The 101957-nt window shown below is 43.3% G+C and overlaps 2 protein-coding genes across 2 annotated transcripts; one reads left to right on the top strand and one right to left on the bottom strand.

Moving 5' to 3' along the window:
* Nucleotides 1–23582: 23582 nt before the first annotated feature.
* On the top strand, nt 23583–25870 carry GPHB5 (glycoprotein hormone subunit beta 5). The gene is made up of 2 exons (XM_009953155.1): nt 23583–23786; nt 25682–25870. Exons 1-2 carry the CDS (start codon nt 23583–23585, stop codon nt 25868–25870), a joined length of 393 nt encoding a protein of 130 aa, XP_009951457.1.
* Nucleotides 25871–39657: 13787 nt separating this feature from the next.
* On the bottom strand, nt 39658–93488 carry RHOJ (ras homolog family member J). The gene is made up of 5 exons (XM_086463434.1): nt 93311–93488; nt 47916–47974; nt 42409–42573; nt 40991–41086; nt 39658–39804 (listed from the first exon to the last, which is right to left on the bottom strand). Exons 1-5 carry the CDS (start codon nt 93486–93488, stop codon nt 39658–39660), a joined length of 645 nt encoding a protein of 214 aa, XP_086319560.1.
* Between the last annotated feature and the right edge of the window lie 8469 nt (nt 93489–101957).

Below are 101957 nucleotides of genomic sequence, written 5' to 3'. Positions count from 1 at the left end.
TTCTTTTAAGAACACTGACTGGGACGCAATGTAAATTAGGCAGTTACTGTCATAGTTGAAACATTTTATTTTAAAGTTCTGAAGCAAAGGTGCAAGCTGAAATACTGAAGATTAAATAAATTTATAACAAATCATGTCCCTTAGCCCATTGATTTTGGCAGTCTTTTATTTCTGTTACGAAAAAAATTTTGCTAGTGTGATTTCTGTCTGAAATGCTCATGCTTTACAATAGGGTGGACTTAAACTCATGCTCAAAGACTATGTTCAATTGTGAAAAACTGAGATAGAATGGAGGAAAAAAGGTTAATATTTATGTTTTCCACCTGGTGGAGTAAAACACAGCAATGTGAAATTAGAAAAAGCACCTTGTCCTGTACTTAGAGTTTAGGTGAGTGTTGTTTGTTCATAACTATTTTTGGTTTTCACATGACATTCTGGTATTGATCATACAAAACTGATGAGAAACCTGATGGGTTGCAATATTTCGTTACCTCTGATGTTACCTCTGATGTGGGGATAGTGGGGAGTCTCTAAAGTTTATAGATGATTTATCACTTCCAAGAAGGAACGTTTCTTTAAAGTGACGGAGACGATGCGATGTTAGTCACTTGACTCGAAGAGGCTGACACGACAGTAGGTCGCGCTGTGCGATGTCCATGAAGGAGCGCTTGCCGCAGCGATACGGCCGTACCCCCGGGATCCGCTGCTTGCCGCGACCCAAACGCGATGTCCCGCCGCTCTGCAGGGCTCCCGTTGGTGTCGGTTGGAGCTGTAGGCGAAGAAGGAGGCAGCGTATGGGCCCAAGTGTGATCAGTGCGTCTGTCTAATTATGCTTTCGTTTGCTTCTTGAGTTCCAGAAACTACCTTTATTTGTGTAAATGTTTTTGTTCACTGCTCGTACAGCAGTTGCTGGGTGGTTGCTCGTGTCCTGTACCATATTGGTTTCAGGAGAAAGGATTGAATGCTCTCTGGTATAAGGAAAGAGCTGCATTTTCAGTACTAGGGCATTGCATCAGGTCGTGGGGATGTAACAGCTGTAAAAGTAAAGTTCCTCTCATATACTTCAAATTGAGCACACATTGCTTTCTTCATCTTGCAAGTCTCCCTGACTGTTTTCCTTTTTGTTGCTTTTGAGTGTTTCTTGTCTGTCTTCCAAAGGTCGGAATGCTTTAAATAAAAGTGTTCTAATGCCGTTGGAGCATTCACTAGCAGGCTTACAGTAAATTTAATCTTGGTTTTGTTAGCATAAATAAAAGGATTTAATTTATTTTTTTTATCTCCTCCTGTATATGGAAAATTTGAGGGTGTTAGAGCCAAGAATTGCTTGAGTAAGAAATGCAGCAGCTGTACTTGCATTGTACGTGCGTAAGTACAGCCTCAGGCTCTCTCAACGGAAAGGAAAATACATTAGGAGCTTAAAAAACCTCTTTATTGCTTTGTGAGGAGGGGGGTAGACCAGATTATTCTCCTCCATGTAAAACTGAAATAATTTGCTTGTAGTTCTGTCTTGGAAAACGAAGATGGCCTTTTCACTTAATTGTGGAACGATATCATCCCAAAGCAGTTGCCCTAAAACCAGACAAAGGTGACAATGTGCAAGATTGAAGAATGTTTTTAGTTACATGTGGCTTTTTTATTTTGGCTCACCTGCTTCCCTTAGCAGCTCTGTAGTGAGCCACAAATTTGTTTTTCTAGTTGATACGTGCAGCAGATTTTGTATAGCCCAGTTTTTTGTTTTGAAGTCTATGAAACTGTATCTTGAAGCAGAATGGAGCTTATTTTGGTTGAAAACTTTTATCCAAGTGTTGCTTCCTGTCCACAGAAGCATACACTTTTTATCATGACCTCTCTGAATACAGGTTTTTGTTATTTGGATCACTTACTGTAAATATGTTATATTCATAACCTCATGTATTGATGAGGAGTTTTCAAATATAAATAGTACCGATACATTTCTTGTTGTTGTCCTATTTTTGATTGTAGTATAGCGAATGAGCTGTCATGCTTTTTGTTTAAAGGTTAGCATTAGAGTCATAGATCTTAATATTTTAGCATTTCATTGTTTAAGCAGGAGAGGGCAGCAAAAGTTCATTTTTCCCCATAGGAATGCTCTGGTCCATTACTGTTTTTAAACTTAGATGCATTTAACTATCTGTGGGTAGGGGGGAAAAATGAAACCATTTTTATATATATTGAAAGGTGCGTATGAAAATATATAGACTGGTCCAACCAGACTGTGAAAATGTCTTCTACTCTACATCAAAGTAATAATAAAAGAAAAATACCTTCCACCTCTGGATAAAGTACAAGCAGGTCTTAAGCTCTTGGATTCAAATGTCATTCTTTGGAAATAGTTTACTTTCTTAAAAATGGTATCAAAGAATCTCGAACTCAATGGTGCTCCCAGCTATAAATGTGTAATCCTCCTCTTTTGCACATGCTCAAGAGGCTCTGTACTGTGGGTGCATCTAAATAAAGAAGCAATGAAGTGTTTTCCAGGTGCTTGGCTTTTTTTTCCACCTCCTCCCCTCTAAACTTCATGTGTCTTTTCAACAGTGAACTTCCAGTGATCAGATATCCATGCACGTGTTTTAAATGTAAGGACACTTCTCTGAGGAAAAAAAACGCCCGAAAAATGAGGTGGTAATTTAAGTTTCTGCCAGAATTAATTGCTTAGTATAGTCAGTAATTAGCAGTTTGCTCAGTTTTCTTTATTTTTTTTAAACATCCTCTCATGATGGTGAACATCCTCATCCTGCACACAGCCATGCCTGTGAGGGAGGAGAAGAGCTGTGGAAACAGAAAAGACACGTTAGAGCCACACAATGTTCTTCATAAACCCCTTGAGCCTTACACTTTGCAGCTGGTGAAGGAACTTGTTTTTCTATAGCATCATTCTACTGCTTCAGTCCTTGTGCTACTCTGCCTTGCAGTTTGGGAGCAGAGAGAAAGGCTTAGGGTGGTTATGTACGTGGGAAACACCCTCCGGAGAGAACCAGGGCTAGGGCCTGGTAAGGGGCAATGCTGCTGAGCGGCTTTAGCAGAAGCACAGCAGCTGTGGATGCTGCAATAAAACTGGAGGCGATAAGCATCTACTTCTGATTTTAAAATAGCTGTTTCCTACGTGAATTATTCCAGTAGCCTAATTCTTAAAAACACTTTCTATTTTGTTTTTTTTCCAAATTAAATTTTAAGCAGTAGCCTCTTGCACGCCTTTGTTAGAAGAGCTCGTTATCACAAATCTCTTTAAAAACTTGTAAGACAATATTCAGATCACTTAACAACCTCCTGTCTCATGTCTCTCTACTTCCTTATTGCAAGGCAAGTATTTACCAAAGTAGTTAAAAAAAATCATGAGAACGCGCAGTAAGTTGGCCTTCGGGGTAGGATTTGTCTTCAGGACTTGCAAGTCAGAAAAGAACCTTTAAAGGATCGGAATTAAAAACTTAAATTAGTTTCCTACTTTTAGTAATGACAATTGCTTTGCTAATGTTCATATTTTGTCTTTCCTTTTCAGGAATGTTTTGGTTTCTCACATAATAGCAGAGCGCCTAGTTTATCTTACATTAAGTTCGGACCCCAGATCACAAGTCTGTGGCCTACAAAAGTAGCTTATGTGCAGGTAAAGGCTGTTCCCAAGTCTGTGTTCAATTATTGCTTCAGTGTACTTGGGTATTAAACTAGGAATCGATACAAGGTCTTGCATTGTGAATTCTGTCGTTGTAAAGATTAAATGCTGAAGGTAAAGTGAATATCCTGAATTAGTTAGTATTTACCTTGAAAGAAAACGTACTAACCCACTGTGAGTAGTGCCTGCAGGCTTTTCTGGAAGTCTCCGTCACATAAAAATTGTCATAATGAAGCTTTGTATTTTGCTATTTTTCTGTTTCTTCACCCCCTATTCATTTTGTCTGTTCAGTACTCCACCCCCCCGCCACCCCCCCCCCCAAAAAAATAAATCAGTGAAGATGTGAGAAGCTAGGGATTACTCAGGAGGGATGGAAAGCTTGCGAAACATTTAAAGAAATAGGTATTTTGTGTTGCTGGGCCTTGTCTTGCATTATCACTTAGTCTGGGAAGGTCTTTCAGAAAGGGAATGAGAAAGAGATATTCTATAAAGCTTCTGAATCTTGCTTTTGGAATTCTTACTTTGACACCACCTGGGACAAGTTCTTGCTTGTGCACAAAGCCTCTGCACTTCACTGACGGAGAAAGCAGCAGCCCAAGAGGCAGCATGTACAGAGCGTCTGGCTAGTGGAGCGCTGCGCTGGGGACTCCTATGCCCACCTGCCAGCCAAAGCAGAACGAAGCTCAAGCACAATGGCCCTGACAGCCAGGAAGGAAAGACGTTGGGTTTGTACGAGGATGTGTGCAGACCTTCAGCCGCAAAAGGCAGGGGTTACCTGAAGGCTTAGGTCCATTTTGAATCTTCACCTTCTGGTGAAGCCGACGTGGTTTAGCTGTGTAAGCAAACTGGTCAAACAGTCCAGCTCAATTCTGGGTATCTTTTGATATTAATTTTGCAAAATATACTGAGTAGGACTACATCTTATGCTCGTCTGTCATCCCTAAGACTTTGTGGTGACTCCCATGCTTTTCTAGATATTACTTTGGCTATGTAGATAATGTGCGTAAGTGGAAGATCGCTGTATACGTAACTACACAAACCAAGACGGTCATCTGCATTCTATGGTCTTCCATTTCAGGCATCTTAGAGGCAGCAGGCTGAAGTCTGCAGCTGACAGCTCTCAGAGTAAACTGAAGCTTGGCAAAACACACTCTTGATTTCTGGAGCAAGGAAGTGTGGAATTCAGACAGTGGTAATTAGTTTATTAGTCCGCAGACTATTTCACAAACACAAAGGGATATTATCGCTACTTGCTGTCCATGACACTCATCAGACAGTAATTGTCATGGTTAGTGATTATGCACTAGATTTCAGATGTCAGTTCTGGCCTGACAAAAATGACTCCCAGGGTTACAAAGGAAAGAATATTTCCTACTGTAGTGTGGTGCCCCATGCCACCCCCCTGTCTCCTCGTGCTGCTGGGTGATGCCAGCCTCCTGCAATGAGGCTCTGCAAACACAAGTGTGAAGGCTTGCAGTGGACTGAATTTAAGCAAAGTTTGCTGTTCTGTTCAAAATTATCATAAGGGGGACAGGATTGGTGACGATGGACCAGTGAGTATTTTAGCCTTACCCAAGCAAATGCCTTTCCCTGTGGTTAGCTAAAGAACTGGGATTTTTTTGTAGAGGTCCTGTGGAGCCTTGTTCTCAAAGGACCTTGCAATGTAACTCTGCTTTAGCAGAAGCTGTGTTGAAGCTCTTTTTCAGATACAATCCTATTTCTGTAATGACCTTCAATCCATGAAATCTCTCTAAAATTTCCAACATGAATTGTTAAAAGACCAGTCGCCTGCTTCAAGTCCCATTGCTATCTATTTGGTTATTCAGGGTAGGTAAAGTACTTTGAAAATGTTGAATTCTATAATTTTGCTCCAATATTTAGAAACGCTTCTGCAATAAATGCAACAGAACAGCTAAAGATACAGGAAATAAGAGCTTTGGTTTGACACCCTAATATAAGATCACCCAGGGAATGATTTTTTTCCCTCCACTTTTTCTTCCCCCACCCGAACTATTTCTGTTTTCACTTGATCTAGAGCTCATTCTGCTGATGGTAAATTCAAATATGTGCAAATAACGGCAAAGAAGCCAACTGAGAGAAAAAAGGAGCGGCTTTCAAGAGCTCTGCTTCCAAAGAATGTCTGTGTGTAAGTCCCCCTTACAGCACCACCTTCAGCGCTCCTCCCTCATGTCCTCCTCTGTGCTTGGAAATCAGTGTCCAGTTATCCCCCAAAGCTCCTAGAGATGGAATGCCTTAATTTAGGGGTATCTGTGATCAATATCTGAAAAGGTCAGATCCTCGCCAGCTGTGTAAGCCTTTTTAATTCTTCTGCTCGTACAGTTTACACAGGCCAAGCACATGTGAGAAATCTTGATGGTTTGCAGGTTTTTGTCAGAATTTGGCAGAGCAGAGGTGGCTGCTTGTACCGTGGCGTTTTGGTCTACCAAATTTCAACTTTTTCAACTTCTTTTTTCTCTGAATTTTTGTCTGGTTTTGTCACAATGGGTGTGTGTTAGCAACTTTCTGTGGAGTCCAAATGCACTTCATAACAGAGATCAAGCAGTTCCAGGAGCCACACAACTACTGATGCTTGGCTTCTCGTGTCTCTCCTGTACTGCTTCGCAGGTAAGGATTTCAAGAGCCAAGTCAGAGGCACTGACTCCTCTGACACATGGTTGAACTTCACTGGGACAGAAGCTGTGGAGAGGAGAGGAGAACTGCCAGCGGTCAGGTGCCCGTGGCATGATGACACAGAATTTATTTCCTTAGGAAACTACACCATAAAGGGATATTGGGCTCCTTGCCTGGATTATGAGAAGCGCTGTTCCAACAGCAGCCCCCTGGTTTATGTCAAGATCTTCAGACTCGACCAAGCCAAGAAGAGGCCCTAGCATTCAAATGCAGGAGCACACTATCTTGCAGCAGGTGTCAGGTCTGCACAGAGTCTACCCTTTAGTTTATGAATTCATTGCCTAGGAAAAGAGATTAACTAAATTAGTTAGACTGTTAAAACACCCCCCTTGTTTTTCTTCCATTTTAATCAAGCATATTTTATATCCCTGCCAAATCCACCATCATTTCACTGCTTTCTCTTTTCCTATTCTAAAGTACCAAACCAGTTTCAAGTCATTGGCAATGAAATGTATGCAGTATATAAATTAATGGGACAATATCCAACATATTATTGGGATTTGAAATCTAATAATTAAATATAAATGCTTGGTTTCATTGTTTAGGAAAACAGAACCTATAAATAAGCCATTTAATGTCATACTGGTATATTTATTTTTTTTTGAACGGGTTTCAATTAGTCACTGACGTAGAATATCCTGTTTTGGTTGCATCATTATTGCAGCAGGGAGTGTGAGCATGAAATCCAGATCCTGCAGTAATAAATAACAACTCAATTTCCAATGCTTAAGCTGTCATTTCTGTCTAAGCTTGATTTCACGGGATGACTGTTTGACCAACCTTCATTCATTATGGTAGGATAGTTGCAAGACAGAACTGGGATAAGTATTATATCTCAGTGCTTTGTTGATCAGAACAGAAACAGAAAAATCAGATGGAAGGGAAGCATTTCCCTTACAACAATCCTTTTCAGTAGCCAGGATGTGCAGAAGACAGGTAAGGCTTAGGAGCAGTGATTTCAAGCTTGCTATGGAAATACTAGCAGTCAGTTAGAACTGTGTGACCTTACTTCTATACTGGCTTGTCTCTGTCTATGCTGCCTGACTTGGCAGTGGTTGAAGTCCCTGAAACACAGCTTTGAAATGTATTTTCTCCAACTGTAACCTTGAATTGTTTTCCATGTGTTCGCATTCTGTAATTCCCATCCATTATCCTCATCAGTTTGCTCATGTTAATTCATTTTCCAGGTAATGTCTTACCATCTGCATATGGCTCTTTGCAGGGTTGGGGAGGTTATTGTTTTGCCTGCAAAAAAGAGGACTGGGCAGTGGGGAGGAGAAGGGTTTCTGGCATCCCTGTGCTGGTGGGATTGGGAGTGTGAGCGATGCAGGGTGGACATACATGCTCTGTATGGGTATGGTTCCTCCCTGCCCCAGGTACTGAGGAGAGAGGGCTGTGGGGTAACCCTCACCCACTGCCCTTGGGCTCCCCAGTCCCTATGTTTTCTACCCCACAATGCGCTTCCCTGAGTGCATCGGTGACTGGGCACCTCTTGATCCCTCCTTGCCCCAACCTGGCATGTGCCTTCTCTCATTCACAGTTTTCCTTTTCTTCCTCTTACCAGAGACCATCTTTCATTCATCCTTTCCTCTCCCTGAAGAGGCAACCACTACTCCTTATTGCCAAATCCACTGCAGCCCCAAACTAGGTTGCTCTGTCCTGGAGCTCACATAGGCTCCAGTTGTTCTGTCTGAACCTGCTCCTCCTGCCCTCCAGAGCTCATACCCTCATTACCTTCCGTTCTGTGGGATCCCCTGCCAGGTGAAGTCGTGCCTCTCACCTGGCTCTTGCAGAAGAAAGACATCCTCTCCTCTGCTAACAGGAGATGTGAAAGACCTCAAGATAGCAAGACAGTAACGACCCCAAATCAATCAGATGCCTAGAGGGGAGAATATGTAGAAAAATGGTGTGTGTTAGTCCAGAAAAGAGTTTGTCCGTCTGCAGAAGGGGATTCTCTTTTAATCTTAAAAACATAAATCCCATGATTTTCGATCGATGACTATTTTTTAAAATAAAAGAGTATTTTATTATTTTTACCTTGGGTACACTCATACTTGCTTGAATGACGGAGATCTTCCCTCTTCTGAGTACAGAAACATGATGAGAGAGATTAAGTATAGCTCTTCTGTAAACTGCAGGACTTAATTCTCTTCCTGCCAGAGTCAGTGATGGAAGTACCGTTGCTGTCACCAAAAGTAAAATAAAGATCTGTGAGGAGATTGGACAAATCTGCTATGTCTGTATGGGAAACTGGTCAGTATGAACAGGAGTGATGTGGGCTCATTTCCTCTTCCTGCAGTACATTTATCCTATTAATATCATCTACTATTGTGTGTATATTAGCTGGGTGACCTCTAGAAAGCTTTTATGGGTATAAGCTTCAGAGAGAATGTGTGATCCCGCTTTGCTTCCTGCCTGTCTTACAATGATGCACCTATCAGCTCCAGAGGAAAAAATGGAATACATTTATGCTGCGTTATTTGTGGACAGTATGTGAGCATACAGTTAAACACTTAAGCACATACAATAAAACCCAACCCCTAGATGTTAAGTAGAGACAGTTTTTCTAAGACTGTCTAGACACGATGTCTGCATACAAAAGAATTCAGTTATGAACAGGGCAGCATTGTTCAAAAGATGATATTCTGCTACTGAGGAAACTGAGAGGATTTTTTGTGCTTTCAAGAGCAGGGAACTACCCTTTCCAGGTGCAGTTGCCTTTTCATGACCAGTGTTACTAAGATACTGTCTTTTCTCCTCTGAAACTCTCCATTATTATTATTTACCTAAAACATGCTGTCTTGAGAAAGAAACTGCTTACCTAGTCTCTGATGAGACTGTGAGAAAAAATGGAAATTAAACAGTACAACTTCACTTTCTTTGTCTGGAGACGAACAAATGCATACAGGAGACCTTATTGCTCTCTACAACTACATAAAAGGAAGTTGTAGTGAGGCCGGTGTCTTCTCCCAAGTAACTAACAAGACAAGAGGTAATGGCCTCAAGCTGCACCAGGGGAGATTTAGATTTTTATATTAGGAAAAATTTCTTTACTGAAAGAGTGGTTAGACATTGGAACAGCCTGCCCAGGGAGGTGGTGGAGTCACCATCCCTGGAAGTGTTCAAAACACACATAGATGTGGTGTTTAGGGACATGGTTTAGTGGTGGACTTGGTAGTGTTAGGGTAATGGTTGGACTTGATGATCTTAAAGGTCTTTTCCAACCAAAATGATTCTATGATTCTAGGAGAGGTATTTTGCACAGGCTGCAGTAAACATCAGTATGATGCTGAGAAACAAGGTGCATACTGTCTGTTTTGGCACCCTGTAATGGAAGTGGACTGCCATTTTGTAGACTGTGGCAGAAGGTAGCTTGCATGGAGTTCACTGCTCTGACCCACACCTGCAGTGGAGAAGGGACATTAGGGAAAAATGTGGGTTTGGAATGAAGTTTTATAGTTGGGAGTGCTATGAGGTGAAAACAAAGACCAGGCAAAATCTCTTCCAACGTTTATTTTCCTTCAGAGTTGATCAGATGTTTAAGAAATTAAGGAAACAAGTTGTTTTTGAACATGTCAAATCTGCCTACACCCAGGAAAATGCTTTACTCCAAACGTCCCTGTGTATCAGCGTAAAGTTTTCATAGCCATGTCAGTCAAAGGCTGAGTCTGGTTCTCTTGCTTTGACTGCCTGCGCTGTTCTGGTGGTTGGACACTGTAGTTTGGTCTGCCAGGCTTGCAATTTCTTGGGTATGGATGAGCACTTAGCTGATGCTGAGGTTAGTGCATCTGTCATTTCCCCAGCAGAAGCCCTAATGAAATTCCATGCCATATGATAGGAATTTGGAGGGAAGGGCACGTCAAGAAGTTCCCGGTCTCCATAGGTGTGTGACTCCTTTAAGCTGGCCTCTGTGTGGGGGCTAGAGAAGTTGGGTCCTTCTCATTGGTGCTGCAGACACGGTAAATAAAAAGCAGGGAGCTGTATTTAGTGCCTCCAGTCATTTCCGACTTCCATGTGCCAAATAGGTTTGGCAAAGGAGATTCTGACTAAAACCATCTCTGCATGAAATGCCACGAGCCTTCTTTAAGCATGTATGATGATTCAGTGCCCAATGGCTTCAGTGATAAAAACCCCTTGTTGATGATGGCAAGATCAAATCCCAGATCAGAGTTCCTTGGACCATGGTTTGAAGTTCCTGTATTCCTGTGATATGAATTCATATCCAGAGCTGCTCTTGGGTCAGGCAGGGAGACTGGGTGGGCAAAATCTCTGCTGCTCAGCCTAGAGTTACCGCCTGTTTCTTATGTATTAGAAGGAGGTTTGGGAAACCTTTGTCTCAAACAGAAACCCTGCGTGGACACACACCTGCACATGTAATCAAACAACCAAAATGTGAGAAAAGAACAGATTAGCCAATTTTAATCAATCTGTCAACGCTGTGGCTCCTTGGATTAAATTTTTTTTTTTTTTTTTTTAAAAAAAGAGGTGCTTTCTCAGTTCAAAAAGACTGTGAAACTGTGATGTACAGAAGCTGTCACTGGCACCGAGACACATTGCTACTTCCACCACAGTTCTCCGTGCTGTGCAGAGCATATCACCCGAAGCAGGAAGACTGATAGCTGTTGGACTGTGGCCCTGGGGTTTACACTAGTATCTATGCCTTTTCGGCACCCTGGGGCCAACCTCTGTGGGGAGGGTTTTCTAAAAGGAGCATAGACCAGCATCGATTTCCCCTTTCAGTGTCAGTGGAGGTTTGGCCATTGCTGACTCTTGTAAATTTAACCTATAGTGTGCGTTGCTCTTGGGTGATGCTAAAGGGCCACAGGTTCAGAAATTCCACACAACTGGAGCCTGCAGGACGTCTGATCCCTTCCTATAGCCACCACTGATGCTAATTAAGGAGGCAAACCTTGACTTAAATTTTCTAGCCTTACGTTTAGGGTCAAACCCAACATTTTGTTATCTTTCCAGCTTAATCTGTGGGTCATTTGTAATGTATTTTCCTTATAAAGAAACATCTGTATGTTGTATTCTTTACATATCGAAGGGGTTTGGAGTCTTTTAGTATTTCAAGTTGAGTGGGAATCCCTGGGGTACAGTTTGGCACACTACTCTGAAAACGTACCTTTTAGTTGTTTTTCACTGCTGGGTTTCAACTTAAATGGCTGATCGAGGGTTTAATCAGCTGGATTTCAGCATCTGTTTGCCACATGCCAGCTGCCGGCAAAGCAAGAAATTATTATACCGGGCCATGATTTACATATTTGACCTTTGAGCATAAAAGGATATAGCAGATATTGTCAGAATCAAATACAGTATAAAGCCCTGTGAAGTATGAAACTTGTCTTGTTAGGCTGTCTGATCTTTATAAATTAATCTCTGGTTCGAAATTGTCTTTAAATGACAAAAGCATTTTGTTTTTATTGGGTTTTATCTGTCTAATCTAATTAAAGTAGATGTAACTTACAAAGACTGCTGAATATAAAGCATGCTTGAAGAAAAGAAGAGGTGTGTATCAATAGCACCATGAAATTGAATTTGTGCTACTCTTTCAGTTAATCTGTATTGATTAATCCACATGCAGAAGACTACAGGTTCTGACCTGAACTTTCAGCTCAAGTATGAAATCGTTACTAGTGTGATATCAGAATTTGTAAATAAGTTATAAATTTTAATGAGTGATGTCTTTTCCCAGTGGCAGAGAGCTGTTCCCCTCTGGGGCAGAAAGTCCTGTAGGTATCAACGTGCTTCCATGGCCAGGCCATTTGTTTGTCCTGTGCTGGAGTTGGCATTTCACGGGTCATGGCATGTGTGACAGCATGAGTTATTTGCTATGCAATAGCGGGCCTGCTGTTTGCTTGGTTTATAGGAGTGTTGTTGAGATGGATTGTGACTAAGAGATGATATTCAGGATTGTTTTATGACAGTTGTAAAAACCAGGGATCTATATGCGCTCTCAGCATGGCCTCCACTTTCTTCTTTCACAAAGAACATGCTTGGCTCTCTCCAGCTGTGTTACAGCAGAGTTAAAATGGAGACCCCTGCAGAAAGGACACGAGGGCGTGATTGCAATGAGACAGTTAGAGAGTGATGTGGCCATGGCAGTGCTGCTCACAAGTGAAAGGAAGAGCTTCATCTTCTTTCTCTCTTCTCGTCTTCCTCCAGTTGCTGACTATTTGATGACCCAAGATCAGTAACAGCCAGCTGGAACCCTATGGTCACCTAAGCTGTCTCTGTATGGTTGTAGAGTTTGTTTCTTACAGGCCTGCTGGAATCTATTTTTCTAGGTGAGCCCTGCTGGTCCCGTGACATGGGATGACACTGCATCCACGAGGAGCTTGTTAAGATCAGTGGGAACAAGGTGATGAACTTGAACTGGAAATAGTCTGAGGACCCAAAGTGTTCACTGAGATTCACATTTCCCCAGAGGGTAAAAAGTGTTCAGGCTGGAAGACTTGGTTCTGTCTGCTGCTGAAACTTCTTGCTTGTTACTGTCTGAGTCTATGCTGTGTGAGGTTTGGCCAAGTGCCTCTGGGGTTTGGGACTCTCATCATATTTGTCTCCTGGCTGGATTTTGATTAGTTCAATAGTTCTATGAGTTTATTCTAACAGGAATCACAGAAAGAGACGGTAACTTTGTTTCAGGACACTTTATTTCCAGCTTTGTCTATTTTGTAAACATTACTCATCACCAAGGCAGTGTTGGAAATGGAGCATTAGCACTGGTGGTGATGCATGTAGAAACGAGGTGTCTTTTTTCCAGTGCACTTAACGTGAACAATAGGGAAATGAATGAATTAAGATTACATATCTTTGAACTTCTGTAGTTTCAATTAAGAAGCTTCATCTTCAAATTCTGAGCCCAGAGGACAGGATTAACAGAGTTATGTCACTGCACACTAGTATGTCATAAAAGTCTAAAATGTCCTTTCAAAAGACTGTTAGAGGAAAGCTATGGAATGCAGAAGTGATTTCAGTTAAATTGGTTATTGTCAGTCACATATAGTTTACATAGCATCTATATGTATGGGAGAATCTTTCTCACGTTGCAATGAACTCAGAGCAGACCTCCAGGTAATTACTTGGTGTGCAATTAGAGAGCCCAGTTCTCACCCACGTCAATGTTTAGCCAGCTCCATTGGATTTGAATTCTTGAATTACACTGGGCTAAATGTGATCAGCATCACCACCATAAACAAACAGACTCACAGGCGAGAAAATGTGGCCACAGTTGAGGACGGTGTAAAGGGATACACGCTTTCAAAAGCAGCTGCGAAAACTGAGAAGCACATTACCAATAGTGTGCAGTGTCCACTGCCAGTAATTTAACACAGGTTTGATAAAGGCAAAAACAAAGTGCAAGCATAAAGTGCTGTGGTGTGTAAAGCTTGCATTCCAGATCCTTAAAAACATAAAGTGAAACACAATGCTATCATCTCGGAGTAACAGAGTCTACTGTTCTGCTGCTTATAGCATTTCTGTCCAGGCTGTCTAAAAAAAGGTACATGCCTATCAGCCTATCAGTCTATTTGCCTTAATTCTTTTTGTTTCTGTCAACTCCCTTGGCTGTTTATAACAACTTTGACAGAATGATAGTGCTTAGTATTTTTCAGGTATTATGAGTACTGTGGATACCTGTCCATGTTACTGTCCTCCCGAGCAAGAGCTGCAGTGCTGTTGCAACCCCCACCAGACATCAGGGAACCCGTGTGTCAGTTTTGATACACAGGAGCGTAGATGTCACATCTCAGCCATCACAGAATAACCCCTTTTTGGGAAGGATGGTTTAAGATCAGTTAATGATTTTCCCCCTGCACTGTAATGCCATATCAATGATTGTTTATATCAACAGTTGCTTTGCCCGTTTGGGTAGCATCCCTTGGCGCTAGTTCTGCAGGTGTTACTCAAGCAATTTTCTTGGTTGAGTTTCTCCTGAGACAGGATGAAGCGTTAAACAGAGAGCAATGCTAATCTTGGAAGCTGTCATACAAACGGTGCAATTTATTTTCGCACTCAATCACATACTGCCTTGCCTTATAGATGTCAGAAGGGCTCAAAACTTGGCAGAACCAGGGAGTTACCCAAGGACTTACATTAAGCAAAAGCCTGTGTTCTCTTGGAAAGGTTGGACATCTCTGTATTTGAGTGAGTTTTGTGTTAATTAGACCCATTTTTATATAATTTCGGGGCATACTAGTCAACCATGGACAATTGTAAGTTTAGATGGTGGCTGTTGTTTTCAGACCCTGTTTTTGCCCACTCCTTTTTTTTTGTTTGTTTTAAATTGACACTTTTTCCCTAAATATTTTTTTTCAAGCTCTGATCATATGATGTATTTGGCATTGGCAAACCAAGGAGAACAATCCACTTTTCCCCTAATTAGTGGTGGTTTATTCCCTGTTATTAGGAACCATGTTTGGCAAATACATCTTTCCAGAGCAAAGATATGGTAGCCTTAAGAAAGGAGTTGCCTTGCTTTCCTAAGGACCATGACTGAGGAGTTCCACATCCTGGGCTTGGGTCTGTGCCTTTACTCTCCTCCTCGTCCACTCCAGATAGTGTTTTTCTTTTTTCCTGACATCGCTGTTTATACGGTAACTCCTAAATATTCAGAGAACTCCCCAAGAATATCTGTGTTGCAGGTAAATTCTTCCTGGGAGTCAGTTTTTGAGAAATGTGTCTTAAGCAGTTCTTAATCTTCGCAACATGCAACTTACTGCCACTGCAGAGTACGACTCCTGAATCAATATTTGCACTACTTAGACTGCAACAGATATCAGGCAAACTGGTCTGCTGTATCACCTTTTAATTTTTTTTTTTTTTTTCTTTTTAAATTGTGGTTATCCTTGCACCAATGGGTCAGGGTGTATTTTGTTGAAAACTGTTATTTTCTTGATCAAGGACATTCTTAACTTCCTATTTTCCTTTACATTTTTCGTTCCTAGTTTTTCTTCCAAAATATTTTGCTCAGAATTTAAGGGCTGAGAAATTAATTTTTCTGAAATACCACATATATAATAAACACATAAACCAAGAATTTTAGAAAATGCATTCAAACTGTAATACAAACTGTTTGCCCGTATTGTATAAAACCAGGTTATGCTCAAGAAGCTGAACTGAATCTTAAGTTCTGCTGTGGGTTTATCTTTATTGGAATCACCTTGGTTTGGGTGGAATACTTGTATTTTACAGATGCTCAGCACCAACTTCTAGAAGCTCCAGCTCTTCTAGTGGCTGTAGGGCCTTCAAGGACATCTCTTTTGGATTGAATCCATCATAGCTACAGGCCTTTTCCAGCAGAATAGTGTTCTCTCACGAGGTTAGACATGCCTCAAGCAAACTGTGGATTAGCATTTTTTCTTACAGTTAAGCCTCACCCTTGGACTTGATTTTCCAGGTCTGAATGGAAAAGGAGGAGATAAGTAGTATTTGACAGTTTCCTTGCAACAGCAATGCTAGTAAGGCAGTGTCTGTGCTGGAGCAGCTGTGGTACACAGCAGTTCACATCTCCTGGGCTAGATTTTTCAGGTCTGTTCCTTGGGCAGTTCTGCCTTCACAACATGGGTACCCCAACAAGCAGCAAGAGGTAATTATCTCTTCTGTAAGATGAGTCATTCCCCTAAGCACTAAGTGTGGCGTGACTTACTTCCACAGCAGCCTCGACAAATCCTCTTTTCTGACCTCATTCTTCTCACCCCAATGCTCATTCAGCCGGTGCCAGTCTGTGTTGTGTTAAGCTCAGGAAGCGAAATGAGCAGAAAGCCTTTTAAAGCGGGAGGAGTAGCTTTGCGTGCCTGAGACCTTCAGCTAGGACTGGCGTCCCATTGTTAGTAGGGAGAGTCCACGTTTATCTAATTACCATCCGAGAATACATTTCCTGATCGCTGCATTGTGCTTTCTGTACTTACATTTGGCAGTATTTCTGTCAGAGTGTTTCTATGAGCTTTACTCGCTTCCTTTGATTTTAATTCACAGATCAGCCATGCCTTCTCAAGGTTAAACCTACTTTGTCTGTCCTTTTGTAAACCAATTCTTCAGATTCTTTAGAAATTCAGCAAGTGACAGAGTGTCCCACTCCAAGACAAATACACAGCAGCTGTGGCAACGGGTTGAAGAATCTTAATGTACTTGTTCACAATGCTGTTTTCAGGACACAAAGGTTATCCTTTCTTCAGAACTACCAGCAAAGAATAAACAACCTATTGAGACAAAGTCTAATGATAGCTTGTACAGGGAAAAATGATTCTGGCACTAACTTTTTCAGTAAGTTTATCAAATTACTTCTAGCATACATCTCCTACCTGATAGTTCACAAACCTGGCTTTCTCATTCTGTTTTAACCTGAATCCCAGTCTCTCTTCTATGCCTGCCTCTGTGAACTTGGAGAGCAAACCCATACCTCCTTGTTTCCTCATCCATTTCTCCTTCTTTGTTAGTTTTGGACCTGCAGCCACCCTTCCCAATGTGGGTAAGAGCTTTAACTCTTTAAAGTTTTAAATCTTTAACTCTTGCTTATTTCGTTCACTCAGACTGACTACAGGTTTTACTACGTCTTTCTCTGTGTGACCTTTCTTGTGTGCAGTGCATTAAATATCTCCTGACCAGTGATTGGCTCAGCAAGCCTGAATGGCTACCAGTTTCTTCTTGGCCTGCCAGCTGCCTCCGTGGTTCTCTGAAGTACTTACTATGTGCAACTACTCAGCATTTTTGCTTCTCTTGGTCTGATAGCACATCTCAGCTCCTGTCTCATGACTGATTCAATTCAAACTTCTAGTTCATTAACTCCCCTTTCCTTACTGTACCTCCTTGCCTACTTCCACAGTCTTCCTCCTCCAACCCCTGTCTGCACAGTAATGTTACCTCATCTACCCGAGGTCCGCTCCCCTCCACACCCTCTTCCATTCCTTTACTTGCAGGACTTCGCAAGAAGAGGGTTTGTAAGACCTCCACAAACAGTTTTTCAGTTCCTCCTCCAAACTCAGCAATGTTGTTGACCACAAGAAGGAGGTGAACCGAGCTGACATGAAAATATTTTTAATATTTTATTCATCTCTCCACAAAATTTTGTAAGAAATTCTAGTTCTGCTAGAAAGACCAAGAAATCTGGGGCAAAATCGGTAATGCTAGGTCAGAAAAAAAAAATAAAATCTATGTTTTCAACCTGAAACTGTGGAGATTAAGGGCACGGATTCCGATTTGGGATAAACCAAAGACCTTTATTGTTTGCTACAGCATCATTATATACTTTTCTCTACCAGTACACGTGCCACTAAGTAAGCTGTGATTGGTGTACAAGCATCGTTCACGCGCTGCTGCCGCTAACCCCCTTGGCTGCTGTCCTGCAGGCTTGCGCTCCTCTCGTGTCTAACGGTCTGCACCTATTTTCTTCCCTGTTCTCTTCCTTTACTCTTGTTCAAGGCTCAGGGCAGGAGCTGCCTGAATCCTGTTAACTCTTTCCATCCCTTCTCTCCTTGTTGACTTACTCCTACATGAAACCAGTAGTTTTGCACCTAATATGAAAAGCAACAATTTTTCATTGGAAAACCTGGTGGGTTTTTTTGGTAAAATAGTGCTTACAGATTTTTTTTTAACCTACTCCAAATGCTACACAAAATACTGACATAATCATTGTCAATATTGCTTAATTTATACATGAGCTCTCACCATCCCCCGATTATTCGCTTCTTTCTCTTTCTGTTTTGAAGCCAACAGCACCTGGTATTGCTGTTTTCTGTGCATGGGAGAGGAGACAGGGAAAGACAGCGTGAAGCAGCATCCAGAAGGCAGTGAAGAGCCTATGTGTGTCCAAGCTCTCTCGCAGCTATGTAGTCCTGCAGGTTTTAGGTTGACAGTCCAGAGATCTCTTGAACAAGAAGCTGTTTTTCAGAAAGCCACTTGGCATGCACTGGCTGTATATTGGGACCTCTGCCACAGGCAGGTCAGTAAGGGGCCAGTTCAGGAGCAAAGCATCCTCCCTGCTGGCAGAACCTCCTGGGGATGAACCTGGGAATGGTGCTGTCCTGCCAAGAGCAACTGGAGTCACTGGGAGTCCAATGTGGGCTCTCAGGATTTGCTGAGAAGTCCAAAGGCCCCTCAGGATTTGCTGGGAATTGGTTGGAATAAGCCCACAAGTATTTTATAACCACTGATATTACACATGCTGGAGGGCTGCAGCAGGCTTTCTTGGCAGCTCTAGGGCAAAGCCTATGACATTCACTTGAGCTTGGCTGAGGAGCAGACAAGACCATAAGTTACCAGTACTCTTAACTCTGACATCCTGAACATCACACTTGATGTCTATCTTATGCTTGTCCAGAATTCAGAGGAAAAACCACTCAAGCCTGAATGGATGAGTGGATGCACAATCCTCATGAGGTGTGCTTCCCTGGTCAATCTGTTTCTGTCTCTTTCTGTTTGTCTCAAAGAGGGAACAGCCAGGTAAATGGTGGACATATTAATGCTTAGAAATGTTGTCTGTATGTCACACTATATTTCAGATTAATGTAAAAGATCCAAGGAAAGAAAAAATATGCAGCTTTTAAATGTCTGGTGTACACTGAAGGCTAAGTGTACAGGTAGGTAGTATATTTATTAATTAACTTAAATTAAAAAAAAAACACAGAAAAATGAGCCAACAAAGCTCTGCTTGGGAAAAAGCGAACACTCATGCTGTTCATGAGACATGATGCAAATCCTTCAGAAATCGGTGTCTGTCCCATGAATAGACAGGATATTCAGAAGAGAACATATTTGAGAGTCTGCAATTTGTCTTTTGTTTTACTCTACGAGGTTATTCAGTACAAATGGAGACACGAGAACAGAGTCTCTGTTAACTGAAGTCAGTGAATTTGAACTGAATTACACAAACTGAAAGTCCAGCACCTGTTTTTCTAATCCATAGAAGAAGAGGGATCTGTCAAAGCTGGTTGATCTGCCATCTGGCATGTATTGCCTGTACCTGTCTCTAATCTTGGGCTGACTTTTGCTGGCGTATTTCCAGAATCAAAAAGAAGGAACTTAAGACCAACCTTTTCACTTTTACCTGGTTTCTCTGCAAGTCAGGAACTTTTAAACTGTAAGTTTTTTAAAAACCTTTAAAGCTTTCTTTTCTAGCTTTACTTTTGGTCAGTGACAATTACAGCAAAAAAGTTTTAGTTTTTTGTGGAAAGCTTATGATATTTTTAGGTCAGCGGCAAGACCTTGTCTGTTCCTTTTCACCTCCCTGTAATCTAATTTGGCTTTGAATCTCCTGCTTTTCCACATTGGTTTCAACGGGAGAAAAATGTGTCCAGGACATGTCTGGTGATCATGTCTATGGAGACAATTACAATAGTTCCATTCAGTATTCCTTCTCCAACGTCCTCCCTGATGGATCTTCACTTGAAGCTGGAGTCTGCTTTACTGCTAGCAAGACTGTGAATAATAATGAGTGAGAATACTGGGAATGATCTTGAACATCCCCTCCCTCCCAACATTGGGACAGTTTTCATATTTGTAGGAAAAGTTATGTCCCTTTCTTCTTTGTTCTTCCCTTCTTCTTGCAAAGAAACCTTTTTGTTTGTTTGTTTGTTTGCCTTGGTTTGGTTTTCTGTTAAGTGAATTAATTTTATGAAGCATTTGCTTCCCATGTCGTGATGGCAATATGGCAATAGCACTTAAAGCCTGCTGCTTTTCTGTGTTTCAGGAGGTATTTGCAAAGGCCTGGAGGCTGAGCTTGGAAGGAAGGACTTGTGACAGCCTGGAGGCTCACGGCTTTAGAACACCCTGCACTTGAGTGCCTTGATGTGCAAAGCTTAGCCCTCTTGCTGCAGGCTCCAGGGCAGAGTCTTTGTATGGCTGATAAAGCCAGAGTCCTGATAGACAGAGTCCTGTGCTGCTGCATCAGAAGCATGTGGTTAAGAGAAGAAACTTTGGGGAGGGAAAAAGTGAAAGGAGGAGAAAAGTTAGGATGATGGTCTGATTCGGTTGCGTTGGTGCAGACACCAGCACTTCCCGTAAGCTCACTGCTACATTAAGCTAAATGTCCAGAGATGTCAGTGCCAGTTTTGATTGACTGTGGACAAAAGAATTGCTGCCCTCTTTCACTTCTTCCAGCCACTGTTTCCTGATTTAGACAGAAAAGGCAAATCTTGAGGGTGAATAACCAGCCTTTTACATGCCAGCTTGTGTGTGTATGACCAGTGGAATTTACTGATCAGGAAAACAGCAGGGCCACATAGTAGCAAGAAAACCAGCCCAGCAGTAGCTGTTCCAAGCTGAAAAGGCAAGTACAGCGAGTGCTCTGGGGGTTGCCAGGAGGTGTGAGCATGAATCCGAGTCCTGCTGCTGCACCAAATGTAGGTTATTGACCTAGGAAGCAAAACAAGGAACTGGAGCCATGAGTTATTCACCGTGAAAAAGAGAGAGCACCTATACAATATACCTCGTTTGGTCTTGAATGCTTCAATATCACATTTCCTCAATGTCCATTTGCTGGTTTCCGTAGCTCATACTACAGAAGGCCTGACTACAACCCACGAGAAGTATACATTTGATACTCGTAAGGTAAATTAACAAACTCACAGTAATCACTGTTTCATATTTGATGAGATGCCTTTTCTGTACATCAACAGATGTTGTTTTGCCTTTTTTTTTTTTCTCTGAAACATCATAGGATGAGTTCATTTAAATCAAGGTTTCCTCTGTGTTTTCTGTTCTCAGGGTTGGGTTGTATTGGTGTGGCTGCCTTTAGCAGCATCACCCTGAGGTGTCCGTAGTCACCAACACTTGCCGTGCCTTTTCTGGATGTGCTTGGGTGCAGGAGGGGTCAGTGCTGGGAAGTCACTGTCCAGCTGCAAGCCGATGTCCGGGAAGGGAGGTGTCTTCCCCGAGGTCGCTGCGTGAGCTTATGGCTGCGCTTCTCTCACTTGCTTGTCTTTTATGAACTCACTGACCAGCAAGTTTTTCATAGCACTGAGATTCCTCAGCTTCTCTGTGTCCTACAAATAGCTGAAAAGTGTGTGTGCATGGGGAAGGCAACAGACGCCATTTCCAAATTTCCTTTGCACAGTGGTGCTTACCTGTGTGACAGCTCAGCCTGGCTCATCAAGAGAACATTTGCTTTTCTTGCAGTCTCACACCTCCTCCCCCCCATCCCTTGCCCTTGCTTGTACAGAGCAATGGAGCTAAAAAAGGTCTTATGCAGTTGACAAAAATGTAGGGGTTTGTTCATACAAATATTTGAGAAGTCTCCCTTCAGGGTGTTTACTCAGTGCTTGTTAATTAGGGGGGTAATGATGATTTCAGAGCCAGACTCCAATCTCCTCACAAAGGTGTTGCAATTCCACTATAGAAAAGAAGATCCATTTTGCCCCAGTGCGTGCTCATTATTTCACTCACCAAGATATTCCTTTTGTTTCAGGGCTCATGTTATGAAACAATACCCTTTAAGCTAATCGCTGTTGGAAAAGAGAGGCTTGCTTTACAGTCAATGACTTTGATGCCTTGGGTAGTTCAAGTAAGGATCTGCCTCTGCCTTGCCTTGATTGACAAGACTTTTTCTATAAATTTGAGCAATTAAGCAACCCAGTAGCAGGTGCTAGGGAGATCTACTGAGCACAAAGCTGACAAAGATTGCTGTGCAGGTCTCCTGCTGCTCACTCTGAGGTCCTGAAACACCATCTGCAATTTCAAACTGCAAAAGGAGGTCTGACTCCACAGGTTAGGTGAGTGTGCTTCCATGTCATGGCTCTGGCTCGTGAATAAAGCAGCGGGGTTTGCTAAAGTGGCAAAGAATAAATGTTCAATTTGTTCTGGAGTTTGTCTCCTTTGCTCTCAAATGTCTGCTTTTAAAAATAAGGAATTTTAGGGTTTTTTAGCCTGTTGAAGCTTATATATAGAAATACACTCACTTAATCACTTGTGTAACTACAGTGTATGCATGGTGATATATATGAAGCAAACTTCAGGTGCTGATCTAAAGTCCTGATTTAACAAATTTAAAGCATTTGGTTTAACAGGAGCCTAGAGACTCAAACATCAGTCAGGCAAAAGGCAGGCCAAGTTCGTTTAACTTAAGTCTACCCAGCTGAGGACACAGGCCAATGCACAGAAGTCTGTGTGCCCCATGCAGTAGCTGACTTTCTCAAAATTATATGTCAAGTCTGAAGTGTCTAGGTGGACATTTTTAAATGCAATGCAAATATGTGAAGTATAAAACTGATCTTGTGGCTTAGAGCTACTTTCCAGCTCTCTTGATTTGATACAGAAATTTTTCCAGAGAGGCTGGTTGCTTTTTCACTGGGACAAAAAGGCAGCAAATATCAGAACTTGACTCATGCTGGGCTGCTCAGAAGGTGTAAGGAGTTCAAGCTTCCTTTGGTCACCTTGGCCATGTCTGCTCTTGTTTAACTAGCTCTGTTCACAGGCTTAGCAGCCTTGGTTGGGTCTGAGCTGTCTGGTAGGGCAGTGTGTGCAGGAGGGACAACCTGGCTGCAGCCCTGGGAGTGGACCAGCACAAGTCCAGTGCTCAGGGTATTGGTAATGGCAACTCCAATAGTGGTTTTGGGAGGTGATGAGATTATAGCACAAATTCAGGGATGTGTGGCTCCTAACTTAGGCTAAAAGGTAAGTGGGATAAATCCAGAATTAAGTGCTTGCTGGTGTTATATGCAGACCTCACCCTGCTGAATGCATGGAGCTGCAGCTGTGCTGCTTTCTCCAAAGCAGCTGGTCAGGAGGACGAGCCAGGTTGAACCTGCCACCTCCCACAGGTGTGCATGACTGACAGACAGACAGAGCCCTGCCAGACTGACCCTGCTGGGGCCAGTACTTTCAGGGACTTCAGCCAGCAACGTGTGTGTGTGCTGAGAGGACAACCAAAGGCCGACGTGACTATTGGCCTGGTGCAAGCTTAAGGCAACTCAAATGGGATGGTAGGAAGGTATATGCTGCAAAACTTGCAATATGGAGATTTCAGTGGGTCTGAGGCACTGGCTGGTGGCTTCATCTTTTCCAGGCAAACCCCACTGCTCTGCAGGGAAACTCTGTGTGCTGCTGCTTTCTGTTACAGACTTTTTCACAAAGACTTTCCACTTCTGGGAGTAGGTGACCCCTCATTTGTACATCTGCCCATGTTCTCTCAGACTGAATGAGGATGGGGAACAGTGTGTCTGAGGGGAGGAAAGGCTGTCCCGGCTTGAGCTGAGCCTGTGAACTTGCAATTCTTGCCTCCTGCACTGTGCCGGCTCTTCCAACCATCTGCTTCTCTCCCTTCTGCCTCAGCATGAAGCTCCACTGTGTGATCCTGGGTGCTCTGCTTCTCCTGCTGCTGGCCAGCTGCGGCGGCACACCCCAGACCTCCGCCATCGACCTGCGGACCTTCGTTGGCTGTGCCGTGCGAGAATTCACCTTCCTGGCCAAGAAACCCGGCTGCAGGAGCCTGCGGGTGACAACGGACGCGTGCTGGGGACGCTGCGAGACCTGGGAGGTGAGGCTGCGCCCGGGGGTGGGGGTGGCTGGCTGGTGCCAACATCCCTGGGTGGTGCTTCCCCCCGCAAGAAAAGCACTTGAAAGAAGCCCACCAAACGTTAACCAGCTCACAGGCACGTGCTAAACAGGCAAGGGCTTTGTCCCGCCTCACGACCCCCTCCCTAGCACTGTCAGCAGCGTTCGCTCTCAGTTGTTCCCTCTTCCTTTCCACTGCCTCAAAGGCGGATGCACATCATGTGATGATATTAATGAAGCACTTATGTAATACTCTTATTATGCAATTTGAAAGCCTCTTACAGCTTGAACACTTAAGGAGAGGAGGCCTTTATTACTTTACTGGAAGAAAAAATCCTTTGAGGTTAAGATGGAGCTCCCAATTGATGGGTAGTATATTTTGTTCCAAAAAGCAAATCCCAAAGATAACGTCTGTTTCTAATTTGGTCCTGTTTTAAGTCACAGCCCTGTATACATACGAAGCAGTTATGATTTCAGGGTGTACAGGGGTAGAAGGAAAGAGCATAAGTACATCTATACACACTTCAGAGAGCAAGTTTCTGACTCTCGTCGTCTTTCTGCCACTGGAAGGCTCAAGGGGCCAGTCCCAGTTTAGTTTATTCAGGGAAGCTTTGAGTGACTTCAGAGGGATTTTGTCTACATGAAGACAAGGGCTCTGTGTAAACGAGCAGAGGAGGAGCCCGGGTCTGTGCGCAGACTCTGACTGCCCTCTTTCACTGCTTGGCAGGATGAGGGGAAAGGCCACCAGTGGCCAGATTTCCCCAGTGGGATGAGGGGCCTCTTGTTGCCTGGTTCCCTCCATCCTTGAGCTCCTCTGGTAGCACAGACCTTGCAGACTCTCTTGCCATACTGCAATACTGCTGGGATGTAACTAAGCTGAACGCATCTGTTTGTAGGCTCAACAGCTTCTAGAAAGCACCACAATGTACTTGGATTGGGGGGGGGGTCATAAGAAGGAGGGTGTCTGGATATCTTCCTGCTGAAATATTACATCTGTTCTTTTCCATGCCATCATTCTCAATTCCCAGGGCAGGCTCTTTACACAGCACAGAGGGAAAGAAAGAAAAAATGAAAATATCTCCTGGCTGTGTTACCTTATGCTGTTTCCCATCTGTGCAAGGGAGAGGATGACCATGGGCTCCAGTTCCTTTTTGTGCTGCCCTTTCTGGGAGTCTTTGGAAGATGGGTGCCCCTGTTGAGGAAAACCTCACTTTTTAGGGAAAGCAATGCCAGTGTGATACCACGTGGGAGTGTAGGCTTCAGGGCCTTCAGGCTCCCATTGTCTCCTGATGGCTGGGGTCTCTGGCCAAGCTATTTTTCTCATGAGGAACTGCAGACTTCTATGCTGGCTGCTGTGCTAAGTGCATCTCCCACGGTGTATGTCCATTTGGCTTTGTGGGACATGCAGTCTGACTGGGATACTGGTCTGGTCGAGAATAAAACAGCCATTTGGCACCTGGATGCACCTCTGTTCTTAGGCAGCTGGTGCATATGGAAGGGTTTCCAGCAGAACATGTTTTCTTTGATGGAAAATCAGTCCTTTGGAAGAAAGCAGCTGCTTTTGGCAAACATGTGCATTTGGTCAAAACATTAGTATTCTGCTGAAAACCAGCTTTTTGGATAGGCTTTTGTCTTCCTTCAACCAGCTTTAATTAGAGCATTATGCTTTAAATGAATGGAAACATGCATATACACCCACTCCTCCCCATGGCAGGGCTCCAAGAGGCAAGTGTTGAAGGATGTAACCTAAAAAGGATTTCCATGGCCCCTTCCACCTGATCCAGTGGCTCCCCTCTTTGCACTAAATTCCCTTGAGGAAACTGGGACTCCAGATGTTTGTCTTGATGCTTGCCTGATGCCAGCATTTCTCCTCCACAGAGACCAGTGCTGGAACCACCTTACATCGAGTCTTACCACCGTGTCTGCACCTACAACGAGACCAAGATGATGACGGTGAAGCTGCCCAAGTGTGCCCCTGATGTGGATCCCTTCTACACCTACCCAGTGGCCATCCGCTGTGACTGTGACATCTGCTCCACTGCCACGACCGAATGCGAGACTGCCTGAGCTCTCCTTTCCCAGGTCAAGTGACTTCACACCCCTGGAACATCCAGCATTACAGAGGGTGTAAGTCAGTCCACAATTTTTTCTCACCCTGTAGTGCTCCTAATCATTGACTTTTCTGGGCAGATGAGGCTTAATCCCCTCTCCTCATACTGTTCAAAGCATTATTGCTGTAGGAATGTAGTCCACAGCCTTACAATAGCAAATGCTGTGGTAAAAAAGAAAGAGATGCATTTCCCTTCCTTACAGGCTTTTCACACTGGGTGACCTTTCTTCACGCACAAAGTGCACAAGGACTAAACAGTAACTGGGAGGTGGAAACAGGCCACAAAAGTATTACCTCCTCTGTAACAGCCTCTTTATTTGTGTTGGGGTGGGGGAGGGGGTGGTGGTGGGGGTGTGTGTTTAGCTCCTTCCCCGTAACGTAAATGCAACTACCAACGTTTCCTCCACCTCGCCCCCACCATTAGTTCTTCTTACCCTGATGTCTATCAGGAATAATAGTCAAAGAAAAGGCCTTAAGGCCAACTAAAGTAACCAAATTGCTACTTTGAAATCAGGGTGAATGCATACTCATCCCTGACTCAGCAAAGTACTTAAGCTCGTGATTAAGTGTTTTGCTTAATATCAGTGGACTTCTACAGTTAAGCATATATTTCAGTGGTTTGCTTAATCGGAGCTATTCTGTTGAAAAAAATCTTGCCTCACAAGAGACAATTCCTTGAAAAAAAGAGAAACACATTAAATCTGTAAAACCAAAAGTGTCTATCTTCCTACCTGCTTTTGTCCATGGATGGGAAGGCAACTGACCTCACATAGAACCAGTGAGACTCTGCAGAGCCCAAGGACTCTCTCCTGACAATTTCCAGAGTTAGAGGGACCAAGCCAAAACACAATGATCGTGGTTTGGTTTCAGTGAGACCCTGGCTGAGGTGGTGGGAAAGGGGGCTACAAAGGGGGTTCCCATACTTCCCTGTGCTGCTCAGCTCCATGGAGACCTGCTCCTCTGAGGACGCACAAAGCTGGGGGGCAGCCAGATGTGCTCACAGGAAAGTGTGGAGTGGCCTGTAATGTGGCCAATGCAGGTGAGACAAGCCCAGGACAGGAGAGAGAGCAGATATGCCAAAGGATGGCTCACACCTACTCAGACCCATTATTTACAAACTAGGGGAAGCCTAAGAGCTGCTGCAACAGCTCCCTGGTAAGCACAGCCACTGAAGTGCCTGTGTCCTCCAGTTCCCACCTGCAGGAGGACAGATCCATGTTCATCCCTCATTTCTCCCCTGAACAAAATGGGAAATTATGTGAAAGTAGGAAGGTAGGAAGGTTTGCCAAGTGGGAGAGGCTCACAGGAGCTTACAAAACAAAGACACCTTCTCAGATAGCCATTAGGAGATAATTGCTGCTGAAAGTAATATCTGCACCTGCCTTCCCCCCAGTTAAGTGTCTTGTCTTCTGGATGCAGTCGCCTTCATGCCTGAAACTTCCCAGAGTGCCTTGTTCTCACTGAGACAGATTTAATTTAACCTGCAATTTATTAGTTGCTGTCTTTTTTTTTTTTTTTTTTTTTTTGTATGTGAAACTGTAAAAGCTGCACTGTGGTTAGGAGGTGATTTTATCACTTTGCCTTCTGTAATTCTGAATGGAGACTGCTGTGGCAAACAGCAGCAGGAGCAGTTTTCTGCTGATGGAGAGTTTAACTGCCCTTTAAAAAGTCCTTGTGTTTTGTTTCAAATTGCATCTCACCGTTCCTCTGACCTTCTTATTGTTCTAACTGGCATCACAACTATTACTGGAAACCTGCAAATCATTTTGTGTCCTTAATAAACCTCAAATTGTAATATGAAAGCAATTTAAAGCAATTTGTCCCTCTTCATTTATGCACAGACATTTCTCATGTAGAATACGTGTAAGCTCCTACAAACTCTTTGCCAGAGCTGTAAACACCTGCAAAACATCTCCTTGATGCTGGTGTGAAGTCATTTCCTTCTCTGGATTTCTCTCACGGAGTCTGGCTGTGCTATAGTTTCAGGATTAAAAGTAGGGCTGGAAAGTGGCAAACTTCCTTCCTTTGCAGCCAACAGGAAATATGGGCTGTGCCCAGATATGGTGAGACAGTAGAAACCTCAGCAAGAGCTCAGAATAAAACGCTGCAGGGTGTGAAAGAGGGTTTTGATTGATGCAGTAGCAGACAGACTGGGGGGCGGAAGAGGAAGAGTGGGAAGGATGTATTGACTGAAACCAAGCTAACACTTCTAGATGGTCTTTTAAGGCGGAGAGCAAAAGTGAATGGAGATGCTGTGGATTTGCTGTGAGTGACAAAAGTACAGCCGACACCAGAGCCCACCAACCCATTTGACTGGTGCACATTCCTTTTCGACCTGCTCTGCTGGGTTCCCACAAGTGGGCACACCAACAGTGACTTTCAAGGAGCCAACTTCATTCCTGCTGCTGGTAATTGCAAATCTAGGGCATTTTTTCCAGAAGTTATTACACTATTAGGTCTTCATTCTATTAAACTCCCACCAATGTTGATACTTGCAATCAGGTCTTTTGGCTTTCATATCCTTTCGTGCTGCAGCTGGGATGGTATGTCCTGCCCAGAATTTGCAGGCAGTCCATATAGCCCACATATTTCAGAACATGAGAAGCTCCTTCTCAGGCCACCTTCATCTCCTTGGGGGCATTTTAATGCTCTTTAAAGCCACAGGTCTAAATGTCACCATGCCACCTGTCCAAAGCAATTAAACAACCCTTCTGTCTTTGGTGCCTAAGTTTGCAAGGAGTTTTTGTCACAGAGGCTGTCACACCTCATGTATAATCTCTCCCACGAAAACCTCTACTGGTTTTTTGTAGCACACGGGTTGTCCCCTTCACCTGGACACTGACCACCAGCATCAGACAAAAATCCACAATAAAAACCATGGACCTCTTAAAAGTGTCATTTGCCACTGCACACTTAATCTGGCATGACCTTCACTACCCAAAGGCAAGGGAAGGAAATTTTGCTTTATGTGTATAAGGGGAACTTGACTTCCCTGGGAGAACTGTACTCGCAAAGCAAAGAGCGAGTGAAGCTCCTTTGCAAAGCCTGGGTGTTGAACCATTCACAGCTCTGCAGCCCCAGCTTGAAATACCTGCTGCAGTGACAGGCTTTCTGTAAGAAGTGAGATGGCTCCATCTGCCTGCTCAGGAAGGAGAAGGTGCAGGTATGGAGAAGACATGCCTGTGCAACTTGGGGACTGTACTTGGCTCTACCATAAACGTGTCAGGTGAGGAGGGGTGAATCAGTAGATTTCCTTGTGCCTTAGTTTCCTTTTTGGACATTGGGATTGATGATACAGCTGTATTTTTGTCTCCCTGGTGTGTTTTGGAGTGTATAAACTGTAAGGTCCCTTGTGATGAGTCATATTGCTATCCTGCACAGCACTCAGGTTTCCCAGGTTTGTTGTCGCTCTTGTAACATGAAGAGCAACAGTCAAAGTCACGTAGGGCTTTGACTTTTCACAATGCTTTCCCGTTATGTGATGGTTACAAAAGTCCTCTGGGTCTTGAAGTTCAGCTCCCCTCATTCCCATGCTGTAGCTGGTGTGCCCCCCCAGACCGGCTGTGTCAGAAATCAGTGTATTTTACCCCATCTTCAAACCTGAGTTGCAGTGAGGCGAGGAGGGGCAGGAAGCCCCCCCTGGTACGTGTTTCCTGCACTGACTAGATTTCTCTGTGGGGGACGGGACAGGCAGCTCCCTCCTGCTCTCATTGTACTCACATGAGAACATAGGAACCACCGCCCTGGGTCAGAGCAAAGGGCTGTCTCGCCTAATATCCTGCTGTTGACAGCAGCCAGCAGTGGATCCTCAGGGAAACGTGAAAGCATCAGGGCTGTACAGAGGTATCCTTCCCCAGCTATACCCACACAGCTTTAGCAGGCAGCAGTTTAGGGAGTTTCTGCTCTGGAGGAATGCATTTGGCACCTTGTTGTTGACCCCAGATACGTAGGTCCTCCACACTGCTTCTTCCCAGACAAAGTCTGGCTGTGGAAAGTCTGGTGACTAACACCAGCTTCCTCCAGGGGCAGGTGGGTCAAATGTATTCCAGGACACACGCTGTGCCCTCTTGAATTGTCCTGACTCCTCTGGGGTTGTATCCATTTATAGCAGCCAGGGATTTGGGCTGCAGGGCCTTTTTATTAGGAATAGATGCTGCCACCCTTTGTCTTTGCTCTGCGAGTGAATGCCCCAGGCATGGGCTGGTTAAGCCTGCTGAGGTTCGCAAGCTGCAGGAATATGAACAGAGCCTTTCTCAGGCAAAACTGGCTTTAGCCCAGACAGTGTTAGGGATGTTCAGGAATGGTGGGATTTCTAGTCTTAATTTGAAGACCAGACTAGATGGTCAGTGGGATTGCTTCTGGTCTTGAAACCAACAGTAATGAAAAGTGGGGTAACAAAGGCATTGTCTTTATTTTTAATTTAAATTTTTATTTTTTTTTAAACAAGATCCATGTCTCTGCACTGAATCCCTGGAAGACTGGAGCCAGTCATATTCTTGATTCCAGTCCAGCATTTAAGGGCCAGCTTTCCTCATGTCTTTCTTTCAGCCCTTTAAGCATTTCTCTTTCCTGACTGTCCCTGCCCTGTCTGCTGGACAGAAGGTTACATGGCTCATCCTCTTCCTTGCCATTAGTAAGGGTTTGTTGGAGGGTTTTGTTATCCATGTGTTAGGTTTGTCAAGGAGTAAAAAACTTCCCTTAAAAATCCTGTTGCTGGGGTTAATGCTGTTCCCAGCTGCTTTACCAAGAGATCTCCAGTGCCTGCTAGGCTGCTGCACGCTGCTTTCTCTCGGAAACACTTTAAATATTCACTCAGGGGAGGAAAAAAATCCTTTTATGATGCTGTGATATTGCAGTGGAGACCAGAGGCAGTAATGCCAAGCACACCTTATTAAAATAAAAAAAAAAAGTTCTATCTGAGAGAGCAACCAACCAACCACCTCAATATTGGTGGAAGATGGGAGACTAAATATCTCCAGGCCAGTCACTGAGGGATACCCTGGGACTGCAGTAAGCAGCAGGCTGAGTGCCAGCAGGGAGTAGACCTTCAGGTCCCACATCTCCACCTTCCCATGTTTCCAGGCTGCAGAGAATTTGGTTAAGCAGCAGTTTCCCAAGAGGAACATGCCTGAGATGAGCAAACCTCTGCAGTGTCACCTCCTCTTTGACTTTCTGGTGACACTGTAAGGTGCAGGCAGTTCCAGGACCATCCAAAAGCAGCCCAATATGTTAACATGTGTTTTTCCTGAAATGTCCTGCGAGGTATATGTGATTAGCATTTGGGAATATAAACACAGCATCACACCTTCTCAAAATGATGCTGTCAAAATACTCAGTAATACATTTATTTTGTTAAAATAAACTATGTACAATAGATGATATTAATGTGCAGTTACAATATACAATAATTACATGTTTAAAAGAGGATAAGCAAAAGAGTACAGAATCATGTGGTGTAAATAGGAAACTAATATTGTTTACATTATTTTTAAACTATGCAAAACATAATTGCTGGAAAACTGAATTTCCTTGGTTTGAAACTTTATTGCTTTGACATACATTCTGAAGATTTGGTTAATCTTTGGAAAAAAAAAAAACCTAAAACCCTCACAAGTCAGACATAAGGTTTTAGTACTCATCCTTTGGTTTTACCAGACCCATATATTGCACACAGCAACTTTTAAGTGAGAAAAACTCAGCTGCTCACATCAAATAAAGGACTCTTTTTCTTAACTTGCCAAGAACAGACGGATGATGTGTTAGGACCTGGTTTGTGCTGAGGTCATTACATCTGCATCAAATAGAATAACTTGTTGCACTATTAGTTTTAAGTACTGCTGAAGTAGCACAGAAAAAGAAAGAATTTTTCTTGTCTTTGTGTTGTCAAGGGAGCAGAGAATTTCTTTGCAGTGAAATGCTTGTATTTGAAAGGTGCATCAACATCATAACAGGTTAAACTGGATTCAGTTATCCTTGCACTCGAGAACAGTTCTGGTCCATCTCCGTGCTCCTCTCTGCAGCTGCCTTTGAAGCCCTCCCAGTCTCAAGGTGCTGCTGAGCCCCAGGTATCCAGGAGTGACTCTACCGAGGCACCTCCGAGGCCTTTCAGCAGGCTCTTGCCATACTTGCTGGGGCAGCATGGACACCATGCTGCGCCTTGCTCTGTGGCATTTCCCACCTGGCAACCTGGGCTTACCACCTTAGATCACTTCTTCTCACAAGTGAAGGAGAATTTGCCAGTGTCTTTCCCCTCTCACATAGCTTTATGTTATTGCTTATTAATTAATTAATATTTACAAGTTTGGGGAAAGTTTGGGCTCATTTACTCCATACTGACAAGGCAGTTCAGTAATGCAGTTAGAGCAGCTGCCTGTTTTGGGGAAAAGTGTTGGAAGAAACGATATGACAGTCATACTATGGATATGGCTTACACCCAAACTAGCTTGACAGACATCAGACAAAAATTTCTACATGTTATCAGTACAAATAACTGTTGTGTTGGAAGATCTGGAAACTATAGGCTGGTGACAACTGTTTACTCTGAATTCATTAGCCTCTGATCAAAGTCAAAATTCACCAGAGTTGATATCAGCAAGAGCTCAAACCGATCTTTGGCAAAACCTAATGCAAAATGAAATCTGGCATCCTGAATGGGATGAGATGATATTAAGTGACAGCAATGAGTGCAGTGTCAAACTCAGCAAGGATACCCGTTTTTCTTGAATATTACACTGTTAATTTAATCATTTTCATCTCCAGCCTTAGTAGTGGTTGAAACAAGGAGTTATAAATCCAGTCTCCAAAGCTCAATCTAAAGATTAGATCAGCAAAGCCTCCAGATGCCTAACTTTTTTGGGAGTCCACAACCAGCAGCCAAAAGGTATAAAAAATTCTTGGACCTGGCTCAGTGTATCTGTATGTTCAAAGTTTGATCAGCCACAATAAAGGGCAAAAAAGGCGGAAACGTAAAGACTCTCAAATGCTTTCCACATTAGTCATGTGGGGACCCCATTGAAATTTTCCATTGTCTCCATGAGAATTGAACTGAAGCCAACATACAGCATCTTTGAAAATCCCACCCTAAAATTGTAGTTAGAAGAAGTAGCTAAACACTGCATTATGGTCTGCACATTCTAGAAGGGGATGGGAATCATGCTCAAAGTTACTTTTGATAACATATTTTTCAAAGTTATTTTTCACCACAAATGAGAGCAATTGATATGATTTTTGCTTGTTGGTCTGTGATATAAGGGTTTGTAAGCTCATTTTCCTCTTACAATGAGCTTCTGACTCTTCTTGTTGCTTTGATGGGGTTACTGGAACTGCCCAGGAAAAACAGGTTTGTGTTCACATGTTTCTGAAAACCTTAACCGAAACAAAGAAAAGAGAATTTGAAGATTTTTATTTTTTATCCTAGTTATGAGTGTCCCCTTAACATCATATAATGAAATTTTACTTTTAGGATCAAACTGAATAATTGTGATTCTGGGCCCTGATTTTGCAGCTCTTCCCCAAAGCAGAAGTGTAGATGCAATTCTGTTGCATTCATTACTTCTAATCAGTGTTTTTGTCCTAACTTTTCAATGCAATAATATTTCTATTCGTGTTTTGTTTTGATAGGTGAAGACAGCTGAGATCACAAGTCACTACTGAAATCAGTAGGAGGTTTTTTCCTGCTTTCAGAAGGTATTTATTCACTAAGAGGAAAATAAACATTTATAGTAGAGAATTGTCTTCATTTTTACATAGAGCACAAATGTGTCTAGAAGTTATCTGACGTAGGTCGCTCCATGCTCACCTCCTGTCACAGCAGATGCTCCTCCAGTCCTATAGAGTTGTGAACCAAGAAAATGTTCTGTTATTTCCAGATTTGCCTTTTTTTTTTTTTTTTTTTTTTTTTTTAATGTAGGATAAAACACATTACAAATCCTCTTCAGGGAAAGGGAAAATACAGGGAGAAAGGCATGTGCAACCAGATTCCTGCATTCTACCTGTTTATTGAACAAATAGTCCCTGGGCCAACATGAGCATATGTTGATTGCTTTGCTGGAGAAGACAAAGGTGCTTTTAAACAAGCCTGGCTTGAAGCAGATTTATGCCATTGCAATTTATTTTTAATCCAGATGCAGTTTCAGTATGGTGAATCAAGAAGTATTTACTTTGCCACTTGGGAAAAAAAGCTACAGAAAAGGTCATGGACTGTAAGCAAGCTATGTAAGCAAACAGGCATTTCTCATGTCTGAATTAGAGGGACATTTTTGTAAGGACATGGCAGCCTACATGGTGAAAATACATCTGCTAGACACATCATTGGCGTAATTTGCCACTGTATCACTTGCTGTGTATGAGGTTGAGTGTGATGAGGGGAGGCAGCAATAGAAATTGTTTGCAAGAACTTCTGCAACCTTTTCCAAGCTCCTGTAAAGGCTTCTCAAGTTTGTTTTCTGGAGTCTTGGGTAAACATCTTGGATGATATCTTGGCAGCTTGCTGTCCATGGGAAGAGAAGCTCATGCATCCTTGTCAACAAATAGTCACTAATAGTGAAACATGTTCCCTGTTGCTCTCTGTTTGCTAGAGTGATTTTCCAACGCTTGGGGTGAGGTTTTAGCCACTTGCCTACAGTTGTGTTGTAGTGTTGTTTCTGGGGGAGTTCTGCTTGGTTTGTGTAGCAGCATGCCCAAAGCTTCTCTCCTTTCCCAACTCATTTCTTCGTTCTTCTCTACCACGCTTCCTTAGAGACGGCAAATACCAGACAGATTATGGTATTGAGCATGACAGAACACCAGGTGATTTGTACAGTGTGTGAGCAGTGGGAAATCGCTGCTCTTTGGGGTACATAGGCCACCAACACTAGAGCAGCTAGAAAATATTTTGTTATATGTTAACTACAAGGGCAGGTCACCAGTGGCCATATGCAGCCTCCCTCATTTGCATGAGTGGTGTCATTGGGATTGAATGAAACATAAAAAAGTTGGAGACAATTCCTTGTGAAGTAAGATATTCTTCAGTATGAGGGAGACTACCAAAATCCAGCCCTTTAATAGAAGTGTTTGGAATAACTTTTTTGCATATTAAGATGCAGTGCTACGGTTGATTCTGTGTTTATTTTGAACTGAAGCAGTGCTTTGAAAGAGAAAAAAAAGTGAGAAATATCAATGACAGCTGCTGAAAGGACTGTTTTGATTGTCATCCTGGACTTGGAGTGAATTCTGCAGTTCCCACCAGCAAGAAGAAGGTTTGCATCAGGATCAGCACATGTAGAAGTCGAGGGAAAGATTCCCATCATGCCTACTTCAAGGCAATGCGAGGCAAGAGCTTGTAGCTGGTTGTTCATAAGCTACATATTACTGTAACAGATATTTACAGGGCAGAGAGAGAAGGTCTAGGGGCATTTGGCACATAGGACAACGAGGGGGAGCTCATCTTGAGAACTGCTCCCTACCGTTCCTGGAGGATATAAGTACATGGGACTTATACCCAGTTGAACAAATCATCCTGGATGGACCTGAGTGTGGTTAGAGCCTTGTTTCTGCATTCACCCCAACTTTTCTGTACTCTGGGAGGCACAGGACAAACTGTGGAAGTCTCCTTCAGCTCGTGCTGGAAGTGGTGATGTAGGACAGGACTGCCCTATTTCCACTGGCCTGGTGTTTTAGCAGTGCTCTGAAGGGTGGAGGCATCTGTGAGTCGTTTTAATATGCTAATGACTATTTAATGTCTTGAGATACCTCTCTTTTACCTAATATCTCTAATGTCTCCTTGCAGGACTTTGCATGAAACCCTTTTGGGATCTCTGAAACTACAACTTCAGGTTAACAACTCCTGGTAGAACATTAAGGTTTCAGAAGAGGCCAGATGAGATGGGTTTTACAGGATCTAGCAGATTTCTTGTGAGTGCTTTTGAAATGATAGCAGACTATTAGTAAAGGCAGTTCTGTCAGGAAAAGCTTCGATATCAGTTGCATTAAGAGGACACTGTCAAATAGGTTCCTGGGACGGTTTATAGCCTTTACAATTCTCCTAACCGTGTTTCTTTGAAGGTGAAATTGGGTCTGATTTCTAGCTCATCTTACAGTGACAAAACCCATCTCCTTTCACCTGGCAATCCCCGATTGATTTTCTTTTCTTGTTACTAATGGTGCCTGAAAATAACTCGAAGTTTATATCTGTTGCCTTATGCCTGTGCTTGCACTGTGTCTGGTGTTTTGATATTTCTGAAAATAAGCTTTGCTGCCTGTTCACACACCATCTGCCAGCTTTTAGAAAAGGTATTAGGTATGACTTGCCAGATAGTCAATGAGTCTCCTTATATCTGCCCACAATCTGTTTCAGGAGCCTATTGGCACCTGCTATTCCTGCGTCCCCAAAATAATAGCGTAACAGGGCAGATGCTTGAGTAGGTGCCACATTGCATGGAGAAGTGTGTGTACGTAACCTAACACAGGAATAATGTTGATGGGACCTGCATTAACCATGGCTATTTTAAAAACATTTATTTTTGTTGGAAGAAAAATTAAAAACCAATGGAGTGCAGAGGCCATTTCTCAGTGGATTGTGACCATCCTCCCTCCCTCTCAGATCCCAGATGTCAAATTTTGGTTACAATCAGCTTAAAAAACTTGAAATTTTACTGCCTCACAAAATTGATGTGCTTGGTTTTGTAAGTACAAATAAAACCCTGGCTACTCTTAACATTATTTTGAATGCATATTAATACTTTTCTGGCTGCTTTCACTGCTGTGCAATGATTTGTGCAGGGTGCTGCAGTTTAATACATTAGGACAGTAGCATTTAACTTCTACATCACCGTATGTTTTTTGGTTATTTTCCTCAAACCCCTGCAGTTACGTTAATGCTACAACTTCCTATTTGATTTTTTTGTTTTATATACCAACTCTATGCCATCCTACTAGTATTAATAGACACCCCTGACACTCGGTGGCACGCAAAAATATCGTCTGATTATTTGTGGCTTTCTCTGATGCATGCCAGGAACGCTGTATTGCATTTTTCCAGTGTGCTCATTATTTTATGATAAGCTCAGCTGTCAGTCTGGATTTCTATTTCCTCTGTATTTTCTGAAGCTCCAAGAATATCTGGCAGCTCCAACCTGAGTGTTTGCATTGCTCTTCAGCTAAAAAAGACTTCACTTACTTTAACCAGGCACTTGTGTATCGGCTAGTGCTCCACAGCAACCTACATGGGCTAAAACAAAGTAATCATCCTCATCCTATTTTATTTCCACTGAAGTAAATGGCAGCACAGCGAAGTTCTAATTTCCTCTGAAATCTTCTTAACCTTTTGTTTGTTTGTTTGTTTCAGTGGACTTCGAGTCATGTTGTAAGCCAAGAAACATTACCTAAATATTTACTTAATTCCACTCCTAGTTTTCCTCATACTCCTCTAATATCTCTTCACACATTACAGTTCAGCTGATTGCCAGTGTCCCAGCTGTGCAAATACTCACTGCTCTGCCTGGGGATGGCAACGCAGCCTCTGCTGCATGACATGAGCTCCTTCACCGGGCTTCAGCACTGTCCTCGCTCTGAGCTGTGCTTCATTAGTCCGTCCATTTGAAGCAAGTGGCTGGGACATAATAAAACCAAATATAAAATACGCACAAAGAATGCCAGCAGTGAGGAAATCTTTCTTTTGTCTGTCTTCGATTTAGCACAACTTTGTTTTCATCCATGCTTGTGTGCAGCGGGAGAGATGGTGAGTGGAAGCCAGCTGGGTGACAGCAGCAAGGAGTTTGCCTCGAATTTGGTCCCTTTTGTCAGAGAGAACTGTTGATTTCTACCGGTAAACCTTTTGGGGTGTCAGAGCTGGTTTCTATAGGTGTCTGTGGTAAATTGAATGTGTGCTGAAGGAGGAGCTTGGATCCGTAAGTCTCATTGACTGCAGGACTGGGCACTGCATCATGCTTGTTCCCTTCTCTGCACCAAGGGTGCAGTTCCTGTGGTCCTGCTGAAGCTGCTAATTCCTCTGAGTAACACTGGGTTTATATTTCACCTCTAATTACGAGAGACTTTCTGGTTGCATGTCTGTACTCAGCCATGGTACTGTGCTTCTGAAGAGGAGTGGGCTGGCAGTCCCCTGGAGTGGGGTGCAGGGGGCACAGGGCGTGTGCCCCTGGGCTGGGAGGGTGCACTGCTGTTACTCGCTTACTCCTAGCACTTCTGGAAACACCGACTACAGACACTGCTTTCGCAAGGAGTTACATCAGAGGTCATCTTGAAATCTATATTTGCTGGCACTGTGATTTTCTGCTTGGGGAACGAAATCCGTAGGAGGATGGTCTCATGGCATTGCGGGGTACCCAGCAGCAGATGCAAGAAGCCCTTTGAGTTCACCTCTGAGCATCTGTGTTGCTGTGATGGGCTAAAGTACAGGCTCCCTGGAGAGGCTTTAGTGAGATGGTATGCTTTCTTCAACAGCAAAGAGAGTTAACAGGCACCTTCTCTTCCCTTAAGGTCTGGACTTCCCATCTCTGTGCTGTCAGCTGCAGCCCGTTGCCTGTGACTTGTGTGAAAGTTCACTCCTGTGGGCTGCAGCCATGCTGCAGCTTAAACAGCACTCACGGTAATAAAGATGAAAAAAATGGGAGCAAAGAAAGAAGTAATGAATGGGAGGAGGGAGACTACCCTAAAGCAACGTGTTTACAACTCCGCTTGGATGAGGTTTTTTACATGAGATACTCCATAAAAAAAAAAAATCTTAAGGCAATTGGATCACCTTGAAGCACTTGAAGTGAGTCTCACCTTTGGCTTTTTGGTTTTTGCTGTTTTTATCTGCTGGGTGAGATGTAGAAACCCAGCTGATCTATGAAGTAAATTTTCAGTTGCCATGGCAACGTGTCTTGTTCATGTTCTCAGTTTGGAAGGGAAATTGTTCCACACTGATATTTCATGTTTAGGGCAATATTCTTTGGTGGCAGAATTTCTTTGTTTAAGTACATTAATGCTACAACTCTGTTCTTCCTTTCCCGGCTTATGGAAACATGGCTCAGCCTGAACATTCTCCTGTAAAAATACAGTTATTTGCATTTTTTTGTTGTAAGAACATTCCTTAAGTCTGGAGGTAAATGTTGATCCATTTTGATAGCTTGGGTGCAGCAACAACCTGACGCTGTGAAGTTTCAACATTAAGTGAAAACAAACTGGAATCACTCCACCTTTGCTTCCATGTGGTTTGAACAAATGAAAGTATGTCCTGAACTAGCGAGTCTTATAAAAGAAAAGTAATTTAAAAGTACATCCTACCTATAGCGTATCTCTTGCATATTAGATTTCTACAGATCTCCATGTGCTTTCAGTCAATTCAGGTTCAATTCCTAAGTATTGCAAATTCCTAATTTTCATCAATTCTTGCTTAAGGCCACAAATGGAGTTTCTCTTGTTTCTTTTACCACCTTCAGTTCTTTGTTTTTCCACACAGCACCTTCACCTTAGTCCTAAGGTGAGGAGTCAAGCAGGAGCAGGCATCCTGGTTTCTGCTGGCTCAGTGCAGTCTGCAGTAGTGGGAACAGGCTGCATACAACTCTGGAGGGTTAGGAAAGCACATAGACATGGGTTGGCCTAGTGTGATACAGCTTGGAGGTTTCACAGAACAGAGGGCTCCTATATTTGGGTAAGAAGGACCCCTTTCTGGTCATGTTCCCCATTTCAGTTGCATGTGACCTTCATTGCCTTTCTAACCTGCTTGATTTCATTGAACTCATCTCGTTTTTCTTTCCAAGTGACTTCACACAAGGGTGCAGCAGCTGTGGCACTTTGCACAACGCTTCTTCTTCTTCTTTGGGTGGAAAATAGTCAGGATTGCTTCATCGAAGACAGTCTTAAGGCCTTTCTGTGTCAGGGCTGAGCACTCCAGATAACACTGTGCTCCGATCTGAAAGAGGAGAGAGAAAACGTGAGTACCTACTGCTGGGAGAGACAAAGAGACCCTGTTCCAGCATCATTCTACATGCATAGGTGTCCCTGCCACAGAGGGAAGTCCAGATCTTTAAAAGGGGGGTTAGGTCTTTGCTCTATGTTATATCTGGCTGCCTATGAGAATAAGGGACAAGTTCAGGTGATCATCCTGAGTGAGGGAGCGGGGACAAACATCAACACCAGTATCTCACCACAGGGGGTTAATGGGGAGCAGGAATTTCCTGCATGACCCTCCAGACAGAGAGGGGGCCTGCACCTATGTTCCAGTGTTGGACCCAGACTTGGCCTGTGCAGCTGCAGGGGTTTCAAGGAGATTCTGGGTCATTAGCTGAGCCCCATTTGAGTCTTTTCCCCTGACCTGTCACCCCTGAGCCCTGCCTCCTGCAATGCCAGGGAGCTGCTACCAGGGGGAGGGCTTCCAGCTGGTTTGTGGGAACTGGGAAGCATCAGCTTGAGATGGGAGTCCCCTGGGGGTGCTGGCATGACACAAACACACACAGTGGCCTGGGAAAGCAGCCTCGGCTTATTCAGCAACCTTGTTTCTTATTCAGCTTATTTTGCTAATGGATGCTTTTGCTGGCCTTTGAGGACCAGGACTTGTAACAGCACCTGCAGCATATGAGGTGGAAATGGCTGGAGTCCAGATGCCTGCATTTCATGGCTTGGGGAGGGCTTTTGTGCCCCTACCTTCCTGGGAGAAATGTGCGATAACACAGAAACTTGGGAGCTCTTGCTCTGCTGCTTGAAGTGGAATGGATAAGTGAGAATCAGGTTGTCTATGCTTTTGTAAGGAATAGGGACATTTGCAGAAGGTGACTGCAAAGAAAGGTTTGCCATGTGCCATTCTGGCAGAAGCCTGAACAAGAAACGCTTGACTTAGGTAAAGTAGGCAGTAAAATCTGTTCTGCCCATTTGCCATCTGCTGTCCCATGCACCTTCCTGCTTTTCCTTAGAGCTCAGTTGGGTACTGCAGCAAAAGAGCAGGCTCAGGAGCCACAACATCTGTCTGGCTCCAGCCAGAGGCTTTAATCTCTGGCTAGGACCAACCAATGCTCCCCAGAGGAGTTCACATCTTGAATGAAACAAACCCAGGGGAAAGCTATGATCAATCAATTTCGTGAGACCTCAGAAAAAGCTATTACCTCCTTTGCTAGCTTCACGCCATGCTCGTAGGTGAGTGGTTTCTCCTTCATGTAAAGCAGCCGAGCCAAAGTTTTGGGATCATCCCGGAGATCGATCTAGTAGAAAATACATAAACCCTGTGCTCAGAACTGCCTTATTGTAATTCTTGAAACAGATATAAACAGATATTAATAGCTGTACAAACCCACAGTCATGTCCTTGCATAAGGGCATCTGTCCTGCTCACCTCAGATGATACTCCAGAAATGAATTGCACATGAATTTTCCTTTATTTTTTCTGTCTTTTTTTCTTTTTTTTTTTCTTTCTGTTTAACATGAATTAGTTCTCATTGGCAGGTTATTGGGCTACAGCTCAGACAGCTATGGTACAGTAAAGATATGGTTCACGGTGCCTTTCACAACGCATCTTGGAAAATGTCACTGGAAGCCTGAGCCACACTGGAAGGGAAGGCTGCTGCAACTCTGCACTGCGTCACCCAAAAATCACCCTGACAGGCCAGACAGATGCAACTCAGTCTGACTGACTTGAAACAAACCCCTTTATTTCCATGGAAAACATCAAAGTGAAGTATTCTGGCATTTCAAACCCATCTATTTTTGAGTATGTGGTCCAAAGGATAATACTTTTATTTTTAAGTGGGTGGGTTAGGTTATTCCAATGTGGAAAACAAAGCTGGTGTTTGGATGATTGGACTTTCCTATGGCATGAAGATTTTAGTTTTGAGCAGAATTTGATGTTTCTCTAACTTGGCTCAGGTTACTGTCCAGTGTTCGGACATTTTCCAGACTCGCATCCCTACTTCTCACAGTCTCTAGCCACCCTGTGTCTTGGAAGTAAACCCATGTTTAATGCATTTATATTTGATTGATAGATTCATAGATTTTAAGGCCAAAATAAAGTGGTTTGATCGTTTAATCTAACATTCACTATAACACAAGCAGGATGGTGAGTCACTAATTGCAATGTTGATGTAAAGCATGAGGGAGGCTATTTCCTTCCCATGTCTCTAAGTAAGTAATTTGGTTAATTATTCCCATTCTTTCAATTTAGTTTGAAGTTTAGCTTCTGCTTCTAACAACAGAGTTTGATGTGTTTTTTTTTCCTGTTTAAAGGCCTGTCAGAAATCTTTTCTCCCTAATAAGTATTTATGCCTCGATGCCGCATTAATATACATTTGAATAAAAAGATGGGATGAGTTTTGCCAGTCATGACTAGAATGATGGGACATCTGCATGTTGGTTTCCATTCCCAGTCCCTGAGTTTTCCTCTAACAGGAAAGTCTGGATGCATTTCACATATGAAGTTAAATAGGAACCTTTCCACAGAGCTCAGCCTCCAGCCACCCTTGGGGTGGACTAAGAGCCCCCTTGCTCTGAAGACCTCCGTGATGGCTGGCAGTGGCCTGGAGAAGCATTACCTGTGTTCCTATGAGGACATAAGGCACGTTGGGCATGCAGACTTTCAGCTCGGGCACCCACTCCTCCTGGACGTTGTGGTATGAGGCAGGGTTCACCACCGAGAAGCAGATCAAGAACACATCCGTGTTGGGATAGGACAGGGGTCTTAGCTGGTTGTAGTCCTCCTGCCAGCGGGAAAACAGCAAGTGTGTTATGGGGCAGGGGATAACTGCAGATGGGGGCATAGCATTGGCTCTTGATGAACTGCTCAACACCGTCCCTCCACGCTCATGCCCACTTATAACCTCCGGGGAGCTGCTGAGGGGGAAATCACCCCTCATGGGCCAGGGGTGCTGTTTTGTCAGCGTCTTCCCCCAAAAGAGCTAACATATTCTGTTTGTGTGTGTATTATCCATGGTGATGATGGTGTAGAGGGTAATGCTAAACAGTAGCTGTCACTAGTGGTGTAATAGCAACTGATATTGAGGCTGCGTGTACCAGCCTCAGCCCTCCGTCAATGTGATAACATCCTGGGAAGTATTATTTGACTGTGGCCACTAAGGACACACATCTCTAGGGGCTTTTCTGTCAATATTGTGGGCTTTCTGTTCCCCAGTAGGCATTATGGACACGACCATATACAACAAATATGGGTCTCCGTGATATTTGATGCCATTGCAATCATGTAGGGTATGCAGCAATGTGTCAGTCAGCAGAAGACGCTCATCTTGAAAGCCCGAAGCAGGTCAAATCCAGCCTGCAGCAGCTGGGTAAATCGCTGAGAGTGATTTAGTGTTTCCACAGGCCCTGGACTGGGAAGGAGAGATTTTTTCTCTATGGGCTAGTTGTGAAGAGGGTGAATTTTCAAACAGCTCAAAGTGCAGCTGTGTTATGTCGTGAGCTGGCTTTGATAGCTGAGTTTCAAGGAAGAATTTAGGTCTGTTTTCAGGTTTGAGATGTTGTGAGAAAGCAGAGGTTTTGCAAGTGGTGTGAAAAGGATAGACTGGCTCTTTCTGATAGTGAGAACATATGTAGCTGTGTCTGGTGGGCACTTTTCAATGAAACCTGTTAGAAAATATCAGTGCAATGGAACAGAAGTTTTTAGAGGGGATACACCTGTTCTGAAGACTGCTTTGGAGGTCCAGAATTAAAAAAGGGGAAAGGAACATAAAATTGGAGTGTGGGAAAGAATAATACATGTTGCTGTCAAGCCTGACTGAGACCTAGGTCTTTGGTTTATAGTTTCTGCATTATGGGTAAGCCTCAAATATCTGCAGGGTGGCCAGTTTTGGTTATAACTGCATGAAAACTCAACTGGTGCAGTTTTGCTTTGCAGATACTGGAATAATAACTTAAAGAAAAAGAATTAAAGGCTATCCAGGTACTGTTGCTCAGACTTGAGAACACTTATTTGAGGTAGGGAAAACACCCATTAGGGGTAGGAGAAATGCAAGCTGCTGTCTGTCCTGCAGGAGAAACTGATGTAGGACTATATCACTGTGTGCCCGGATTAGATGGTGTCTTAATTCAGCCTTGCTTCTGTGTTGCTTTGGTTGGGTCAACAAATGAGAGGGCTTAATCATGAGTGGAGACTGGTAAATCTTGTTTTTGAAGTCTTTCATTTGCTGACTATGCAATGATGAGATGACCTAGGCTACTTCTGAACTGACACTAGTTTCTGAAGAATACTAATAGATTATGTAAAAAATGTCTGCTCCAACATGTTATAAAATACCCATCTGTATTATTTATTCTGGAAGGTAGTATGAGGCCAAATTTACCTCTATCTCGTTAAAAAGAAGTTTAAAGAAACGTCCTAAACCACAGCGAACATTTTTTGTTTTGTCTAACTGAATATTCATTGTCCCAAACCTGCTCCAACAGGAAGAGTAAATTCCCAGTTACCACCTCCAACCCCACAGCCACAGTATTTGGGATAAAGACAGAGTATTTGTCAACTGACCTATGACTTTCCAGTGTCATAGAAAGTATTGATCTGAAGAAGGATCTACAAGACAAGAGGAGTTTGGACATATCAGCCCCCAAGAAAGAGTGGATTCTCTATATTCAGGGAACCTCAGAGCCATTTGTGGGAACATTGTTGATACACGCCGTGAAGACACAAAGTCGGTGGGAGGAGATTTATACGGGACTCTTGAGATGACACCAGCTCCCAGCAGATGAGTTACTAGAGGCAAAGTGGATTCCAAGGTAATGGGATCAATGCAACAACTGCATTATAGAGACAGACGAGTTTTATGTGGATGCTGTGGGTTAGGAAGTCCTGGCCTGATTATGGGACATAACTTTAACCCAGAACATCAAATCGAATATTAAGCATGTTTATGCCACAGTCAGACTGGGCTGATACTAAGTGCTTGGCACAGGCCTTTTCTGTGTTTTCTCTTTAATTGCTGCAAATCAGCCTCCTGAAACAGCCACGTGGTGGCAGCAAGCCCTCGAGGAGTCTTGATTTAGGATTTTTGGAAAGAAATTGGCTAAATATAACCAGTTTCAATATTTCAGTCGTGCATATTTAGAGGGGCTGGAACTTACTGTACCATTAAAATTACAAACTGAAAGCCACAAGCACTCTGCCTGGCGGTGACAGCTACAGGAGTGTGCACTTCATTTTAATTTGCTTGTTCCTTCAGAGCCCCTAGAAAATCCTTTTTCAGGAGAAGTGTTCCTGTTTTGTGTTAGCAGCACAGAGCATTATATAAACCGTAAGGAGGGACAGCCACGTATCACGTAGTGGAGGCCTTGTCTCCCATCAGGGCACAGGGGAGCTTGTGTGGATGTGTTAAAGCACATGCACAAATGTCATGGGTGAGAGTTGGTTTGGGTTCTTGTATGTGCCTGTGGGCTGGCAGGAGCCTCCAGCCCACATCAGGCAAGGACCTGTCTCTATTTGTACCTGCTCTCCGGGAGAAGGCTATAAAACCTTGCGTCAGGATCATTTCTCATTCAGAGGTGGCTGAGATCAAGCAAACAGTGTAAAAAAGGGGACTGGACATTTGCATGGGTATGGGGCATATTGAGAGGTGCTGCAGCTAGTGACAGCAGCATTTGGGAAGGGACATGAGTCTTCATAGGCTTGGGCTGTAGCTGATCATTAATTTGTTTCCCTAACTTATGCCTGCATTTTGCTGCCCGTTATTTAGGGAGCACGAATCTTCCCAGTTACACTGCCTGGCCACTGGTTCAGCAAGGAAATTCCAGCGCCAGACTTGGCCTTGCTGAGTTACCTGCCTGTGACTTGCTGGGGCTGAGATACATTGACTGGTCTTGCTCCCTCCCCACTCTATCACTGCCATCAGCCTTGCAGTGTTTGAACCCACGCTGATCTCATGAACAGTCCCTGCCATCTCAGCCTGTTAAAGCACTCCGCACCTGAGTCCAGCCTGGGCAAAAAAGACCACTGTTTTTTTCCTCCTAGGACTGTTGGTGCCAGTGATGCAGAAAACCAGATACCCCAGATCTGGGGTCTCTGCCAGCTTTCCCTTCAGGCTGACAGAGGGTCCTGCTGCAAGAGTGCGTTTTCCAATTGTTATTTCATTAGCATATGTTTTATAGCATCATAATGTCAAGGCTATTTTTGGCTATGACTTCACACTGATGCCTTTGGAAAGCCACACAACACAAGGAGAAGGAGGGATGAAACAACCCAGAGGATCTGTCATTATAGCTTGAGCATGTGGGAAGCATCATCCTTTCAGCCTCCATGGGGATACAATATAGTCATCAAGAAGTGGTTCATGCTCTGAGTTTTGACTAGATGGCCACGTCCTCTGGACCAAGGTCTGAAAGGGAAATGAGCCTGATGAGTTAGAAATGGTGCTTGGAAGCAGGTGGTGCTCTAGCTAGTTTGAAGCAGGAGATAGCAAAATGACTGTGGAGGAATGGATGGAGGGGTGAAATTTGTCAAAGAGATAGATTAGCATTTCTTCTGGCTCAGAAGGACAAATAAGAGCATGTGTTGTTGTGGAAATGGGTGGCAGGTGGAACTATCTATCCTAGAAAACAAGTGGAAATATTAAGGCACTGGGTAAAATCTGGCTGATAGCTGAATATAACTCCAGTCTCGTTTGCAAAGGCTTGCAGTGCTGCTGGATCATGACAGACGAGCTCTGCACTTGTGAGTGCAGAACATGCATTGAACATGGACAAGGACTTGGGCTGTATTTTGGGACTGGTTTTTGGATCATTGGCACCATGTAAGTAGAAAGGATGGGTGGACTGTAAGTGACACCAAGCTAGCTATGAAGTGACCATTGCTGCCTATAGATGTGTGATAGGAATAAAATGAATAAAAGAAAAGCCCAAAGCATAAAAGTCCCTAGTCTTGCTGAGTGCAGGTTTTTCTGGAAGTGACAGCCTGTCCAGATGTGGGTTTTGACCTCTCTGCATACTGCTGCAAAGTATATTCTGTAATAAACAGCCTTCTGCAGACAGGAGGATCTCCTTCTGCATTGTTTATGCACTTCATAGCAGTCAGTCATGGCCAAAAAAGCGTAGCTAAGAGTGCTCCTGAAAGAAAAGCCCTGCATCCAGGGATGCTGTGTCCCAGAGAGTGAAGCAGGCTCCCAAATTTGCTTTCCTTTCCTGCTGCATCCAGTGCCAGCTCTGACCAGAACAGCTGGTGGATGTGGGTTCCCACCTTCCCAGGCTGGGCGGAACCTGGGACCTTCTCCCTCCTCTCCAGCAAGTGATTTTCTGTAAAGTTTTTGTGTAGATTGTGGTCTGTCCTTTAGTCTGCCAGTCACTGGCATTTGGAGGTAGGAGAAGGAAGTTCACCATGAAAGTGTGTTGCTCTCTGTACCCTCTTCTGCCCTTCTACTGGCAGAGCAAGGCGTTAAGAAATGCCCTCTCCTCCTCTTCACATGAAATCAGCCCACAGAGCAGAGCTCTTCTGCATATTTTTAGTGCAAGCACACTGTATCAGATCATGGACAGTGGAAACAGCAAAAGCATTATATATATATAAGTAAGCACTGGGTGCCGACTCTCCTGTAATGGACACCCTTATCCTGGGAGAAGGATGTTGGGATGGATTCCAATCTGGCTCGGTTACTATTTAAAAAGTCAATAGCTGGTGACCAATAGGCTGGTGCTGTATTATATTAGTTTTCTAATCTTGAAAATGGGAGTTTGCTGTATCTTCAATGCCACCATGTGGTAAATGTAAGAAAACGGTGACTTTATACTGAACGTCATATTTGCAGTAGGAGGTGGATATATGGGAGGCTGAACAGCCTAATCAGGCTTCAGGCTTTTGCTTAGACAAAATTTAGTCGAAGGGATGAGCATATTTGTGTGTGTTTTATTGCTGAAACAGAAAGCAAGGTCTATGTAGAAAACAAAAAGGAGTTCAGCAGTTCAACCATTAGAACTCATAACTGGTTGTTAATATTTGTAAAAAAAAAAAACCCACATAAACAGCACGAACAACAAACCCCAGTATACGGTAGTAACAAACAAACAAACCATAGGAAAGAAAAATTACACATGTTTTGAGGTAATTTACCTGCCCTGCAGTGTCATAAAGTCCCAGCAAGTGTTGTTGTCCTCCCACAGTCACAGTTACTGGAAGAGAGAAACAGGAGATGATGTTTATGCACAAGCCAGTGGCCTCATTTTTTTGTGTTTTAATCCTAAAATGCCAATAGACCCTTGTGCTAGACACATTAGCACGTCTTACAATGTGCATCCTAAACCAAGCACATCTATCCAACCCAAATTGAAGGCAACCTAAAGTCACAACAAAAGCAAATCCTTTATGCGAAGCTCTTCTTTCTCTAGAGACAGCCAAGAGCAATGAGCTACACACACTGCTGCTATCAGGGACGCAGAGGCTGGAAGAAGTTTGCTTCTGTCTCTGCAGCCACCAGCTGACCCCCATGAGGTGCTAGGACTTGAAAACACAGGATTCCTGCCTCCCCACCATAAGCATTGGGGTAGGTTTGTCAGGGATCATTGAGAAGGTTTTTTAAATTATTTTACTTCTTCTAGGCTCTGAAATGCTGAAGCATTCAGCAGTGGTTGATGTTTGGTGGGTGTCAGTGGAGGTGCGCTGCCTCTTGGGCAACCTGTCCTGTGTCATGCAATCACAAGTCAAGTGACACTGCTTAATATGTGGGGCTCTGTGGTGGATGCTTCAAAGGACAGGGAGGAAGAAGAGCACTAATATTTGCAGGGATGTTGAACATATCCTGTTGCAAATGAAGGAAAGATGGCTTAGTTTATTGATCACACTCAGCACGTTTACTCTGTTAGTAGAATTCATTTTGAACTTCATTTTGAGCCCATTGACATTCATGAAAATGTTTTCTTGTTGCCTTTGGATGAGCCCTGTTATTAGCTGATCTCTGTAATCTGTCATATCCTATATCCTTTTGTATAAAGGATATGATCTGTGTGAATGATGTTAGTTAACCAGTTAATCTGCTTAAATCATTACTACTCAACTGGAAAGAAAGGGGGGGAATCCAGTTCCACACATTAGTCAACAGGAAGACTTTAAACATCCATCATGAAGGTTGCTCAAAATAATGGTATTCTCACAGCCTGTGGACTATTACTATTTTTAAGAATGAGGGCAAACATCTCAATGAACATAGAGCTATGCCTGGGGTGGAGGAGGGGCTGAGACTGGTGCCCATCAGCTGATCACAGCTTGCAATTAATGATGGCTGGGAAAGACTAACAGTTACTTTTGGCAAAAAAGGAGGCTTCAAAACATTAAAAATCTTGCTGATTTTTTTAACGTGATAAGACTTTTGTAGGAGAAAAGCACCTACCACTTTATAGAAGTTAATATCTCCTGCACTGGGCAGCAATGTCCTGTTTGAAATCTCTTAGACCTGAAGACTCTGTCAGTGTGGCTGGACAGACTGATTATTCAGCAGCTTTACTTGCTTGTAAAGCGACACAGTAATTTTGCTAGCATATAGACAGAACAAAACAGACATCCTGAAAGTAAAAGGCCTCAGCGAGGACTTGACTTGCTGATGAGAGCAGGATGGGCCACACTCATCCGCTGCTGGGGCTGCCTTGTGATGTGCAGGGGAAGAGGAGATGGGCAAGGGTCCAAGAGCCCTCCTCCCGCTCCTCAGTTCAGCAGGCAGCTTGTACACAGTGCAGCTCCCAGGGGAACTCAAAATGAGGCTAGCTGCTGAGAATGGGTGTCCATGGGTGGAACAGCCCAGGGAAGATGTACCAGCGTGGGGACTTGGGTACCAATGCAGAGAGAAGATAGTCCAGATGCCTCGTTCTCTTTCTTCAACCTGACTTGAATAAAATAATTTGAATTAAACCTCCCCAGAGCTCTGGTTTTCAACCTTTTCTGGTGGAGGGAGCTTCAAGATGTCCCAGCAGAGGTATGAACTGCTTAAATCTGCAGACAATATGCTTGCTTGTCTTAGCTTCATTCTCAGAAGCAGTGGGGGCCACAGCTTACTGGGGGCAGCCAGGAGGTGTGCGTTTTTTTCCAGTTGCAGCTTTGGCCAGCCTTCAATCTGCCCTTATGCCAAGGACTGCAGGAGACAGACCTGTTCTGCTGATTTTACTCTGCTCAACAACCAGCTGTGGGAAGATGTGCCCTTCAGCTGAAGGCAATTTTCCAGCTGCGCTGCATTAGCCATGCAGTGCCCAGCTGGCCAAGGTGGTGTTTAGGACTGCATGTGAACATTAGTGGTGCTGTCAGTCCTTGGTTGAATTTGTATGGAGTCTGCAGAGCACCTCCAAAGTGGGATGCTCATAGGACAGCTACGTGGCCATGGGATGCATGGAGGTGCAGGTGATCTAATGCAGCTGATCAATATGAAGAGACATTTGCCATACGTCAGTACTGACATAGTTATCCAGCTCTGCCTCTCATGCTGGCTAGCCCTGAGCACAGGCAAACTGAGCTGGGGCCTGCTTACAAAGATCAGCTCAGGTCTACAGTGTTTTAAAAACTTAGAAGTCACAGTGAATTTACTCCAGGCTTGGGCTGCTGTGAAGATTTGCAGGCCCATTTCTTGGTGGCATCTGACTAGAAGAGCTACACTGGCAAAAAGCCCTGGTGCAGATATAAATTGCTGCGTTGTTCCAGTAGTTAATATGGTTTGGACAGAAGCTGTTTCGGTAGAGGTCCAGTCTGTCTCCGATGTGCTACCTTCTTTGCCAGAAGAATACGCTGCAACAGCTCCTAAACTGTTACCTGTGCTCTGTGCTCCATGAAGTCATGGTGGCTATTTTGCAACAGGTCTGTGGAGCCATTTAACATGTGTGAACACTTATTGATGGTTTGTACAGTTCAGTTTGGCTCTTGGTGGCCTCTGGGAATAGAGAGGTTGGTGGTGTCCTGCCATTACTCTTCACATGCACAAGTGATAAGAAACACAAGGGCTTTTGGAAAAATACACCCTGAGTCTACCCAGCTTGTAACCACATTTTAATTCTCCTTATAGCATTCCACCTTTTATGGGTCCTGCAGTGAATTCCTATGTGGTACCGGTCATCTTTTTTCTTTTTAATTTTCTTTTTATTTTTCTTTTTTTTTTCCTTCATATTTTTCTTTTTTCTTCTTTCTTTTTTAATTTACTTTCTCTTTTTCTTTTCCCCATCAACATTTATATTTTCTTTCTTCCTGTCAACTGTTCTAATCTGTCTCATCAGAAGATATCCTTCCTGTTCACATCACCTCTCTAGGTTTACAGCTACCACCCCAGACAAACTGTCTTCTTGGCTAAACTTCAACAACAGGCAAACTGTCTTTGGATTCCTGGCTCTGAATGCAGTGGGGACTAAATGGCTCACACTGGCAATTCAAATCATCACTGGCTCTTGAAACAGAGATGTCTAGATTAATGTATTGGTGCTGCAAATTCCACCACACTTTCATGTAGGCAAAACAGATGTCAAAATAAATGGCTTTTGCCTGTGAAAACATCATGGTATTTTTATACCAAGAGTTTATCAGTTTGCCTCTGTCAGGCAATAGGCTGTTCATCCCATCTGCTTGGTAGGTCGTATTTATTAGCTGAGATTGCTCTGCTAGATTTGTAGGCCTTACTTTTGGCTTTATCTCAGTTTACTTTTACTTACCCTGTTACTATCTTTTCCTGTTCTCTCAGTGGCTGAGCCTATGGGAAGCCAACGCAGAATTCCTTCCCAGCCATTGGGGTAATGCAGGCTCCTTTACGGGCTTGTGAACTCAGCTTTGTGAGCGGTCTCGGAGTAACAAGATAAATACGAACTCTCCTGGCCATTTACCAGCTATATTGATATATTGATTAAGCACTGAAATGGCATGGCCTTTAACACCAAGCGCACTGGGTACTGCAATAAATTGTGGCTGAATACTTGCGCAGTCCTGGTTCTCGCTTGACTTCAGTTTGGGTTGCATTAGGCAATGAGGCAGGACAGACTTTCTCCTCCTTTCACTGGGTGGTTTTAACCAAGTGCAGGTTGTATAAAACACTGCTTTTAAGATGTTAGTTGGATCATAAATTAGCTGGGTATTGCTTACTAGAGTTTGAGTAACTGTTTTGGGTTACCTCTAGGGCTTTGTCACAGGTCTGTGTGTCTGGGGGTTTTGCTAATGGGTTTCAACACATTGAATTGTTCTGAAACGTGCTGTCCTGCTTGAAGGCCACAGCAGAAAGGCAAGGCGCTAGATGGAGTTATTGTGGGAGCTGAATCTGGGCTGGGAGCTCTGTTTTTAAATAAGTGGTTAGTTTGTGTTCCTGGGACAATATAATGATTTTTCTTGGTGATGTTGCCTAGGTTGCCCCAGATCCACCTGTCAATGATCAGTCCTTGCCAAACTCTTCCCCCATTGTGTTTCATTTGCTCACAACAAATCCCTGTTGACTTTGTGGGACTGAACTGTACCCGTGGAAAAACCCTTCAGATACACAACAGCAATGTTTACAGTCTGCACTGACAGAAAGAGGACATAAATTGTCTGCTGCCCTCCCAGAGTCTCTTATGTTCAATTAAAAGCACAAAGCAACATGTAGGTCTCTGGTACCACACCAAACTAGGATGCAATAGCTCAGACATGCTTAGATGCGGTATAGTACAGAAAGTGGATGTGCACATCACGGGGAATTTTTTCATGCTTGTGAAGAGTGAAGAAGCGCTTGCAGAACCAAATGACTGCGAAGATACTAGCCAGCATATACAGAACAGCTTAGGCAAGGTCTAATGTGATACCACACGAGAGAGGTCACGTTCTAGTGCCTTCCTGCCAACAAATTAAGGTCCAGCTGCTTTGGAGAGAGATGCCAGGAGCCTGACAGCAAGCAGAGATGGCAGCACCGGCCTGGATGGAAAGGCTTTCTCATATTTTTTGGCAAATTAGTCTGCATCAAGCCTCGGACTTTCACAAGGGTCATCTTCTGCCCTTGTCATCAAGCTCTGACTATTAAGCATTTGTCTGTTCACTATGATTCTACGTACCAGATGCATGCTACTTGACACAGACTAATGGCCACCAGTATGAGAACAACTGGAATTCTGGTTGACCTGCTGGCAGTAGAAATGCCCAAGTTCATTTCTTTTCCAGCTGGGAAAGAGGATAAAATCAGAAGATCGACAATAGAGCAGGTTTTGGTCAGCTGCAGTGGAGTTTTTTAAGTTTTGGGTTCTTACTGCTTTAAGTGGTGGGTAGATACTTGACCAAATATTCCATTTCTAAATAGAAAGCTCTTTACATGTGTGCCTTATAGATTCCCTTTCCTTTCCAAAGGTGCTTATTCATACAGGCCTCGCTCAAGAGGAGCAGTACTGTTTTAAACTTTTGGCTTCAGCTCATGCCCAGTTTCACAATGCTACTTCAAAACAAACTTCTTTGCTCCTACATGTATTTGTTGGGTGAAGCTCTACATGAAACTGTAACTGGATCTGAGAAATGTGTTAAACGCAGATCAGAGACTAAGGAGAGGGGATAGCAATAAGAAATAAAATGAGCAATGTTTTTGTCTTTAAAATATGTATGCACACACATACACACGTGTATTTTATATATAACATGCACAAATGTGTGTATTTGTCCAGTTTCTAGTTGAACACCATTTCCAGTTGTAGAGTGAAATATTTTACTTTGACTTGGGGCACCCTAATCATGCCCAGGACATTTGGAAATAGGAAAAATTTGAATTCACAAAGGAATCTAGATCTTATTGGCAAAATAATGGGTGAACCACTCCATACTCAGTGGCAATAACTGGAATCACAGTGTCACCTTGGAGGACTAATGCAACTCCCAGGAAGGTGAGAACTGAATTTTCTTCTCCTCAGCTCTTGCAGTAAATGAAGAAGCTGATACGTCTTCTTCCTTGTAAATATGCCCTAAATCTGCTGCAACACCAGCCTAAAAAATCAGAACATTTTCAGCAATGCCAAAACCATTTATTCACAGTTTCCTCCATGTTCTTTACCAGAATTATTGTCAAGTCATTCACATAAAGGATAGAGTCCACCTGCAATTATGATGAGGTTTTTTGTGTTTTTTTTTTTTTTTTTTGTCTGTATGTTTTGTTTGGTTTTCTTTTTCTTTTTTTTTTTTTTTTTTTTTTTCTTTTTGTGTGTGTTTTCCTCAGCATAGATTTGAGGCTTAAGTTGAACTCCCCATAAGGGGGCAGCTGCCAATGATTTCCTCAGGAGGTTTTTCTCCCTCTCTGATAATAACCTTTGCAAGGCATGTCTGAATTCCAGACTGTATCTTCAAGAGCAAATGCATTGTCTGTGGACTGCAGCAAATCCCAGGGTGTCTCGGGGACCTCAAGTTCCTTCCTCTGGCACCTTTCAGAGTGATTTCTGTGAAGTGAAGTTATCAATATACTGAACGCAATGTGTTCTCCAGCAGCTGATATCCCTGGGGCTACTGACGATATGTTTGCTTGCCAGGTAATATTTTCCTTCCTTCCTGGATGTAGTTTTGTGAGAGCTGTCATAATGGACTGGGAATCCCTTGCCTCTTCACAGAGGAGGGCTTACCCTAGACAGGACAGCAGTGTTTTTGTAGGAGTTTGTTTGAAGAGTGATTTTAAAAATCTTATTTATAAACTATCTTCATGCTGCATAGCTCCTCAATAAGCATCTCCATGGCTGAAATATGAGGATTCCTGTTATGTTCCAACTAGGGACTGAAACTCAACATGTCTCAAAGACATTTAGGTCTCTAATTCCCTTTGAGTCTCATAACATTCAGGCATCTAAGTAACTGAACTGAAACTACATATCCCAGGCTTTAACAAACAGGAGCTTTGAACATACAACAGGAAAATAAAGTAAATGTGGGCAGCGCACTTTTCTAGCACGTTCTAAGTGTTTCAGGTGCATTTATGAACCCTATTTTGGGCCATATTTTTGTTCAGAAATATCTTTCTTTGGCTGATCTGGGTGAAGAGAATAGGGATAGCGCTGCCAGGGGTTAACCTCTCACATGCTGCTTTGATTTTGGTTGTGTCAGTGTCTGGGGAACTTCATTTTAGCTGCTGTGGACTAGTCTTCAGGAGATGTTACACTGCTGCAGCTGAAGTTGAGAATACTTAGGAAACCTGCAAATGAAAGCCCTGGCGATGCTACAATCTGGCAGCCACCAAAGGAAGCCGTTCAGCAAGAAAGACCTTAATGACATGTCCCCGTCATTCAAGGCCAGGAATGACAATAAAATCAGCTAAACTCTAATGACTATTTGCCACTTAAGCTAGAAGGCTATCCTTGCAGCATTCCTTCTTGGAAATGTTCCCTTTGCTTTGACTGAATGCAATGCTACAACATTGTGTGGCCAACACACCTAGGGCAGATAAGAGTTGGTGTTACAGGACCCTTGTCTCACCCAGGGTCTGCCACGCCCCGTGACTCAAGCCGGGGCCATTGTTCACTTCCACACATGAGGGCCATCTCCAGGAAATGTTCCTCCATTTCCTCCTTCATGACAAACAAGATTTGATTACAGCCAAATGGATTTTCTATGTCAGGCTTATCCTGAAGCTTAACTATATTCTTTCTGAAAGAAAAATCAAAAGCATGTTATTTTGCCCTGTAATGGGCCTGAATACCACACTATAGATGTAAATTGTGCTAAATGCCTTTCTTTAATTGCTCCTGTAATGATCTACCACTAGCTCATACAGGCCTCTGAGAGCCAGTAATTTTCAAAAGAAGGGCTTTGAGTAAACCTCACCATTTTCTGTCACCTCATCAATGGATGAGATCTATGTTCTGCTGAACAAATACTTTTGCCCATCTGATATTTACAATATCTGAAAAACATTTCCAGTCTGCTCCCCGTGGTGGGAGCACAGAGAGGCCTCCAGGGCCAGGATTCAGCTGATTTCACTCAATGTAGCTCTTGGTCTAATGAGGTGGTGAGGAATTCACTACTTTGTCTTTAGGCCACAGACATTTAGTGACTTTAAAGCCAGATAGGATTCATAGCATCATTTATTCTGCTCTAAATAGCTCATCTAGTGTCTTCCTACAAGGCATATTTTCTTGTTCTTATACAATTCTTGTAGCTCTTTTCCAAATTCTTTTTCAAGCAGTCACTAGGATGAGACAGTGTGGTCTAGCAATGGTTTCATTAACAGTCTAGCCAGAGGTAACATGGCTTTCCTATTTCTACCTGTCATCTCTCGATGGCTGTTCTAAAGCTCTCATTGGTTGCTTATTCTTGTTATTTAATGAGTCTTGCAGTTCTTTATGCTTTTCTTAAGGCCAAAGTCAAGTAATTCTTGGCTTTTGTATTTGTAAGCCTTTTTATTATATTCTTTTTAACTCTGTGGTTGTATGGAAAATCTGGAGACTATAACTGAAGGCATCTCACAAAAGGGGAGGCAAATAGCCACGCTCCTGCAATGCTGCCATGGTATGGAAGTCAATGTTAAAGACTTTTGGAAGTCTGGGATTGACTACGCAGAGACAAACTTTTTCGGCAGAACATTTCAGGTACTTCTGGAAGCATCAAAGAAGCAATATCTAAACAGTGTTCAATATTTCCTTTCCAGACATCTGTCCACTACCACTAGGGATTACTCTTCACCTTGGACTCCTATTTCTTGCATGCAGCAAGGGGCACCCCTTCCCTTCTGCCTCGTCTGTACAGGCTTGAGGATTCCAGTGGCATTGGTGGGAAAATACCCATGCCCATTGCCACCACAATGGGGAAACAGGCTGACACCAAATGACAGCTCTGTTGTCCCACTCTGCAACAGGAATAGATTCATCTAGACAGTGTCATCTTATAGGAAGATTCATGACTTATCTATGTGGCTTCCTCTTGAGAGGAAAAAGGCTACAGCTTGTCACAGCTATGCCGAGACAGCAGATGGAAGAGATGTACCACTCCAACAATCATTTTTTATTCAAGCAGCTGATATGAAATGCTGTAAATCTTTCAAAATGCATTGAGAAGTCAGACTTCAGCATTGTCCAGCTTACATGACAAATAACACAAAAGCAGTGGAGGTGGATTAGGAATATCAAGCAGAAAGAATCTGGTCCAGAAACGGATGAAAGAAAATGGCAATTCCCAAAGCTTTCAGAACAAGCACAACACTAAAACGTGAGCCAGCTTCTTCCCAGTCTGGGACATTACTTATTTATAGACAGCATGAATGAAGTTGATTTATCGGAATCATTGACCTCATTGTTTGTAAAATCAGCACTGGAGGATTTCCCCTGCATCTCAGTGAGTTATTACTGTGCTAATCAATCCTTGGACAAATTCAGGTTTGCCGGCAGCAGAGTCCAAGTAACCTTGGGGTCTCTGTTTGCAAGGAACGCTGTGCCCAGCTTCTCCAGTAACACAGTCCTGAGGGAGGTCTTGGGACCTCAGCGTTATGCAAAGCTGTGCTAGATGGAAAAGGCTAACATGATTATAGTGCCTGGGGAATTGAAGAACAATTGACATTGTGTCTAAGTGTTTTGTTAGGTTTCACTCTGTCTTAAATAGAGGGCTGTGCACTGCAGCAGGCTGGGAGGTGCTTCCTGAGTATTTCAGCTCACTGCACACCATCAACTGTCCCTGGGAAGGCAGTTCCACTCCTGAGTTAGAAACTAGTAATTGCCTAGGTAAATGCGCTAAATTTGAAGGCAAATAGACTCTGATGTGTGTATTTCAATGATACTCTAATTGAGGGCTTTTTACTCTTTACTGAAAGTAATAACACTAAATCCAAGCAAATGCTAGACAGAAGCACAAATGTAGCATTAAGTAATATAAATAGATAGAACCTGAACATAATATCATTAAATATTATGATTGTTCCTAAACATGAGGAATACTAGGTATCTCCTTAACCTTGATGAAGGGGAAGTGTCCTTTCTGAGATCAAGTGATTGTTTGTAGCATTGAGATGAATGAAAGAACAAAAATTTGTCTGAGACTGCAATGTGAGCCTATCCAAAAAATGAAAGGCAGAATGTAAATTATTATCTATATCTATATCCTTAGCTCTTCTTTTAGAGCTTCTGTCACCATAGCACAGTATCTAGGAATATATGTTTATCTAGAGCTGGGCTCAAGTCAATAGCAAAGGTGATAGAGCTCTGAGATTATTAGAGAGTTACAGATAATTGCGGTAATCTTAGTATTTTAACTGCCTGTGCTGACCTGACCTGCAAAAGACCAGATGCTATGGCATTTTCAGTTTATTTTAACACAGATAAAGTCAGTCAAGCCTCTTTAAATCAACTGTTTACTGAAAGCCAATTCTGTGAAGGATGTATTTGGAATCTCCTAACAGTGATGCTGAGGTCATGGTAAGCACATCAAGGAGTGTGAATTTTACTCCAAGGAGAAAAAGTGGGAATAAAGGGAGCCTTTGAGAATTTGCCTAGCACCTCTCTTCTATCTGTGTAAGGCAACGAGTCATTCCTCTAACTGCAACTGAGTGCTGGGGAAAAGGCTATCTTCAAGTTATGTCAAGCATCTGCTTATCAAGGGAACATGAGACTTGGTAAATGGCTTCAGAATAAATGGAAGATTAGTGGCAAAATGAGAGAAATCTCACTAAAATATGTCCAGGCCATCACAGAGTGTTTCACAAAATAACTCCAGAGCATGGGAGGACAAGGCTCTCTGCATGGTTGAGGGGAATTAAGGCAGCTCTCTGCTACTTCTCTTCTCGCACTGCTCGAGAATCAGAGCTAGGGATTTTTTGCCTGGAAGAGAGAGGAAAGCAATTTGGAGAGGTAGTGCTGCCTGACAGCACTGCTCTTTGCTGTAACAGTGCCTTCCTGAAAACTGTGTTGATCTGCCTTCGTCTGGGTTAGATGGCAGTGGAAACAGATTATGCTGATGAAAGGCCATGAAATCTCTGCTCTGCAGTGGACAGGTTGTCCTCACTGCCGGCTGGATCTTCAGATGATAGAGTAGCTATACCACAGTGACTTATACTGGCAGAAGATCCTATGCTTTGAATTTGATAGAGGTCCCTGGGGCTTGGTGACAAAGAGACTTCAGCAAAAGCATTTTAATCTTCAGCAGCTATGACTTTAGTGGATTGAATTCTTTGAGGACTTTGAGGCTGATGAACTGAGGAGCTTTTATTTCTCGTGTTCCTGAAGAGTTCATGTCTAAGATCAGCCAAGGGGCCTCTTGAGCAGATGGTCTGTGGTGGCAATCTTGGTTCTCAGTATTGCCCAATGTTAACAGTGTTGGTAGTTGTGATAGAACAGCCAAGGAATGAGGGGCACGGAGCTAAGATAGACCTGTCCTGGCTGCTGAGTCAGGGTGGGGGAGAGATGTTACTGTAGAAGCATCATTAGTACTGCAGCTTGCAGTCCGCTACTGCACATCCTACTGCTGCCGGACATGATTCAGGAGAAAAACAGCTTCTCTGTTTATCAGTGTCTTCAACAAAAAGGACAGATGCCAAAGCTAGAAACGAAGAAAACTTATCTATGATACACACAGAAGGGTACAGGAGTGTGTCTTCCATAAGAACCTGACATTAGGGGAAATATGATCTACGTGCAGGAATAAAAACCAGGAAGCAGCCACTAGCTTGGCCGCTGTCTGTACAAAGCGCTTGAGTCTCCTATTCTTTACATTCAGGTGCCAGGCAAGCTGACCAAATCCGCCCTGAGCTAGCTGCTGTACCTCATGCAAAGATACAGCTAGTGATAGGCCAAGGTGTTTTGGGTGTTGTATTTGGGTACAGACCTCTGGGGTATGTGTGTGTGTCCCAGGAGCTGCAATGTGCATTTGAGCAAGACATCTGCAATCAGACCTGCTCTCCAGCTCAAAGAGCAGAGTGGTGCCTCAGGCATCATTCCAGAATTACAGTAGTGTTACTTAAAATAACATCTGATCCTCTGAGCTGTGAACCGCTGGGGCAGGGGCACATTCGGCACACTGAACCGCATCTAGCTGTCTCCTGTGTAATGTATTGCATGACATGCTAAGGTAAGTGCAAGAGTTCAGGAGCATTAGGTTTGCCCAAACTCCAGTGCTTCCATAGGTGACGGCTTACATATTATCAGATGTGTTTTGGGCAGAAGGAAGATTAAATGATGTTTTGAGGTCCCTTTCAACACTAGCCTCTCTGATGCTTTGTCTGCATCTTGTTTAAGTTTGACCTTAATGCTGGCTTTTTCCTGTGCATGTTTCCCCCTGAGGCATTGCTTGAAAGCGCTTGAAAACAAAGTACCTGTTCCTGAACCCGTGGAGGACCATGACAGAAACTCTGCTTTGAACTTCCAGAAGCAGAATCGGGCCCATTGCACTGAACACCAGGACTTAACTTCAGCTGCTATTTACCCTGCAGCTTGCAGAGATTAGCCAAACATTTGTGCAGCAGCTCTAAACCTATATGACTTCAGAAGCAGAAATGTTAAACACCTTAAACAAAATTCTTGGAAATACTTAAACTTTCTGATAAGAAAATCTGAAGTTAGGAATTATTTTTTTTTCTTGGCTGCTGAAAAAGTTTTAAATGCTGTTAATGCTTTCTCTGAGAAGCCTTCCACTTTCCTCTCCAGTGTGGCAGCCGCTGCAGACAATGAAGTGATTGTAATGTTGGAAAAGCAACAGATGCAGATGGATGAAATGCCTGGTCTTAACCCTCTGTATGTTTGGAGAGGTGAAGGCAAACCCTATCCTTTATTTAAGCATGACTGCACTCATGCGAAGCGGAGCGTGATCCAGCCCACATGATCTAAGGAGGCTGCTTCCTACCACCAGGGATGATTTGGTGGCCTTTTCAGCACAGACCGTGTCTTGCAGGAGAGCAAGAGCTGCATGTTGGCTGCAGCCCAGCCCTGGATTTACAGAACTGATACTGAAGTGCCTGGTTGAGCTGAGGCCAGAGAATTTTTTCCTTTGGACAGAAAAAAATAAATCCAAATTCCTGTATAGAGCTGGATAGGATTTTTCGGCTAGAAAATGTGATTTCTACAGAATCAGAAGTTTCCATGGGAAGCTGTCGCTTTAAACAGAAGAGTTCAGATGTTTCCATTGGGAGAAATGAAGTGAAATGATGTGAACTAACTGACCCTGATCTGAACTGTTCCCTTTGTCGAAAAGACCTGAACCAGTCTACGTAAAGCTATCTCCCTGCTGCAACGGTAACGCGTGCTGTGAGCGGTGACTCCTGCACTGGGAGGAGTAACCGCTGAGGGGAATCCAATCAGGACTCCAGGGAGGCACCAGGGGTGTTGTGGCAGCCCGTGGCTTGCTGGGTGATGGGTAATGCAGCCTGGATGGGGAGCAAAACACAAGTATCTGGATCTAGGCTGTCAGCTGCCATAGAGTGCTTTTCATGATGGTGAAAACGAGGTTTAATATGAGTCCAAAATTTTCAGGCTGTTGCAAATGCATTAAACCTAATGCTGGCATGGATAGGCGTGACCACCACATTGATTTAAAAGTTTTGAAGTGAAACTGTTGAGTTTTTCCAGCAGATTCATTTATTGACTTTTTTACTTGCAGAAATTTTGCTCTTAGGGAAATTTTGTAATTTGTAACCTTTCATTATCATGTACAAGGAAAATTAATTCTCAAATGGGGAGCTTTTCCAAGCGACAGGAATTTGTGATGGTTTCTGCTCTACCCAAAGCTCTTTAAACTTCTAACTCTTAGGTTAGGATTAATTAACTAAACTTTTCTGTTAATCAGTCCATGCTTGAATACAATTTTCGAACCAAATCAAATGTTCTAATTTGGTTAAATGTCCAGGAATGTCTTGCACTCCCTGTTAGCTATAACTGCAGTTAGACTGTATTTACTCTTGGAAAGATTTATTAGGTTTCATTCACCTTTTCTTCCACCTTGTGAACATCAGAGGCAGCTCTGCTGAGCTCAAAGGAATTTCTTTTGGTTGGGAGAAACATCAGTTGTAATGTCTTGTAGCTGAGAAAAAAAGTTAACTCATTTTGAAACAAGCAGTGTATGTTTTTACATAAATTGTGGTTAAAATATTTTGATCTTAAAAAGCAATGGTCACTAGTTGCAGAAGAGCAGAAATTTATGATGAAATGGTTATTTTTACATTATTTTCTTTCTTCCCTTAAGTGAGAAAGGAATATAGTCAGCAAAATACAGGACAGCAGCAGATACCCCAATTAAAAAATCAGAATATTGGCCAATATGGAATTGGGCATCTCTGCAAATTATTCTTTCATCTGGCAGAAATATAATTTATTCTCCACCTCCCTTTATTTAAGGCTGGATTTACTTAATGATTAACTGAAATATGCAACTCTTAAAAGAGCCATTCTGAGATACCATTCTAAATATCATGCCTGGTAATTTTTTCTATTTCACACTGTTCTCCCAAGTGCTGAGCAGTTCATCCCCCCTTATTTTCTGCAGCTTTAATCTATATTAGGAAATGTTGACATACTTCTTCAGCTACATAAAAGTGCCACTAATGGGGATCACATCTCACTTCAGAGGAAAGGGACTTTGAAGAAAAATCATAGAACATTGCAAATAAAGGAGAAATGAATCAAGGTAGAAAATCCACAGCTACTTCCTGCGAATGATTACCAAGTATGATGTGAATTGTGCCTTTGATTTGAGTTACTGGTTTGCACGGTGAAAGGATCTTAAACAGTGTACTTTACACAATCAGATACATGAAAAGCCTTGTTTTTAAGGAAGACATTGTTCTCTGTTTCTATTTTTACGACAGCAACACCTCGGGTTATGACTCCATTGTATTAGGCCGGTGCAAACAGGCGGACAGAGGCCAGCCTGGCTCTGCAGAGCAAACACACCAACAATGAAGGTGGAGAAAGAAAATTTCCTGTTTCGGGGCAAGGGAAACAAGGTGCACAGAGGGAACGCGGCTCTTCGGGGCCATGCCAGGCAGCTGGGGGCAGCTGGGGTACAAAACCTCGAGCCTTGGCTGCATCTCAAAACAGAGGAGTCTCTGGGTTTGGCCATCGTTGCAGGCAACACATACCCCTGGGTGATGCTCAGAGCCTGGCCATTGTGTCCTGCTCATCCCTGTGGGACAGTCCCGCGTCCTTGGCTCTTGCAGGTGCACCGAGCAGCAGAGAACAAGGCACGCTGCCCACGTGCTTGGAAAGCAAGAGAGCCCGCAATATTTTATTTGAGCTGATTTCCCTGACAAGAAGATTAGAGTGGCTAAACATCGCTGCTGCGGGAAATTGATTTGAACATCAGTAGGGCAAGCACTCACCTCGGCCTCAGCTGCCTGGCAGGGATTGTTTCTGTTTAGTCGCTGGGATGTTGCTGAGTTTTCAGGCATGCTGTAATTTTCCATTGATTTTTAATGAAATAGTGCTGATACTTGTATAAAAAGGCACCTTGGGGCCTTTTGACTGGCCAAAGCCAAACTCATCAGATAACATTTTTTCCCAGTTCCTGCCCTGCCTGTGTAACGTGTCTGACAGAGGCCCAGAAATTCATTCAGAAAGTACATTCACAAAGGAGTCAGGCTGCCAGATTGAGCAAACAGGTATTAACTCAGACACCTCTAAGCTCAGCTGAAGAAGAGTCTTCCATGCAGAGAAAAGCTGAGTCATGGAAAACATTTTTTTTCTTGTGCCTTTTTGGCAGTTTAAAAGGGTTTTGAGAATTTTTCTGCATTTTCATAGTGACAAATTTAGAAAACACTGAGAAACCCTCAACTCTCTGCTTTGGTGCAACAAAAATGGAGTGAACAAAATAGCATACGGTGTTTCAAATCAAGCCCAGCAAAAAACCAATGGCTGTCTGAAGGCAGCAGCAAACCAGGCTGGCTCATGGCTGAGCACATGCAAATCTGTATGGTCATCGCCCTACAGCAGCAAATGAGCACTGTATTACCTGACCTTAAATGTCCTCATGGTAAAAGCAGGTAAAAAAAAGGCACATAAAAGCAAGCTGTGAGATTCTTGAGTGGGTTTAGCCATTTTGCACTGCACCTCTTGCTCATGCCAGTGGGTGTGAGCAAGATCTGGGGCCAAGTGCTGGTTTAGCAGAGCTGCAAGGGAGGGGGCGCACGACTGCATGGGTTAGAATGGTGCCAGGGCTCTCCTGTACCAAGCCTAGGCTTGACTTTGGCCTTTGCTGTTGCCACAGACTGGCATCATTAAGGATATTTCTTTGGCTGCTTTCAAACCCATCCATATAAGGAAAGCTGCTACCGAGCTGCATTGGGAGAGAAATGCAAGGGGGAAGTTGATGCTGGTTTTAAACCCTCTCTGACACTGCCTGCACGAGGTGAAGGAGGCACCCTCTACATCTGGGATGTGTAAATCTGTCTGCCCCGGTGCCTGCTAATGCTCTGATGCAATGAGATGTTCTGCTCTGCGACTAGTGGCTGCATCATGTGCTCCATTACAGCTTATGGTGAAACAAACTGGAAGGAAAGAGGAAGCAAGCGTGGATCACAGATCTTTGTCCCAAAGACACAGCCAGAAGATAAAAAAAAGCATAGTTTTTGTTTTAGTTGCTGACATTTTTAGTGCTTTGAGCAAAGCACCTTTTCTCTTTTTCTTCTGTCTGTGTTTTTCTGTTCTTGTTTCAACATGATGTTTGTCACAGGGAGGCCAGGTGAAAGGTTTTCACTCTACAAAATGCAGAAGGTAAAATAAACTCAGTTGCTTTCACCTAGTGCACTTAGTACCTGTCTGTCTTCTTCTTCAGTCTCAGGGTTATCCAGAGCTCACGCAATCAAAGAAGGAACAGGACAAAACCAGTATATAAAATAGTGTCTACATGTTGGTTGTAGATTTTACGCAACCAGGCAGGGAGCAGATGCAAGGGAAGGGTTGTGCAATCTTGACCACATGGGAACGGGGAGCAGGAGGGTGAGGAAGGTGCTGCTTGGTGCATTTATTCCAGGCTCAGCCTTGCAGGCCCTCCACTCCCTTTGCCACTGCCCCTCTGCCAGCTCTCATGGCAGCCCTGCACCGGGGCTCTCCGTTGGCCAGAGCCCCTCTGCAGGGCAGGTAAACAAGCTCTGCCCGTACCAGAACTGTCACAACGCTGCCAAACAACGAACACTCTACATAGCCCTTTCAAGAGGCCACCGTGCAGTCTAGACCAGAAAGGACCCTTTCCTAGTGTAGCTTGCCAGCGCTGCCTGTCTGCACGCAGCATTTGTTTTTGTGTGATGTGCTCTTTTGCCAAGTGACATTTTCCACAGATGCTGGCTGAGATCAGTCTGCACCTGCACATGTGTGGGTAACCAAGGCTGCGATTAGCCCGTTTGTTTGAACAACTGTGGTTTCAGCCCTAAGCTCTTTTTTATTTTTTTTTTTCCCATATGCTTACAGCTTCTGTTTCTAACAATTTGATCTCCTGCATATATTAAATCTGCGCTGCAATAGATGCACTGCAATTACTGTCCTCTTCCACTGTTCAAACTGAACTTGCTGTTCATCTCTTTCCCCTCTTTTGTACAGCCACTTTGTTGTTTGTTTTCGAAGCATTTGTCATCATAGCCAAAAAGGAAGCTGTAATATTTGGGAGCTATACCTGTATTATTAAATAACACTGAGAATACTCATGGTGAGCAGAGCTTTCTCTGGCTTGACACACATACTTTCATACCAGAGTGACAGGGCTGAATTTCATTTTGCTGTGGTTCCTAAAGGGATGCTTAGAGCAAATGGGCAGCTCTTTCAGTGAATATAAATATGGCAAGACTGAAATGCTTCCTGGTCTTCCTGGAGAATGACCATTTGGTGACAGAAATCTGGGAGTGACTTCCAGGATTGTTTCATCCTTGGAGTCAACTTAGATTTGAGATAGAGGTGACCATGTAAAGTAACTTGGTTAAGTGACTGTTGAAATACGCAAGGATTAGGGATCCTTTGTTCATCAGAACAAGGATTTCAAGGATGATGGAAAAGAGAGCGCATGGGTAGGATTGCACCTTCTCGCATTGCAGAATTTCCCCCTGCCAGCTGGCATAACTACACCACATGGCAACACTTTAAAACCAGCACACGAAACGTGAATCAGAGGCAGCAGTGGAAATCCCTCTGCTCAAACTCAACGGAGACAGCAGCCATGTGGCAGAGGTATGTGACACAGCAGTCTGGCATGGAGTGGGATGGATGGAGCTGTCTCACTAGCTCAGATGCACAGCACTATTTTTGGCAATTTAACTGCATGGTCAGTGATGAGTCTGGTCTGATGCAAACTGGCATGCTTCACTGCTGAGGCTCATGTGGCAAACACTGATGCTTGGTGTATATTCTTGAATCGTTTCCCTCTTAACTTGCCATACTTCTGTCTCTGATATCTGTTTTTAAAGCTGTCTCTAGTCCACATGCATTGAGATTTCTGCAAGGCAGTGCTGCCTGTACCACAGGGAAAGAATAACACCTTGCCCTTGATGTTGGATTATCGGTGCACCTCCTGCCATCCTAAAGAGTTATAGAGCAGTTCAGTCTGGAAAGTAGGAGCCTGCTGCTACTCTGTGTGTCTGGACAGGCTGGTAAGGTATTCTGGTCCTGGTTTCTACACAGTCTAGTTTTAGGAAACTCCCACTGTGGTTTCTTTCCCCCTGCCTAATGTAAAAAGGTAATGTGTCTCTAATCTGGTTATTAGAAGATCATCCAGCTCCACAGGTCAATGAAGAGTCAAAAGCATCATTTAATACGTGAACTTTGCTGCTGGCCCCTGACCGTGGCTGGTGCTTGCAGAGAATCCAAAGCAGCTGCACGGAGAGGAGCTGCGATGTGTCTGCGCAAAAAGCAGATGAGGGCCAGAGGCCAATTGTTTCTCTGAGTCGGTGGCATTTTTTCTTCCAGGAATTTTGCTGCATCGTGACTTAAAGGTCATCTTTCTCTTGGCCAGGGAAAGAGGCTGACCCTGATCCCACCATGGCTCTGAGGTCCTCGCTTGAAGGGCCTGATCTTATGATATGGGTACAGAGGAGGAGGGGGTTCCACTGGCTTCCTTCCATTGGATTTATTCCCAGTTCAAAACATTACCAGGAAAAGCCTGATAAATCCCTTCTGAGGAGGTTTCTCCTCAAATGCTGGTGTCTCATTTCCGCCATTAAATTCCCCACAGAGTCATCATCGGAATTAATCTTGCTCTGGAGGTTCACGCCACCCTGGCCTGCACCCCTCACCACTGGGGAGAGATTTCCTGTGTCCAAGTCAGTCCAGTAGTGGGACCAGAGGGAGCAGATGGAAACAGAAACGGGCTCTGCTCATGCATCCTCCCCATGTTCACTGACATGGAGTGAAGCTCTGCCCTGCTCTGCCACGCCGTGCTGATCTATGTGCTGCACATTCATGCTGCAGCAACCCAGCCTTCTCCAAACACTGCTGCTCCATGCTGGCTCGCAGCACGGAGGCTCGTGATTAGGGAACGGTGGGCTAACTTCCAGCATGGGGATCTGCAGGACTCATATTGCACTGCTTAGGAAATACCCATAAAATATCAGCTCATTAGACATACTCAGTAACGGAGGTACATCAACAATGAGTCAGATTTGCTGTTTGTCATTGCAGCTTGTGGTTGAAGCACTCTGAATAACTGCGCAGCTTCCTCAGCTGCGTTGTGTGCAATGGGGAGAGGAAAACAGGGAGGTGGTTAATGCGCTTATGGCTCAGTCTAATGTGGTCCACTTCATGCAATGTATTTCTAAAGTCCCTCTGACCAACAAGGTGCCCTGAGCACCAGAACTAATGGAGAGAATGAATGCTGAAAAAAATTAAAATCTTTCCCTGTGTCTTATGCTGGCTTTTTATAACATGTTCTTTTAAAGAAATGGCTATTTCCTAAGAAATTTCCTTTTAAATGAAAGTCTATAAAAGGGAGTGTTGTATTTGAAAGTTGAAACTGGTTACTTTTCTCTAAAGATAGACAAAGGAGGAGTTTTAGGTGTTTCTTTGGAAAATAATGAATTGAGTAAAATTATAGGGGGGGAAAAAAGAAGCCTGGTTTTAGTCAGTTCTGTTGAGAGTTGCAGCTAACACAATTTCTTTTATCTGCACCTCAGAAGGAAGGAAGAAGATCTTTTGGTCCTGGATGGAAGACGCACAATGTTTTCCTTCTCCTGTGACATAGGCTGTGGGTGTAGTCCAAATCCAGTCCATCGGCAAACTGCTTCTGTGGGCCTAAACTTTAAAACTGTTCGTAGGAAGGTTATTACATGGGGGGACTTGAAAACAGCTGACACTTGTGCTGACAGGAGGGTTAAAAGACAATTAAATGTATCTGACAGGCACGTGCTTTCCTTGCACAAGACTGAAGAGATGATAGCATTTATCCAAGTGGATATGGCACTTGCATCTCTGGATTCACGTGGTTACACTACAGCCTTTGCAGTCGCGTGACGGGCTGTGTTGCACTGGCTGTAAAAAGATCTTTTGTCCCTTTAAATGTCACTTACTGTCAAGTCACGGAAAAGCTTAGAAGCCAGTGTTGACATTAATGCAAACAGATCTAAAAATTTTTCTGGTAAGGTTCCACTGATAAACACTTTGGCCCTAATCTTACGGTTGGATGTGTGTGGGCAGATGCGTGTGTTCCTGCAGAGCCTCTCTGACTGCCGGGAGAGGACATGTGTTTTTAAGTCAGCTTTTTGCCTTGAGTTTTTTTGCTGGACATGGTCTTAGTGAGGGGCTCTGAAAGGCAGCCGAATGACTGAAGAGCACAAACCCACCGATTGTCACTGGGAACTGTCCTTCATAAGTGGCTTGGCTGCTTTTGAAACCCTAACGCCATTTTATTATTTAAGAAGTATTGCCTAAATCTTTTTGATTTTCCATTTTTTTCTCCAAACATTTACACTTTACCATCCCACTAAATCCTACGTTGTTACCAGTCATGGGGGCCTGAATTTTGCCCTCAGCTATTCATGTAAACCCCTCATCTTCAACCAACTAGACACCAACCAGATGAAGGATTAGCCTTGCATGGAAATACACAGTGATCCATGACATTTGCATAGGCGTGTTGCATCTGCAGTGAATCTTGGAGGACGCAAAATTGAATAAATTATCTAAAAATAAAGTTATGTTTAACTGAATCTTAGGTTTCACTCAAATCTTTTTAATGGCAAACCAGGCATTAAAAATAATAGTTGAACACTTACTTTCAGATATTAGGACCTGTAGTTTTTTTCTTGGCAGTAATAAGAACTGAGTGAACACAGTTTCTACAAGGTTTGTGACAGTGAATTTTAAGTGAGAACACACCACTTCTGCCTTTCTTAAAGAGGCTGCTGATAGAAAATGCCCTAGAAGTTTGTCCTGCCAAAGAGCCTGTTTGTCCTTCTCTCAGTGGTACATATAGGAGCTGTGCTCTCAAGAGACGTCTGTTCCTAAAAGATCTCTTCCATTCCAGGCTTTCCAAGGTCATGCTTCAACATGAGACTCGAAAATCTTAAATGTCAGCAAACAGTGGGACAATCTGTTAAGCACACTCAGCGTCTAAGCAAATTGTCTTTTTTTCATCACTGTGTAAGCTTAAAAATGCAGAGAAATTCCATCAACTTTGCTACCAAATTTAGTGTTATCCAGCCTGCTCTTCTCCTTTTGTAGTGACTTTTGCATATATGCCCAGAGCACCCAGCCTGTCACTCCAGTTATGTTTTCTGTTCTTTGGTGTTTCAGCGTTTCTGAAGTCTCTCTTGGGTTGAATCCCAGTGAGGCAATGGAAAAGTCCTGTTGACTGTATTGGAAGCAGGAACTGGCTTTTAAGACTCTCTTCCTAGTCTGTACTTGACACTGACTGTAATTCACAACACATGCAACCAGAAGGGTAATAACAGCCCAGTAATGAGAGTTAACTGTCACCCTTAAAAATGAAATCAGTGTGCAAAGTGGGTATGTGTGTACACCCCCTCTGTACTCCATTATGCTTTGATTTTGGAATCCTTCTTTAGGATAGTAATGATACTTTGCCCAGAAGATTTAAGAGCTGCCACTTTGAATATGAAAAAAAAAATCGTGAGCCTTGTCAGATGGTTCAAACCAGTGTTCGAGTTCAGCCAAAACAGAAGAAAATGCTCATTTGGAGTTCAGTCTGGTTAATAACTTACGGCAGCTTCACACCTGTTAGGTGCCAGACCGATACGGGCTGATGCCCTTTCTGTGGCTGTATAAAATCGCCTCTCAGGTAGCACATGGCTAGTGTGATCCAACACCAAATGACAGCCGAAGGTTAGGGCACTGCTTTGAACTCTCAGATCACCAGGGCAGAGTCTACCCTTGCGCTGAAGGCAAGCTCACAGGCTGCACGTAACGATGAACAGAGATGATTGCAGCTAATCTTTCTGGCTGGGATACTCCCCTGGCTTCAGCCCAGGCACAAGAGATGTTGCTTGTCTAATATATATGGCCAAAGAAAGTAGGTGAAAGGAAAAAAATATGCCTCAGGAAGAAGCTTTCAGAAGTACTAAGTGCTGGAGAAAGTGAAGACTCATTTTCACTTCAGAAAAGAGGCGAATTTGGACCGTATGCTGTACACAGATGTGTGCGTACTGCATCTGGAATATAATGGGGACTCCGTCTGCTGAGAGTAGCAAGGCTGAACTTTGCACAACATGAAAATCAGCTAACGCCTCCTCTGGATACAGCATACTTAGGAAAATGGCTCTGTTGTACCCAGCTTTCCATATTCAATAAAAAAGACTGCATTGTCCTTTCCAGGGACAGCCTAAATGCAAATTCACAAATATGGTTAATAAGGCTCACTTGCTTCCACAAGTTTTTTTTCTTACAGCCCCTACTTACTAAAATGCTAAGACCTTAATTGAAATTCCACCTCCAGTGGAACAACCCTCCATCAGCTGTCCCCGGAAAAACAGTGAGCGATGACAGCGAAAGCATTGTGATGAGCTTTTCTACGCTCTCCTGGTGTTTTTCAAAAATTTTCCATTATTTTGGCTAAGAGGTCAGTGCTGCTTTGGAAACTCTGTGCTTTTGATTCTGTGTTATCAAGCAAAACATAACATCATTTAAAACAACTACCAAAATCAGAAACCAGTCCTTGGATAGCTTGGGAAGGGCCTGTTTTAATAATTTTGTTTTTTCAATGATTCTGTGACTCAAGCAGCAATGAGTTACCATACCCATCTGGCCATATATATTTAGATATAAATTGTTTTTCACAGAGGAGAAGATTTGCACATAATTTTACAAGAAGAGGTGGAAGCTGTCGTAGTTTATTTGCCCTCCTCTTTCTCTCTTCTCCCTGTCTCTTTAGATTTAATTATTATCTTTTGTCCTTGTTCCTTTGACTAATAACCTTTAAAAGAAAAATGCCTTTGGTGCCTCACTGAGAAAGCTCTCCACTCACACAACGCGGTTCTCTAAAGTGAATGATGTGAGGCTGGAAGGTAACTTCAGGCATGTCCATGAGAAGGAGTAGGGTAGAAACAGGGCCCCAGGAAGCCTCCTGTCTGCATCTTTGCCTGCCAATTCAGCCACCAGAAACAGGCAGGCATCTCCCGCATGTGTTGACAGGTAATTCAGGCTCTAATATTTTGCACCCATATAACATCTTGTGAAGGTATGAATGCCTGTTGTATTTCCTCCTAAATATGGCAACGCAGAATCTGCCATAGGATCTACTACAGATCTGGTTATCCTTGTAGGTTGTTAGTGTCCTTAGGGGACTCATTTGCACCAGTAATTAGCATTTTAAAAAATCTGTTTTTTTTAATAGGCACATATTTGCGCACACGCACACACACACACACTCATATACACGTATAGAAAGACTTTCAGACAGACTTTGCAGACTTACAGCACTCTCTCCTCACATTCACCACGCACCGTTAACAACGGTTTCCCATGCTCGCTGCTGCTACTGGCCTTAGTCACCAAGACACTTGCCAAGCTGGCTTTGACCCCTTCTCTGACCGTGATGCTCCCTCACCATTTGAAAAGGTCCACTTCCCCCAGGTTTGACTTTGGTGGAATTGCTCCCTGTTTCCACAGATTGAGGTAGGCAGTGATATTTTATAGTGTTGAAACTGATTGGGAGGAGGAGGAGGAGGAGGAGGAGGAGGAGAGAGGAAGAAAACACAAAAGCAGAGGGGGAGGAGGTAGACAATACAGCAGACAATGTGGACTGTTTCCTAGTGTCATTTAACGGCTGCTTTGAATGGCTGAGAAATGGCAGCAGAAATTTTACAAAGGCAGAATATGTGTTTCAATGTGTAATTACATGGTTACAATGTAGTGATATGGATAATTATCACAATTTAAAAAAAGCCTTTAATCCTCTTTCTTTCTGTTTTTTTTTTTTTTTTTTTTTTTTTGTATTACAGCTATTTCATGCATCATAAAGTATTATCCACTACAGGATTTGGAAATTATTTACTTTGTTTTGTTGTGGAGTTTAAAATTTTTTTTTTAAATTTTGCATCAATCTCTACAGGTTGTCACTGTATATTTGTTGAGAACAACGCACCAGCAAATAACACAGCTGAAGACCAAAATAGCTTTACACCAAATCCTGATGCATGTACCAACCATGAATGCAGCTGCAGTCCCAGGACAGGCAAACGCTGGCCCACATAACTAAGGCTGTCAGGATCTGGCCTGGTGCGCAACATTTCTTCTAATGAGTGACAATCTCTCATCTGATCCATGTGGACATTTTGTGAAGCAAAGTCCTAAATTTCAAGTCTTGCAACTTGCACATATGTTTCTGCCACCCACCAGGGACTAGAAAGATGCCAGTTTGAACAGGCACTCTTGATTTTGCTTGCCTTGTACTGGGAGACATATGACTGTGCTTGTTTTTGTGAGATTTGGGAGAACAAAGGATAATTAAATCCCACCCTTCCAATAGGATATATATTTTTTCAACCCTGAAGAAAATTTTCTGTGTCTGTGTGTTTTGGCTTTTAAACTCAATAACCTGCAGGCATCAACCACGTCAGCAAAGAAATGGAAAGCTCATTATAACACTGTTAGAAGGTTTAAAACTTAAAACCAGAGGCTATAACAATAGCAAATGGGATATCAAAGACATGCCCTTCTACTTGAGCCGTTCACTGAATCCAGGCTGGAGGGATGCTGTGAAGGTTATTTTACTGTGCCTGTGCACTCTTTGACCATCACAGTATGTTGAGGGTATAATGTCTTTGTTTTGGATATTGTTGTAGATTCTTATTCAACCAGATAAACAGAGCAAAAACATAAAGTATGGCTTTTGGAGGTAAAGACGCGCTGTTGGACCATGTGAACGAGCATTTGCTCCCTGCCCAGTCTTGCTCTGAACCGTGTATCTGCAATGACTGTGCCATCTGCAGTGACTGTGCAACACGAATTTCACAGGGCAGTCTATTCAGTTTTACACCTGGCCCACAGATCACAGTATGCATTTTACTAAAAAAATGTATTCTAAATTTTGGGCTGTTGGAGGACATTTAGGCTATTCTGTATGTATGAACTTCTCAAAAACCAAGGTTCCCTCTGCCTGAGCTTTCTATTCTCTGTTCCTCACTGGTCCCTCTGGACTATTACCTTGCTGCTCTGTGTTGTTGCACAGAATCCCCAGCCTTGATGTTTGTAATGCTGGAAGCTTTTTCCTGTTGACCTTATTTTCTAAACCTTCTATTATTTTCGTGACCTTCTGGAACTTTTGCCATTTCAGGAGTGTTCTTTAGAAGACTTATTCGGTACAGACTGAAATAATTCCAACCTGGCCTTATAGGACATATGTTTCCACACTGATACCCTGTCTTTAATCCTGCAGTGTCCTTCCCCATGCTCATGCAGTGCTTTCTCAGAGGTATGGAGGCTGCAGAGTCAGATGGGGAGTGCTGGTTCCGGACTAGTGAGGATGCTGCCACCAAAAGCAAAATGCCTCTGTCTGCCATCCAACTGTTTCTACATAAGCAACAATTTTAAGGCTTTATCTGCATGTATATCCTCTGCATTGCTGGTTTCCTAAGAGGAAAAAAAATCTGCTTGGAAAAATCTGCTTGGAACAGATCCTTTGGGGGATTCAGAGTTCCCTCGAGGAATGCGGCCCTAAGCCAAAAGAGTCAGGTGCAGCTGATCCCAGTAAAGCTTGGGGCTTACAAGGGGCTGAGTTGGTCGAGGAGAGTGGAAGGATTTCCAGCTCGAAGCCAAGCCAAGGCAGGCTGCAGGCTTACAGTACTGTCTTATCTGTGCTGATTTCTTTGATGTGTAACGGTCGCTGAGGTGTGCGGGGGGTGGTGGTGGTCAGGGGTTTCAGTGGTTAAACACAAACCACAGCTGTAAAATCTGAATTGCAGAAGGGAAACATAATTTTCAGCTGCTGGGGCTGGATATACAGGAACCTCCAACATTTTACATGATTTTTGTGTGCTCCAGGCAAGGATATTGATGCTACCCTTTAAAAGGCAAACCCTAGAAAGTATGGCTGGCCAGCGTGGCTCACAAAGCCCTGCCACATGGTCTTTGTTCGTCACAAGTGAAAAACTTGGGGACACTTCTAAAGTAAACATCAGCAACAGTCCATGCATCTTTGATTTTGAGACATGGTAGTTGTATTTAAAATTTCTTCAGTCCTAGTGAGAGAGGCTGTGAGTCAAGGTACTGTTTCCCAGGGTTTGTTTCTAACCCTGCAGATTTTTTTAGGAATTGCTATGTGGCCTCCTGAAGTTTCCAGTTTAGGTCTGATGGGGCCAGTGATGCTGACTTGTCTCTGAGCCTATGCAGAGGGTACAATCCTGGATTGTTACCAATGAAACCTGCTGCTACCAAACAGCATAGGGATTTTGCATCATCTGTTAAATATCAGGAGTTAATTTGCTTTTCACTTCTGCCCCACCACCAAAAGAGACTTATATCTAAATCTGCAGACCATGGTGGTCTTGGTGGGCAAACCCTGCGTAATTTCTCCAAAACCAAAGGAGGAGGATGGTCATTTCCACTCCATGTAGGCCGACAAACAAAAAAAGGTTTGGATAACTTTAATGGGCCCTGCAAGAACAGTATCACTTCATCTGTGCCTGTGTGCTTCAGCACAAACACAACGTAGAATTGATGGCAAAAGTGTGTGGCAGCAATTACTGCCATGAGAGTTGCTCTGGAAGGAAACACAAAAAATTTATTTAACTCCCTCATTCACCACTGTAAGTTAATTTGGACATGCCATATTCCCAGCACAGTTATAAATTTAAAAATAAGCATAGCCAGGGCTGTAGCTGAAGAGGGACTGGATGGTGCAACTGATCAAAATGTGTTTCAGAATATACTGGTTTACAAAAAGCTGCCTTTTAAATCTTATGCCTACCACCTATTTCTTTCTGGAACAAAATACGGTACTTCCAGCCTACAACATGAAATGAGTCACAGTATTGCCATTCTGCTCCCAGCACAATCGGAGCATACCTATGGTATGAAGAGGGAGAAATATCTGGCCAAGAAGAAAGCTCCAGAATTTTTTTATGTACTGTCAAGACATGCTTAATAAATGGAGAGTATTATTTTCATATTGCATAATTCAGACTTTCCTCATTCTGAGGCTGTTTCAGCAAAACACGCAAGTGTGTGCTTATCTTCAACTAGTGTTTAATCCCAGATGTCTGTTAACATATTTACGGGAAGGACTTTCCTAAGGGTTGGTTTTCCTGACATGCATGGAGCCAAACATATGCTTACACCTGTGTGGGGGCGGAATGAAGTTTTGCAGGTAGATATGGAGGGTGGGATTTAGTGGTGGAAAGCACATGAGCTTGCAATGGTCTGTGGTTCTTCAACCTATATTTCTCCTGTTTCCCTCGTATTTCAGTGGTCTCCATGACCCGTGTAGGCACAGACTCAGCCAGGCTTTGAGAAACAGCCTGAAGAGGAGTAAATGAAAAGCCTGGTTGGAAAGGCTTTGGGACATAGGATGAAATCCCCATCCTGGCCATGACAACAGGCATGCTGCCTTCAGCAGACTGGCTTTCAATTCGTGTGTATGAACAGACGCTGAAACAAAGACAGAAGCAATCACGATGTGTATGGCTGGCTGGGAAGTGTTTTGGCAGTGGAAACAAGGCTTAAACCTTGAACTCTTCCGGGTGAAAAATAAAGGCAGAAGCAACTTGTGTGCACATGGGATGGCAGGCAGGGCCGCTTGTGGGTAAAGGTTTGGGCCACAACAGAGATGATTTGGCCTTGAATCCTGCCCTGCAGCTGTGCGACCCTCCCAATGCCAGTGTTTCTCTCCAAATAAAATCTGTCTATTGACACAAACTTGCTTTTATATAAAACCCATGAGCTCTCATGTATTACTGTGCTTATACTAGAGACTGTTTATGGGGTGAACTTAATGTTTGCTTAATATACCCTTCTCCTTGATATTAATACTGTTACTTTTAACTGCTGTGATACCTAAAAGATCATCTAAAATAACCGTGGTTCACTTTATTTTTAAGCATTCAATAGTATGGAATGAATTGTTTAACATTAGACAGTGGATGCATTATTATGCCGTGCTTATACATGAGGTGTGGTTTTTCACCAAACAGCTCAGAAATCTCTCTTGCTCTTGGTCATGAGAGCTCACAGAATCGGAGAGCTGATGAAAATTTGAACCCTCCAGAGTGCGAAATAATAATGACCAGCTGGTGCCGTTTCAGTGGGGAAAGCAGTGAGCAAATGGCAAAGATACGAGAATTAAATCTTGTTTATACCGCACCACTGAGGACCACTATGAAACTGGTTTGGATTTGTTTTAAGAGGATTTCAGAACAAAGGAGTTTCTCAAAATCTCTGCCCTTTCAGAACAGCAACATTCCTCTGTACACACAGGTCTTCGGACTTGAGTTTGGGACGAGATTCCAGAAAACAGATGGATCAACCATTGCTGAGATCCTCTGGAGAAATTAAGATGAGAAATCCATCAGGAAACGTATGCCTATATGTCTCTTCAAACTCCTTTCCTTCAGTTAAAATGCTAAATTGTCACTGCTGTGTTTGTAAGGCAGCTTAGGGTGTCTGAGCAGACTCCCTGTTGTTTAACAAAGAGGTTGATGAAGTCAGACACTTCGCAGGATATACCTGGTCAATGATGCGTTGGTATCCAGAAAGCTAGTGCTAAAGTCATCTAGGGTCTGGTTACAGAAAAAAAGTATATGTCTTCTTGTATCACAGGAAAACACTGGGGACAAGTTAATTTGATCTTATGTATCATTTCATCTTCATAAACTTTAACAAGGTGAAACAGTATTTTCAAGACCAGTCTCAGTGCTGTATCCTTTTCAGCAGTCCTTCAGCCTGTGTTGCCATGTATGTCTATGTTCACTCACTTTGAAAAAGCTCTTCTGTTACCCAAGGGTATGTTGATGATGGCAAACCGCAGTTTTTTTCTAGCAAATTTGCTTTCCTTCACAAACATTTTTCTCTGGAGTTTTTCCCACCCTTGTTCCTTCAGACATATTGATTTTCATAGACTTACTTCTCCTAGTTTAAGATCTGTTTTCTTTTAAGCCAGCTACATGGCTAGGAAATACACACTGGTGTTCCAAGAGGGCAGAGGGAGGTATTTCTAGAAATAGCAAGATGACAAACAAGTAGAGAGAAATTCTAGTCTGGCTACCTTACTATAAACTCAGCCCATGGATTTTTTTTTTCAGAACTGAGGTTTCCCATCTGTCAATGGATGGATATAAATCCCAGTGGATGTCGAAAAGACATCTGGAGTGTATCCATTGCACTCCCAGTGTCAGTGATCATCACCCAGTTACTGTATATTTTTGCTGAGCTAAGGGAGTTTGTGGTCTTCCCTCCAAATGGGTGATGGCAAAGATTTTGATATGGCTAACATCCTCTTCTACAGCTACTAAGAGTCTCTGATACCAAGACTCCTGCTTAGTGCTTGTGTTTCCATAGCCAAAGGTTTACTGAGCATCTAAATGAGCCATTTTATGAATTAATGGGGTGGGTGCTGAGGGATGGGCTTGCTGCTGTCCTGCAGAGAAGACCCTGATGTCTGCGACAGGACTGTTGGCCATGGAGGACCTGGGAACCTTCAGCAGCTCAGGAAGCTGAACGAGGGGATTTGAACCTCTTGAGAATCAAAATGAGGGGAGGGGATCTTCCAAGGAACCCAAAAATCTTATTTTCGAATTGAATTTGAATGGGGTCCCCACCTCTACAAGGTGGCTTCCAAAACTCTGACCTAAGTTTTCTATAAGAGAGACAGATATGTATTTTCCATCCTTTCACGTCTGGCCACAGCCCAAGGTGCCCAGACAAGAGAGAACAGTCTTTCAGTCAGTTCCTTTTTTTTCTACCCCAGGAATGATTCTATTGTACAGTGTGAAGGCCAGGGTCCAGGTTCCTTCTGGGCTTTGCATGTTTTTGAAGTTGGTGTTTATTTTGTCTGATCTGCCCTGACTTTCTGGGTCCTGTTACTGTTCTCTTATTCTTGCTGGTGGACTCTGGCCCTTACCAGGATTATGGTGAAGTTGCCTCTTATAGGAGGTATATGGGATATTTTCCAATATTGGAGTGCAAGGAGAAAAGCAGGGGCAGTGCTTTTTTGCTTTTCCATCCCATTCTATGCATCTTGTCCCCCACTCACTCTGCTCTGGGCTGTTTCCTGGGCAGCTATTCTCGTGCTTGCGGTTGCACTTTGCCCATTATTTCACATTGAGACATGGAGCAGCCAGGCCCGTGCCCCATGCTGAGATGTCATATGTATCCGTCTGCTGATCAATGTCTTTTTCTTCTCTACATGCTATTAAAAAACAAGGAGAGAAATAAAGTTCATTTGCTAGCCCCTGGAATTATCAGGGGTTGCATCTGTGAGGTAGTGAATGGCATTAGGACTGTTGTCTTTGCTTAGCAAAAGGCATTTGTGCAAATTATTTAGGGGAAAATTCCCTGAAGTGGAAACTATAGGCACTTTTCTAACTGCTTGTATAAATTAATATGGCAAACAAAGAAATTTGGGGAAAAAAATCCACAAACATATTACCTCTTTGTAATCTACTAAGTATCTCTTTGACAAAAATAAATCACAAAATTATTTCCTTGCATCTCCTGCAAATATATAAGGGGAAAATTGATATTTCCTTCTTGAGAAATTATCTGTTTCGTGTCATAAATATCTTCATTACAGTATCTTGGAAGCTTAGCAGTTTGCACAGAAATACATTAAGGACATTATCTGCTTCTTTCACTTATTTTATTCATCTACTTGTTGGCCTTTTATTATATGCCATGCATTCCTTCACTTCAAGGGTTTCCTGAATTAGATTTTCTTGGCCCCAGCTCTGTGAGTCTTCCAAAACCAGATGAATGCAGCAGTTTGTGTGAGGATAGCTAACCTTCAAAAAGATCACCTAAAAATCTATTATTTCCTTTGTTTTCAATATCAAAATGTATTTACCACATTTTCCTCATACTGAAGATCATCAGACTAGAAGCTATGTGTTATGGCAATAGGCATAAATATTTACAACTAATAGAGATTATATCTAATTTTAGCTACCTACACCCACTATGCTCACTGGGAAATGAAACCAGTCTCTTTCAGGTTATGCTTCCAGCTCTTCTAAGGAAGAAAATCCATTAGACCCCATCGGTAGTGCCTTCTCACTACTTCTGATGGCTCTGTTTTCATTCTTGCCTTCCAGCTTCCAGCAGGAGCACATTAAAAAGGGTTTCCTATAAACCTGAAATTCAGTGGTCCTCAGACACCCCAAACAAACTTCCTTAGGTCAGATGTAATTCATACTAAGATAGGATTTTGAGCCCTCCGTCGGGAAGTTCTTGGGAAGGACAGACAGTTTTAGCTTCTGGCTTTTGGAATGAATCCTTTCTATCAAATAGCAGTGTCTTGGTTTGTTAATATGACAGATAATAAACTTGCAGCTATATGGGGGGATCCTGAAAGTGACCCGACAGTAAGTTATCTCAGAAGCTGCAATAAAGGTCGCATTTGAAGTTCAAACTAATTGCACACAACCTAATTCACCTAACTACAATGGTGTCCCTCCTAACTTAATACTGCAAGAGCTCCAATCAGGTCCTTTACTGTTGATTTCCTCCATAATTCACAAGCTGCATCACTAGGATGTGGCCATAGACGCCTCCCTTCACATCCACTGGGCATCACAGCTTGTTCAGCAAGTCCTTGTCCCAGTGTCACTGACTTTGGGGACCACTCACTGGAGCACAGTTGTGTCTGGCGGTGGGAAGATGTAAACCTTTGAGAGCACTTAGGCTAACTTCCTTCTTCTGGAAATCAAACCTATGTGATCTTATTAATTAGAAATGTGGATTTATTAGACAGTAATATGACGACAAAAGCCATCAGAGGAGAAGAGGAGAAAAAAGCACTCTGCAGGTGGTCTATAGCAGAGAGAATAAAGACACAATGAGTGACACACAGTTCAAAAACTGTTTTCTCTTATTCTAAGTGCTTGCCCGGTTCTGCCAAGGTGTGCAAGGATTGTTGACCTCTCCCTGCAACCGTTGCAGCTCTTCATATTGAGAGAGCCTAAAACCACACCTGAGCTCATGATATTTCAGGCGTTTTCCTTGCAAATTTTTGTCTTTGTTGCACAAACATTTCTTTTAAAGGAAGTGGGAGTAAGCCTGCCTTTGAATAACAATGATTACAATACAATAACTGTAAAACGGATAGTAACAGCAACCAACTAGAACTGGTCAGGGAGATGATAATTCAGCTTTGTGACAACTTTTGAGGTTTTACAATTTATTTTAATTTTACAAAAGAATGAAAACAAAATCTTCAGATATTTTGTTTTCAATTTAGGTCTTTCTTGCTGCACTGTCAGAAATAACCAGAGGGCCCTGGACCTCAAGAATTTGTCCTTCCAAGTATTTGAAAAATGTTTCAACTTTCATGAATCAGCATTTTCTCCTGGTGGGATAGTTCATCAAAAATGCTGTGTCCAGAACTTTTGCTAACCCCAAAAGTTCAAAATCATGAGTCATATCCCCCAAAACATAGTTGTTACAAATCACTTTTTTTATGGTTTCTGGATTGTTTCTGGACCGTCTTTTCTTAAACATACCTTTCCCCTCCATCCTCTAAGGATGCTCATTTGTTTCCTACCCTCCTGCCATTCTTCTCTCCTATTTTCTTGGGCATTTTTTGTTTCTCATGCAGCTGCTTGGCTTTTTTGACCTTCCCTAGCTTATGCACAAGAAACAAGGCTGAGATAATGCTTTTACGGTATTCTGTGGCAGGGGTTTTCCAGGAAAGAGGTGGCTGATGGATGGTGTCTGCGATGGATAGTGGTCACTGTGGGGGTGGTCCCACTACCGTCCTGCAAAGCCCTGTCTGGCTCCTTGTTGGTTTTCACTCAGCTCGGATGGCATTTTCCATCAGGCAGAGCTGACATCTGTCAGAAGGCAAGAACATCTGCTCTCATGCCCTGGCTGACTGCAGGCCTTGCCAGCTCGGCAGTACTTGAGGAAATCAGAAGAGCCACACGGTAATAATTATCACTCGGTGCTTGTGGGGCAGCCGCTATGTGTGCAATGTCTGTGGTTTGGTTTTGGACGCAGCTGGCTCAGGGATGGCTCTGCAGGACCCACATCTAGTTCTGGCTAGCTCCAATGTCCCATGCTGCACCCAAGCGTGCTTTGGAAACAGAAACTGTCTTTCTTTTTCCCTGACAATTCAGGTGGGAAGACCCTATTCTTTGAGGAAAAAAGCAACATGGAAAATGCAGCTATTCATTCTGAAAGATGGAGGGAACTGCAGAAAGGGGATCAAGACCTGGAAGGACTTAATGAGATGGAAGGTACAAGGTGCTCTCTAGTCAGGTGGTCTTTGTATGCATCGTCTCATGCACCTCACCATGACATACTGTGAATGCTCTCAGCCAGGGACAAGAATCCTTTGTGTCCTCAGGAGTTTCCACCCTGTCGGGCATAGTCTCAAAATACTGTTTTCCTTGCAAAATTGTTGCAAGACTTGTTTTTTTTTTAAAAATCTCTCACGTTCATGCATTTAAATAGAGGGCAGGGGGAGACAAACCCAGTTGGGAGCACCATATGGAGACGACACAAGTTATTCCTGTTCCACCATTTTCTTGGCATACATTTCCTCTGTCAAACATTAATTCAGACTGGGGACCTCATTCTGCATTCACTCTCCCTGTTTCTTCTTCCTTCCTTGGAAGCATCAGGAGGAACTTATGGTATTGCTACAAGCAGCTCTTTACAGGAAAAGAAATAAATTGGGCAATATACTTCAAATAATGGAAGAATGAATTATTTCACCATTTTAGCAGTTTCCCAGGAGAGAGAGTAGAGGGGAAAAACCACACTTAACACTCTAAAATATTAAAATAACAAGAACCACAGCAACCTCACCCCTCTGGACTTGAACCAAACTGAATGGCTTAGGTAAATTCCCAGCAGATCTCCAAGTGGCACACTCCATCAAAGAATATTACTATGCATGGCAAGGGAAATTCTCCATATTAATGATATCATGAACTGGCTCAGCTAATTTGGAGTTCTTCTGTAAGGCCTGGTTTCTGGCAGATTAGCTGAATATTTTTTGGAATATGAACTCCTATTTTAATGTTGAGTTTGATCCTATTTTCATGGACAGTATTCCTGGAAAATTACTTTCTTAAAGCTGTATTTCACATATTTTATTTAATGAGAGTTGTTACTCCCTTGTATTCCTGGAACAGGCTTAAAATATTCCGATCAGTAGCTAGAAGGCAATGAGATGAAGAGAATTGTACTTGATTTTTGAGATTTACTGGTTACATACACAGAACAAAGCAAAGCAGCACTGTGAAGGTGAAGGGTCTTTCTAAGAGCTTAAATAAATGCATAGAAATGCTGCCCCAGATTTTGGTCATGCTTGTGCTGAAAATTTTAATGGCAAATTTTCAGAGAGCAAAGATGGGATTAAACTAGGAAGAAATTACAAGCAATTCTATAGAATCCTTTGTGTTTTTATACAGCTGAAAATGTCTATGTGTAGTTATAACTAAAGAAAAATAAAGATGCAATTACAAAACACCTTGAGATATCTCAAGGTATTTTGTAATCTGTATATAGATAAACCCCTGAGCCCTCAGTGAAGGTTGTGTGAAGCCAGATCATACAACCCAACCTGTCAATAGCAATGCTCTTGTCCAAGTTTGAATAGACAATATGACATCCTGGGCATTCCTTCCACAAGCCATTGCTTGATATATATATATAAAATTGATGGTCTCAGAAGGCATTTTCAGTGTGCATTTGTTCAATGCCTCATTTTTTAAATGAAAAATCAGGTCTTTGCATTTCTCTTGCTCATGGACAGGGTCTCAAGCAACTGGGCCCCGAAAATTAGAAAAAGACTTTGGTCTGAAACAGAGCTGGGCAGATTGATCAGAAACTGGGAGTGTGTGAGACAGGGGCGGGCCTGGCCTTTGAGGACAGATTTGCTCACAGCAGCTGGAGGGCTGCCCACTCTGGAGCTGGAGCATGAGACAGTTTGTGAACTTAAAACACATTTTCCAACCTATGGGAGTTTCCTTATGGTGTGTTCTCAGCAAAGCAGCATTATTATTGTAAATAGATGCTCTTTTTGTCCCATCTCCCAGGGGATAAAAATTAATGCTATCTTTGAACATGTATGTTTTCCCACTCATTGCTGAAGCTATTCTTTTCCTTTAAGTCTGCAGAAAGCCAAGCATTAGCAGATACTGTTAATATCATTACTTCAGAGTTATAACTGGATGTCTGTGCCACAGAGTCTTTAATAAGAGACGTGGCCTCCATCCCCTCAGAACTGTAGGGGTTGGAAAGTAGCTTTAGTGAGTCATCTCGGGCAGCTTCCTGCAATGTGGCAGGACTTTTCTGTCCAGCCCCTCTGCACAGTCCTCTTTAACTCTTTCAGGTGCCTAAATTCTGGTTCCTGTGCTCATCAGTGGGACAGCTATTTCCATGATATACTTGCATTGTCCTGAATGAGGAGTGAGGATCCTGGTACAGCGCTGTGCCACTCTTCCCTTTCTGCTCCCAAGCCAGGCTCCTGACTGTGCCTCCTGTGCCAATGTGCTTGGGAATATTTTTACAGCTGTCCACCTCCCTCCTTTGGGAGGTTTTTTTTTCTTTTTTTCCCAGTGCTTCTCCTGTCAGTGAATGGTTTTTCCAGCCTTCTCTTCCCCTGAGGCTGGTTGGCGTGTTTTGTATTTACAGATTCATTGCTGTCCCAGTCCCAGAGGCAGAAAGGCAGCCCTGGGGCAACCCCACTGCTGGATTTGCTGGTGCCCTGGACCCACATTAAGTCTGAGGAATTGTGCTAGCTGTAATACCAAGCTCTCATGGTCTTTCATGGCTTCCACTTCCCTGGGATCCCCCAAACACCACTTTGGCTATGGGGACCACTACCCCGCAAGTGCCACAGGGTGCACATGGCGCTGTGTCCCCCAGGACCCTTCTGAGCCATCTTGCCTACTCTCATGTGATGTCCACACATCTGTTTAAGAAGAGAGTTTTGCTGTTGGTCATAAATCTATGAATATGTATGTTACAGAACAAATACTAATGAAAAGCCACCACAGCACAGATCTGCATTGATTTCGGCCAAAGGTGGTAGCAACCACATGGTTGGGTTGTATCATTGGGTCCTCCCTCATGCTACGTTCACCTGGCTGTGTCCTCATTGCTGAAACATGACGGATGGTACTTGAGATTGCCGTGAGGTGCAATGATTCATTCTCAGATCTGGGAGAGCTTTCTTGTCCACGTGGGTACATGGGAAAGACATTGGCTGGTGAATGATGCTAGCATTCTAGCACATGTAGAAGTTGCATGTAGGGTCTAGTCCCAGCATTCAACCAAGGCTGCCAGTAGCATGGCTTGCCTTGGGTGAGAGATTTCTGAGTTTGAATGCAAATAATGCTTGATAAGAAATAAGGTATCAATTTTTTTTAATTTTTTTTTTTAGCTTTTAATTATTAGACATTATTTTAAAACCCATTTTCCATGATCTTATTTGGGGAAAAAAAGAGATTAATACCAGTTCACAAATCCAGTCTAGAATTCATTAATTCAGTGTCTCTCGGGATAAAACTTGGGGTGACAATTCATAAAGCTTTTGTTCTTCAGTAACATATTCCTTGACTTAACTGGAAGACCCGTAGTTTGGGATACAATAACAATGTATGTGACAGGTGACTAGTGAGTGAAGCACTCTTAAAAGCAGACTAGAAATATAACAACTTGGAATTTTTTCATTGCAAAGATAAATAATAATTTGACAGGAGATGTCATTACTGTTTAATGACTTTGTCTGAACAGAACAATTGAAGGAAATATGTTTGCTCTTCCTCATCCCTTGCCATTTCCATGATGTCATTAGGTCTGGCCATAACAACTGGAAAGTCAGAACATAGGAAAGGCACTGCCTGCAGGGCAAAATATACACAGCGATGCATGGTAGCAATGATGTTTATCACTAGTACAGACACCAAGGTATCAAGTTTTATCAAGAGAACAGAAAATTAGAAGGAAGTTTTAGTGGAGGCGTTTTGCATTGACTTAATGAGTAACTAAGCCATCATAACAGTGACTTGGTAAAAATGCTGCCATATCCTGCAGAAACGAAGAAGTTTGTACATGCCTAGGAATTTTGGGTGCTTAGACTTCTTTGCTAAGTTTTTGGTTTTGTTTCCTACATGTGGAGCATCTGCTGTTGAAAAGCATCTGAATGGCTGTCAACGTGCACCTGGTCTGGCACCATCTGTAAGTGGTTTTGCCCCCTGGAGTGGCTGGCCAGCCACATGTACTGAGTCAATTATTGATTTTAAGATAGTGGATGTGATTGTTCATGCTGTAGAGATCTCCTTCAAGAGCCAGAGGCCACAGTTTCAGTTTTGGTTTCCTCAGCTGATGTCAACTCCTGCAATGTTACGCTGATTAGAAGGGGAGGGAAAGACTAAGACTGACTGTCCTGGAGTAGTGGAGAAGAAAAGGGTCATTTTCTCATCACTTCCAGCGTTAACCCTTTTCACGCTCCGGACAGGTCTCTCCATGTCTCTTTGCAGCAGTCCATTGCTGCATAAGCAAAATTTCAAAATCTATTTGCCCTTTCACATATTGTAAAAATCATTCCAAAAAGTCCCTTTCTACAGCACTGAGTACAAGAGTGCTGAATTGGGCCAAACTCGCAGCCCAGGGAGTCAAGTCTTAACCTCTGATGTAGCAGTAAGCAGATTTAAGATAATTTGCCATTCATCAGACCAAATTTAGGCCTTATCCTGGCCTCTAACAGAAGGTGGTGTCACCTCACATTTTATTATATTTGTCAGAAGTTTTTTTCATTAACTTACAATAGCACTCAGTCTCCCTGATACCTGATCCAACCTCCGTTTTTGCAAACCTTCTTAAAATTTTGACTCAGTAACTTCTGTACAGTGATAAGTTAATTGGATTAATCACATATCATGCAAAGAAATATTTCTTTTAAAGCCGTTTGACTTTCTTATCTTTCCAACCCATTCCCTCAGGACTGTGGTTGACCTTAAAAAACCCCCATCATTCTACATCCAAACCACCAATACACATTCAAACGATCTAAATCCTTGCTTCATATTCTTTGTGTTTCGTATTGCCCTTCAAACAGCACATAGCTAATATAAAATAGCTAATATAAAATAGTTAATAGAGAGGCTTAGGTGCAATTTAGGGTGAATAAGTCTGGACAAAGTAACAAGGCTGCTTCATCTACTCCTCTAATTCCTGGCACTATGCTCCCTGATGTGTGTTGCAGTTTGCTTATTCTCTATGTCTAGTTTTCAGACTGCAAATGTTATTCATGGTGCAGTGTTGTCTCCTGCTGTGCAAGGACATCCATTGACTGCTGATACTGGATGAAGAAATCAGTTCTCTGCATCAGGCTCCAGCAGCTTCTGGAGTTGGGTCCTGGTTGATCAGCAAGACGCTGGTGGGCACTAGAGAGATTGGTGCAGAGCTCTTTTGTGCCTTTTTGTAGCATAAAGCTTTTGTCGGTGTAAAATCAAACCAGGTATGCCAACAGTACAAAGGGAAGCTGTACAATAGAGTCAGAGGCAAAGGTAAGAAGCAGCTCAGGTGCTACAGGCTCCTCCCCAGCCACAGATGCATTTCAGCAGCACCAGGAGACAGTGAGGACTTTATCACACCAGTGCTCAGAGCACTGCTGCAGAAACGATCTCCCCTGAGTAAATAGGATCACAAAGCATGCACACACCTCTGCCTCCATGGGCTTCAAGTTGATAGTGCACCTGCAGGACAATACAGGGATGTGTGTGAGGAAGAGAGATATGAGCGATAGTTATCTCAAGTCTTCGCATACTGTAAAACATCTTCAGAAAGAAAAGGTCTTAAGATGCTGGGGGATGCATTTAATGCCTGTTTCATCTGAACGTTGAAAAATCATGGTGATTCAGGCAAAAAGCACCTCTTCGGTATAAAGACTGTCTAGGCTTCCTGGATGGTGAAAGAGCCTGAGGATCACTAGATCTCCTCTGACTTATGTGACACAGGACACAGAATTAAACCTTTTGTGGGGAGCCTAAGAACTACTGGGTTTGTAAAATTTATCTTCAAAAAAGCCAGCCATGAAAACCTTTGAATTGCACTGTTGGGCTTCTGTTGTGTCATGCCTTGAATGTTTTATTAAGAACTCTCAATTTATTCTCGATGATACCAGAAAGATTGGTAGAGAAGCCCTTTTAGCTCCTGAGAGGCAAAATGAACATATCTATTATGTGACTGCTAAAGAACCAGATCTTAAAATAGTCAATACTTTCTTGTCTGAAGGATAAAGTTCAAATCTGCACCATCAAAACTGGATGAACATTAAAAGGAGAAAAAACCCACTGCAGACATTCATGCAAATAAACATCACAGCTCCTTTTAATACTATTTATAGCTTTTCCAGTTTAATGACCCCAAACATTGCATGAAGGGTTTCTCTAATGTGCTACCAAGACTGTTTATAGGAGACAAGAATGTGGTAGTGTGAAGACTCCCACGGCAGCACCCATGCAGAAATTGCAAATCTCCTCGGGCAGTCTCTTCCTGTCTAATGAAGTTTCAACAGGGGAAAAAAAGTGATGGTGTGGGGTTTAAGTCATTGCTTACACACCGTGGCAAGAACAGATGGGTTGAAACCGGAGTGCATTAGCAATTAATTAAAAATAACTAGCACATCGGAAGTGTGGACAGACATGCTCTTGTGCTTGTAGCTGGAGAAATTTGGGATGTTACAGCTCCCATCTGGTTTCTGCCATGTCTTGGGTGGTTATTCCTCCCTCATGGGGAGAGGCTGCAAGGCAAAGCTGCTCCATGCATGGCTTGTTGATGGCGTCAGGGTGGTACCAGTCTCCCTTAGGTGCTCCTGCCTGCCCCAGGACTGAGAGTGGCCAGCCATGGGCAGCCCCATGATCAGTGACAGCCCACTGCCAACAGCTCTCTTTCACGGGAGGACATGAGGAACAGGGATTTGGGTCAGTGCTGTGGCATACGGGCAGGATATAGTAGATTTACGGATTTGCACAAGTACAAGCTGATTGCTCTGGGCAAGAGCAGTGGTACTGCTTCTATGTTAATAAAAATACCAGAGCAGAAGACTCTCCCTTCCCACAAGGCTTGCCTGGCCAGCAAGGTTGGGATCACTGCTCTGCAAGACCGGTGGGTGCTCCAGCCCACTTCAGTGCAAAGTCAGACAGATTAGATTGAATCATCACTAAAGAACAAAAAATGTATCTCAAACAGTAATGAATGGCTGTCTTCTTCTATATTGCTTTCAATTTACAGAGCTTCAGTCATGGCTGAACTATTCTGTATGCTATTCATTAGCTGATCACATGCCACTGCTAATTTTTTTCAAATGGATTCACTATTTATAAATGTTCACCAGTTTGTGCCGACACATGAGGGGAGGGAGGGACATATTTATGCCATCAACTTTATGCCTTTAGTACAGATGCTTTGCAGTTCTCCTTTGGAGAGGTTGACCTCTCTCATTTCCCAAAGATGCAATTTTGGCTCCTAAAGGTATTTGTACGACATTCATCTACGTGCTATGCCTGAACGAGACAGTTTAAGACTCACTACCCTCTTCTCCTTAGACTTCAACAGTCTAATGAGTTCATTCACATTTGTCTGCACAGTAGGCCAAGTAGTTGCATTGCATTTGTACTGCTCCTCAATCATTGAGTATTTTTACATTTAAAAAATACACTTTTAGAATAGATTAGAATAGACAAGGATAGGATAGGATAAGATAGGATAGGATGGGATGGGATAGGATAGGATAGGATAGGATAGGATGGGATCGGATAGGATAGGATAGATAGGAAGGGACCTACAGTGATCATTTAGTCCAATGGCCTGACCACTTCAGGGCTGACCAAAAGTTAAAACATACTATTAAGGGCATTGTCCGAGTACATCTTAAACACTGACAGGCTTGTGGCATCGACCACCTCTCTAGGAAGCCTGAATATAAATGCTAGGGTGAATAAATTTCATGAAAAAAATTACTGGGTTTTTAGGGTTCATGAATATCAAATGGGATGTTTGGTGGCTTCCTAAGTAACAAATAACACACATGTCCCTTTTGTATTTCACAGAGCCAGCCAGTTAATTTTGGTACTATTAAACCAACTCTGCTAGTAAGTGAATCGAATTTTTTTGTTGGTACACCCTCAGCCCTAATTAAACCTCCCATAGCTAGACATAATACAAGTCACCCTGGCTGAGAGACCTTTGCTCACGGAAAATCAGTGTTTGATGTTCAAGAGACAGAATGGAACCAGCATGTTAAAGCATCTACTCACTATCCAAACAGTCCCTATTGTTACAGTTATTGCCAGTAACATCCTGTTTGTCACTGGGATAGCACTGTGGTTTGCCTGCCCTAGAAACAGCCATTTACCTTGTGGCTAAACCCTTTCAGTGTGGGACTTGGAAATCCACCAAAGGTAAGGAAACATACTCAGGGCTCTAGCCTCCAGTTAAATCTCTCCAAAATGCCTTGAGAAATAACCAGACTCATAAACTTCCACGCATTCAACAAAAGAAACCATTTTTGTATCCAAGTAACAAATTTGCCTTCCCATCTGTCCCAACCCTGGCAACAGGCCCTGAACCAATTCGTTTTTGTGGACTGTCGGTGAAATCTGTGGCAGAATATTACCAGTGTGGAGCTAATAACTGGTTTGGAATTTTGTACAGTGCAGCTGCCACACATGGTGGAACCCCAACAGCCTTTTGTCCCAGACATTGCCGTATCTGAGTTGTAAGTGCTGTGTGAGCTATCTGCAGGAAGCCTGTTCCTTCCGTGAGTGAAATCCATCTACTGCCTTTGACTTTCTCAGAGGCAGGTTGGGCCCAAATCTTATGAACTGGTTTCAAGACTTTTCATGTGAAAGAGCTTGAACAAGTACTACAGATCTAATACTGTTGGAACTCAGCCATTTGAAATGCTGGTTGCTTCCTCCAGGCCGTCCTTGTTCACCTGCTTCACCTGTGCCATGAAAACCTGCCCAGGGAAGGAACAAAAAAGATGCAAAGCAGCAGGGCAAGTAAATGTAGTTGGTGCTGCGGGGCCATGAACAGTTAACGCTTTGGCCACGGCAATGGTGCATCTGGAGCTTTTCCCAGTGCTGGGCTGGATAGCATCACTGTCTCTCCCGAGTCGCTGGAGTCAAGGCAGTGAGAAACTGCTCTGAGATCACCACTGGAATCCTTGATTTTTAATGCTCTCCCTGCCCCCCTCCCCTTTTTCCATTAGAAAGAAGGAAATTGGTAAATACCCTGGGACTCACAACCAGGTTGTGACCTGGTGAGGCAAGAGGAAGCGCTAACACACCACTGCTGGTAATAACGCCTGGGTGAAAAACCTTCAATGGAAAGTACAGCTTTGCAAAAATCTGCAGCAATTAATTGCTTTTGAGCATTTCCAGCACAGAAGAACTGAATCAAATGGTTTCAGCTTGTTTGGGAAAGTTGAAACAGTTGGTTTTGGCAGGGGCAAGGGCAGGGACAGAAAAAAGAGCTCCCTGGGGTAAATTCAAATGTGATTTTCCAGAGCCTCAACCATCCTGCAGGATCTGCCCATGTGTGAAGCCTCCCTGTATGCCATGGTGCCTATGGTATAACCATGCCCATGGTACCACTGTGCCCATGGTACTGCTGTGCCACCTCTCCTCTTCACCATGGGCTGCCACACAGATAGATGTGGAAGGGGCTGGTGCAACAGAATATCCTAAAAGCTGTAAGCTTAGGGGTAAGGTTGCCCGAAGTGAGCTCTTTTCTCTCTCAATATGCACACTATTTTAAATAGGTTATGTTATACTTTATGCCATGTAATATTTTTATATCTTATGAGTGGGATTTTTTCCAGCACTCTGCTCCAGAAGTCACTTCCACTGCTCAATTCTGTGTGCAGTTTTGTAGTGAAATTGGTTTAAAAAATGATGGGATTTCTCATAAAAATGAAATTCTATTTTTGATCAATGCTAGTTTTGACCACTGCTGCTGGACAGGGTTTGTCTCAGAATAGCATGTTAATATACAGAGCTATTTTTTCCCTTATCTGAACTTTCTCATTGAAAACATTCTTAGTTTATATTTATGTGCTATAATAGTTAAGAAGGCAAGTAAGAATAGCTGGAGATATTTTAGAGCTCTAAAACTTCAACTCCTGAAAACGTAGCTTGGTTTAAAAGTGCACGCATACTGCTTTTACCTGGCACCCTAAGGAAATAAGGATTACGCAGCGACACTCTTCATCTTCCCCTCCTTCTCTCAGCCCTCCTCTCCCTCAGTAACTTTTGAGCGCACTGGCAATTTCTACCGCTTCTGACAGAGAGGAAATGAAATCAAACCAAGTCCCTGCGAGTCACCTGCAGCTGGGTAGGGAAAAGAAACTCGGAGTGGTGCCCCCAGCGAGCACCAGCCTGCCTGGCTGGCATCAGTACCTATGTGTGTGCCCTCACGCTCCCGCCAAACCACCCAACCTGCAGGATGATGCATACATGGTCTGGTATGGGCTAGCATACGGGGTTTTCCATATGCAGAGGTATTTGCAGGGCATGGGAAATAGTGAAGGGCAGTGGGTGCTGGGATGGGCGTATTGCTGGGGAGTGAGGCTGTAAGGGACAAGCAGTTCGCAGCTTACCATGGGAAAGCGGGTGCTGTTGCAATAGAAGACATAAATTGATGCAGCCAGGCTTCCTTAGCATTTTTGGCTCATGGAAGCACTTATTTCCACCATACAATGTTCTTATTTCTTGTCTGGGTAAAGTTTTTTTGCTAAAATAGTCATTCAATCTATCTGGTGGGAAGGGTAGAGGAGAGTGTTGCTTGCATTAGAAGTGACACTGCCCACTCTTGTGGAGGAAAAGGTCTTCACATTTCCATGGATCAGATTCTGCAATTACACAGCCTTCTTGTTTGGCCAGTTCATCTGCTAAACCTGACATGAAGCCAGAATGAAAACAGAGATTTTCCCATTACAGAATACCAAATCTATGATAAGCCACACCATGAAAATTCAGTTTTTAAGGAGGTGGGGAGAGAATGAGGGAAACTCCGGCTGCTGCTGTAAGATAAGCAATGAGTTTTGCAGTGCTTCTAGAATCTGTTTTTCAGGGATCTCATAAACAACAACAACCATAAGCCAAAGGAGCAGCGAGAGAAGAAAAACAGCATAACTTGGGATACGAAAAATTAAGCAGAAGTTTGAGCAACAGTTTTAGCCTATCACACCATCTGTGTGATAACTTTGGTCACAGCTGGGTAAAGTAAGTAATTGCTACAGGAAGAGGCCTGTGAATATTGTATTTAATCTGTGGGTCTATTTTGCATAGCAATGCAGTGAACATCACTGATGATCTTATGTTCATAATTTTTTCTTATGTTACAAATTCCCTCACTACGAAGTACTCAAACCAATCGTCACTTCGGCTTTCCCTGACATCAAGTTATAGTATTAAAATGTATTTATAGATGGAGTAAAAAAAAATATCTCTGAGAGTTATGTTCTGACAGCACTGAAAGAGACTATGCTGGTTTTCTCAAAGATTACTCCTAAAATAGGATACAAATATTGTAATTTATGCATCATTTGCCATGAGGCACAAGATCACTGAAAGCATGTATTTTTATGTGTGTACGTATATATATACAGTCTTCATAATAACTGTAGCCTGTGAAGTTCAGAGCTTCAGAATTTCAAAAACAAAGCAAGAATACAAATCAATGGAGGCTGAATTGTATTTGTTGTCTCAAAACTCCAGTTAATTTAGTTGCATCCCTAACACTGCTTATTTGCCAAAACCAAAATAAAAATCGGAAGGAAACAAATAAGTTCTCTGAATAAATCCTGCATTGCCCCAATTGTATGAGCTGCCATCTAAACTGCCTGGCTACCATCCAGGCCTGAATCACATTCCCGGACAAGAAGTAACCCATGCATCCCCTTTGAACCGACCTCTCCTCTTCTTGATCTTCCTTTACCCCCCACCTGACCCTCCTGCAGCTCTCAATTAAATTTCTTTTAAAGCACTTTCTTACCTGCATAGTGGTCAAACACAGTGGGGACATACTCCTCTGGGAAGGCATCATTGGCATAACTCATCAGCAAACAGGTTTTCCCAACTGCACCATCCCCAACTACAACGCATTTTAACATCTTCTTCGTATTATTGCTGCTCCCGTCAGTGCAGTTGTCATCTTCTTCCTTGCAGTTCATTCTTGCTGCTGCTGCCGCTGCTCTTGCTGCTCCCAGGACTTCCAAGTGCACATGAAGGAAAAATGAAGTGCGATTGTATTGACTTTTCCTGAGTTTGGAGGGGGGGGGGGGAGCAGCAAATCTCAAACTCAGGAAATCATACTAATGTTTCCAGGCTGTCACAGCCGCTTCTAACAATTACCAGATCAGTCAAGAGAATCATCGAGGTGAATAAATTAAATATACAGAGAGGAATATCATAAAAAAGCGATCTGTCCTTTCTCGTTCGTCCGAGTCAGGAAATCCTCATCCTGCCCTGGAGTTCTCAGTATTTATTGCGACTTAAAAAATATCAGCAGCCTGAGGCTTTGATTCGCGTCTCCCTTCCTCCAGCTTGGCTGCAGGAATCAGGGATTCCTGTTAAATCCACTCCATTTTCCATTTCATTTCTAACATGGAGGAGAGCCTGGAGGTTTTTAATGGAGTTTTTCCTTTCTTTCTCCAGCTTGCTGTGTGTCAGGAAATCATGGGTTTCCTGCTGAATTCCATATTAGGATCAGTGGGCTTGTGAAGGGCTGCAAACAATGGGAGCTCTGTGTGTATTTGTACTTTGGAGGAACTCTGCCAGGACATGGAGAAAGGAAAACACTAGAGGTCTCTCTGCAGAACGAAGTTTTTAGGCTTCCTCCTCCATCCCGTGCTCAGGCTGCTATTCGGGCTGTCGGCACCGGGACCGGTGAGAAGGATTTTGGAGAAGCCATGAGAGATGTGGGTCTTGGACCTACATAGCCAGGTGGGGTACGGGGAGGCTGCGAGCTGTGCCCATGTCTCGGGGTTGTCTGTTGTTCCCAGGCGCGATCTCCTCTGATCTTGGGATAGATAATTTCTTCCATTTGGGAGGGTAAGAGGGGGGAGGTGGAAAGGCAGACAGGAGCTGTAGTGGGTAGGTAGAGTTTAATGTCAAGTTTCTGTGTCTGTAGCTCTTTAAAGAACTTTGTTAGAAAGAATAAATAACTGATATTTCAATTTAGGCACTCAGAAAGTTTCTCTTGTTCTTCCCCTCATCCACCCAAAAAAATAAAAAAGATAGATTTTTCCCCTCTTAGTGTAAATATGTAAACACAGACAGAGAGAAAAAAAATGGAATTAAGAGTTACAGGAAATAAAAAAATAAAAAAAACCCCAAACAAATCACTGCATAGCAGTCTATGGAAAACCAGCTTTGAACTATATGATTCCTGCCCCCATGTCTGTTTTGTTCTGGTGTTTCACGTGCCTCCTAAGTCTTCTTTACATTTAAACATATAACAGTCTATATGCACATGAAGGACCAAACTCCCTGCTCCTTCCACAGGAAAGATTTTGCAATTTCCAGCAGAAATGAGCCAGACATTAACATAAACCCCAGTACAGCAGCCCAGTACATCCTGCTAGCTGCATTTCCCTTCCATGAGACTCAAAGGCTTTGAGAGGGGGAAACACCCCCCTGCCGGGACTCCACGGGGAAGCACACCGGTGCTGAATGCCTCCCCCACCTTGCTCATGCCTGATTAGAAAGAAATGCTCAAAAGCACACACAGGCTTGGAGTGATGCACACCTGGAAGTGTAAAGACCAACACAGCCTTAAAAAGGAACTGTCTTAGCCCCAGACTGCAGGAGTAATGACAAACAGAACCTTAACAATGAACCACCTTAGCTCCAAACTGTGTGTCCTTCAATTTTTGCAGTGGAGGGGTGCAGCAGACCCACCTGCAGTCTCCCCTGGACAGGCTAAACCCCGTGTCTGTCAGCTCTTCAGTGATCTAACTGCTGGACCAGCTCTGAACACCTCCCCCAAGAGGTGGTAGATGGATAAAACATGTGAACAAGGTTGAACAAGGTTTGGCTGTTTACTTGGATAGCCCCGGGGAGCTCTGTTTGCAGTCTCTTATAGGGAGTCTTGGTCATTCAGTAATTTGTGCACCATGTCCCATGTTCTTCGTCTTCATGTTCTCCTCCCTGTTAACAACAGTGATTTTAGCAGGCAGTGTTACGCCCAGAATCACACCTGCTGTCACAGGGCATCACTAAAGGCTTTCCCACAGTTAGGAGTTCAGGTGGCACCCTCTTAGCCCAAGGCTGAGGTTTATCCAAGAAAACTTGTGAGCTCTGGGCACCTAAACCCCCATTCTCCAGGCATCTATTCTGCTGATCATTTCCACCATCAGCAGCACAGCTGGGTCATTCTGTGGGGCTTCTACTGTTACAGGGATTTATTCTTTAAGCTTTTTTCCTAATTGCAGTTGAGGTCAAACTCCAAGCCTGTGCCTCTCTTCGGTTATTATGTAGCTGAGTAGGTACCAGCACACTGATACCCTCTACGCCTTTGCTTACCAACCTAGTGACCTTGTTGGGTAAGTTTGCCAAATATGTAAGTGCATGCTGTTGCAAGGTAACTGCAGAGCCTGAGGAAGCAAAAAATTCTGATAATTCATGGTTCAGTTTCCCATTTCCTCTATCAGACAAAAGCAACAACTATCTTGCTTCCCATTTTACACGGGCATAATCTATCTGCAAGCTTTTTTAACGTCAGACATACTGTAGTTAAGGCAAGCTTCAATGCTACTTAGGCCAGATTTAGGCTGACAACAAAACCCCTGTGGCTCATTCCAACATGTTCAGCATGGCTGTGTCACTTTGACCATAAAGCTGGGCAGGTTCAGCAGGACCGTCTCCAAGTCTATTTTTTTGCAAGAGATTAAAAAATGAAATTCCCTTGTTGTTTCTCTGGAGGCTTTAAGATACTTTGTTCTTCTCTCCACCTTTCTTTAAAGGGTCTTTCAAAAACGGGATAGCTTTTGTCATACTCAAGATATCAAGGATGATACTTGTGATACTCAAAATATCAATATCAAAACCTTCCTGGATGCAGTCCTGTGTAACCTGCTTTAGGCTAATCTGCTTTAGCAGAGGGGTTGGACTAGATAATCTCCAGAGGTCGCTTCCAACCCCTGCCATTCTGTGATTCTGTGATTCTGTGAACTTGAGGGTCTTTGCAAACCCTTTCAGTTCTAAGCTCTGATGTATGGGAAGCTTTGTGGGAAACCAGTTTTCATTGAGATGCATCAATAAAAGAACTTACTTCCCTTAGCACGCAAAATGGAAGTGCAGCCACACTGTTAGAGCTTATCTAACAGCTTTCCTGGAAGAGGCCAACAGGATGAGTTTATCCTGAAGGTGAGGAAGGCTGATATCTTGCCTATAAAACTCAAATTCAGTGCTACATTTTTGCTTTACCTATATAGATGATATGTACAGCTTTAGAGGAGTTATGATAAAGCTATAATATAATAGCTGTATCTGGATTAAAAACATGTTTTCTTCAATCTCGTTACTTTAACTTGGTTTGGCATCATTCAGATCAGCTGGACCAAAATATCTTAAGAGCTGGTTTAATTGCAACCAAGTGTCATTACATTGTTTTATCCTTTTCTCTCAGGAGACTGAGACGACACTAACCCTCTGCTACTCTGGGGTTGTGTCTTTTACATGCAAAGTTGGCCCTGAAACTGCTGTGTGAATTTACAGCCAGTCCTGTCATCTAGCAGTCTAGTGAAGTTTGAGACAATCCCATTACATTTTGCAAAACATTTCTTAACCTGCAAATTGCAAGTGGCAACGCTTTGTGTTGAGCTGACCCTTCTGCAGTTGCTGTGCAAGTTTCAGTAAGACTACTTCTGCACAACAGAGCTGCCTGCGAGTCCCAGTGAGGAAGTCACAGGGTTATTGGTAATGATTGGCAAAGCTCAGAAGGTCTGGTGATTTAATCTGGATCCAGGGCTTTTTTTTGTTCTTTCACTAATCAAGTTAGAAATGGTCAGATTTGCTCACAAGATCTTAAGTTGTTCCCATCTCACAAATCCAATATGAGCAGGCTGGTTCCAAGCCACAAAGTTTGGAAAGATGTGGCCAAAGTAAAAAAGTGAACCCAACTATTCTGAATGCTTGGAAAACATGTTTAAATGTGAGTGGTTCTTGGATATCCAACCCAGTTTGTTTCCTACTCATTTTACAAGCTTCTAGCCAAGACCACCATGGCGAGAATGTAGGCTAAAATAGATAATAGATATGGGCAGGTGCTAATAGCACCATGGAGTGAAGATGTCACCTGAGGCACTTTCTAGCAAAGTTTCTCAAGCAAAGAGATCTGCTCTGATCTTTTGTTGCTTAACAAATTAACTAGCAGCAGAACTGTTTCTAGGACTGCAGAGTATGTCGAACTCCCACATGCCTGTGTGGAAGTATCAGCTTCATCTTCATCAGCACAGGTCTGACAGGACAGTCCCTGGAGCTGCTTCTTTGGGGATTAGCAAGTTCAAGGTTGGTGCAAGAAATTTTTGTGAGAAGATCTGTAGGAGATGAAGGACTTGCAAATTGTTTAATTAGCTCTGAGCAATGAGCAATATGCTTGCCAAATAACTCTATTATATATTTCTCTGCAGGCTTGCAGATGGAAAAAAAGGCTATGATTCTGTATCACGCTCTCCCTGCTCTCCTCATAGAACACAGAATAGTTTGGGTTGGACAGGACCTTTAAAGGTCATGCAATGAGCAGGGACATCTTCAGCTAGATCAGAGCCCTGTCCAACCTGACTTTGAATGCTTCCAGGGATGGTGCATCTACTGCCTCTCTGGGCAAACTGTTCCTCTTCCCCTGGCCAATGCTGCCACTCCCACGTTTCTCCCCAGTGCCTCCTGCAAGGCAGTGGTCTTCCTTCGTGCAACCTTATGAGCTTGAATCTTGGAAGTCAGAGGGATTTTCTCCATCAACCATTTTCCTCAACAGACTTGACCATCTGGATTTCATAGGGCCCTCATCTTTCCTTAGGCCTTGTCCTCCTAAACCCTCTCCTTCATCATCCCTTGGCCTAAACCAAGCAGATCTCTCTCTACGTTCTCACCTGTAAGAGGCAGCTCCATGGGGTGCAGGATTTTGAAGGTGACTGCAGTACTGTGAAACTCTTGCTGCTAGAAACAGCCTTGTCCAGTCTCTCTCCTTTCACCTACCAGCACTGAGGTGGGAATGAGGTTTCTGGCACTGCTACTGAACTGTAAATTGACTTCAGGCAAATTTTCTCACATTTTTTCTTATCCTTTGTCTAATCTGTTTAGATTGTCAGAGGTTTTTAGGGCAAGGATTGTGTCCATATTGGAACAAGCATAGCAGAACCATATTAAGCCTGTCACTGTGCTGTTCAAACCCAGGTTTCCCTGGCCATCAGATTTAGGACCTTTCCGGGACTACACTATGGTAAGAGACAGACCCTTGCAGTTAAAAGAATTTGAGACTTTAAGACATCCGTACAGTCACCTTATTCTCAGGGGAGCCTTCTGGACCTCTCGTCCTAGACAGAGCAGCCTTGGATTGGCTCCTCTTTGTTCTTGGGTTGCCTGTATGGCCCTCCACACTGCGCTAAGAATACTTGAAATGAGGGCACTTTATCCTTGTTCCCTCCATCCTTTCTTCCTCTTCCTTGCTGGCAGCCCCATTCATAAGCCTTCCAACCCAGTGAAGCAGTTATTGAGACCTGAAGTGAATTTGATATATTGAAAAGCAGAAGGAGCAAATGAAGGAGGAAAAATAACAGTCTAATAGTGACCACAGGAGGAGTGGAAGTGCTCTGTGTGAAGCCTTTTTAGAGGCAGCTTGCTGAAGGGCAGGTGCTGGGGTTCAGCTCTGAGGCTTGTTGAGTGAGAGCAAGCCACTCCACAGCCATCACGCACCATCAGTCATGCTGCCACCATCATCACTACTATGGTGGCCCACGCCAGCAGCAGGGAGTTCCCTGTTTCATGCTGCTGCCATGGATGTAATTAGTGTCATTTGGTTTCCCTTTGGAAAGATGAGCTTATAAACCAAATGACTTTTGGGAGATGAGGTCAAACAAAGGATGATCCATGTCCTGTCTATCAAAGTACCCTCTTGCTTCCCAGAGGCAACTGCTATATAATGAGAATTGCACATGGTCTATTTGTGTGTTGGTGAATGGTGAAGGCTGTTTTCAACTAGGAGAGACGGTGCTCAGCTTGTTACCTTGCAGTTCATTCTGCATCGCTGACTGCAGATAGTACCGTGTTACTTACCCATCCATGCAGCTGGTGGTACTTGCCTAGGGTCTGTATTTCAAGCTGTTCTGTTCATAGGTATTTGTATTTGGACTTTGAGGATGAGTTTTCCTTGGAGGAGTGAAAGTTGCCTCTGGACGGTAGAATATGTGCATCTGGCACATAGACTGCTGTGTCCCTCCATCTGCATCAGGGTTCTCTCATTTCCATCCAGAAAATTACTGGCTGTTGCCTCTGCTTTCTCTTCTTTCTGGTTTTATTCTTGCATGGCTGTCTCGTAAATTTTTTTCTCCTCTCCTCTCCTCTCCTCTCCTCTCCTCTCCTCTCCTCTCCTCTCCTCTCCTCTCCTCTCCTCTCCTCTCCTCTCCTCTCCTCTCCTCTCCTCTCCTCTCCTCTCCTCTCCTCTCCTCTCCTCTCCTCTCCTCTCCTCGCCTCTCCTCGCCTCGCCTCGCCTCGCCTCGCCTCGCCTCGCCTCGCCTCGCCTCGCCTCGCCTCGCCTCGCCTCGCCTCGCCTCGCCTCGCCTCGCCTCTCCTCCTCCCCCTTTCCCAAGAGTAGAGCTGATGTCTAACTAAAACTGTTTTCTTCTCTTCATTTGACAGTGGACAGAAGTGGACTTAGGTAAGCATTCAGCCTGGAATTAGCATAACAGGAAAAATATCACTTTAGGCAATTTCTTCCTCCCTACCTGTGATGTTTTCCATAGAGGTTTTTTTTCTAAATTACATTTATTTTAGGTTGAGCAATACAGCAGGAGGTTAAACAGGGGGGAACGTCATCTATGCCTCTTCTGCATCTTGAAGTGCATTTACCTCTGCAGATGGTGGACTGCTGGGAATGTAAAAGCGCTGCAATCAGGAAATCAAGCTGCACTGAGGACATCAAAATTGTGACCAATTAGCACCGTGCATGCATGCACTCAGTGAAGCCACTAAAGGGACAAATCTATTTTGTTCACCTCTGAGTAATGGTTGGGACATAATCTGTAATTTCTTTAAAAGCAGAGAAACTTCCCCAAGTTAGATGTGACCAAATGTAATGTCTCCAACAGGGGGAAAAAGTTTGTGTCTAAAAACATGCCAGTAGGAATCTGTAGGTTTTCTGCTTCCCACTTTTCAGGCCAAATTGCCAAGCTGGCTTTATCGTTGAAATGAACACACGGCTGATTCATAAAACATTCACGCAGAGTTTTTACTCTCTTGGAAAGAAGGGAGCTGGCTGCTTCCAGGGAGGGAATGTGCTTTTGAGCTTCATGTGATCTTTCTGCCTCTGCTCAAAACTAAGCAGAAGGTTGGCGCTGCCTCCACATTCCAGGAGCAGGCAGACGGGAGGAGGACCAAGGTGGAAAGCGAAGAGATGTCACGGTTTTTCTGCTGTGTCTGCTTGCTGAGCCTATTCTCACCAAAGCTTTGTGGCAAAGGCACTGCAGTAAGACCCTGGGAGTACCATTTCCAAACCTGCTGCTCAGACTTGCACGAGTGGAGCAGACCCTTCAAGGGATGCCCTTATCTCATGTGTAAAATAGGAATGAGGAATTCTTCCTTTTTTCTGTCTATTTATTCTGCTAACCTTCAGGGCAGAGACCAGCTCCTGCATTGTTTGAAGGGTGTGGTGGCTCCATGACAAAGCTAAACCAATTTGCTTACTGACTGTCACCAAGAAAATGTTTGGTCTAACTTCATAGTGAGCTTGTTAAAGGAGAAAATGTGTAAGAAACTTTTCTACTCTTGTTTTTTTCTCTTCATGTTGGTTTTCTGCTGGCTTATATCCCCCAGCTTGCTGTGGGGACAGCTTGGTTTTCCACCAGTGACAGTTATGGGAGGAGTGTTGGCAGCAGCAGATTGCTTTGTTCCTTTTGTAGCAATTGGAGGTTTTATTTGCACTACCAAATCATCCTCTTGCTTTACAAGTGTCTGGATGTGGTGGTAAAACAAGTGAAGAATGTGGGCACGCTACCTAGGCTGCTGAAATGTATGCCCAAAATTGCATGAGGCCTAAGGTTAGAGCATTAGGAATACCTTAGGACCTACAAGTACCCGAACATGCAATGGAAGGGGGAGGGAGAGGTGGAAAAAAAGTCAAAGCCTTAATTTGCAGGGTCTGCTAGCTACTCAGGTAATTTTTGCAGCCACAACAAATGCAAGTGACTTCTTGTCATCTCACCACTTATGGGAAAAAGAGGTCAGAGCATGTGTGTGGATGGGCTGATAACTCAGCTCAGTGGCTGGTGATCTTTCTGCCCAAATAAACTGCATGACAAGATTTCTTGTGGCCAAAAGCCATCAGACACATATTGAATACCTTGGGCTGTGGGAGAGGGGTAGATACAAGATGCAGGGAGTGGCTGCAGTGATTCTCCAGAGCTCCGGGCAGAGGGGACAACCAG

The sequence above is a fragment of the Leptosomus discolor genome, chromosome 3 (assembly GCF_034619465.1).
Source record: "Leptosomus discolor isolate bLepDis1 chromosome 3, bLepDis1.hap2, whole genome shotgun sequence".
Lineage (NCBI taxonomy): Eukaryota > Metazoa > Chordata > Aves > Leptosomiformes > Leptosomidae > Leptosomus > Leptosomus discolor.
Note: the sequence above shows the minus strand (reverse complement) of the source record. Positions and strands in the feature narration are given on the sequence as shown.

Excerpts from the sequence above, each read along its gene's own strand:
- GPHB5 (XM_009953155.1), top strand. The coding sequence starts at position 23,583 with ATGAAGCTCCACTGTGTGATCCTGGGTGCTCTGCTTCTCCTGCTGCTG. Across the intron at positions 23,787-25,681 it reads GACGCTGCGAGACCTGGGAG|AGACCAGTGCTGGAACCACC; the intron begins GTGAGGCTGCGC and ends TCTCCTCCACAG.
- RHOJ (XM_086463434.1), bottom strand. The coding sequence starts at position 93,488 with ATGAACTGCAAGGAAGAAGATGACAACTGCACTGACGGGAGCAGCAAT. Across the intron at positions 42,574-47,915 it reads TTTATGACACTGCAGGGCAG|GAGGACTACAACCAGCTAAG; the intron begins GTAAATTACCTC and ends TCCCGCTGGCAG. Across the intron at positions 39,805-40,990 it reads GCGTGAAGCTAGCAAAGGAG|ATCGGAGCACAGTGTTATCT; the intron begins GTAATAGCTTTT and ends CTCCTCTTTCAG.